General features: G+C 52.7%; 5 protein-coding genes and 1 long non-coding RNA gene across 10 annotated transcripts in view; 3 read left to right on the forward strand and 3 right to left on the reverse strand.

Annotated features, from left to right (window-relative positions):
* The window catches only part of LOC132325633 (interferon-induced very large GTPase 1-like), a 23,666-nt gene extending 16,850 nt beyond the window's left edge, over nucleotides 1–6,816 (forward strand). The window contains exon 3 of the mRNA XM_059843171.1: nucleotides 1–6,816. This exon is cut by the window's left edge and continues 2,483 nt beyond it. Within this exon, the coding sequence (XP_059699154.1) occupies nucleotides 1–1,689 (1,689 nt within the window). The 3' untranslated portion in view covers nucleotides 1,690–6,816.
* A 7,293-nt stretch (nucleotides 6,817–14,109) lies between these two features.
* LOC132325622 (interferon-induced very large GTPase 1-like) lies at nucleotides 14,110–65,642 on the forward strand. Of its 4 annotated transcripts, XR_009485989.1 has the most exons (5): nucleotides 14,110–14,304; nucleotides 16,330–16,512; nucleotides 38,597–38,836; nucleotides 40,084–40,365; nucleotides 64,487–65,642. XR_009485989.1 is itself a non-coding variant. In XM_059843151.1 (3 exons), exon 3 carries the CDS (start codon nucleotides 27,853–27,855, stop codon nucleotides 32,788–32,790), a length of 4,938 nt encoding a protein of 1,645 aa, XP_059699134.1. In that variant the 5' UTR covers nucleotides 14,136–14,304; nucleotides 16,330–16,512; nucleotides 27,575–27,852; the 3' UTR covers nucleotides 32,791–36,392. The 4 variants fall into 4 exon arrangements, 2 of the variants coding, with proteins under 2 accessions (XP_059699134.1, XP_059699136.1); XR_009485990.1 differs by lacking the exons at nucleotides 38,597–38,836; nucleotides 40,084–40,365; nucleotides 64,487–65,642 and adding an exon at nucleotides 17,605–17,921 and having other exon boundaries at nucleotides 14,116–14,304; XM_059843151.1 differs by lacking the exons at nucleotides 38,597–38,836; nucleotides 40,084–40,365; nucleotides 64,487–65,642 and adding an exon at nucleotides 27,575–36,392 and having other exon boundaries at nucleotides 14,136–14,304.
* A 3,954-nt stretch (nucleotides 65,643–69,596) lies between these two features.
* LOC132325634 (uncharacterized) lies at nucleotides 69,597–72,381 on the reverse strand. The gene is made up of 2 exons (XR_009485992.1): nucleotides 71,163–72,381; nucleotides 69,597–70,180 (listed from the first exon to the last, which is right to left on the reverse strand). It is a non-coding gene; the product is annotated as an uncharacterized LOC132325634 (long non-coding RNA).
* Nucleotides 72,382–75,760: 3,379 nt separating this feature from the next.
* CLU (clusterin) lies at nucleotides 75,761–93,672 on the forward strand. 2 transcript variants are annotated; one of them, XM_059843159.1, is made up of 9 exons: nucleotides 75,761–75,927; nucleotides 81,072–81,159; nucleotides 81,814–81,962; nucleotides 85,770–85,940; nucleotides 89,684–90,101; nucleotides 91,639–91,752; nucleotides 92,785–93,011; nucleotides 93,252–93,433; nucleotides 93,512–93,672. In XM_059843159.1, exons 2-9 carry the CDS (start codon nucleotides 81,075–81,077, stop codon nucleotides 93,516–93,518), a joined length of 1,353 nt encoding a protein of 450 aa, XP_059699142.1. In that variant the 5' UTR covers nucleotides 75,761–75,927; nucleotides 81,072–81,074; the 3' UTR covers nucleotides 93,519–93,672. The 2 variants fall into 2 exon arrangements, with proteins under 2 accessions (XP_059699142.1, XP_059699141.1); XM_059843158.1 differs by lacking the exons at nucleotides 75,761–75,927; nucleotides 81,072–81,159; nucleotides 81,814–81,962 and adding an exon at nucleotides 82,704–82,793.
* A 1,673-nt stretch (nucleotides 93,673–95,345) lies between these two features.
* SLC35F6 (solute carrier family 35 member F6) lies at nucleotides 95,346–106,012 on the reverse strand. Its single transcript, XM_059843161.1, has 6 exons — nucleotides 105,878–106,012; nucleotides 102,237–102,309; nucleotides 100,446–100,629; nucleotides 100,123–100,335; nucleotides 96,975–97,085; nucleotides 95,346–96,870 (listed from the first exon to the last, which is right to left on the reverse strand). The coding sequence occupies exons 1-6, from the start codon at nucleotides 105,952–105,954 to the stop codon at nucleotides 96,392–96,394; spliced, it is 1,137 nt and encodes a 378-aa protein (XP_059699144.1). The 5' UTR covers nucleotides 105,955–106,012; the 3' UTR covers nucleotides 95,346–96,391.
* Nucleotides 106,013–112,136: 6,124 nt separating this feature from the next.
* KCNK3 (potassium two pore domain channel subfamily K member 3) lies at nucleotides 112,137–136,312 on the reverse strand. Its single transcript, XM_059843160.1, has 2 exons — nucleotides 135,988–136,312; nucleotides 112,137–114,665 (listed from the first exon to the last, which is right to left on the reverse strand). The coding sequence occupies exons 1-2, from the start codon at nucleotides 136,268–136,270 to the stop codon at nucleotides 113,797–113,799; spliced, it is 1,152 nt and encodes a 383-aa protein (XP_059699143.1). The 5' UTR covers nucleotides 136,271–136,312; the 3' UTR covers nucleotides 112,137–113,796.
* Nucleotides 136,313–141,139: the final 4,827 nt, after the last annotated feature.

Raw genomic sequence — 141,139 nt, forward strand, 5'->3', positions numbered from 1 at the left:
GGAGCCTTCATGCAGCTGATCCCAGTGGGAGAGGAGCTGCAGCAAGACTTGGGCTTTGATTTTGTGCTGGTGGTTGACACAGAGGGACTTCGAGCCATCGAGATGGCCAATAAACAATCCCTGAACCATGACAAAGAGCTGGCCACCTTTGTCATTGGTGTTGGCAACTTAACTGTGATCAATATCTTTGGAGAAAATCCATCAGAAATGCAAGATGTTCTCCAGATTGCTGTGCAGGCTTTCCTGAGGATGAAGCAAGTCAATTTTTCCCCAGGCTGCCTCTTTGTCCACCAAAACGTGGGAGAAGCAGCTGCCAAGAAGCAGAACATGGAAGGACAAAGGCGTTTGCAGGAAAAGCTGGATGAAATGACCGTGGTAGCTGCTCAGCAGGAATTCTGTGACATCTCCTCCTTCAGCGATGTCATTGGCTTTGATGTGAACACCCACATTCACTACTTTGCTCACCTGTGGGAAGGAAGCCCCCCAATGGCACCACCCAACCCCACCTACTGCCAGAATGTCCAGCAACTGAAGAGCCAAATCCTCCAGGCTGCCAAGAAGCAGTCACAGTGCAGCATTTTGAGGCTCTCGAGCCTGAAAGATCGTATTGGTGACCTCTGGAATGCTTTGGTGAATGAAAACTTTGTTTTCAGCTTCAAGAATTCCCTGGAGATTGCTGTGTACAGGAAACTGGAAAGTGCCTTCAGTCAGTGGACCTGGAAGCTGAGGAGTCACATCTTAGATGTACAGATGAGACTGGACAACAAAATTCGGAATGGGGACATGCAGAATGTCACCAGAGAACACCTTGAAGGGCTGGTGCAAGAGACAAGTGATGCCATTGAGAAAGAAGTGGAAAAGTATTTCAGGGAAGACAAAGACCGTGAGATGCTGGTCCAGTGGAAATCAAGCACAGAGCTGAAGCTGAAAGACCTAAAAGAGACTCTTCTTCTTGAAACAAAAAAGAAATGTGAGAATCTCATTGAGCTCCAGAAGGAGCAGAGGAAACTGGATGCAAGGAACTTGAGCTATGAAGATGAGCTCCTGAGAAGGAGTCGGGAGCTGGCAGTGAGTCTGAAAGGGAAGAGCCTCAGTGAGAGAGAACTGAAGGACAACTTTACTCTTGTCTGGAATGAGTGGATTGCCGAAGTCTCCCGTGCTGCTCGTCCTCCAGAACGGGTGGATATTGATGCAGAAATTGAAGATGTCCTTGTGGAGCAGTTTAAGGAGCCAGGTTTCCCTGCACGGCTGAGATCATTTCCCAGAGGCAGAGGGTTTTCTTTTGATCCAGAGAAACACATCATGAAGAAAAAGTATTTAGGCATTTTCCCAGGTTTCAGGAGCCTTTCCAATGCTGATATGATCGAGTTTCAGCGCATCACAGACAACATCATAGCGTGTGTGAAGGCAAACATTGCTAAGAAGGAAGAGGAGAAACGGGAATACAGTCGAAATTTTATCCATGAAATACTCAATGAAGTACAGAAAGGTGTCAGCTCTGTCCCCAGCAATGGAAAATGTACTTTTAGCAGAGATTACAGCATAGATTTGTCTCTGTATCTGTGCAGAATGGCAGCAGAAAGGTTTAAAGCCATGCAAGAAGCATTCCGAAAGGCAAATGACCCAGTTGTGTACCTGAGCAGCAAGAGAGAATATTTCTTCCAATGTTTCCAGATTTCCTGCCAATGAGCCACTTCTGTCACAACTTTTGTTGTTTTTCTTTGTGACAAGATTGAACCAGCTCTTAGCCGTGCAGTCTATGAGAGGACAGCTAAAGACATTGCTGAGGACATGCAGGGCAAATTCCCAGATTTCAGGGGCAACAGAGCCAATCTGGAAGTTTGCATCCTGAGATACCTGGCAGAAGAGGAAAATTTTGAGTATTTCAAGCAGTACCTTACGTCTCCAAAACAGTTTTGTGAGAATTACATTGAGACACGAGTTAGGAATTACTGTTTAGATGGGAGTAGGAGGCTGAAGATGTTTTTAGATTCCTCCCTTGATATTCTGTATAAAAATCTCCTGTCAGCTGTTTCTATATCAACCCAAATTTTCAAAGACAGAAAAGACAGAGAAGACAAAGTTTCTATTTGGCTGGATGAATTTTGCAGGCAACTGACAGAGGTGATCAACTTGCCCAGAAGTGACCTGAAGGGCATTGAGCATCAGGAGGTCACAGACATTGAGTTCCTGAGCAGGGCCATGGCACAACCTCTGGATGACCTGAGGGACAAGCTCATGAAAGAATTTGCTGGTGCTGACTTGAGCTCATTTCCAAGGCAGCCTCACACCATCCTGGCAGAGCATTTTTCGGGGTGCTGGGAGCAGTGTCCCCTTTGTGGGGCTGTCTGTACAAACACCATGTGGAATCACCATGGAGACCATCAAGTGGTCTACCATCGACCACAGGGTTTGATGGGACTCAAGTGGCATGAGACAGGCCACCTGGCCATTGATATTTGTTCCAGCGATGTTGCAAGTGACTGCTCATTCAGAGTTCGTGGCAGTGAATAGATTCCCTACAAGAGATACCGGGATGCTGGACCTCCTTATTCCACTTGGAAAATTCTTCCTGATTCATCCATGCAGGCATACTGGAAATGGTTTGTGTCTCGTTTCAGGACACAGCTGGAAGCTTTGTACAATGGGAAATTTCAGGGCAAAGGAGAAATCCCTGAGGCATGGCAGAGAATTACCAAGGAGGAAGCTCTGTCTGAGCTGGACAAGTTTAACCCATGTCCTCAGAAAGGAAGAACCTCAAGGTTTTTGCAGTTTAAAACAGCTTTGTCCCAGGGTCTCTCTCAAATAAACATAACATGATGCTCTCATGCCACGTGGAAATTACAGCTTCTAATTCCTCCCAAATTTCATTAAAGAAGGCGTATTACTGCAGCCTTTGCTTATTAACGCATTCCCTCATGATAAAGCCAGAATCCTCTTGCCTTTTTGCCATAAACTTTTCCCTCAGCTTTGTCTTCGAGCCAAACCAAACCACCTCCTTGGGCAATTGGCCTCCTGGCCAAGGCTGAGCCCGAGGGCCAGTGACGGGGCAAAGGCAGCACTCAAAGCACCCCTTGGATCAGCTGCTGTGAGACAAGAAGGGACAGTGCCCCAAAGGCAGTTTTCCTGCAGCAAGGAGCTGTCCTGCTCAGAGAGAGGCCTGCGGGACCTGAGGCCAGTTCCATGCTGGCTGCAAGCTGGGATGCTTGGCTTTTGGGTGCCATCCTTCCTTCCCTCCATCGCTGCAGCCTCCTGGACCAAATCAGGCTGTTCTCCCAGTAGGCGCTGTTGTGCCTGTGGGCTCAGGAAAGCAGTGACACCACCACCCTGGGGCACAGGCAGTGCTTTCACTGCCTGTCTCAGAGGTGCTGTGTCTCTGTCCAGAACAGCCACTCCTGCTCAGGTGCCTGGGGCTGCTGCCCTTCCCTCCAGCCCTCAGCCCCAGCAGGAGTTGCTCCTGCCCTTGGCCTCACTGCAGAGCGAAAGCCTTTGGAATGCCCCATGTGGAGAATCCTGTCTGCCAGCAACTTCTGCAGCAGCTGTCAGATTCAGGGTCCTTTCTCTTCTTGGTTCAGCTTTCTCCGAGGTCTGTGTCCAGGCAGAGCAGCTCCTTCACATTCTACTGAACAGATCCTCTTTATTTCCTCATCTTTGACTAAAACAAAACCAAATAATTCAAGGGGAAAAAAGCTGCTGAAGGATTGCTGCTGCAGCTTTTGCAAGGCCAGGGAAAGGGAAAAAAACTTCTTGCTTCATCTAACAAAAAACCAAGCCAGCTAAGCAACAAAGTAATGCTGTCACAGGGCATCCAAGATCACCCGTGAGTGAGGCTTTGTGTTGCCTCCCGCTTGAGGCGCGGCGTCTTGGGTCAGGAACGGCACGGCGGCAACCCCTCTTGCCACTCGGTCCAATTACTCGCACACACCAATGTGGTCGACGGTAAATGGCGTTTATTAACCGTTGGGTAGGGGTTTTTATAGCAGGGGCCAACGGTAGAGCAACGGTAAAGGGGGAAGGGTCCCTGCTTGCCCGTGACATCGCGATATTTGCGCACGCTGATCTCCCACACTTCCCCCCCCCTTATGACTAGCTAAAAACATGACAAATGTGAAGGTTAAAACTGACAGCAAACATAAAAATGTGCTGAAACTGAACAATATAACATAACCATAACAAACCCAAACAAACAAAATGTTAACTAACCCCACCTGGTTTGTAAAAACAACAACAAAAAAAACATTCAGGACATCTTCCTTGGCTTTGTCATCTTTGCAGAGGTGCTGGAAACCTTTGGGCTGATCGATCGTTCCATTCAGATAGAGTCAGAACCTGGCCAGGGTTCCAACTCTATCCGATGGACACTACTTCATTCCATTCAAGCAGAGTCTGAACCTGGCCAGGGTTCAAACTCCGCTCAATGGACACCATTCTATCCATTCAAGTAGGGTCAGAACCTGGCCAGGGTTCCACTTGATGGATATTGTTTAAAATAAGGCTTCCAAAACCAACATTTAACTATGATGTCGCTTTGTTGGGGTTTCCTCTGCGCCGGCCCCTCCTTTAACTCAGCCACTGAGTCAACCTCGGTCCGCCATCGGGCTGCTTGATGGTTTGTCACAGCCCTCAGGACACGAGGTATGTGGGCCGTCGCGGAGTCTGGGGATTCAGTCCTGCAAAACAAGCTTTACAAATCTTATTAGTTTTTGCCCTGATGGTCTGGTTTTACTGACTTAAGTGGGCACCATTCAATTCTACTATCTTCTTAAACTTCCAGGGGACCCCAGATCTTTCCAGGGGACCCCAAATTCCATGGGGAGAACCCCAAGTCTCTGGTGGGGGGTCAGAGTAACCACTCCCTGCTGCTTTCCAGCTGCTGCTGCTGCTGCTGCTGCCAGTGTCGGAAGCGTTTGGTTTTGGGGTGCAGGAACTGCACCATGTCCATGGGTACCGCACCGTGTCCAAACCGTTCACCGTGACGTCACACCAGAAGTGTCCCCAGCGTGTGGTGGGCTCTGGTGGCAGCTGCAGGGCATGGTGGGGCACAAAAACCCTGAGGTTCTTGAGGAAGTGCTGGGCCACGATGTGAGGGGTGAGCTCCCAGCTCGAGTCTGACCCAGGTCCGGAACGCAACTGGCTGGAGACTTCTGGGCTCCTGGACCTTCTCATTAGACTTTTACTGCACCCCTCCTTCTTGGCTTTGGGCTGCTTCCTCCCTCTAGGCTCCCCCCACCTCCTGCTGGAGGAGGCTAGCATCTTGCAAGTCTTCAAACTTGAGCTCTGAGCAGTCTCATTAACCCCTCTGTGCTTTTCCTTTCTCCCTCGTTTGCGCGGACGCGGGTGCGGTCGGCAGGGGCAGAGAGAGGGGCTGCAGTACAATGCGGGCACGCGCTCCCCCGCCTCCAGGGTTCACCATCCTGCAGCGTGCAAGGCCCAGGCCTCACCAGGCCCTAAGGTAATGGCAGCACCCCGTGTCCCCGAGCCAACGGCAGCGCTCTGCGCCCCTGAGCCAACAGCTGCGCTCTGCGCCTCAGCAGTAGCGGCTGCAGTCCGCGCCTCTTGTAACAGCCCCTTCCAAAATGACTGCTTCTCCTCTGCTGCCAGTGCGCCCGGGCTCGGGAGCTGGGGAGAAAGTTCCCGTGGCTGTAAATTCCCCCACTCAGCAACTTCATGATTCTGTGCGACCGCCCCCATACCCAGCCGAGACTCCGCCTGCGGACCGCCCTGTACGGCCTCCCACTTTTCCCGCTCCAGGCGAGATTTCTGTAGGGCCCGCATGACTTTTCCCCATAATTTTAGATTTTTCCCCGACCCTGAGGACATTGCTTCCTCAGCTAGGGCGCGAGTACAATTGTCCCACACCTCCGGGCATAAAATATGTCCCGGCTGCCCAAGAACCTCTAACTGCAGGAGCCTTGTCACAGCGAGGATAAAATCTCCTGGCTTGCAGTCCACCCCTGACTGCCTAAAAACTTTAAAAATGATCTCAGCGTGAGACTCCATTTCTCCTTTGCCGGTCATCTGGGGGCATCCCCCCCACCAGAGTTGAACCCGCCGCTCCAGCCGCCGTTCACCCGCCCAGGCGACCCCCGTCCCCCGGGCACCTTCCTTTTTTCCTTCCCGGGTTTTGGCACCACTTGCTGCCTCCCGCTTGAGGCACGGCGTCCTGGGTCGGGAACGGCACGGCGGCAACCCCTCTTGCCACTCGGTCCAATTACTTGTACACACCAATGTGGTCGACGGTAAATGGCGTTTATTAACCGTTGGGTAGGGGTTTTTATAGCAGGGGCCAACGGTAGAGCAACGGTAAAGGGGGAAGGGTCCCTGCTTGCCCGTGACATCGCGATATTTGCGCACGCTGATCTCCCACAGGCTTTGAACCACGCCTACACAAAAGCCCCAAGGCTCTTGTTAGTGCCTTTCAGTGGCTACCTGCAACAGACATTAGAAAAGATTAAGAAAATTAAAGTAGGCATTTATTAAAGTATGGGGAGGCAGCTGGGCAGTGGAGCAGGGAGTACTGTGGAGATGATGGATGGTCCAGACATCCTGGCTCTTGTGGGGAAGAAACCATGGGAAGTTCAAACAGTAATGTAAGAGGGGAAGCAAAAAGGAATGTAGTGCTTTAAGTAAGTCATATAAGGCTGCAGGTGCTTGGGGTTAAGCAATGTAGCTAAGAAACATTAGTAATGTGATTATTGCTTGGCAGTGGAAAATTTTATCTAAAGCTGTTAGATTATATATACCCAGCTCTAGAGATAATAGTAGACAACTTCACGGCTTCGCTGTATGAACAATAAACAATTTCTTGCTAACATCTATGGGGAGTCCTGTCTCTCAATTGCCAACATTAAAGGACTTAAATAGTGACACCATGGGCACTCAGAAGCTTCCCAGAGGCTACACCCAAGATGGACAATGGTCACAAGTTTTTCATACAGTTATAAGTTTGGTCCATTTACATATCAGGGGTTAATCTTCCAATTACAGCTTCAGGTAATAAAGTCATTTACCCCCAGTTTGCTTCTCCCCAAGTCACTTTTGTTTATGATTTTTGGGGCCTGAGACAGTAGGGTGTTCTTGATTTTAAGGCCTAGAGGAATTGTTTTGTCTGAATAAAATGGGAGAACAGTAGCTGACAGGCTACTGGTGTTTTTGAGTTATACCCTAAAGCAAAACAGGATTGAAAAAATGTAAAAGCTGAATCCTAAGGCATCACTGTCCCTTCTCTGGACCCACCTTAAAGCACCATTTCTGGGCATAGAGCAGAAAATAAGGGAATAGAGTATCATCATAAAATCACCCTTACACCCTGTTCCCTTGCAAATAGCACACTGATCTTTTCCTAATGGTCTTTACTGAAAACATCTTCAACATGTTCTGCCTCTTCCCCAACAACTCCTCTCTCCCTCTGGGACCCATTATTGCAGCCATGAGTTCTCCATCTTTACCTCATCAAGCCAGTCCTGTGTTATTACATAATTTCCATGCAGTTTCTAACAATTTATTTACGTTTCTAGAGTCCTCTGCCTCCAGTCTCTGTAACCTCTGTAGCAGGCACAGGGCCACCTAAGGCCCCATGGAGAAATACTTAGAGATAAGAATATGCTAAGTCAGAGGAATTGAACCAGAAGTCTTCACTCCGGTCCTCCAGGCCTGTTTATCTCTCTGTGACCCCATAGGCTAGTTTCCCTAACCCTTACAATTGGTCAGTTTCCAAGCCCCCCTAACCCTATAAAAGGGGCTGTCTTGGCCCATTGTGTTAAAAGAGCTGCATTTGGACCCTTCGCGAATCCCTCAGAATAAACCATTGTGGAACACTCTGAAGCCTGCCTTCTCATCTCTCTCTCTTCAGTCTGCTCTTCTGAAAGCCACGTTCAGCCAGAGCCCCTAGAGCAAGCTAAAGAGCTGAAACCATAAAAGAGCTGATATCACTAAGAGCTGACAATCACTGAGCTTGCTAAGGTGGCCATGGCTGTGCAGTAGTCTGGGCTAGGGCACTTAGCCCCCGAAGGGCTGAGATATCTGGCCTCATGCTACTTGCCTGGGGCGCTCTGACCCTACGGGGAATCAGCTATCCAGCTAAGAAGCTAGCCCCTGTGGCTCCTTTTTACAAACCTCCTCGTAATGACTGGAGCCAATTGTCCCATAATTGTGGTTGCCATTTGTAACAAATCTCGTCTGTCAGGGTCCATGCTAGCAAATTTCCCATCTGTATCAACTATTCATTGATGGAAATTGGAAGGAGACTCATTCTTTCCTTGGATTACGTGATACCATTCTGACAAAATTGTAGCCTTTGGAATTGCATGTTTCATACAAAAATGGTTAATCTCTGATATCTGGTCAAAAGATTCCCGTGTCCTGGTTGGTTGTGAAAGGAATGAGAAGGAGGTGTCTTTACAAACAAACAGTGGGCCTGCTGCTGAATAAAGCCAGATACTGAGAGGGGAATGAAGCAATGGGATGAACAATAAATTCCAGAGGAATTCCACTAATTGGCACAGACTGCTATTCATTGAAGGCTGTACTAAATCCCTGGACTTAAAGAAAAAGAACAGAGACACAAGGAAGAAGGAAAGCGGGGGCAGGAACACATTAGAAGGGGGTATGTATGAGGTGATGTGGGGAGTCTGTACCTGTTAAGTATCTCAGCCAATGGGGAACAAGAGAGGGAAATGCTGTTGAGTTCTGGCCTGGCTGATTCGATCCAAGCTGCCTCCCCCAGCTGCCATCTAGAGCACCCAGCTCCACCGGGGTCAGGTGGCCATCAAGATGCAAGCATGTAAAGGAGCTGCATGAAGACACAAGGTCAGTGAAGAAGAAGTTAAGTCCCAGATGGGAGGGGTGAGGAGATGCCTTGTTTTTGGAGCTTAAATCCTATTGTAAACTATGGAGAAAAGACTCTTTTTTCTTTATAATGCATGAAACTACGGGGAGATAAAAGTGTTCAAATTGATATCGAGCAAAGGCCTCCATGCTAAGGTAAGCAGGTGTTGAAATAGCAACTGTGATCCTATGAGAAGTTTGAATGGAGAAAGAGAGAAGAGTAGTCCTGTGCTTCCTGGAGAAGAAGAAGATTTCTGTTCACAGGGATGAAGATTTTAGAGATAGATAATGAGAACTTTTGCCTTTGAACAGCTCATCTTTAAAACAGTACCCCATAAGTTAACACGGCTTGTAGACAAGCTGTGTGAAGGCTTGTGGAAAATGGGAGAGACTTCACAATGGCATGGGTCCCTGGGCAGCTGCTATTTGTGATGAAATTGAGAACCACAAGAGAACTGTTTTTTCCTCTTGTGGAGAAGTCTCTTAACCTTAACAAGAGGGACTTCTCTCCCTAAGCAAACTGAAAAAAGACTGTTTTAGAGGTGGTAAGCTGACTGAAAATTTTAAGTTTTGTTTCTTTACATTATCAGTGGAAAAGAAAAAGTTGTTGGGGGAGGAGAAGGGTTCTGAAGGGTTTGTTTTGATTCTTACTACTTTTTTTTTTCCTTTTAGTTACTCTTAATAAAATTTACTTTATACCCTTTTCAAGTTTGGAGCCTACTTTGCCTTTTTCTCCTAACCCTGTCTCACAGCAGGAAATGAGTGCACTGGTGATTAACCAGCACTGAAGCTCACCACACTCATAAACTCATTAGTTAGGAAATCTCAAAATTGGGGAAATCTGAAAATGGTGAACCAAAACCACTACACAAAATTAGTGTTTCTGCCCAGTTTCGAACTGAAACCACCACAGGAGGGTCCTGACATGGTTACACCCATCGATGCAAGGGGAAGGGAGGAGCCGAGCGCAATGGAGGGTAGAGGAAAAAGCAGAGGAGAGGTGGGAAAGTGACCATTTTAAGACACGAGGGCGGGAAAACTTGGAAGAGAAGGAGACAAGATGGTGAGGCTGGCCATGTTGCCAGTGCCATTTTGTGGGATAACAGCAGCATGGGGAGATGGAGCAGGGTAAATGGGCCTAGGGACAAGGTTGAGGGGAAGGTCCTAGGCGACATGGCCAGTGTCATCCTGGCAAGGGGAGAGAGGGGATGGGGGAGCATCAGGGAGGCAGTAGCAACCCTGTGCTGAGTAGCAACACCCTCCAGCCAATTGCGCCTCTAGAGGGAAAGGGGGCTTAGGGGTTTAGGGGTTTAGGAAGAGGATGAAGGGGAAGGGGTTTTGAACTGGAGACCTGAAATTTTTCCCAAATCACTCCCCGAAACATTCCCCATTTTTACCATTGACTTAAAAATAAGGTGAAACAAAAAGTAAAACTTCCCCAAACAAATTAGAAAGAAGACTCTTATGGTAAAGGATATAAATCTCTTAAGATTCCCCTTAGAAAACCTTAATTTCCCTGCTACAAGGGCACCCACAACCTGGAGATAAACATCCCTTTGAGGAAGGCTAGGTTTAGGACAAGTAAGTTGGTTTCCTATCCTCAGGCTTCTCTCCCACACCCAGCAGTAAAAGAGGAGAAAGAAAAAGTGAAAAAGGTGACCCCAATAAATATGAAACTCACCGTCTTTCTTTGGGTCAAACTAAACCCGGTGGGTGGGTGGTCGCTCATCGACCAGCTTTTGGGTTTTTTCTGGCTTCTTTGGAGGGTCCTGGTTGCCCTTCAGATAACACTCCCTAGAACGTGAGTGGTTCTCCTCAAGGAAGTGGCTGTCCTGAAAGCAGCTTGTGTCCAGCAGCACAAGGCTGGTGGAGATGCCTCTCCAGGGACCCCTCAAGCAGGGTACCTGTTCGGGTGCCACTTGTCACTGCAGGTGGAGATGGTAGAATGCCCCGACTTTCCCATAGAAGCGTGTTTAAAAAAGATGTCCTGGGTGCACGGGCACATCTCATTCTTGCTGAGTGATTTCAGCTCTTGGGTGATTTCAGCCATGAGCGACGCAGAAGGAAGGGACGGAGTCTTCATATGGGGTTCCACGGAGAGTCTTTATGGAACTCCTACTGTGAATGGGTCCAGACACAAAGAACTCTCCAGGCAGAGACAGAGCAGGGATTTATATAGGGATAGCAAGTGGTGGGAGGTGCACAGAACATCAGAATGAATGAGATGAGGGCACAGGGCTGGAACAAAGGGGAAGGGCCAATGGGATACTTAGAATCAACACACAGCAAATGCATTCTGGGGGAAGATTTTTGGCCTCACCATGACTACGAGGTTGTTGCTTAAGGGTTGTCCCTCCAGGGGAGGGTGGTGAGCTTCTCCTCAGCTGGTCTACTGATGTCCACACTTCCCCCTCCTCTGCTCAGCTATAGCAGAAGAGCACGAGTCAGTAGTTTTCTTAGTGGGTACCTGTTTTTGGGCCGGTGTCAAACCATGGCAGGGGGTTGCAAGGAAGCCAGGGTTTTGGGGTGAGGCTCCAGAGAGACATTGGGGTAACACAGTATGGAGAGCTCTGCTGTGAGACCCCAGATTGGGGGTCGTATCAGGGAAACACAGGGTTTGGGAGGATGGCTGCAGTGAGACCGGAGGTTTGTGGGTTGGGGGGACTGCAGAGAGAACCAGGATTTTGTGGCAGAGGGCTTGCATTGAGACCTGGGATTGGGAGGGCTGTGGGTGCAGCAAGGACCAGTGTGGTAAAGGTGGGACCATGTGCGACATGGAACACCACCTTTTCTTAAGGGGTTAGGGTGTCACTGGGAGCTTCTCCTCCTTCTGGGCAGGGGTCCTGGTAGGCAGTGGTGACCTGTCAATGCATACAGCAAGCTCTGGGGCTGTCCCCCAGATGAAAGGACCACAGAGGGAGCTGTGGGTTTCCTGGGAGCAGGGCCAGCCCTGGAACTACGTGGATGGAGCTCAGGACTGCTGTGATCCTACCCCTTGGCTGCTTCATACAGTCATATCCATGGGACCCACGTCATTCCCGTCTACTTGTGCCAAACCAGATCTTGTCCTTGGCTATTTTAGCCTTCAGAAAGTAGCTGATAGAGCACAAGTCTTGGTACTGGGTCAGGTATTCCAACCTTGATTCAGGCATTGAGGCTTGGCGTGCTCTGCTCTTTGCAGCTTCCAAAGCTGGGTTACCTTGTCAGGCTCACAAATGGGCTGGGAGGGACCTTAAAGTTCATCCAGTTCCCTCCCCCATCCTCTTCCACAGGCAACATTTCATTGTCCCAGGATGCTCCAAGTCCAATGCAGCCTGGTCTGGAACACTTCCAGGGATCTAGGGACAGCCACAGCTTCTCTGGGCACCCTATGCCAGTCCCTGGCTGTGCCTCAGCCTCTGAGCTGTGCCTGACAGAAGCTCTTTGGCCACACACCATTGATTTGGCGAAGAACAAGTGGATTTGAGGGAATGTGGAGGAGGCAACGGGTGCCAGGGAAGGAGTCTGTCCTTGAAGAGGAGCTGGTGTCCCTGGAGCTGAGAGAGCAGGAGAAGAGGAGCTTCATGCAGGATGATCCCCAGCCTTCTCCAGCCCTGGCTGGGTCACTCCTGCCATGGAGTCAGGAGTGCAGATGGTTTCAGTTTGCAGTGTGCACGTTCCTGCTGGCTGGGGGCGAGGCAGGAGTGTGCTCCTGCTGTCCCAGGCTGGCAGGGACAGAGAGGGAACGGTATTCTGGCTGCTTCTGAAGGGACACTGAGGAGGTCCTGAGCCCGAGAAAGCCATGCAGCACAAGGTGCAGTGCTGGCAGAGAGGGCATAAATGGTGCTGGATGAGATTTCCTGGGTGTGCTGGTGCCAGCAGCTGGACATGAGCCCAGGTGTGGCAGAGGCCACTGGCCCCTGGTCTGTGCCAGCTCTGGTGTGGCAGCAGGGCCAGGGCAGTGCCTGTCCCCTGTGCTGGCATTGCTGGGGCACCTCCAATCTTAGGGGCAGCTCTGGGCCCCTCCTGCCAGGAGGGAAAGGAACAGAGCTGGGAAAGGCATGGAGCCCCAGGAGAGGCTGAGGGAGTTGGGAAAGGGGCTCAGCCTGGAGAAAATGAGGTTCAGGGGGGACCTTGTGGCTCTGCACAACTCCCTGACAGGAGGAGACAGCCAGGAGGTGTCGGGCTCTGCTGCCAGGGAACAGGGACAGGACAAGGGGAAATGGCCTCAGGCTGGGCCAGGGCAGGCTCAGGTTGGTCATCAGGAGGAATTTCTTCCTGGAAAGGGTGGTCAGGCCTTGGCAGGGGCTGCCCAGGGACATGGTGGAGTCTGATCTTTGATGATGTCCCAGGAATGCCTGGATGTGGCACTCAGTGCTCTGGGCTGGGGACAAGGTGGGGATCAGGCACAGGTTGGATTTGAGGGTCTGGGAGGTCTTTTGCAACTTCAGTGATCCTGGGATTCTGTGCCTGTGTCACTCCTGCAGCACGGAATTCTTTCCATGTAGGAAATATCCCTCTGGAGACAGGCTCAGCTAAACTGAGAACAGAGGGACCCAATCCATGCTCTGTAGGTGATGTGTCCCAGCCCTGCCTGGCAGCTGCTGAGGTTTCCCCTGAGGCCGGACAAATGCCAGTGTGTCTGCTCCAGCACTTGTGACTTGTCAGCCTGGCCCAGGTGATGGCTGGCCCTGGCAGGCTGGAGGTCTCCATATCCAAACTCCAGTGCTGGTTTTGAGGCTGTGGAGCAGGATTTGTGTGTCCACATGCCAAGGGAAAAGCAATCCAGACCCTGCTCGGGTCAGGTGTTGAGTGTCCTCTCCAAACACCAAGGCTCTGTTCCTGTCAGGTGTGGAGTGTCCCCAGCCAGGAAAGCTGCAGCCAGGCCCTGTTCCTGCTTTGCTTCCTCTGCTGGAGAGGTGTCCAAGGAAGGCCAGGTTGGACAGTGCCTGGAGCAAGCTGGGACAGTGGAAGGTGTCCCTGTCTTGGAATGGGGCAGCCACTGCTTCTCTGGGAATAACATCCCAGCTCCTCACAAATCTCCCAGTGAAGAATTCCTTGTCAATATCCCATCTATCCTTGCCCTCTGGCAGTGAAAAGCCATTCTCCCTTGTCCTGCCCCTCCAGGCCTTTCTCCAAAGTGCCTCCCCTGCCTGTTTTCCATGTATGCATATCCAGCTCTAACAGTTTTCAATATTGTTACCAGCAGTCAGCACAGGAGTTAAAGGGTCAGAGGTCTGAAGCAGACGAGTGTTGTCTGTGAGCCAAGTCAAACCACAGGTGGCGTGGAATTTGAGCAGTAGTTGAGTCACGTGCCTCCAAAAGGATGGTTTCACTTTCACACTCTGCTACAGTAAAAAGCCTGATTTCCAGGAATTACCCTGCTGGATTTGGAACACCGATGGGAACCCCCCCACCCACCGGATGGCCAGGGCTGCATAAAAAGGGGCTGGGATGGGCTTCTCCCAGCCCGGGAGCTGCCGGGACCGGAGGGAGAAGGTAGGGGATGGGGATGGGGATGGGGATGGGGATGGGGATGGGATGGGGATGGGGATGGGGATGGGGATGGGGATGGGGATGGGGATGGGGATGGGGATGGGGATGGGGATGGGGATGGGGATGGGGATGGGGATGGGGATGTGAATGAGCTACAGGGCTGGGAGCCGGGAGCAGCCGGGAGCGGGATCTTGTTGCTCTCCTGCCTCCTGTTCCCGGTGCTTTGCCAGGGCTGGGGAGATGGCAGGGTAGGAAAAGATGAGGCTGAGGGCAGCGGGCGGGAGCTCTGTGCTCCGAGCGTGGGCTGCAGGAAGCCGCCTTTGCTGGCACCGCTTTGGGGGAGCTCAGGGGAGCCGTGTGCGCTGCGGGGGCTGAGCTGGGGGGGGGCCGAGGTCAGAGCGGTGGGAGCGGAGCGGCGGGGGAAAGAGGAGGGATGCAGGGGATGGAGGAACGCAGTGAAGGCTGCAGGGGCGCAAAGGCTGTCCCGAGAGCTGGCAGCGGGGCTGGCAGTGGGGCTGGCTGGGCACAGATCCCCTGCGGATCCCCTTCCCCTCCGCCAGCCCGTGCCCCTCCGGCCGGGAAACGCTCCCCGCAGGCGGGGCCGACCCTGCCCGGCCCGGGCACCCCCAGCCCCGCGCTGGGGCCGGATGGCTGCGCTCCCCTGAAGGCAGGAGCCGGGGGGATCATTCCTTTTCCTGCCCATGCAGGGAGGGTGGGATTCTCCTCTCTTGCAGTCTAAGCGGCACCACCCAGAGCGCTCTGGTCCCTGGGACAGGCCCACAAAGGCAGCGGTGTTCCCAGAGCCCCTTTCCCTGGGACAGGGCTGCGGAAAACACTCTCGGGGGGCTGTTCCTGTGAAACGGGGTGCAGGCATTCTCATGGCAGGTCCTGCTGTCAGCCTTGCTGCTTCCGTCCTTTGCTTCCCAGGAGGAACTCAGTCCCGAGTTATGCCCTGAATGTGCTCAGTGCCTCTCTGCGGGCACTGACACAGTCGCATGGGGCTTTTCCCCTATTCCTGCAGCACTGGGAAGCCGTGCAGGGAGTGCCAAGGGTGCCTGGGGGCAGGTTCAGGTGTGGCTGGGCTGGAGATAATGTTGTTCTGGGCAGCCTCTGCTCCTGAGACTGAGCCAGCACTGGCAGTGCTCCAGTGGGAGAGAATTTGTGGTGGAACAGGGCTGGGACAAGTGGCTCACGTGGACAAGTTCCAGCAGTGACCCTGAGTAACCAGTTCCCATCCTGATCAGGCGTCCTGCACTGAGGCTCTGCTGTCCCGGGAGCAGCTGGACATGTGCCCAAAGAAAACAATTGGTGTCTGACATCCCTCCTGAGCTCTGCCAGCACACACCCAGCTTTGTTCTGCTGCTGACCTGCCCTTATCTGAAGCCAGCAGCTTTTCCTATTTCTGCTGTCCCCCTCCTGTCCCCATCCTGCTGCTGGGAGCACACGAGCAGCTGCTGGGGGGCTCAGTGCCTGCTGGGATCCAAGCCCAGCTGTGCTTCTCCCCCCTCTCTGGGGTCCTGAGATTCCCCCCAGCTGCAGCTGTGTGATGTGGGCAGTGGTGGGACAGGGCCCTGCTGCCTCACTGGCAGGGCTGTTCCCCTGGCTCTGCCCCCTCCTCACCTTGTCTGCTGCCCCCAGAGCACAGATGTTCCCTGGACAGCCTCTCACCCATCAGCACCCCCAAGTCTTTCTCCTCAGGGCTGCTCTCAATCCATTCTCTTCCCAGCTTGTGTCTGTGCCTGGAATTGCCCAGACCCAGGGGCAGCACCTGCACTTGGCCTTGGTGCCCTTCAGGGGCTTTGCTCTGTCCCACCTCCCCAGCATGTCCAGCTTCCTTCTGGTGGGGGAACATGGATGTAGGTCCCAGGTGAAACCCTGCTCTGGTCACCTCCCCAGAAAAGCCCTGAGGAGTCTTTGATGCCTGAGCAGTTGCCAGGAGAAGAGAAGGGTTGGCCTGCAGTGCTCCCCGGAATGAACCTGCCGTACTCATGGGTCACCTTCTCCTGACTGTCTGCTCTTCTCTTTTAGGGTTTCGAGCCTTTCCTTCCTGCTGCTCTTCCTCCTGAGTGCTCAAGGGGTTCCCATCTTCTTCTCCACACCCACCGTGTACCCCAGGCCTGCTGCTGTGCTGTTTCCCCTGAGCTGGGGCCCTCGGCTGCCCGTGTCGGCTGGGAAGCCAAGGCTGGGAGCAATGGGAGCATCTGCTGTGAGGTGGGTGAGGGGAACCAGAGCCCAGAGCCCTTGCACACATTGCCCAAATCTGCAGGGATTCCTGAGGGAAAGCTGCCCCTGAAGGCGGTGGAAGGGAACAGGAACCCAGTCCACGCCCCTTAGATCAATACCTGTGCTGATGACAGTGTTGTGGCCTTGGTGGGACACAAGCCGAATGCTCAGAAGGATTTTTTGCAGGGAATAAATCTCTCTGCTATCCAAGTGAACTGAGACTTGGAGAATTCTCAGAGTTGTGTGCAAGAGTCAAAACCCAAAAGGTTTAAAGGAAGGTGCCCAGTTGAAGGTTTGCAGGCACTTTTCCTCCTGTCACCAGAGATTTTAAGCCCAGTGTCACCGTGGTGGCTGAAGCCAAGACTGTCACCAATGGGCACCTGCCTGACAAGACCCTTTGTGCTAACGAGCAGCAGATCACAGAGGGCACCTCTCTGAGTTGGGTCCCAGCATTTCCAGTCTCTCCTGAAGGGCCACCAGGATGCCCCAGGCACAGCTGTGGGCAGGGACAAGGTGGATTTTCCCCTGCACTGGGGTGGGGCCCTGAGTGTGCCAGGAAGCAGCTCCTGGGAAGAGGCCAGAGAGGGGCAAGGGAGGGGCTGTGCTGGCAGCTGGAGCAGGAGCACAGCTCAGAGCCCCTGGGGTGCATGGGGGGAGAGTGTCTGGGGAGTGTGGGGTGCCCATGGGGTGAGTGTGTGAGCACTGCCTCCGGGTGCTGGCGGCAGCAGGCTGGGCCAGGCAGCGAGCAGGGCAGCCGAGGGCTGGGCAGAGGGTGCAGGATGCAGGCAGGGCTGTGGGATAGGCAGAGGGGCTGTGCCAGTGCTCCAGGGAGCCAGGAATGCCCCTGGCTATCTGCACTTGTGGATTGAGGAGTTCTGTTGGGAGGATGTGGGTGATGGTGAAGGCAGCACCTTGTCCAGGGCAGACTGTGTAGCTGAGTGAGTCACTGTGTGCCTCTCTCTGTGTCTGTGTGTGCATGTGTGTCTCTATTTGTGCATGTCTGTCTGTGTTTCTGTTTGCGTGTGTGTCTCTGTGTGTGTGCATCTGTGCCTCTGTGTTGTCCCTGGGGTACACACTCAGCTTCAGGCTTGATCCTGCAAATAGGAAAGCAATAGGCACATCCAGGGTGCTGGGAAGGAGGCCCTGGCTCTTGTGCCGTCCCAAGCCTGGGTGGGAGCAATCCCCAGGGCCACGGCTGCTGCAGGGCCTCTGCCAGTGTTAGCATTCAGGAACACATAATCACAGATTGATTATATGCAGGTGCTTTTATTGAAGAGCTCTGGGTTCAGGGGTACACAGATGCAAATCTGACCCAACATGGTTTCGAGCTGAACATCTTTTATATTCTATCGTTATATAACTTACATATTAATTATTAAACTTACGTTGTTCTATTGTATACATTGATTTCATCCAAGCATGGATTTCTCGTGATCCCCCTAAAACCCCTAACATAGTTTCTCATGACTCTTTAAACAATACTTCTATCTAATCCCATCTAACAATTATATTATTTATCATATACTGACTACAAAGGTGCAGTTTCACATGATCTAGCAAATACAAGGCCTAACATTTTCCCAGGGCCTACTAAGCCTTTCTTTCTAACTCCCCAATATTTCTATGATTTTAAAATATTTTGCTATCATTTTCCCCCCTTTTAAAGCATTTTCAGTTCACTATAAGTGCAAATGTTTTCACTTGATACAGTCCTTTGTTTCTGAGTTTATACTTGATGTTCTTCAAATCCATGATTGATGTAAAGATTGTCATGGATGCTGTCACGAATTGAAGAACCAGAAGATAGTGGGCGTGGATCTTGTGTCAGTGTCTTTATTATTTTTCGGTTCCAGGATGTTTTCTTCTGTATTTCTCCCTTTAAAATGCTGTAAACTAACCAAATTGCTAAGAATACAATTAGTAAGATTATCACACTCTCAATGATAGATTTAATCCATGAACTCACATTCCACCTTAACCCTTTGAAGATTTTGCCTAACCAGCTCGTAGTCAAATCCTTTTCCTCTTCTTGTGCTTCATGCTCTATTTGTTTCAACTGATTGATGTCATATTCTACATCTGCAGTTACATTTGGGATGTGGACGCAGCAATGATCAATCCATCCCTGTAAAAATCCACACACTCCATGCTCTTTCAAGAGCAGCAAATCTAAAGCCAGTCGATTTTGTGAAGTCATTTTTGTGGTGGCTTGTAATTGTACGTTTAGTTCTTTAAATCCTTCCCCGGTGACTCTTGCTAGTCTATCTACCTGACCTGTAACTTTGTACAACATTTCTCTATTCTGTAGAGAAGTAGTTTACTATAGGACCCAGCAAAGACTCTAGGGCCCACCCAAATTTCACTCCACTAGAGGGATCTTGCCAAGTGTCATCCGAATTTTCATTGTCTAGAACCTCTTGTCTTGTTCTTATCTGTAGAAGTTCATGTTTTCCATTAAAAGGGGACTTTTTCCAAATTGGACATAAAGTAGGGATGCCCAAGGTAATTTCTTTTACTTCCCCAAACAGGCAGATGTATTGTCCAGGTGCCATCACTTGTTGTCCATACGAATTGCCCTGGACTTCAGATTGTACTCCTGGTACATCCTATGACTATTTTGTAATTCACTTTACCTTGTTTATGTTTGATCCCTCTGCAGGCGCAACCAATTTGTAGGGCTATTACCAGGGGTGGCATCTGTTTTATCTCTATAACATCAGAAGTGCAGTCATAAGTTTTATTACATGCCCACCAACTTGCTTTGTCTGCCTTTGTTCTGCTGATGGTAGCAGTGCTCATTACTGCTGGGTCTGTTTCATTCTCAGCCTTCCCATTGAATACACCAAAAGGGTGTTTGCCTTATATTGGAATTTTTGAAGTATACTCACAGACCACTGTCCTGGTTTAGGGCAAATTTGGGAGAGAATCCCCAAAAAGGGCTTCTCCAAAAAACAAACACACACGGCCCCTCCCCCCAACCGGTTTGGGAAGAATTCCTCGGAGAGAGGTGGAAAGAACCTGTTTATTTGACAAGCACAGCACCCCCCAGCACACAAAATGAACAATACCGGATGACACCACTCTTCCACTGCTCTGAAAAAATGACAAATTCAGAATGTCTCTCCTGGGGGTGGTCGCTGTTATCAGTCCCTCCGGCGCTGAGGCAGCTGCTGCAGTCACAAGGTGTAAACTCTCTCTCAGTGTTCCAAATCCCAGTCCGGAGCAGGTTTGGCAGGTCCAAATGGGGGCGGGGGAACAGTCCAGAAAAGAATTTGGACTGTTTAGCTAAATCAACTAATGAGAAGAGGGGGAAAAAAGCACGAGCAAGCAAAGCAGAAGCGAAGCAGAAGCAAGAGCAAAAGCAAAAAGCAGGACAAAAAGCAAAAAAGCAGCACTAAGTCCTGGTGCTATCTGGATGTCTCGCCTGGCTGATAAGAGGCCCAAAACAAAACTTTCACTCTGCCAGTCTTAAAGGCACAGAACATTATATCCAGCATAAATTACACACACACGAATGGGGATAACAGCATCCTAACGTCACCCTAGGACAACCACGCACTGTCCCAAGGCTCTGTCTGACCTTTCTGATCTTTGGCATCACACTTCCATACCAGAGTGGTTTCTGAAACATTCTCTGTAATCTTTTTATAGTGTGGCAGAAAGCATTCCCAATTTGTGATGTCTTGATCTTTAACCCACCACTCTATGATTTGTCCTACCCTGCCATGACTTAAAACACAGTCCCGTTTCCTCAGAAGGCCTCATCCACTCTCCTGTTACTTTCTAGGTTTCTTTGACTATTTGCTTTGACTCTGGTAACAATTGCTTTGTACTTTTTTATTTCAGGTAATTTTGACGTTAAGATTCCCCAACTTATTGGGTCTCTCTCTCTCGGTATTGGCAGACAGGCAGTTATTCTGCTGGTGTTTTGCATTTTGGCAAAGTCTTTGACTAATCCAATTATTACATTCTTGGCCCAAATTGCATTGGAGACCTTTATCACCTGTGTTTCTGTCAGTACTCCCCTCTTCATTCTAGAATGAAGAGTGGTTAGTTGATCTTTTTGCATTTCACATCCCAAAGACATCAATAACCATAAAATAAGCATTGGCACAATTACTGATAACATTCTTGGAACAATTAAACACATCTTGTCTGCAGCCTTGTTGGTTCCACAGTTTACACAGCCCGTAATCCAGTATGGATTTTCTTCACTTGGGTGTAGTGAATCCAGGGGTCCACAGCGGCTACTTTGACTGCTGTAAAGGTGGTCAGCAGTACCTGATGGGGTCTAGTCAACTTTTCTTTCAGCGGTTCTTCATTCCAATTTTTAATGTACACCTCATCTCCTGAATGTATGTCATGAACTGGATTCTTGAGAGTCAGCGGCCTATTCCACGTGAGGGTGTTCCAAAGCCGAGCTCATATCCAGTGTATCTGGTTCTGTCCTCCATGAAGCTGCTTCCATCTGTGAATAACTCCCACTCTGGCTGCTCTAGCGGGATGTCTTTCAGGTCTTCTCTTGCTGAGTGGGTGTACTCTATTACTTCTACACAGTCATGCTCTAATAGGCCTTCTTCAGTTGTGGTACCTAGGAACAAAGCTGGATTCAGAAGGTTAGTTGTCTTTAATGTGACATCATCCTGCTCAGTCAGGACTACCTGGAATTTTATCATCCTGCTTGGAGATAGCTAATGGCCCCCTTTCTGCTCTAAGACAGTGGTTACCATGTGTGGTACATAGACATCTATGTGCCTTCCCATAGTAAGCTTCCTGGCTTCTTATATCAGCATCACGGTGACTGCGACTTCTCGTAGACATGGAGGCCGCCCGGCACTTATGTTGTCAAGTTGTTTGGAAAAGTAGCCCACCGGCCTTCTCCAGGTTCCCAGACATTGGGTCAGGACTCCCAGTGCTAGGCACAGCCCTTCATGTACAAACAGGTGAAAATCTTTAGACAGATCAGGTAACCCTAATGCTGGAGCAGTTGTTACTGCTTCTTTGAATTTTAGGAAGGCTTCTTTCTGTGGTTTGCCCCAGGTGAATAGCTGTGTCTTCTGGGCTTCGTACAGGGGTTTTGCAATCAGTCCATAGTCCATGATCCACAAGCGACACCATCCTGCTATCCTGAGGAAGACTCACAGCTCGTGTAGGTTCTGGGGCTGGGCAATGGCACAAATAGCCTGGATAGGGTTAGTACCTAGTTTTCGTTGCCCTTGTGAAATTTCACATCCCAGGTAGATCACAGTCTGTCAGGCAATTTGTGCCTTTTCTCTGGATTCTTTATAACGTCCTGTCACGGTTTGATGCTGGCGCAATGTCAGTGCCTCCATTAAAATACCTTCTCCCTGGTGTCTACTATGAGATTGATCAGAAATAGAGCAAAGCAGGCTCCAACTTAGGAATAAAAGGAAAAAAAAAATTAACTTACAATACATAAAAGAAATACACAGAACTTAGAATGAAAACCTTCCAAACATTCCTCCTCTCTCCACCAAATTTCCAACACATCACAGTAAGACAAAACCTTGGATTCTCAATTCAGTTACCACCGCTCAGATCACTAACTCTCAGTCCATCACCACTCTTCAGATAATCAATTCTCAGTTCATCAGGAAGAGAGGAGTTTTTCTTGTACCATAGGCTTCCCCAGGAAACACAGTTGAAACCTCTTGTGTTTCCATGTCACACATGGCACCGCCCAGAGAACATTTGCCATTATGACATCTTCCGTCCATGTAAAGTGCAGTCTTGCTTTGGGAAGACAGGTGCCTGCTAAAGAAGGCAGGAGCTTCCCCTGAAATGGAGAATGCAAACCCTCCCCACCCCTCAGAATTGCTATGAATTTTAAATTAAGGGACTCTCAGGCAAAAAATATGGAAGCAGGAAATAACAGTTCTCTAATAGGGAAGGGAAAAAAAAACCCCATAAAAAAGGATAAAATAAAATGATGCAGTACACTAGAACAACACTGACAGAGTCAGAACTCAAACTGACACCCTGTTGGTCAGGGTGTTGGTAGCAGTCCAGTTGGAAAAGTGGCTGCAGTCCTTCTCCTGCGGTGTCAGGTGTGGCTCTGTTGGAGCGGGGCGTGGGTGGGGGGGGTGTCCTGTAGAGAAAGGGTGTTATCTTCCTCCACAGATCCGTGGAAGTAGAAGCAGCTGCTGTTCCTCTGGAGAATCCAGTGGAGAAACACCCTGCTGGGGTGTCAGAATCCCCAGATTATATCTAGATAGCAATGCTTGGCTCCTCCCTCTGGGCAGAGCATCTCACAATGGGATGTTATAGTTCTTATCAGTCATGCAGTGACATTCAATAGCTTGTTATCAGCAGATGTCCCCTGCCGAGGGAGGAGTGATTATGATGACTCAGGGAGAGAAATAAGGAGAAATTGCCCACTTGACACCAGACAACTGCCATACAGATAGTAATAGAATACATCTTGCCTTGCAATCTGGAACAAGTGCTCTCACCACTGCACATGGACCAGAGCTGCTTCTAGGGTTTCCTTTTAAGGATGCTATGCTCAGTTCTAAAAAAAGCCCAGTCTCTTACTTTTGGGGCACCTCTCCCACCCAAATTTCATTCCCTGGGGCCAAGAGGTCTCAAGAACAGAGATCTTCTCCTTCACTGAAGATCAAAGGCACCACCACCCTCCTCACCCTTTGGCTCTGTTCACGCAGTCCTTCACATCACAACACTGCACTTTCTTGGCTCCGAGCCATTGCCTCCCCCTAAATGCAGTCTCTGTGTCACAGGAAAAATGGTTCTGTCTATGGCTATATAAGAAAAGTCCAGCCAAAAGCCAGTCCATCATCTCCTCCCACCTAGGATTCTTCTGAACTTCTCTCGGACATCTTTCACTTGCACAAACTTGCATCACACTTGCCCATCTCCGGCTATTTCATCTCTATCTCTCTTCTCATTCAGCTCCAGGAAGATCAGCAATTGTACGGTTTCCATCATCTAAGAAAAGGGTTGAAATCTCAGGCTCTACCTGTCTAGAACTCCCATGCTGACCCTGCCGGGCACCTTCTCGCTGCACACCCCCCTTTCTCCTTCTCAGCCAAGCTGTGCTATCAAATTTTAAGGTGGCACAAGCAGAGGCACAGGCTCTCTCTCCCGGTGGGGGGGGCTACCTGATGCCTCTCAGTGTTCCTCCACCCTTCCATCCTGCAGGGGCCTTTACCTCCCTTCTCTGTCCAAGGCCCTGGCCTACCTCACTCAGGCCTCGTGGCCTCCCCTCCCCCACCCAGCCCATGGCTGAGCAGGGGAGGTCTGACCTCTTTTCACAGACCAGAACCAAGAGAGCTTCCTCCTGAGAGTTCTCAGCTTTTAACTCTCCTGTGTTCTCAGAGGCGGATCTATGTTCTCAGTAGCCACACCAGGTGACATTATTCAAATCTGAGCACTGATTGGTTTGACCACAGCATCCCAAAAAACTCACTTCCTCTCAAACCAGGACATTTCCTATTCCCAGTGAATTTAAAATCTCAATTGTTACCTTTATGCAGGTTGCTTTTTCTTCTGCAACCATCAGTATATCATCAATATATAGCAACAACAGGTATTGGTCTCTTGGTACTTGCCCATTCTCAGTTCAAATCTCCAGCCCCTTCACCACTTGGTATCCAAAGAGGGTCGGCGAGTTCTTGTAGCCTTGTGGAAGTTGTCTCCAGGTAAACTGGGTTTTTCTTCTGTTCCCTGGATTTTCCCACTCAAAGGCAAGCAGTTTCCTACTTTCTTTGTCAAGGGGTATGCAAAAAAAGGCATCTTTTAGATAATAATGGTAAACCATTTCTATATCTCTTTTATGGATGTCAGCAATGTGTAAGGATTTGCTACCACTGGATAAATGTCCTTTGTTATTTTGTTTATTGCTCTCAAATCCTGTACTAATCCATACTCACCATTTGGTTTCTTCACTGGAAATATTGGTGTTTTAAATTCTGATTCACATTCCGCTAGAATTTGGTATTTCAAGAATTTATCAATAACCTTTGCTATTACTTGCCGTGCTTCTGGTTTTATGTGATACTGTTTGACCTGTACAGCTCTCGCCCCTTCTTTTAACTCTACATGCACTGGCTGTGCCAAGTTAGATTTTCCTGGTATGTCTGTTTCCCATACAGAGGGGATCACTGCATCTTCTACTTCCCCAGGGATAGAGGGGACCGTTTTTTCTTTGATCATTAAAATTTGTCCCGTCTTTGATTCAGGTATTTTAATTAAAAGTTCCCCGTTCTCAAAGGTTATTACTACGTCAAATTTCGCCAGCAAATCCCTCCCTAAAAGCAGAATTGGACACTCAGGTACATGCAAGAAATTAATGTGTTAAAACCTTGCTCCCAAACCACAAATCTAAGGGTTACAAGAATGACCGATTTTCCTCCTTCCCTGTGGCCCCAACTATTGTTGTTTGCTCGTCCTCAATTTGCCCTTGCAAATCATTTAGTATAGAATACATGGCCCCTGTATCCACCAGAAATTTCAACTCTCTATCACTTAATAGTAAAGTTACTAAAGGTTCCTGCGTGGATTGATTCATTTCTAGTCAGCTGTGATATTCTCCTAGTACCATAGCCTTGGCAATGTCTTCCTGCTGGCACTGATTGCCCTGGTTAAGCTGGTTGTTGGGGTTGCTTGGGCATTGTCTCTTCCCATGCCCCTCCTACTTGCAGTACGCACATTGATTTAAGCTTAACCCTTGCATGACTGGTCCTCCGCTGTCCCTGCCAAACCCACCTTTACCAAGTCCACAACCACCTCTCAGGTCCTCCGAAATCTGGGTTCCCTTCTCCTTATATTACTGCTAAAAGATTTTGCTGCTGCCTTTTACCAGCCTCCTTTTCCCTATTATTTTATACCTTCCAGGCTACCTCAAGTAGTTTATCCAGATTCCTTAATTCCTCCCCTTCTAATTTTTGCACTTTCCTTCTGATATCATCTTGTGACTGCCCAGGAATATGAGAGCGAGTTGAATATTCTCTTGTCCTGTGTCTATTTGGAGATCTGTATATTTTCTTGCTGCCTCCTTAAGTATTTCCAAAAACACAGTAGGGGATTTTCTTTTCCTGTCAGACTTCATACAGTTTAGACCAATTCACAGTTTTAGGTACAGCATTCTGAACTCCTGTCTGGACCCACTCCTGATATTTCTTCAGCCTCCGCATATGCCCAGGTGCATTAGGATCCCACCCTGGATCCTCAGTTGGAAAATTATCATCTAGAGTTCCTGTTATGAGTCCATTTCTGATATCCTCCCTTGCCCACTCCTTGGCTGCCTTAAGTATCATCTCTTTCTCAGTAGAATCCATTAAAGTATGTAATATTGCTTGTATATCATGCCAATCTGAATTATGAGTTTTCATAACCATTTTTAGGACCCGTGCCAATTTATCAGGATTTTCCCTATAAGTCCCAGCCGGTTGTTTCAAAATTACTAAATCCACAGGAGAAAAAGGCACTTTTACAAACACTGGCCCCTCCACTCCTACTCCTTGTCGCAAGGGAGAAATCACAGTCTGCTTTTGTCTGCCCAGGTCTTTTCTAGCCAAGACCGGGCAAGCTTTGACCGACTTTGAGTCCTGTGAGATACTGGTGTCACTGATTCACCTCTACTATTGCTATCTCCTTCACTTACATCCTCCCCCTTCCTTGTATCACAGATTTTGATCATCTCCCGAGGAAGAGAGATCAGGTGACAGCGGGAGAGGAGGATAAAAGAGAAGGGTGAAGTAGGACTGGGCAAGATAGAATTAGGTGAAGTAAGAGCAGATGGTGGAATAGGGGCAGGTGAAGCAGGCGGGATAGGGTTAGTTTCTCTTGGTCTTGTTGAAGCTACCTGTAAATCAACATCTGTATCGTTTTTCCTACTCAGACTTACTTTCAACACCAAGTGTTCCAGATAACGTTTCTTTTTTACACAAACCCCACACTTATCACTTGCAGATGCTCTAACCACCATTAATCCACATTCAACCTGCCATCCTGGCTTACCTCGCAAATAGAAAAACAAATCAACATATGGAACCTTGTCCCATTTTGCTTCTTGCTTATAATATGACATCAACTGCAAAATGGTGTTATACTGCAAAGACCCATTCTTTGGCCACTTTTACCCATCCTCCAAGACATATTCTGGCCACCATGTATTACAATAATCACTCAACTTAGCCTTACATAACTCTTCCCCAAAATACCCTGTTTCCAATGTGCTAATAAGCACCCCAAAGGAGAAGTTTGTGGTATGGGGGCATTGCCACCTAAAATCCCTTTAAGCTTCTCCATATTACAACTCAATACACCACAAATGCTGAGGTTGCAATGCTTTCGCGATTGTCTAACGGATGGCACCTAGGCAATACCATCAGGAATTCCTTAGCCCGACCAAGCATAGCTTTCTCTGCGTCTTATTGGCAGGCAACGAGACCAGAGTAAAAGCACCTTACCTCTCTCCTGGAGATGTTGTGAGCAGTGGAGACGGCCACGGCCGATGGGCTCCCCGAGAATCCCTCAGTGCCGGCTGGAGCGGGATCAGGTCACAAACTCACTCAGCAGCACTAACATGGTTTGGTGTAGCGTGCAGGAGACTTCACCTGTGGAAACAACAACTTAGCAGCGTTTTCAGGTCATGAAACCCCCTGGCTTGGCGTGTCCACTGTGGCTAGGAAAGGGACAAAGGGGTCTTCTGAGCGGTCTCTCAATGACAGTTGTGAGGCAGATGAGGGATATTTCAGACAGACTCTCACATCGCCCTAAAACCCCCTAACATAGTTTCTCATGATTCTTTAAACAATAATTATATCTAATCGCATCTAACAATTATATCATTTATCATATACTGACTACACAGGTGCAGTTTCATATGATCGAGCAAATACAAGGCCTAACATTTCCCAGGGCCTACCTTTAACATTTTCCCAGGGCCTACTAAGCCTAACTTTCTTTCTAACTCCCCAGATTTTCTATGATTTTAAAATATTTTGCTATCACCAGGAGCCTGGGGCCTCTGACAACACCTTAGGGAAAGTCTGTTCTTCCTCCACAGCCATGGCTTCATAAGAAGACACACAGGAAGGGGATGCAAAGGCACAGCTCCTGGCAGAGGCATTCCAGAAGGTAGAACTGGATGCTAGATACTGACTGCTGAAAGTGATGTAGATCCTGGGAATCGAGTGCAGAGAAATCCTGCAACATCTGGAATATCTTCTGTTGACAGGTCTGACTGTGACAGCCGAAAGTAAAAAGCTGTCCCCTGAGCAGAAGAGGGAGCATTTAGTTTTTGTGGAAGGTCACAGGAAAGGCTTGTTGTCACACTGATAAAGAATGTCCTCCAAAAGCACAGTGGAAACAAAGACTAGTGAGAGGCTGGAAGGGGACTTGGGCTCCTCGATCAGTGGGTGCTTGAATGACAAAGGGGATGAACAGAGGATGCAGAACATACTCAGGGACCTGGAAGACACTTTTGCAACACCTAAGCCCACCAGTCAGTCCAAATGCAAGTCAGACAGCAGCAAATCCAAAAAAATTGAAACCATTGCAAACCAGGAGTTCCTCCAGTTGCTCAAGCGCCTTGGACTGGAAAGTCACTATCCAAGAAAAATGGGGATGGGAGATTTCCGCACCATCTGCAAGACATCTCTGCAGGACAGCCAGCCCAGCCAGGACACAGAACTGCCATTTTACTTCTTGCAAAAGCTGTTAACTGTGGATTACCAAGTGAGGTACCTGACTTGCTGGGATGACAGCAACCCAAAACTTACAGGTCTTCCACAAGCCACAGCCAAAGAGAACCAACACTCAGACACCTTTGAAGAGTTTTTTGGTGATTTGAAGGAAGCAGCCCCTGAATGTGCAAGCAGGGACAGCCATGTGCACCCCATGGACCTGCAGATGGCCATTTTCCATTGTGCTGATGACTTCCTGAGACAGACCCTGGCAACCAAGCTGGCCTTCTGCCAACTGGCGCTGCCTCTGCTGGTGCCCAGCCCGAGCACTTCACTCATCGAGTTCCCGCTCTACGCCCTCAGCCAAATCCAAAGGAGCTGGAAAGAGGTGGACAAGTCAGGAAAGCAGGCCCAAACAAAGAGTTTCAACAACAAACTCATCTTTCAGGCACAGACACCCATCGTGTCCTTCATCCGCATTGGCAGCTCGGCCTCCTCTTCCAAGTCCCAGCTCTTGAACGCTCTGCTGAGCAAACGCAAACATGACACTTTCTTCCACCGCCACTGCAAAGGCAGCACCAGAAAGCGTTTGCTGATGGAAGGGCTGGTGGAGATCGCCTGGTACTGCCCCCGTGGAAGTCCAGATGACACCTTTGAGTGCTGTGTGGCTTTCTGTAACCTGCATGGAGACGCCAGGGATCACGGAGCACAGCTGCAGTTCCTGCAGGAGATATCTGCTGTCAACGTGGCTCTTGTATCTGAGTTGGAGCACATGGACAACAGGGGGAAAAAGCTGCTGCAGGACCTGTTGCAATCACAAAGGCCTTTGGTTTGTCTTCTCACAGAAATAGAGAATGCTGCAGCTGGACAAGTCGGCAAAAACATAAAAATAGGGATGAAGAACAGAAACGAAGCAGAACTGATGGAGGAGCTGACCAAGACAATTGGGAATCTCCTGGAAGGTTCTAATCCATGTTTCAGCCTGGAGGCCTGCGTGGACAAAGCTCGCCAGCACAGATTAGTTGTGGATGCCGATCAACCTGCATGTGTGACAGCCAAAGCCAAGGCAAAGGAGCTGATGGAGCTTCTGAAGAAAGAGAAGCTGTCTGAGATCAAATCCCGGCTGCTGCCGCTTCAAGGAAAACTGTGGTACCAGTGGTGCCAAAAGGACAAAGAACTCACTCACTTGCAAGAGAAGGGGAACAAGAGCATCGAGCATCATCGCAGCGATATTGAAAATGAGAAGAAAGCACTAAGAAGAAAGCAACTTGAGCAAGCTTTCCCTCTCAACCCACTGATGAAATCTTTCCTTGGCTTTCTTCATGCCAAGCCAGCAGATACCAAGAAATACTTCCTGCAGTGGATGAAGGTCTTTATGGATGAGCTGTCCTGTGGTCGCCTTGAAGAACTGAGGAGAGACTATCACAAGTTATGGTCAGAAACCCAGACAGGAAAGAAAAACCAGGAAAAAACCAATATGAACAGTAACAGTTTGAGTCGCTTGGATGCCCTCTCTGATGAAATCAATGATTCATCCATTGGCCTGGATCACGTCCTGAGAGAGGCAGGGCAGATTTATGAAGCTCTGCAATTAATGAACTCCAAGAATGCCAATTTTGACAAACTGCCAGAAATTGCAGCAGAGCTGATGGTTTCAGGGTACCCTGTGGAGCTGATGGATGGGGACGCTTCTTACCTGCCCTTGCGCTGGGTGGGAGCAATCTTTGACAGCTTAATTGAGAGGCTGGGGGACAAACGAGTGTTTGTGCTCTCTGTGCTCGGCATCCAGAGCACAGGCAAGTCCACCCTGCTGAATGCCATGTTTGGTCTGCAGTTCAACGTCAGCGCAGGGAGATGCACCCGTGGAGCCTTCATGCAGCTGATCCCAGTGGGAGAGGAGCTGCAGCAAGACTTGGGCTTTGATTTTGTGCTGGTGGTTGACACAGAGGGACTTCGAGCCATCGTGATGGCCAATAAACAGTCTCTGAAGCATGACAATGAGCTGGCCACCTTTGTCATTGGTGTTGGCAACTTGACTGCGATCAATATCTTTGGAGAAAATCCATCAGAAATGCAGGATGTTCTCCAGATTGCTGTGCAGGCTTTCCTGAGGATGAAGCAAGTCAATCTTTCCCCAAGCTGCCTCTTTGTCCACCAAAACGTGGGAGAAGCAGCTGCCAAGGAGCAGAACATGGAAGGACAAAGGAGTTTGCAGGAAAAGCTGGATGAAATGACCGTGGTAGCTGCTCAGCAGGAATTCTGTGACATCTCCTCCTTCAGCGATGTCATTGGCTTTGATGTGAACACCCACATTCACTACTTTGCTCACCTGTGGGAAGGAAACCCCCCAATGGCACCACCCAACCCCAAGTACAGCCAGAACGTCCAGCAACTGAAGAGCCAAATCCTCCAGGCTGCCAAGAAGCAGTCACAGTGCAGCATTTTGAGGCTCTCGAGCCTCAAAGATCGTATTGGTGACCTCTGGAATGCTTTGCTGAATGAAAACTTTGTTTTCAGTTTCAAGAATTCCCTGGAGATTGCTGTGTACAGGAAACTGGAAAGTGCCTTCAGTCAGTGGACCTGGAAGCTGAGGAGTCACATCTTAGATGTACAGATGAGACTGGACAACAAAATTCGGAATGGGGACTGGCAGAATGTCACCAGAGAACACCTTGAAGGGCTGGTGCAAGAGACAAGTGATGCCATTGAGAAAGAAGTGGAAAAGTATTTCAGGGAAGACAAAGACTGTGAGACACTGGTCCAGTGGAAATCAAGCACAGAGCTGAAGCTGAAAGACCTAAAAGAGACTCTTCTTCTTGAAACAAAAAAGAAATGTGAGAATCTCATTGAGCTCCAGAAGGAGCAGAGGAAACTGGATGCAAGGAAGTTGGACTATGAAGATGAGCTGCTGAGAAGGAGTCGGGAGCTGGCTGTGAGTCTGAAAGGGAAGAGCCTCAGTGAGAGAGAACTGGAGAAGAACTTTATTCTTGTCTGGAATGAGTGGATGGCTGAAGTCTCCTGTGCTGCTCGTTATCCAGAATGGGTGGATATTGATGCAGAAATTGAAGATGTCCTTGTGGAGCAGTTTAAGGAGCCAGGTTTCCCTGCACGGCTGAGATCATTTCCCAGAGGCAGAGGGTTTTCTTTTGATCCAGAGAAACACATCATGAAGAAAAAGTATTTAGGCTATTTCCCAGGTTTCAGGAGCCTTTCCAATGCTGATATGATCAAGTTTCAGCACGTCACAGACAACATCATAGCGTGTGTGAAGTCAAACATTGCTAAGAAGGAAGAGGAGAAATGGGATTACAGTAGAAATTTTATCCATGAAATACTCAATGAAGTACAGAAAGGTGTGAACTCTGTCCCCAGCAATGCACCCTGTAGTTTTAACAGAGATTACAGCATAGATTTGTCTCTGTATCTGTGCAGAATGGCAGCAGAAAGGTTTAAAGTCATGCACGAAGCATTCCAAAAGGCAAATGACCCAGTTGTGTACCTGAGCAGCAAGAGAGAAGATTTCTTCCAATGTTTCCAGATTTCCTGCCAAGGAGCCACTTCTGTCACAACTTTTGCTGCTTTCCTTTGTAACAAGATTCAACCAGCTCTTAGCCGTGCAGTCTATGAGAGGACAGCTAAAGCCATCGCTGAGGACATGCAGGGCAAATTCCCAGATTTCAGGGGCAGCAGAGCCAATCTGGAAGTTTGCATCCTGAGATACCTGGCAGAACAGGAAAATTTTGAGTATTTCAAATCTTACCTTAAGTATCCAGTGGTTTTTTTTCAGAAATACAGCGGAATACAAGTTCAGAGTTACTGTGTAGATGGAAGTAGGAGGCTGGAGAAGTTGTTGGATTCCTCCCTAAATCTTCTCTATCAAAACCTCCTGTCAGCTGTTTCTTCATCAGCTCAAATTGTCAAAGACAGAGAAGAAAGAGAAGACAAAGTTTCTCTTTGGCTGGATGAATTTTTCAGGCAACTGACAGAGGTGATCAACTTGCCCAGAAGTGACCTGAAGGGCATCGAGCACCAGGAGGTCACAGACATTGAGTTCCTGAGCAGGGCCATGGCAGAAGCTCTGGATAACCTGAGGGACAAGCTCATGAAAGAATTTCCTGATGCTGACCTGAGCTCGTTTTCAAGGCAGCCTCACACCATCCTGGCAGAGCATTTTGCAGGGTGCTGGGAGCAGTGTCCCTTTTGTGGGGCTGTCTGTACAAACACCATGTGGAATCATGATGGAGACCATCAAGTGGTCTACCATCGACCACGAGCTTTGATGGGAACCACGTGGCATGGCACAAACAACCTGGTCATTGATATTTGTTCCAGCCTTGTTACAAGTAATCTCAAATTCAGGTTTGATAACAACAAATGGATCCCTTACAAGAGATACCGGGATGCTGGACCTCCTGCTTCCACTTGGAAAATTCTTCCTGATTCATCCATGCAGGCATACTGGAAATGGTTTGTGTCTCGTTTCAGGACACAGCTGGAAGCTCTGTACAATGGGAAATTTCAGGGCAAAGGAGAAATCCCTGAGGCGTGGGGGAGAATTACCAAGCAGGAAGCACTGTCTGATCTGGAGAAGCGTTAGGCTACATACCTGAGAAGAAAGAAGCACAACGGCTTTGCAGTTTAGAAGAACTTACTTCAATGCTCTCCACAAAATGCAGTTACAATGATGATACTCTCAAACTATGTGTAGACATGGTATCTAATTTTTTCCCAAATTTGGTGAAATAAGGGCACATTACTGTGGCCTTTGATCAACAACTTCTCACTTCATGTAAAGCCAGAATCCTCTTGCCTTCTTGCCATAAACATTTCCCTCTTCTTTGTCCTAGAGCCAAACCAAATCCCACAGCCCTTGGATCAGCTGCTGTGAGACAAGAAGGGACAGTGCCCCAAAGGCAGTTTTCCCACAGCAAGGAGCTGTCCTGCTCAGAGAGAGGCCTGCGGGACCTGAGGCCATCTGCACGCTGGCTGCAAGCTGGGCTGCTTGGTTTTTTGGGTGTCATCCTTCCTTCCCTCACTGCAGCCTCCTGGATCAAATCAGGCTGTTCTCCCAGGAGGCACTGTTTTGCCTGTGGGCTCAGGAAAGCAGTGACACGACTGCCCTGGGGCACAGGCAGTGCTTTCACTGCCTGTCTCAGAGGTGCTGTGTCTCTGTCCAGCCCAGCCGCTCCTGCTCAGGTGCCTGGGGCTGCTGCCCTTCCCTCCAGCCCTCAGCCGCAGCAGGAGTTGCTCCTGCCCTTGGCCTCTCTGCTGAGCAAAATCCTTTGGAATGCCCGATGTGGAGAATCCTGTCTGCCAGCGCCTTCTGCAGTGTGTAAAAAATGGTTCACTCTTCTGGTAACACTTAAGAGTTTAATAAAGGACTATAGGAAACAAAGACAATAAAGCAACGATTTACGGCTGGGTGGGTCTTGGCACTCAGCCAAGGGCACACCTGCTATTTTGGAAACACCCTTTATATACTATTTCTATTGCATCAGCCTCTTGCATATTTAAACTTTTCCCCAAACCAGTTTACATGTTCCAAGAAGTTTTCAGCATGGCTCCTCCATGGGTTCATCTTTTTAGAACATGCATATTTCTTGGTTGTGCTTTTAGTCCATTTTTACAACCACCTCTAGTTCTTGGGCTTTGGTCCACACTGTCTTCAGACAGTGAGTGCTGATAGTTGGCATATCCGTAGCAGGTCTTCGTCATATGTTCCTTGGATATTATCCCAACCTAGCAGACATTTCACCAGCCATTTCTTTTAGTTAACAACAAAAATAAAAACTATATCCTTATAGCAAAGTTGCTTTAACATCCTACATATAGAATTCATTTTAATATTTGCAAAAATCCAATATTATCTATAACATGCATTAGCCCTTGGGGCAGTGCTGGTGCTGTCCAGGCAGGCTGGTGGCACTGGAGCTGTGCTCTGGAGAAGGTGGCACCAGCTGGCTGTGTCCCAGGGAGCTGTGGGGGCTTTTGCTGTGCAGGTGCTGCAACCCATCTAGCAATGGGAGGGCCAAGCCCTTCTGGAGAGCTGCTGAAGGGCTGCTTCAGCCTCATCCCCTGCAGGCTCTGCTAATAACAGAGTTGATTTGGACTGGTTTGTGTCTCCTTTGTGTTCACGGGAGCCACAGCTGAGGGTGACTCGAGCTCTCTGTGCTGCAGACAGGCAGGGGACAGGGGGTGGCACTGGTGGAGGGGGTGTGGCAGCAGAGGCTCTGCTCCATTCAGGGTGTGTGCTCCAGGAGCAGCTTCACTGTCTGCAGGGACAGCAGAGAGGGCAGGAAGCCCCAAGCCACAACACCCAGGGAAACCAATGTCAGTGGCAGGTGCCAAGGGAGGCAGGGCTGGGAACCAAGCCTGGCCTGTCACACACACAGAGGGCTGAGAAGGTTGATCCCAGTGAGGTTCTCTGCTCTGGAGCTGCTCAGCTGGGAACCTGCCGGACAAGAGAGGAACGGGCCCAAACTCTGCCAAGCCCAACCCTGGCCAAGCAGACCCAGAGCCAGTGAGAGGAGCCAGAGCTGGGCCGTGTGAGCCTGTGCTGCATGGGCTGAGTGCCAGGGACTGGGGACACCTGGGCTGGGAGGGGATTTGGGCCGGCTCCTGGAGCCAGACAGGGAGTGGAGGTGCCCCTGGCCATGATGTCACCTCCTGGGCTGCGTGGAGAATGTCCAAGTGCAGCTACTGCAGTGAGTGGGGGGGCCCGTGCCACAAGGGAGGCAGTGGAAAGGACCCAGTGCAGCAAGGGAGGGTGGCCTCAGGCCTGGGCTGGAGTATCAGGAGGGTGCAGGGTCTCTCACCTGTGCCAGCTGTCCCAGCTCCCTCTCCATTTCAGCCAGACTGTTCTCTGCACCTTTCCCTGTCTCTGCCAGGACCACTCGGCCAAAGTCTGGCACGTCCTTCCTTGCAGGCCCTGCTGTGGGGAGGAGCAGAAACAGCCTAAAGGTCTTTTCCAATCTCTACAATTCTTGGATGTGGTGCCTTCCAGTGACACCAGGATGCAGTGGGATATCCTGGTTTAGGGTAAATTTGGGGGAAAATGTCCAAAGTGGGCCCCTCCAGAAAGTAAGCCCACACAGCCCCTCCCCCCAGTCAGTTTGCGAATGACTTCCTTGGAGAGAAGTAGAAAGGACCTGTTTATTTAACAGGCAAGCACTCCTGTCCTGGTTTAGGGTAAATTTGGGAGAAAGCCTCCAAAAGGGGCCCTTCCAGAAAGCAAACCCACACGGCCCCTACCCCCCAACTGGTTCGGGACGAATTCCCTCAGAGAGAAGTAGAAAAAATCCTGTTTTTTTAACAGGCAAAGCACTCCTCAGCACACAAAATGAACAATACCAGATGACAGAACTCATTCGCTGTTCTGAAGAGATGACAAATTTCAGAAGTCTCTCCAGTGGGTGGTCGCTCTTTGAAAGGTTGCAGAGTAGGCACTGGCAGGCTGCAAAGTACAGGGTCTCGGTGCTCCCTGGGTCCTAGTCTGGAGCGGGTTCAAATGGTTCCAAGAGAAGGGGAAGAAAAACAGTACAGGGAAAACTTGGACTGCCTCAGCTAGCTAATCTAACTAACTAACTAACTAAAAAGCAAAAGGAGTGTGTTTTTCTGCCCCGTCCCTGCCCAGACATCAACAGTCCAGATGAATGCGGAGGAGTGAGTGAGGCTGATAACAAAAATTTTGTGCTTCTTCTCCATGCCTTCACTCTCAGCCAGTCTTGAAGGCACAGAATAGAATATCTAGCATAAACAGAACACACAATTGAGACAGAGTAGAAATTTTACAGAGGAGAAATCCATCGTGATTTAGGTGAAATGCACATCTTTGAGTTAAGTCTGAATTTTGAAAACATAGCTGTTTAGTCTGACTGCCTGTTCTCGTAAAAAGCCTAGGCTCAGAGAAACTGCTTCAGTTGAAGGACAGAGATAAGGGGAGGAGACAGGCAGAGAGACTGTGAGAGCAGATCAACCTGACCTAGGAATTCTTTCTGATGAAGAAGAATTAGTGGAATGTCAAGCAAATTTGTAAAAATGAATATGTATGAACCTATTGTGAAATTGCATGCATATGTGTTTGAGAGGGAGATGAAGAAGGATCTGGAGTTCTCAGAGGTGCACATGTCTTTTAAGGAGAGTAATCTCCATATACGTCCAGCACTGTAATAAACATACTGCCTTTACAACTTTCATAAAGTGGTGGAGTTTTGTTTGCCTCCGCAAAACACAACCATCACCCTGGGACACTCTCCCAGGCTGCAACAGTTGGGACTAAGGGTGCGGTGACCCTGTGTAACATCCCAGAACATTTAAATGTTGGGGACTAAACTGGGGTTCCTTTAGTCTGGCTTGGCACATGGGAGATATACTAAGCAGATATGTTCAAGAGGTCAAAATTACTCGTAACTTAGGTGGCAAAAGATAGAAAATCAAGGAATTTGATCAACCATTTCCAGTCTGTGACATTCTGCCTGAGTCCTGAGGAGAGCTGATGGTGTTGGGGTGTGACCGTGAAGCAGAGCAGGAACTGTCCAGTGGGGTCTGTCTGCTGCACACACTGGGAAGGACAGGGCTGGTGAAGGAGGGGGACATGGCTGGGGTGCCTGGCTGGGAAGAGCTGGGATTGGGATGGAAGGTCAGGTAGTTAGGTCTGAGAAGACCAATTTTGCTCTTAGTTTCCCTTCCTCTCCTTCTTCTCCCTCTTTTTCTGGAGAAGCTGTGGCTGCCCCATTCTGGAAGTGTCCAAGGCCAGGTTTGTGAAAAACAGAGTTCACTCTTTAGAATTTTTAGAAGTTTAATAAATGATAAAAAAAGGACAAATATCCAGTGCTGGAGCACTTTTGGCAAATGGCCAAAGAGCACAAACATAGCTTAAAACCATGTTCTCTATATACAGTGCCATTGCTAGGGTTGCATGCATATTCATTCGTTTAAACATTATTCAAACATTCCTTGGAGTTTTTTGATGTTCCAGGAACTCTTTTGTTTATTTTCAACCTCTGACTTGTCTGCAGAACATTCTGTAGAATAGGTCAATTTATTTTATTTCTTCCTCAGGTTCCATCCTGTTGTTTCACACTCCCTGATAACAAGTAGTTAATAAATTCTCTCTAGTGTTCCGGCTTCTGTCACTGTTGTCTTATCTCTTGGAGAGGCCAGTCCTGGGATGTGAGATACAGCATAATTGTTTTACACCATTCTCTGAGTTAGTTGCATAAAAGCATTTTTAACATTACATAGTCTTTATTTTAACATTTTGCTAAAATTTATAGTATATTTTTATCACACTACTATTATATAAACTATACAGTGCATACATAAACCAACAGAATATACTATACCCAAAAGCCGTTAAAAAATAAGTATAAATTGTACCATATCCAAAATACTCATGATTTATAACAACATGCAAAAGCTAGTATATGAACATGAAAACCAATATTATATTGTCATTTATAACAGGTTGGGTGGGACTTGGAGCACCCTGGCATAGTGGAAGGTGCCCTTGCCCATGGCAGGGGTGAACTGGATTAGCATTAGGGTGTCTTCCCACACGGAATCCATGTGGACTTAGGGTTGGGAAAAACGCCATTCACTTGTTTTATCATTTTAGAAATTTAATAATAATAATATAGTAATAAAAATTAGGACAATAATAATTTGGACAATCAAAGTTAGGACAATAAATTACAATAAAAGGTAAAGAATTACGGATGTCCAGTTGCTTTTGCATTCTGCCACAAAAGCAAACTTTGCTAACAAAGGATTAACCCTTAAAAGCAATAGCCTATTGCATATTTATATATCTCATACATGATTCAAACATTTCTTTCAAACTAGGGGTGTTTCTGCTTAATTTCAGCTTCCCCCCCTCATCTTGTAAATCAACCGTTGTGGTCCCTCGAAGTCTGGGTTGTCCCGATAAGGAGGCAATAATTCTTCTTTTGAGATCTTGGTGTCTTCTTGCGGTTATCTCTGTGCAAAGAATTTCTTGATTATCGTTTCCATTCCTTGAGCTAGTTACAAAAAATATCTTACATCCCATAGTTTCTATTTTAACATTATGCTATAGCGTAAAAACTATATTTACCGCACTATTTAAAAGAGAGTAATACAGCATAACTTTCCAATATAATATATAGTATTCATTTTATTATTTGCAAAGAGCCAGTCATATAATATACATTTTTCACAGGGTGATGAGAGTGGTACAGGGATACCTTTGAGTCCTTTCTGGTACCTAAAGGAGATCCAACAGAGACAGAGAGAGCCTTCTTAGCAGGGCTGTAGTGCCAGGACACAGGGAATAGCTCCACACTGACCCAGGACAGGGCTAGATGTGTCTTTTGGGATCTTTTTTGCCACTTTTCTTGCTCCCCTCATGCATCGGGCCATCCCAGCCACTGGACAACGCTATCGCGGCGGGGCGGGGTGCGGTGACGTCACTGCCACGCCGGGTGGGCCGATGCGGCGGCGGCGGCACCGGGAGCAGCGGGAACGGCCCCGGGAACAGCGGGAGCGGTGGGAACAGCAGCACCGGGAGCGCCGGTAGCACTGCGAACGGCGGCAGCGGCAACAGCGGGAGCACCAGCATGGAGTACGTGAGCTCCAAGCAGCTCGCCGGCTTCAGCAAGTACAAGGTAGCGGCGCTGACGGGGGCCGGGCTCGGGGCCTGGCGCCGTGAGGGGGGCGCTGAGGGGCGGCCGGGGCTGGGAGGGGAGGTTGGGGTGCACGGAGGAGGGGAGGCTGCAGCGGGGCATGGAGCCGGAGTGGGATCTCCGGAGGGGCTGTAGGGAGAGCCAGGGTGTGGGGAGGGGTTGTGGAGGGAATCCCGGGGTTTGGGGCGGAGGGAGGGGCTGCAGTGAAATCCAAGATTTAAAGGGAACAAGGGAAAACCCAGGTTGGAAGGGGTGGGAGGTTGTCATCTGGGTCGTGGGTTGGACACAGACACACGGCATAACACTGAGAGTCATCAGTAAACAGCAATGAGTTTAATATGGCTGCCCTTTTATAGGACATTTGAATTTCCTAGGCTTAGACATCTGATCGGTCTGGTTTTAACACCATCCAGCTATTTGACCAGTGAGATGTCTGCAGCTTAGGAGAGTACATGATTGGGTGAAGGGCCTGTTTGGGTTTGAATGTAGCCTATCATTGTTCACCCATAGACCAGTTTATGGAACTGGGCTGGCTTTCTTATTTATAGCCAAATTAATTGCCCAGCCACAGACCAGCTGTGCTGTAACAGGAGTTGCAGTGAGGCCCAGGGTTTGGTGGGTTTGAAGTGACAAACAGGGGTTTGGGAATGGGGGAATTGGTCCTGCAGTGAAACCTGGGATGGTGACAGGGGGCTGCAGGGAAACCTGGAGTTTGAGAAGCTGGAACTTGTTGGTTTAACATAGCCTTGCTTTTAGTGGGGGTGAGAGGCAACAGAGGCAACTTCTGAGAGAAGCTGCCTGAAGCTTCTACTATGTCCAGCAGAGCCAATCCCCAAAGGCTCTGACAATAGACATATTGCTAGCCCAATTAGAGAAGTTGGTAATGCCTCTGTGATGGCATATTTAAGAAGCAAAAAAATGCATACAATGTCTTCTCTTCCAAGAGGCAGCAAGGCCATGAGCCACCAGGGCTCATCCTGACACAGCTGCCAGGGCCTGTCTGGTCATGGGTGCCAGGGGACCATCTCAGCTCAGCCTCTGGGGGCCTTCCCAGCACCATGAGTGGTCACACAGCTGGGACCACGCAGCTGGGGTCAGTGCCAGGAGTGCCCATGCAGCTGGGGCTGTCTCAGCATGGTCTGCAGTGAACTGTGCCTGCTTGACTGCTTTTGACCAGCTGTGCTGTGGACAGAAGGGCAGTGGTGGTGGCAGCAGCTTCTCTTTTTCAGTGCCCTGTATGACAAGAGGTGCTGAATGGAGCCAGCGCCATGGCGGCTGGCACCGCATGTATGGCAGTAGTAGGGACCATGAGACCAACAGCAAGGGGCATGACAAACAATTCCCTGACATGGACCCAGACAAGATCAACCTTTCAGTGCTGCAAAGCCCTAGAAGAACTTTTCAATTAATAGAACTTGAGAACAAACAAATCTATGGACAACAAGTCTCTTTGGAACCACTGAAAAAGAAAAGGGGAAGACATGTGAAGACAACAACATGGTAACACCAAGGTCAGTGAAAAGGAAGGAGGAGGAGATGGTTCTCCAAACATTGGAGCTAAGTTTCTTCTGCTAGTCTTGGTGAGGACTATAATACTACAAACTGTTTTTCCCTGTACTTCATGAAGTGCATGGGGGGATGCAGAGATCCACTTGCAGCACGTGAGAAAAGGTGCTCACACTGGAGCAAATGTGTGATAGATGAGTAATGTGATGATTGACCCTCACAATTAACATGAAGTAATGACTGCCTTTTGGGGATCCTGTCTGGCTAGCTCTGGACCCCTGGCTTTGTTCCCTCAAGGACAAAAACAAAAGGCAGGAGGAGCTCTTTCCTCTCAGGACCTGAGTCCCACTTTATTCCGGATGGGATCGGCCTGGGGATCAAGGCGATGTCCCTGGGAGGAAACAGACTGGGGGTCTTCTCCCAGGAGATTTTAAACCCAGTGAGAGAGGGACGGGGTAGAGGGACAGCAGCCAATGGGATACAAGTGAGGAGGGGGAGGGGGTGGAGCAGACCAGGGAGAAACCACTAACACTGGGGCTTATCACTGGTCTTATCACCATGTGATAAGAGAGGGGAATCCCATGAGGATACAAACATACTATTCAGTAGAAAATACCAAACCCAGCGCAATATAACAAATAAATAAACTATTTAGTGTACAACACCTCCCGCTTTTATGTTAAAAAAAATTAAAGGAAAAGCATTGGCCTGTTCTGATCGAGATTATGAATTTCATCCACCACCCATGATTTCGGGCCTGTTAGTTTGCTTTAGGTCCACAAACTCTGTGCAGTTGACTTCTGAGGTACTGGATTATACTGTAGATGGCCTTGAAATCTATGCGGCGTAGAATTCTGAACACTAACATGATTAGAAAAAGAAGAACAAAAACCAACAGAATTGTCCTAACTATTGAAGCCCCCCACCCTCAAAGTCCCCAGTCTTTGAACAGTCTGCTGAACTAGTCCTTGGATTCCTGCTTGGCTTGTCCGATCAAGCTTTTCACTTCTCGGAGAGCTGCGTGGATGTTAGGTGCTTTCAATGTTAAGTTCAAGCCACAAAGCCCTTCAAATTCCTGGCACTTGTGTCCTTGCATTCGTGCCAGGGTCACCCAGATATTTTGTCATGGCTGAGGGACGATCCACACAGCTGTCAGACTCGTCAGCGTGAGCAGGATGACAATTTGGACAGGGCTCATCGTGAGGTTTAGTGGGAGGTAGATTTTTCTTTTCTAAAATAAAAAACAAACATTTTGAAACATTTCAAAGTTCAGGGGTCTGCCGGAATGTAGTTAAATCTTTTAGGAAGATTCTTCCTCCTCTTTCCAGCAGCGTCTTCTCTTTGAGGCAATGGCTGCTTGCCTCTCATCCCTGTCTGCTGGAGCTGGATTTTTGGGGACAAAAGGTTTTACCCACTTCTGGGATATCCTACATGGGCCTGTGGGGGTGGATACACACGCATAGTCATGCCCCCAGGTAACGAGCTCATAAGGACTCTTGGTTTCCCAAGTTTCTGGGTCCTTAATGAGAACTGGTGGATGCTGTGATAACTTAAACTGATTGTTACTGTGGAAATGCCGTACTACCAGAGGACTCTTGTTTTCAAATGAACAATTCAAAAATCTAATTGTAAACAGGGCTTTGCAGAGCATTTGTTGGGGTGTCATCCGCACTGCTGAACTGCTCTGCCTAGCCAGGACTTGTTTGAGTGTATGGTGGGAGCGCTCAATTGCAGCTTGACCTGTGGGGGAGTAGGGAATGCCTGTCTTATGCTCCACTCTCCACTGCTGGACAAACTGCAGGAACTCCTTGGAGGCGTACGCTGGCCATTGTCAGTCTTAATCTCCCTAGGGATCCCCAGCACTGAAAAGGCTTGCATCAGGTGTTGTTTGGCATGTACAGCCCTTTCCCCTGTGTGGGCAGAGGCATAAATTGCAGCTGAATACGTGTCTATGCTGACATACACATATTTCAGGCAACCAAAACTGGGAATGTGTGTGATGTCTGTTTGCCACACTTCGCAGCTCCCAAGGCCTTGGAGGTTAACCCCAACACCCAGCAATGGCATGGCCTGTAGCTGGCAACTGGAACAGGTGGCCACAATGGCTCGAGCCTGACTCCGTGTTAGCTGGAACTGACGAATCAGACCTGGCACATTTTGATGGTATTGCTGGTGACTTAGCTTTGCCTGTTGGAAGATGTCTGGAAGGCGTACCATTTCTGCTGGGGCAGCAAGGGAATCTGCTTTGCCATTACCTTCTGCAACCTCGCCTGGCAAATCAGTGTGTGACCTCATGTGTATCACATAGAACAGATGCTCCTGCTGTGAAACTAAATAAATTCGTTTTGAGAGCAACCTGAAGAGATGCTCATTCTCAATGTCTTTGACAACTGCCTGCTCTGCCCTGGACACTACTCCCGCCACGTAAGCTGAATCAGTGACCAAATTAATTGGCTCCAAGAACTTCTCAAAGATTCTCATGACTGTGGCAAGTTCAGTGACCTAGTGTCGTGGTTTGAGAGGAAGTGAGTTTTTTGGGATGCTATGGTCAAACCAATAAGTGCTCAGATTTGAATATTGGCACCTGGTGCGGCCACTGAGGACATAGATACGCCTCTGAGAACACAGGAGGGTTAAAAGGTGAGAACTCCCAGGGGGAAGCTCTCTTGGGTTCCATCTGTGAAAGAGGTCAGACCTCCCCTGCCCGGCTCCCTGCTGGGTGAGGGAGGGGAAGCCATGGGGCCAGATGAGGTAGGCCGGGCCTTGGACAGAGAAGGGAGGTGAAGGCCCCTGCAGGATGGAAGGGTGGAGGAGCACTGAGAGACATCAGGCAGCGCCCCCGCCCCCCACCCCCACCGAGGGGGAGAGAGAGAGAGAGAGAGATAGAGAGAGAGAGAGAGAGAGAGAGAGAGAGGGAGCCTGTGCCTTTGCTGGTGCCACCTTGAAATTTGATAGCACGGCCAGCCAAGAAAGAGAAAGGGGGGTGTGCAGTGAGAAGGTGCCCGGCAGGGCAGCATGGGAGTTCTAGACAGGCAGAGCCTGAGATTTTAACCCTTTTCTTAGATGATGGAAACCTTAGAAATGCTGATCCTCCTAGAGCTGAATGAGGAGAGAGATAGAAATGGAATAGCTGGAGATGGGCAAGTGTGATGAAAGTCCGTGCAAGTGGAGCAATCATGGGAACCAGAGGTAGGGTTGCAGTATGATATAATGGAGGGCAGGAACATGGAAGGAGGGAGGAGTGTCCAAGGGAAGGAAGGGGTTGTGGGATGGGAAGGGGTTGGGGGAGGGGACAGGTGGGCGAAAAAGAATATGGGAACAAAAATACTCAGGAGGGTCTGGCACATGGCCACTGACATCTTGGCCCCAGATCATGCGGTCGGTGCCATCTTGAATGCTGGCCATATGATCACCACCATTTCGGGGCTGGGAGGGTGAGAACACGAAAGTGGGGAAGCAGGAACTCGATTAAAGTGGTGCAGGGAAGGTGCTCTGTCAGCCTGCACACAACTGCCAGAGCTAGGGTTCCACAGGGTGCCTCGCACATCCCTCTCAGTTCAGGGGCAGAGGGTTTGGGAGATGGGGTAGGGGAAGCAGCAGGAGGGGAGGACCCACAAAAGCCACCTGCACACGCAGACCCCTTCACACAGTCCTGCACCCTTCCCCCGCACTGGGAAATTATCCCCTGGGGGATTACTCTGGGGTCCCACTACTACTCATGGGGTAGCCGAAAGTCCCAAAAGCTTACAAAATCCACACATGGAAATCCAGCTGTAGCGTGGGATCTGTGACCTCGCAGGAGACACCATGTGGGCACCAGCTGAAGCAATGACTGCCTTTTGGGGGTCCTGTCTGGCTAGCTCTGGACCCCTGGCTTTGTTCCCTCAAGGACAAAAACAAAAGGCAAGGAGGCGCTCTTTCCTCTTGGGACCTGAGTCCCACTTTATTCTGGATGGGATCGGCCTGGGGATCAAGGCGATGTCCCTGGGGGGAAAGAGACTGGGGGTCTTCTCCCAGGAGATTTTAAACCTGGGGAGAGGGAGGTAGAGGAGAGGGACGGCAGCCAATGGGATACAAGTGAGGAGGGGGAGAGGGGTGGAGCAGACCAGGGAGAAACCTGTTGGAAGGGCCTGTGGTTGGAAAGGCAGTCTTTGTTGGGGGAACCTGTGATCTGCTGGTCAGGTTGAGATCATGGGTGAGTAGCAAATCCCCAAAGGAAGAAGCAGAGATTGAAGAAGAACCAATGGGCATACCCCCAGATAGTCCACCGGGAATTAAACTAACCCTGTGGAAATATGACTCCCAACACCAGAGATAAGGACAAGAGCAAAATGATTCAGTACTTCATGTTGGAATGGACCAGAAGGGAAATTAGGAGTGATCATGTATACTGGCCGAGATATAGGTCAGATGAGGGATGGATATGCCAAGCATTAAACATGTATGTAAGAGCTAAGAAACCTTTCAATCAGGATGAAAGTAAATATGCTGCTTGCTGGGAAGGGGAAACCGCACCCTCGAAGGTGAGTGTGTTTAAGGTAGCAGAACATACAGAGTAGGACTCATAAGACCACTTGCCCCTCCACACCCAGTAGCTCCAACTGCACCTCGCCCTATCCCCTGATGGGCCTAGCCAGAACACCAGGAGCAGAGTAGCACAAAGAGATCAGAGGATGGGAGCCAAGCATTGGACTGTAGCCCTTGAGGAAAGTACCCCTGGGGGGTGTCACGATCCACTTGTACCAAGCAGGAGTTGTGAAGGTTTGTTAACTGATCTCAAAGTGCAAAAACAACACGGAAAGGGGATTTCAGTATTCATCAAAACAAATGTACCTTTATTGAGTGCCCATAGCAATTATGTGAATGAAGGATTAGAAGAGAGATAAAGAATAGATGGGGGTGGGGGGGGGGGGGAATATAGCTACCAACGCAGAAGACGGAATCCTCATGGTGCAACCAATAGATCCGCCTTGTCACGCTGGGGAGAGTCTTGAAGTCTTTGGTTAACTCAGGGGTGTTTATAGTCCTTTGTCAGGAGGGGAACAGGTACAGGACAATGGAGAATCTGTCTGTTGAGAACAAGTACAGAACAGGACAAACCAGTCCAAGCAGTGAGCAGAAACCGTTGTTTTCAGGACTGGTTCCTACTGAAATGAATTCCAATATATGTCCGGATGGGGCTTTGTCTGGGCTTGCCTAGCCTGTGCTGCTTGACCAAAAGGTGACACTGTGGTGGTTTCACCTCAGAGACACCTCTGGCTAAGCTGGATGCTGCAGCTGGCCTGGAGACAAGTTCAGACCTGCAAAAGCCCCGGTTTACCTTCTGTGCAGATGCTTTAAGGTGAGGTGAAAGGAAGGAGCGGGTTCTGCCAGTTTCGATCCAGAGTTTATTCAGATGGCAGGCTTCTGAATCTCATAACAACTACTAACAGAATGCCCGAAGTGTGTGGTTGCTGGCTCTTTTAACCCCCGAGAGAGAGGGAGGGGAGGGGTAAGGAACCCACCAACCAGGTGCAGCGTTGGCAGGTCTCAGGTGCAAGGGACACCTGGGTGGGCCAATGGACGCCCAGGGATGTAGGGCATCTTTTGAACTCTGCCAATCACTTGATTGTTGCCTCTGCCGAGGCGTGACGACCTGGTTCAGGAACGGCACGGCAGCCACCTCAGGCTGTTCGGGCCAATTACTCACAGACACCAGTGTGGTGGACAGTAAAATGGCATTTATTTCCAAATTGCACAGCAATATATAGCCTCGGGTTACATAATTTCCATCTGCTTGTGTAACAAACCATAGAGAGGGGGATCCTATCTTTCTGTACAGCACGTAATCTTCCGACCACCTGTCCCTGTCTTACCACACTTCCCCCCTTTCCCTATGATTAACCAAACAACATCTATAAAATGACCAGTGTTAATCCTGTGTTATTAAACTATAAGTTAGTACCAAAACTTAATTCATCAAATGTTAATATTACTGTTGAAAAAGCCTTGCTTAAATCAGTTGTCGGCGTTCAAGTAGCATGATGTTAATTGAGTCCAAACGATTTCTAACTACACTAACTTGTTTAAAATACAGGGTCCAAAGATTAATACCAAAAGTATCATAATACAAGGGCCTATGAGAGTAGAGATAAGGGTGGTTAGCCACGGGGATTGGTTAAAACATGACTCAAACCATCCCTGTTGGCTTTCCCTCTCTTTCTTCCTTAAGGCTAATCTTTCTCTCAGTTCGGCCATTGAGTCCCGTACGACTCCTGTGTGGTCCGCGTAAAAACAGCATTCCTCTCTCAGGGCCACACACAAACCTCCTTGTTGCATGAGTAAGAGGTCCAAGCCTCGTCTGTTCTGCAAGACAACCTCCGAAAGAGAAGAGAGGGATTTTTCTAAAAGGGAGATGGATTCCTCAATTCTTTGCAAGTCCTCGTCAACGGTTGCCTGCAGCTGGGAAAGCGCTTGACGTTGGGTTATAAGGGCCGACACGCCTGTACCTGTGCCGGCAGCTCCCAAACCGAGGAGCACTGCAACGGTGATACCTGTTATCATTTCCCTTTTGTAGAGCCGGCGAGGTTTGTCAGACAGGAGATACATTTCTTCCTCTCGATGATATAGGACCCTTGGAACAATAAAAACTTGGACACAAAAGTCAGCAGAGAAATCAAAATGAATAAGGTACACACAGGGACTGACCCCAGATTGCTGGCATACCCACATCCCTGGCCCAGATGGGATCGCCCATTTGTCTGAACTTTGGAGCTGTGAAAACTCATCACAAACGATGCCTTTTTGTCTCACTACGGTCTCGCTACCTAAACATTTGCCTCAACCCGTAATCTGACTCAAAGTGATCCCTCTCCGGGGGGTATCCCATCTACACTGGGGTGGGTTCTGTAATGTTGAGTAGTTGAAGGAGACATTCAAGGCAACGCCCTCCATCTGTGACGCAAACCAGGAAAGCCAAGGTGTCAGGCAAGGCCCAATTGGCACAAGCAATTTGTATCTTTTTCCAGTCTGTGAGTGGAATGTCCCTTGCTTGCCCCCTTCTTGTTGGTGCAGGAGAGTTATCACTTCTGGTTTTATTTGCAGTAACTCTCTCGTATTCTGACTCTGAATCGGTGGCAGACCGGCTGTCCGACCACTCATCCCAGCTAGTGTCTGACTCAGAGGTGGAGGTCGACTGACTAGATAGTTCCTGGTTTCGGTACCTTTTTGTGGAGCTCCGCCCTTGCTCCTTCGTATGAAGGGTAGGCCGTTCCCTCTCCCTACGACCACTCCGCCCCCTACTTTTGGAAAGCCTGGCCATATAAAGGCACATCTTGTGGCGCGTGTCCTGATTGGGCTTATCGCCTTTATTCACAATCTCCACCCCTTCGTGACCACTCCCACTGCCCCGCTTTTCTTGAACCTCCTCCCTCTCCCGCTTGTGGTCACTCGCCACACCCAAAGGTTCCCTTTTCTGCCCATCTGTAGCGTCTGGGCCCCGCCCTTTGGCCTGCTGCCTGGCGCCATTTTGTGGGGCATACAGTGGGGGTCTGTCCCACATCTCCCCTAGTTCTAGGTTATTGGCAGCGGTCCTGACCTCATCAAGCAAGTCATCCCACAAAGATTTTTGCTGCTCCACAGGTGGGGACTCGGGGATAGGACTGGACGGGCATGGCGGCGACAGGAGGTCACCCACCCTTGTGAGCTGCTAGGCTTGGATAGAAGGTGGGCAACCGAGGTCTGCATTGTCGCGCCGACCCCCAGTTTGGGAGTGGCTAGCAAGCAGTCTTGGGTGGCCTTCCAAGTTTCCTGCTCTTGTAAAGCAGTCCGCAAAGCCTGCACAACCTTGCCCCATGATTTGAGATATTTCCCACTACCAGAGGACATGGTGTCCTCTGCCAAGGCTTCAGTGCACCTGTCCCACACGTCTGGGTGGAGTTTATCCACTAGGCGGTCAATAACACCTATTTGCAAAAGTCTAGTAGCAGCAGAAACAAATTCTTTAGGCCTACAATTAATTCCCCATTGCTTATGAAATTGCGATACAACCTTTGTGAGGGCTTCCATTCTTCTCGCTTGTCCGGGAGTGTCCTCCCCGCCGGGCTGGTCCCACCGCTCCGGCCACCATTCACCCGTCCAGGCGAGCCCCGTCCCCTGAGTTCTTGGGTTTTGGCACCACTTGTTGCCTCTGCCGAGGCGTGATGACCTGGTTCAGGAACGGCACGGCAGCCACCTCAGGCTGTTTGGGCCAATTACTCACAGACACCAATGTGGTGGACAGTAAGATGGCATTTATTTCCAAATTGCACAGCAATATATAGCCTCGGGTTACATAATTTCCATCTGCTTGCGTAACAAACCATAGAGAGGGGGATCCTATCTTTCTGTACAGCATGTAATCCTCCGACCGCCTGTCCCTATCTTACCACACTCGATGCCCCTCTGGAATACCAGGACTGACTGACAGCATCCAGCAGGGGTCAGGGCAGGGAAAGGGGGAAGTGATTCACACCTGGGAAAGGACAGGGACACAGGAGACAAACTATGACATCACACTCCTACATCTCCCCCTTGTTTTGTTTAAAATGAAGAGGACTGGGTTTGGGGCGCAGAATGCTTGCCAAACCATGGTTGGTAAATTGGTTCCTCCTCTTCAGGAGGGTCAGTGTTTTCCACTGAGGTTTCTCTGTCATCCGTTGGAGCACTAAGGGCTTCCAAATTATAGACTTCAGGAGGGGAAGATGAGCTTAAAATTAACTTGTAAACTATGCACTTGATCAGCCCAAAACCAGTGCTAACAACTACAATAACAATTATTAAAATAAACAGTACTATAGCCATAGTTTTCAGAATAGATCTCAACCAGCCTGAGAGTCCCCAGCCTTTGAACAGTCCACTCAGCCAGTCATCCGTTTCTCTCTTGATGTCATTCACCATGGTTTTTATTTTGTTGATCCTGGCATGGATGTTCTCTGCTTTCGATGACAAGTTGAGGCAGCAGAGACCTTCGAATTCTTCACAGTGATGGTTGTGCAGAAGGAGCAGATAGTCTATACGTTTGCTTTGGGCTGAGGGACTATCCAGGAGATCGCTGGTGGAATGATCACAAGTAGGACAAGGAGCAGGTTCGGTCTCATGGTGTCTCAAGACTGCACACAAACAGTGGGATCTAAACTGGTACAAGAAACTTAAGACAGACATATATTACAAACTATTCCAGATTGGAGGCTTGAATGGAATTTCTTCCAGGGAAAGCACATGGTGTTTCCTTCTCCAGGCAGCATTAGCCACCTGGGGCGCTTCTGTAGACTTCCCTGAGACCTTGGGGACGTAGGGCCTTACCCATTTGGAAGGAACCCACTTTAAACCAGAGGGGGTGGACACACAGGCATATCCACATCCCCAAATAACCAATTTGTAAGGTCCCACTGTCTTCCAAGTCTCAGGGTCCTTTACTAGGACTGGAGGCTTTCATTGACATCTGACTGCTCCCCCCAAAGCGGTGTATGATGGGTGGATTCAGGCTATCAAAAGAACAGTTCAGAAAATTGATTGTGAACAGTGCCCTGGCCAAGCGGATGTGGGGAGGTTCCACTTTCAGGACCTGATGTTGCTGGTCCAGGACTCTTTTGACATCGCGGTGAGTCCTTTCTAGTACGGCTTGACCTGTATGGGAGTAGGGGATACCAGTCTTGTGACCTATTCCCCATTGCTGCAGGAAGCTCTTGAATTCCTTGGATTTGTCAGTGGGCGTGTTATCAGTTTTCAACTTCTTAGGGATGCTCATGAAAGAAAATGCCTGTAGGAGGTGCTTTATGGCATCAGAAGATGTTTCTCCTGTGTGGGCAGAGGCATAGACTGCTCCAGGAAAGGTATCTACACTGACATGAACATATTTTTGCCATCCAAATGACTTTATGTGTGTTACATCAGTTTGCCACAGTTCACAACTGTTCAACGCTCTTGGGTTTACTCTCACGCTCATCGTAGGGAGTGCATGTTGTTGGCATTTGGAGCATGTGGCCACAATCGCTTTGGCCTGTTCTCAATTGATGTGAAACTGATGAACTAGGCTAGGTGCATTTTGGTGGAAAAGCTGGTGGCTGATTTTTGCCTGTTGAGAAATGTTTGAGAGAGTGGCCATCTCTGCAGGTGCAGCAAGAGCATCTGCCCTTCTGTTGCCTACAGCGATAAACCCTGGCAAGTTAGTGTGTGACCTGACGTGCATCACATAAGTGGTTGCTCTCAGTGGGAGACCAACTTTACAAGTTTTGACAGCAATTCGAAAAGTGCAATGTTAGACACTTCTTGTAGTATTGCTTGAACTGCTCTGGATACTACTCCTGCCACGAAAGCAGAGCCTGTAATCAGATTAAATGGTTCTGAGAACCTTTCAAAGGCTCTAACAACTGCAGCCAACTCAGCAACCTGAGGTGAACCTTCCACCTCAGCAATGTCCGACTCCCACTGCTGGGTTTGAGGATCCTTCCAAGTCATAACGGACTTGTGGGATCTCCCGGACACATCTGTAAAGATGGTCAGAGCCTTTTTTAAAGGTCTCCTACTTAGAACACTTGTCAATTTCAGAGCAAATTGAATTTCTTGTTCGAAAAATTTGTGGGCAGGCCGATCAAAGGAAATTTGTCCTGAGTAGGAATCTAGAGCAAACTGCAACACTTCATTTTCCCGAATCAATTTTTCCAATATTTTCTTAGTATTTTGGCCTGATTTTAACTCTATTGGAATGTAAATGCACTCAAAGTCACATCCTACTAGCTCCCTGATCCAGGTCCTAGCTTTCTGGATCAGTTCTGCTACCAGCGCTTGGGGCATTGTCATTCTCTTGGACCTTTGGTGACTGAGGAAAACTCACTCTATAATCAAGAGAGGGTCCCTCTGATCCTGGTCCTTTTTAGGTGATTCCTTTGCCTTTTGTGTTCGTTTTTTCTCCCACTGGAAAATTATTCCATGGAGGTGTGGCACCTTACCTGAGATGATAAAATTGAATGGCAGATCAGGCCGACATTGGTTGGCCTGTCTTGTGGACATTGTTGTCTGAATCTTTTCTAGAGCTTTCTGAGCCTCTGGGGTAATAGCCCTAGGAGAGCTCGGGTCCTCGCCCCCTTTCAATAAATTGAAAAGAGGGGCATGGTCTTTGTTAGTCAGACCTAACCAGGGCCTTACCCAATTTAAAGACCCACACAACTTGTGGACATCCGCAAGAGTCTTGATCCTTGGATTGATTTGTAATTTTTGAGGAACAATGGTCCTCTTTCCAATTTCTAAGCCCAAATACTTCCAAGGTGGCATCTTTTGAATTTTCTTTTCCTGGAGCTTGAACCCCTGCAACAATCAATGCATCGATTGTTAGGTCAAGCGCGTGGGTGAGTAAAACATCACACAAGGATATCATCCATGTAATGATAGATGATAGCCTTTTTTGCGGCTGCACGCACTGGGGACAGCAGGGACAAGAAATACCACTGGCAAATCGCTGGTGAGACCTTTATTCCCTGAGGAAGAACTTTCCAATGGTACCTTTTCATCGGGGCTTCCATGTTGATGGTGGGGACCGAGAATGCAAAACGCGGTGCGTTGTCAGAATGCAGGGGAATTTGGAAAAACAATCTTTTATATCAGTAATAGCTAATTTCCAGTCTTGGGGAAGAATTGCTGGGGATGGCATACCAGGTTGGAGAGAGCCCATATCTTCAATGACATTATTAATTTGTCGGAGGTCATGGAGGAGCCGCCATCTGTTTGTCAGCCTTCTGGATGACAAACACTGGAGAGTTCCACAGGGACATGGTCTCCACAATGTGACCCTTTTTTAGTTGCTCTTCCACTAGCTCCTCGAGTGCCTTTATTTTTCGTTTACTGAGTGGCCACTGTCATACCGAAACTGGTTTGTCTGTCTTTCAATTCAGTTTTACGGGAAGGTGCTGTTGAGTGACCGCTGTACACAAATCCTGTGGAGAGTCTGGAATATCAATTGTGACTCCCCACTGAGACATTAAATCTCTCCCTAACAATGATTCTGAATAATCTAACACAAACGGATGTATATTTGCTAATTGTCCATTTGGCCCCTCAATTTGGACCATGCTCTTGGATTGTCTTGCCAATTGCATGCCCCCTAAACCTTGAACGTGACCAGCCACATCTTGCAAAGGCCAATGTGCTGGCCAGTCCCATGCTCGGATCACTGTGCAGTCTGCACCCGTGTCTACGAGCATCTCAAAGCGTTTTGACTCCCCACCCCCACAGACATTACACCAGATATTAGGTTTGTCTTTCCCAATAGCTTGGACTCAGGCAACTTGTGTTTTAAGGCAACTTGGTTTGCTTTCAGGCACACTCAGCACTGGGATAGCTTGTGCAACAATTTGTCCTTTGGGAAGAAACAGGGGTGGGTGGAAACAGTGCAGCTCGAGACTAAATTGCTCAGGATCTGACGTTGTCATTCCTGGAGCAATTTCTATCTCTTGTGGTGTGTGTTCAGTGTGTGGTGTGTGTCCCCAGTGAGGATGTACTTACAGTGATCTTGGTGCCAAGTACCCTGCTGTTGTGGGTTGATGGAGACAAGATGCCAGTCAGTGTCTTTCAGGTGTAGTGGTTCTGTCAGCTGAAACCTGAAAGGCTCATTGACAGAAATAGGGGTTAGAACAGGTTCGCTTAAGTCAGAACAAAGGTTATTTGGTGTTACATCTGGTATTGGACTAGCAAAAGTGATCTTTGAAGCATCTGCTTCTCTTAGAGAAATAGGGATGTTACTGCACGCTTGGTTTTTTTTTTTGCTTCCCTCATTCCCTTGGCCTGCTCTTTTTGTGTCGGTGCGCCTGGCAGGCCGGCGTTCCCCATTCAGATTTTTGGTCATTGTTGACCCCCTGGGAGCGCTTGTAATTCTCCTCACCTGCCATTTCTAAATTGGTCAAATTGCTTTTTCAGGGGGCACTGGTTACTCCAGTGCCCAAGGTCGTTGCAAAGCAGGCGTGGCTTTGTGGAAACAAGCATTGCTGGTCTTCACTGCTGCCCAGTGTGCTGCTGTGCTGAAGGAATGGGCGCAGGGCTGGTAATGGTGATTTGCTGTGGTGGTCTTGGCAGCAGCTTTGGTCTGGTGTCTTCAGCTACACTCATCAGAGGCTCTTTCCTGTTACAAACTAGAAGCGTATCTTTTAGTGTAGGTTCTAGAGGTAAGCTTAAAATTGCTACTCGACACTGTTCATTTGCATTTGTAAATGCCATTTCCTCTAAAACCTCTTCCCTTGCATTCTCTTTTTTAATTTGAATTTCAATAGGTCTAGTTAACCTTTCTACAAATTTCAAAAAAAGGTGTGATGGTAGCTGCTTGATCTTACTTATATGGCTCGAATGAGCCTTCAGGTTGGAGGGTAAAGAAGGCTTTTTCAGCAGCATCTTTGATTCTGTCAAGTACTTTTACAGGAATTACAGCAGCTTGGGTTGGGGCTAAAGACCATTGGCCCTCACCAGAGAGATGGTCAATGGTAATTGGCAAGCCATTGACATCTTTCGCTGTGTTTGGATCAGCATCCAAGTCTGGGAGAGCCTCTTTTAGCAGTTGTTTCCATGCTGCTTCCCACAATTTGAATTCTGTAGAGGTCATGAGGCATGAAAAGAGCTTTTTAAAATCATATGGGACTACTACAGTCCTACCCAGTTCAGCATTTAAAAGGCCACAGAAGTATGGGCTGTTGCAGTGTGAAGCAATATCCTGTCCCAGTTCCTTCTCAGGTGTGCCAACTTCTTCCTTCCCATCCCCCTTGCCCCCTTTCCAAAGTGATGTCCGTCAAGTTCCACATTCCAGCAAGGGCATCGTGTGATTGGCAGAAGTTCAAAAGATGCTTCTCAGACCTGGGGTCATTGGCCTGTCCAGGTGTCATTGTCCCCTGAGACCCTCCCCCTCTCACTTGGTTGGTGGCTCACCTATCCTTTCCCTCCCCCCTCCCTGTGGGTTTAAAGGACACTGAGACCATGCAGTTGGTATTCTGTTGGAGCTGTTACCAAGATTCAGAGCTCTGTGACCCTGGAATAAAACTCTGGATTTAACCCTCCAGTGGACAGATCTTACTAAAGATAAATTTTGTCACTCATGCCTGGCCAGATATACAGAGAAAGTTAGAAAAGGTAGATGGTTGGCAAGAAAGGGGGTTAGAGGATCTTTCAAGGGAAGCATAGAAGGTATATGTAAAGAGGGACAAAGAGAAGGCCAAGGCAAAAGCCAAGATAATTGTAACTGCCATTAGGGAAGGAAACCAGCACATAAAGAGCTATGCAGGTAAGGCAGGGGGACTCTGACTGCAGGAAGATAGAGGGGGGATGCAGCTCCTTGGGACTGGGCACAAAAAGGAGAGTTTGGGAAAGGGGAGAACCGAGGACCAAGTTTGCTTTTACTGTAAAGAGAGTGGACATATCAGAAAGGATTGTCTCCAGAGGGAAAAGGACCTGAGGGTCTATGAGACTGAACAAAAAGGAGAAGTGGAAAACTAGGGGTGTCAGGGGCTCTACCTCCTTGGGACAGACTACCATCAGGAGCCCTTGATAACTTTAGAAATAGGCCCCCAGGAGGAAGAATTTGAATTCCTATTAGAAACAGGGGCTAAAAAAAATTGTATTTGTAGAATCCCAAAGGGGTGCAAAAAGGGTCAAGATACCATGCAAGTAGTAGGTGCACAAGGGGAGGGGCTCAAGGTCTCAGTTATAAAGGAAGTAAAGTTTGAAGGGGCAAATAAAGTAGGAATTGGGGATGTTCTATTAGTTCCAGAAGCAGTGTCCAGTCTATTAGAGTGGGATTTACAGGTGCAGTTAGACATTGGAGTGCTCCCAGAGGAAGGAAAAATGGTGGTTAAACTTCTCCAGTAAAGGGAAAAGGATAAGGACAGAATTCATGAGACAGTGTGGGCAAAACTGAAACATTTAGGTAAATTGAATATGAAGCCTATAGTGATAAAAATTGATGAGAGCCATCCAGTCCAGGTATGACAACATCCACTCTCCCTTGAGGGGAGACGAGGACTACGGCCGGTGATCCAGGACCTATCTGAGGACGGGACCTAAGAATCATGTATGTCCCCCCATAATACACCCATATTACCAGTAAAGAAGTCAGATGGGACTTACAGGTTTGCTCAAGATTTAAGAGAAGTAAACAAAAGAACAGTAGTGCCCAGTAGTGCCTAACCCCTATACACTACTAAGTAACATTCCCCCATCACACTAGTAGTTCAGTGTGATAGACCTAAAAGATGCTTTTTGGGCATGTCCACTGGCAGAACAAAGTAGGGATATATTTGCCTTTGAATGGGAGGACCCTCATTCCGGGAGGAAGCAACAGCTTTGGTAGACTAGGTTACCGCAAGGGTTTACCAAATCCCCAAACCTGTTTGGTCAAGCCTTGGGAAAAGTACTACAACTCTTCTCCATCAAACCTGAGATAAAGCTCATTCAGTATGTAGATTATTTGCTTCTCTCAGGACAGGAAGAAAATAAAGTTCAGGAATCCACCACAGCATTGTTAAATCTTCTGGGAACCAAGGACTTTGAGTATCAAAAGGGGAAACCAATGCCAAGAAATACGTTATGTCTATAGCACAAACCTTAGAATGGCTAAGATAAAAAGGGGCAATTCTTCAAACTACCACCCTGGATTTCAGAATCCATAATACTGATCCCGGGAATTGAGTGATGATTAAGTCATGGAGAGATCAGCCTCTAACTCCTCAGTGGGAAGGTCCCTTTCAGGTACTGCTCACCACTGAAGCGGCTGTGAGAGCTGCAGAGAGAGGATGGACTCATTGAGGCAGAGTGGAAATTTTCCAGAGTAGAAATCCATTTTGATTTAGGTGAAATGCACATCTTTGAGTTAAGTCTAGCTTGCTGCTTAGCCTGACTGCCTGTTCTCGAGAAGGGCCTGTCCTTGGAGGAACTGCTTCAGCCTAAGGACAAGATAGAAGGGGGGAAGGGGAGGCAGACAGAGCGGGGCAACCTGACCCAGGAGTTCTTTCTGAAAAAGAAGAATTAGAGGCAAGTGCCACACAAAATCAGTGTAATGAATATGTATGAACCTATTGTGAAATTGGATGCATAAGTATTTGAGAGGGAGATAAAAGGGGATCTGGAGTGCATGTAATTTTAGGGGAATGATTCCCACATGCGCCTGTAATAAAGGTACCGGCTTTACAACTTTCACGAAGTTGTGGAGTTTTCTTTACCTCTGCAAATCATCATGCCATCAGAGTTAAAGGCCCAGTAGAAGAACCCAGAGAATGGACTGTAACATCCAGGCCGTGGAAAAAAGATTGACTCTCAAGCAGAGACAGAGAGACAGCCAGAAAAACAAGATGCCCAGAAACAGAGTCAAGTTTCCACCAGCCAGCCCAAGAACTGCTGGGTTTTTTCATGTTTTAATGAGAAAGAATTATGAGCATCTGTTGAGGGGAAGTACACAAGGGACCATAAAAGGTGATGGGGCAGCTTCCTTAAGAAAATAAGACAAAGGAAGGAGGGCAAGACCAGGTTGGCCCCTTTGTTTGCTACCATGAAGACTCTATAGCCCTGCTGTGTGTAGCAACCCCGTAGGCATGCTAAGGTAGGGACAAAAGGCCATACTGGACCTCTGTCATTGCCCAACTGTCTTTGAATATAAAAGTGACTGGAGGGCAAGATTGAGTGACCTCTGTACTCACCAGTAAGAGACTCCTCCTATGGGGTAGCAACCCCGTAGGCAAGGTAGGTGGGGCTAAAAGCCATACCGGGCCTCTGTAATGTCCTTTTGTTCATTCTGGATAAGGCTGTCTAGGGAAATTTTTGTTTCCTTTCCCTTCAGTTCCCTTTTTCCCTGCCCACATCAACAGATGCTAGTATGACTCATTGAGTTAAATTGCTTGAGCCAAATAATCTGTGGAATAGGAAAAGGGGGCATTGTGATAGATGAGTAATGCGATGATTGACTCTCACAATTAACAGACAAATATCATGTCTATAGGTTAAGAAAAGTTTTATAGATTTCTAGTCATGTTTTACCCCCTGTGTTGCTATCAAGGTACAGCCAGAATTGCAACATTTGGGAGGGTCAGTTTGTCATTACGGCGACATCTGACCTCCAATCAGGATTTAAGGATTTAAACTCCACCACTGGACAGTGAAGAAGGAGTCGATGGACAGAATTTTGGGGGGGGTTAAAGGGTTAAAAGGCAAAACTGCCATTGTGTGGGTGAACACACAGTGGGGAAAATCCTTTGCTCCCAGAGCTGTAACATTTTCTCTATGCAGTCTTCTGTTGTATTTTTGATAAGATTTAATAAACCTTTCTAAATTTATGCAAAGTGAGTAGCTATTTCTCACAGAATGCATGCTGAAAAACTGTAATCCACTGGGAAACTCAAACAGAGAGAGAAGACCCTTGCTTCCTGTTCTGGATTGCAAGGCAGGATGTATTCTATTACCATCTGTATGGCAGTTGTCTAGGTGTTAAGTGGGCAATTTCCCCTTATCTCTCTCCCTGCGAGATCACAATCACTCCTCCCTCAGCAGGGGGCATCCCGTGATAAGAGGCTATTGAATGTCACTGCATGGCTGATAAGAACTGTAACATCCCATTGTGAGATGCTCCGCCCAGAGGGAGGAGCCGAGCATTGCTATCCAGATATAATCAGGAGATTCTGACACACCAGCACAGCTTCTCCACTGGATTCACCAGAGGAACAGCAGCTGCTTCTTCTTCCACGGATCTGCGGAGGAAGAATCACCCTTTTTCTACAGGACCCCCTGCTCCAACAGAACCACACCTGACACCTCAGGAGGACTGCAGCCACTTTTCCAACTGGACTGCTGCCAGCACCCTGACCAACAGGGTGTCAGGTTGAGTTCTGACTCTGTCATTTTAGTGTACTGCATTGTTTTTATTTTATCATTTTATGGTTTTTCCCCCCTTCCCTATTAAAGAACTGTTATTTCCTGCTCCCGTATTTTTTTTGCCTGAGAGCCCCTTAATTTAAAATTCATAGCAATTTGGAGGGGTGGGGAGGGTTTGCATTCTCCATTTCAGGGGAAGCTCCTGCCTTCTTTAGCAGGCACCTGTCTTATCCAAACCAAGACAGATTTTTGGCGCCCAACGTGAGGCTCGAGGGCAAATAAACAAAAAGGGAATAACAGTTCTTGAGTAATCTAATTTTTGTGTGGCTATACAAACCTCATCAAGTGACACCATGTGGTCCAGTTTACCCTGGTTTGGGTGGCACGTGATCATGGCTGTATTTCTCCCATTTGTAGGCCCTTATCTTAACATGGGTCCTATAACCAAGGCTACTGTGGCTATTATCCGGTTTGTTTTATGGGTGAATAAGGTGAGGAATTCATGGATTTTTAACTTCCTCTGGAAGGCAGGCACATGGATTCACAGCTATCACACCTTAACTATGTGTTTTTGGGGTTACTTTAATAATGGCACCTGCTGTAAGGAAATTACACCAGGGGAAATTTTCTCCCAACCCTTTAATCACCTCTTTGGGTCCACCCCACCAGTTTTTGAAGGGTTCAGATCCAATCTAAACATTAATGATATCATACAGTGGCTGGTGTTGCTGATAGGCCTGTTCTATTTAGCATTTAGAGAGAGAGAGAGACTAACCTGGATAACTACCCTGACACCTGCATCAGAACCTAACACGCCACCAGAGTCCAGGGATGCTGTTGCCCCAGAGCCTACTCCTACCCCACAGCCCGTGCCAGATGTGAACTACCCAGATTGGGTGGGGGGTCTGGTGAAGGAGATGCGTGAGATAGGCCAGACCCTGAAGGAGTACACTTCCCCAGCTGGTGCAGAGCCCTCCCCCTGCTTTGAAGAGAGAGAATCTAATAGTGCAGCAGCAGAACCCACAGATGTTACAACTGTCCAGGTTCCAGCTGAACTGCAGAGGCAGTCACAGCCAGCAGCAGTTGCCCCTGTAGAAACAAGGAGATCTAAAACAAAAGCAGAGCACCCAGATAGGGGAGGGCCCTCACAACCCACAGGGGAGCCAGAGGTTGCAATCATCACCGAGTCCCTGACTTACGAAAGTCTCCGTAATCTACACAAAGACATTGTACGACGGGGACGTGAGGCTTATACAACCTGGCTACTTCGGGTCTGGGACCTTATGGGTACAGGTGTGCAACTGGATGGTGGTGAGGCAAGGAATCTGGGACCCTTAACTCAGGACTCCGGTATCAATCAGATTTTTGTAAGGGAGCCAGGGTCCCTTTCCCTCTGGGAGCGGCTTTTAACAAGTGTCAGAGAGAGATTTGTCCACAGGGAAAGAATGCAGGAGCAGCACCACAGAATGCGCTGGAAGACTCTTGAGGAAGGGATCCAACAGCTGAGGGAAGTGGCAGTATTGGAGGTACTCTTTGGGAGAGATGGACAGCATGATAATGACCCCGACCAGGTCAGGTGCACAGGGCAGATGCTGTGGAGTCTGGCAAATCTGGGGCCATCTCAATACACCACTTTCATTGCAACGATCAATGCTGATACCAACCGAGAGACAGTGGGTTCTGTGGCAAACAAACTTAGAAATTATGAAAGTATGATCAATGGCCCCATGCAAGCTCATGTCTCTGCCGTGGTCCAAGAACTCAGAGAGGAGATGAGGGAGATGAGGGAGGCGGTGAGAAGGAACAATTCCCATATTGCACCAGTGCGAGTCACAGGCCCCAGAGTTAGAGCCCAACATTTTCCACCTAGAGAGAGAGGGTACACCCCACGGGCTGACTTGTGGTTCTTTCTGAGGGACCATGGGGAAGACATGGGAAAGTGGGATGGAAAACCCACTTCAGTCCTGGCAGCAAGGGTGCGTCAACTCAAGGAGGGAAACACTAACCGAGAGAACTCCAGTAAAGTGAAGGTAGCCTCAACCTCCCATGACCGAGCTGCTGAGTATGATCCGTCAGATCCCCTTGAGGGTACCTCTACCATGTATGCCCAGGGAAGAAATAATAACCAGGGTTAGGGGGGCCCTGCCTCTAGCCAGGGAGAGGCACGGGAAAATCGGATTTTCTGGACGGTGTGGATCCGATGGCCTGGCACATCAGAACCACAAAGGTACGATGCTTTAGTGGATACTGGTGCACAGTGTACCCTGATACCATCGGGACATGTGGGGGCCGAACCTGTTTCCATTGCCGGGGTGACGGGGGGATCACAGCAATTGACCCTTTTGGAAGCTGAGATGAGCCTGACTGGGAAAGACTGGAAGAAACATCCTATTGTGACTGGCCCAGAGGCCCCATGTATTCTAGGCATAGACTTCCTCCGGAATGGCTATTACAAAGACCCAAAAGGACTCAGATGGGCTTTTGGCATAGCTGCTGTAGAGGCAGAGAACATTAAGCAGTTGAACACCTTGCCCGGACTGTCAGAAAACCCATCCGCAGTAGGACTCTTGAATGTGGAAGAGCAACGAGTGCCAATCGCCACCTCGACGGTGCACCGCCGGCAGTATCGGACGAATCGAGACGCCGTGATCCCCATCCACAAAATGATCCGTGAGCTGGAGAGCCAAGGGGTGGTCAGCAAGACTCACTCACCCTTTAACAGTCCCATCTGGCCTGTGCGCAAGTCTAACAAAGAATGGAGATTGACTGTGGACTATCGTGGCTTGAATGAAGTGACTCCACCACTGAGCGCTGCTGTGCCAGACATGCTGGAACTCCAGTACGAGCTGGAGTCCAAGGCAGCAAAGTGGTATGCCACCATTGACATTGCTAACGCGTTTTTCTCCATTCCTCTGGCAGCAGAGTGCAGGCCTCAGTTTGCTTTCACCTGGAGGGGCGTGCAGTACACCTGGAACCGACTGCCCCAGGGGTGGAAGCACAGCCCCACCATCTGCCATGGACTGATCCAGACTGCACTGGAAAAGGGTGAGGCCCCAGAACATCTGCAATACATCGATGACATCATTGTGTGGGGGAACACGGCAGTGGAAGTATTTGAGAAAGGAAAGAAAATCATCCAGATTCTGCTAGAAGCCGGTTGCGCCATCAAGAAGAACAAAGTCAAGGGACCTGCTCGAGAGATCCAGTTCCTGGGAGTAAAGTGGCAAGATGGACGGCGTCAGATTCCCATTGAGGTCATCAACAAGATCACCGCGATGTCTCCACCAACTAGCAAGAAGGAAACACAAGCTTTCCTGGGTGCCATAGGCTTTTGGAGGATGCACATTCCCGAGTACAGTCAGATCGTGAGCCCTCTTTACCTGGTCACCCGCAAGAAGAACGAGTTCCACTGGGGCCCTGAGCAGCAACAAGCTTTTGCCCAGATTAAGCAAGAAATTGCTCATGCTGTTGCCCTTGGCCCAGTCAGGATGGGACCAGAGGTAAAGAACGTACTCTACTCTGCAGCCGGGAACCATGGTTTGTCCTGGAGCCTTTGGCAGAAGGTGCCTGGGGAGACTCGAGGCCGACCACTGGGATTCTGGAGTCGAAGCTTCAGAGGGTCCGAAGCCAATTACACTCCCACAGAAAAGGAAATCTTGGCTGCCTACGAAGGAGTTCAAGCTGCCTCAGAGGTGATTGGCACGGAAGCACAACTCCTCCTGGCACCCCGACTACCGGTGCTGGGGTGGATGTTCAAAGGAAAGGCTCCCACCACCCACCATGCCACTGATGCTACATGGAGTAAATGGATTGCCCTCATCACACAGCGCACCCGTATTGGAAACCTGAATCGCCCTGGGATTTTAGAGATAATTACAAACTGGCCGGAAGGTGAAGATTTTGGTCTTTCTGATGAAGAGGAACAAGAGCAAGTAACACGTGCCGAAGAAGCTCCACCATACAACCAACTCCCAGCAGAGGAAACACGCTACGCTCTTTTCACTGACGGTTCCTGTCGCATCGTAGGGTTGAACCGGAAGTGGAAAGCAGCCGTATGGAGTCCCACACGACAGGTTGCTCAGGCTATCGAAGGAGAAGGTGGATCAAGTCAACTTGCTGAACTCAAAGCTGTTCAGCTAGCCCTGGACATTGCTGAGAGAGAGAAATGGCCAAGGCTCTATCTTTATACTGATTCGTGGATGGTAGCCAATGCTCTGTGGGGCTGGCTGGAAAGGTGGAAAAAGGCCAACTGGCAGCGTAAGGGAAAACCAATCTGGGCTGCTGAGGAATGGAAAGAAATTGCCGCTCGGTTGGAGAACCTACCTGTGAAAGTCCGCCACGTAGATGCCCACATCCCCAAGAGCCGGGCTAATGAGGAACATCGAAACAACGAACAGGTAGATCAGGCAGCAAAAATAGAGGTGTCGAAGATAGACTTAGATTGGCAACATAAGGGGGAGTTGTTCCTAGCTCGATGGGCCCACGATGCCTCAGGTCATCAAGGTAGAGATGCCACCTATAGGTGGGCACGAGACCGAGGAGTAGATTTAACCAAAGACAGTATTTCTCAGGTTATCCATGACTGTGAAACGTGTGCTGCCATCAAGCACGCCAAGAGAGTGAAGCCCCTGTGGTATGGTGGGCGGTGGTCCAAGTACAAGTATGGGGAGGCCTGGCAGATCGACTACATCACACTGCCCCAGACACGCCAAGGCAAGCGCTACGTGCTGACCATGGTGGAAGCCACCACGGGATGGTTGGAGACCCACCCTGTGCCTCACGCCACTGCCCGGAACACCATCCTGGGCCTGGAAAAGCAAGTGCTGTGGAGACATGGAACCCCTGAGAGAATTGAGTCGGACAATGGGACCCATTTCAAGAACGGCCTTATCAACACCTGGGCCAGGGAACATGGTATTGAATGGATATACCATATCCCCTACCATGCACCAGCTGCCGGGAAAGTTGAACGGTGCAATGGACTACTCAAGACTACCCTGAAGGCACTTGGTGGGGGGACTTTTAGAAATTGGGAGATGAACTTAGCAAAGGCCACCTGGATGGTCAACACCAGAGGGTCTATCAATCGAGCTGGTCCTGCCCAGTCTGAACCCCTGCACACTGTAGATGGAGATAAAGTCCCTGTTGTACACATGAAAGGTATTTTAGGAAAGACTGTTTGGATTACTCCCACCTCAGGCAAAGACAAACCCATCCGTGGAATTGTTTTTGCTCAAGGACCTGGTTACACTTGGTGGGTAATGCAGAAAGATGGAGAAAGCCGTTGTGTACCACAGGGAAACCTAGTCTTAAGTGAGAACTGTGTGTAAGGATTCATTGTGATGCAGATGGAAATAGAATAAGGGGTGGATTATGTTCTGGATTGCAAGGCAGGATGTATTCTATTACCATCTGTATGGCAGTTGTCTAGGTGTTAAGTGGGCAATTTCCCCTTATCTCTCTCCCTGCGAGATCACAATCACTCCTCCCTCAGCAGGGGGCATCCCGTGATAAGAGGCTATTGAATGTCACTGCATGGCTGATAAGAACTGTAACATCCCATTGTGAGATGCTCCGCCCAGAGGGAGGAGCCGAGCATTGCTATCCAGATATAATCAGGAGATTCTGACACACCAGCACAGCTTCTCCACTGGATTCACCAGAGGAACAGCAGCTGCTTCTTCTTCCACGGATCTGCGGAGGAAGAATCACCCTTTTTCTACAGGACCCCCTGCTCCAACAGAACCACACCTGACACCTCAGGAGGACTGCAGCCACTTTTCCAACTGGACTGCTGCCAGCACCCTGACCAACAGGGTGTCAGGTTGAGTTCTGACTCTGTCATTTTAGTGTACTGCATTGTTTTTATTTTATCATTTTATGGTTTTTCCCCCCTTCCCTATTAAAGAACTGTTATTTCCTGCTCCCGTATTTTTTTTGCCTGAGAGCCCCTTAATTTAAAATTCATAGCAATTTGGAGGGGTGGGGAGGGTTTGCATTCTCCATTTCAGGGGAAGCTCCTGCCTTCTTTAGCAGGCACCTGTCTTATCCAAACCAAGACACTTCCAGAGACAGACAAGGAAGGTCCTTGCTTCCAAACTAGAACAGCTCATCTTTAAAAGACTATGCCCCATGAACTAATGACCCATGAAGAAGCAGTTGTGGGAAGACTGTTTGCCTGTGGGAGGGACTCATGTATCAGCAGGTTGGGTGGGACTGCTACTCATGAAAATTAAAAACATGCTGGAAAAGTTCACAGAGAACTGTCTCCCGTAGGAAGGAGACCCCATGGCACAGCAGAAAAAAGAAGCTCCTTTCCCTAAGCAAACTGAAGAAAGATTTTTAGAAATAACAAACTGACTGAAGACTCCCATGATTTCTCTCTCTTTGCTGTCGGTGAGAATGAAGGAGGAGATGGAGGAAAGAAAAAAGGTGTTCTAGAGGTTTATTTTAGTTCTCATTGTTCTCTTTAATTCAGTTCATAAATTTTCTTTCTGCTTTTTAAGTTTAAGCCAGTTTTGCCTTTAGTGTTTTTCCCTAATCCTTATCCCACCATATGAGCTCCTCAATTTTTTTCTTTCCCCCTCTGCTCAACTACAGCAGAGGAGAATGACTGAATAGTTTTCTTTGTGGGTGCCTGGTTTTTGGCCGGTGTCAAACCAAGACAGGGGGATGCAAGGAAACCTGGGTTTTGGGGTGAGACTCCAGAGTGACAGTGGGGTTTCAGGGTATGGAGAGCTCAGCAGTGGAACCCCAGTTTGGGGGAGATTGCAGTGAAACACAGGGTTTGGGGAGATGGCTAGAGTGAGACCTGAAGTTTGTAGGTTGGGAGGCTGCAGAGAGAACAGTGGTCGTGTGGCAGAGGAATTGCAGTGAGTGAAAGCTTGGATTTGGGGGGCTGTGGGTGCAGCAAGGAGCAGTGTGGTGAAGGTGGAACAGTGTGCAACATGGGACCCCTCCTTGCTGGAATGATCAGGGTGTGACTGGGAGCTTCTCCTCTGCCTGGGCTGGGGTCCAGGGAGGCAGTGGTGACCTGTCCCCACACACAGGGAGCTCTGGGGCTGTCACACCATGAAGGGACCTCAGAAGGGGCTGTGGGTTTCCTGGGAGCAGATCCAGCCCAGGAACTGCCCCCATGGAGCTCAGGACTGCTGTGCTCCTGCTCCATGGGGGCTCCCTGCAGTCACACCCATGGAACCCACATTGTTCCCGTCTACTTGTGCCAAATTATGTCTGGTTCCTGGCTATTTTAGCCTTGGGAAAGTGGCTGATCCAGCACAAATCTCAGTACTGGGTCACGTATTCCAGCCTTGGTTTAGGCATTGAGGCTTGGCGTGCTCTGCCCTTTGCAGCTTCCAAAGCTGGGTTACCTTGTCAGACTCACAAATTGGGTGGAAGGGACCTTAAAGCTCATCCAGTGCCACCCCCTCACCCCCCCCCCCCCCCCCACCATGGGCAGGGAGACCTCCCACTATCCCAGGTTGCTCCAAGCCCAGTCCAGCCTGGTCTGGAACACTTCCAGGGATCCAGGGACAGCCACAGCTTCTCTGGGCACCCTGTGCCAGGGCCTGGCTGTGCCTCAGCCTCTGAGCTGTGCCTGGCAGAAGCTCTCTGGCCACACACCAGCAAATTGGGGAAGAACAAGTGGATTTGAGGGAATGTGGAGGAGGCAACCTGTCCCCAGTAGGGAAGGAGTCTGTCCTTGGAGAGGAGCTGGTGTCCCTGGAGCTGAGAGAGCAGGAGCAGAGGAGCTTCATGCAGGATGATCCCCAGCCTTCTCCAGCCCTGGCTGGGTCACTCCTGCCATGGAGGCAGGAGTGCAGACGGTTTCAGTTTGCAGTGTGCACGTTCCTGCTGGCTGGGGGTGAGGCAGGAGTGTGCTCCTGCTGTCCCAGGCTGGCAGGGACAGAGAGGGAACGGTTCTCTGGCTGCTTCTGAAGGGACACTGAGGAGCTCCTGAGCCCGAGGAAGCCGTGCAGCACAAGGTGCAGTGCTGGCAGAGAGGGGGTCATGGTTTAATGGTGCTGGATGAGATTTCCTGGGTGTGCTGGTGCCAGCAGCTGGACATGAGCCCAGGTGTGGCAGAGGCCACTGGCCCCTGGTCTGTGCCAGCTCTGGTGTGGCAGCAGGGCCAGGGCAGTGCCTGTCCCCTGTGCTGGCACTGCTGGGGCACCTCCAGTGCTGGGGGCAGCTCTGGGCCCCTCCTGACAGGAGAGACCAGGAGGGGCTGGAGCGTGTCCAGGGAAGGGAACGGAGCTGGGAAGGGCATGGAGCCCCAGGAGAGGCTGAGGGAGCTGGGAAGGGGCTCAGCCTGGAGAAAATGAGGTTCAGGGGGGACCTTGTGGCTCTGCACAACTCCCTGACAAGAGGGGACAGCCAGGGGGATCAGGCTCTGCTGCCAGGGGACAGGGACAGGACAAGGAGAAACGGCCTCAGGCTGGGCCAGGGCAGGCTCAGGGTGGACATCAGGAGGAATTTCTCCATGGAAAGGGTGATCAGGCCTTGGCAGGGGCTGCCCAGGGTGGAGTCTCATCTCTGGTGGTGTCCCAGGAATGCCTGGATGTGTCACTCAGTGCTCTGGGCTGGGGACAAGGTGGGGATCAGGCACAGGTTGGACACGAGGGACTGGGAGGTCTTTTCCAACCTCAGTGATCCTGGGATTCTGTGCCTGTAACACTCCTGCAGCAGGGAATTCTTTCCATGTAGGAAAGATCCTTCTGGAGACAGGCTCAGCTAAATGGGGAAGGGAGGGACCCAATCCATGCTCTGTAGGTGATGTGTCCCAGCCCTGCCTGGCAGCTGCTGAGGCTCCCCCTGAGGCCAGACAAATGCCAGCTGTGTCTGCTCCAGCACTTGTGACTTGTCAGCCTGGCCCAGGTGATGGCTGGTCCTGGCAGGCTGGAGGTCTCCATATCCAAACTCCAGTGCTGGTTTTGAGGCTGTGGAGCAGGATTTGTGTGTCCACATGCCAAGGGAAAAGCAATCCAGGCACCCTGCTCTGGTTGGGTGTTGGATGTCCTCTCCAAACACCAAGGCTCTGTTACTGTCAGGTGTGGAGTGTCCCCTGCCAGGAAAGATGCAACCAGGCCCTGTTCCTGCTGTGCTTCCTCTGCTGGAGAGGTGTCCAAGGAAGGCCAGGTTGGACGGTGCCTGGAGCAAGCTGGGACAGTGGAAGGTGTCCCTGTCTTGGAATGGGGCAGCCACTGCTTCTCTGGGAATAACATCCCAGCTCCTCACAAATCTCCCAGTGAAGAATTCCTTCTCTATATCCCATCTATCCTTGCCCTCTGGCAGTGAAAAGCCATTCTCCCTTGTCCTGCCCCTCCAGGCCTTTCTCCAAAGTGCCTCTCCTGCCTGTTTTCCATGTATGCATATCCGTCTCTAACAGTTTTCAATATTATTACCAGCAGTCAGCACAGGAGTTAAGGGTTGTGAAAAATGCGTATTTTATGATTGGCTTTTCGCAAATATTAAAATTAATATTATATGTGTTGTGTTAGAAAGTAACGCTGTATTAATTCTGTTCAGTAGTGTGTTAAATATAGTTTTAGGTTATAAAAAATTGTTAAAATAAAAACTATGCTATGTAGGTGTCCTAGGTTGACTATATGATGCTTTTATCCCCAATTGTCTCATTCCGTTTATGCTGAATAGTAAGTTTTGCACCTTTAAGACTTGCTCCAAGGATTGAGCGGGGGAGAGGAGGCGCGCAGTTTGTTTTCAGACACTGAACTCACTCCTACACATTCCTGCTCCTGGACTGTGTGGTTCTGTGGATGAACAGACGGCGGGACAGGGCTCTCTTTTTTTCTTGCTTTTTAGTTAGTTTAGCTAGCTGAGGCAAATAAGTGCCCTGGAGTGTGCTTATTTTTTTCCTTTTTTTCCCCTTTCTCTGGACCTGTTCACACCTGCTCTGGACTGAACAACCATAAGAGCACCAGCAGCTCACATCAGTGGGCCGGGCCGTGCCTGGGCCATGGCATTTCCAGCGCCGGAGGGACTGATAAGAGACTGAGTGAGCTGAACTGGAATCTGGGGAGGGGACTTGCTGGGTTTGTCATCTCCTTTGGAGCAGCAAGGGATTTTATTGTTTAATATTAAGTTTTCTTGTTTAATAAACAGTTTTTTTCCACTTTTCTCCAAGGAAGTATTTTCTCCTGGACCGATTGGGGGAGGGGTAGTAGAATCCGATTTCCTGGGGGGCCCTTTGGGGGTTCTCTCCCAAATTTGCCCTGAACCAGGACAGTAGGATACTTTTTTTAAAAGAAAGGACTTGCAGCGAGACAGCAGCCACAGGACACCTAAATCTTTCAGAGAAAAAGAATTTATTGCTCCCTTATCAGAAGAAACAAACTTCTTCCCACCTTGAGGGCGCTGTTAGGATTAGGAGGAAGAAGTTGAGGATGACCAGGCTGAATCCTGTGTTTGAATGGAAATTATGCATCATGTATGAAGTGTATGAATATGCAACAGGCTGTTGTTTTTAAGGGTCAATCATTTGTTAACGGGTGTCCTTTTTCTGGCTCCTGCTGCCCAGAAAAGGTACCCGGACGTCCGTAACTGTTTGTATTGTCTCGTATTGTCTTAATCCAAACTGTCTAAATTATTATTACTCTAATTGTACTATTATTTTTATAACTATTTTTATTACTATTAAATATATAAAAATTTAAAAACCAAGTGATTGGTGTTTTTCACACCTTTGTCCTGGTTTAGGGCAAATTTGGGAGAGAATCCCCAAAAAGGGCTTCTCCAAAAAACAAACCCACACGGCCCCTCCCCCCAACCGGTTCGGGAGGAATTCCTCGGAGAGAGGTGGAAAGAATCTGTTTATTTGACAAACACAGCATCCCCCGGCACACAAAATGAGCAATACCGGATGACACCACTCTTCCACTGCTCTGAAAAAATGACAAATTCAGAATGTCTCTCCTGGGGGTGGTCGCTGTTATCAGTCCCTCCGGCGCTGGGGCAGCTGCTGCAGTCGCAAGGTGTAAACTCTCTCTCAGTGTTCCAAATCCCAGTCCGGAGCAGGTTTGGCAGGTCCAATTGGGGGTGGGGGGAACAGTCCAGAAAGGAATTTGGACTGTTTAGCTAAATTAACTAATGAGAAGGGGGGAAAAAGCACGAGCAAGCAAAGCAGAAGCGAAGCAGAAGCAAGAGCGAAAGCAAAAAGCAGGACAAAAAGCAAAAAAGCAGCAACATGCACTGGTGCTATCTGGATGTCTCGCCTGGCTGATAAGAGGCCCAAAACAAAACTTTCACTCTGCCAGTCTTAAAGGCACAGAACATTATATCCAGCATAAATTACACACACGAATGGCGATAACAGTCACCCTAGGACAACCTTGCTTGCTGTAATTAATAAATTCCAATTGGACTGAGCTAATTGGAGTCTGCTTCAATTTATTACAGGAGGAGACCTCAGGAGCCATGCAAATTTAGCCACCAAATCCCGCAAAATTCCCCCAAAAAACGAGCCAAAGCAGAACTGAGAGGTCGGGGCGGTGTTTGGGCAGCAGGGGAGAGGTCCGAAGCCGGCGGATGTTATGAGTAAAAAAAAGAGTTACCCATTTTTTAAAAAAAGGGTTGCAGAGTTTAAACTAAGCTGGGAACTGATCGCTGGCCAAGAGTTCTTTTGTTGGTTAAATGCTGCAATCACCTGTTGAGTATCCAAATTAACCCTCTGTTGTGGAGAATTCTTCTTTCAGTGCCACCCTCGCCTGCTGCCAAGGGGATGACACCCCCCGGACAGGGAGCAGACCTCAGGAGCCATGCAAATTTAGCCAGCAAATCCTGGAAAATCCCCCCAAAAAACGAGCCAAAGCCGAACTGAGAGGTCGGGGCGGTGTTTGGGCAGCAGGGCAGAGGTCCGAAGCCGGCAGAGACGCTGAGAACCTCGGTCACTCCTCGCCCCGACTGCAAACGATGCCAGTCGGACCCAGGACCCCCTGGACCAGCAACCCGAACCTGTGAAAAATGTGAATTTTAGGATTGGCTTTTCGCGGATATTTAAATGAATATTAGATGTGTTGTGTTAGAAAGTGGTGCTGTATTAATTCTCTCGAGTAGCGTGTTAAATACAGTTTTAGGTTATAAAAATTGTGAAAGCAGAAACTCTGCTATGTGAGATAATTTTTCTAAAGAAAGGATTATAAGTTGTGAAAAATGCGTGTTTTATGATTGGCTTTTCGCAAATATTAAAATGAATATTATGTGTGTTGTGTTAGAAAGTAATGCTGTATTCATTCTCTTCAGTAGTGTGTTAAATATAGTTTTAGGTTATAAAAATTGTTAAAATAAATACTATGGTATGTAGGATACTTTTTTTAAAGAAAGGGCTCACAGTGAGACAGCAGCCACAGGACACCTACATCTTTCAGAGAAAAATAATTTATTGCCCCATTATCAGAAGAAACGAACTTCTTCTCGCCTCGTAGGCGCTGTCAGGATCCAGAGGAAGAAGTTGAGATGACCAGGCCGAATCCTGTGTTTGAATGGAAATTATTTATTTATGCATCATGTATGAAGTTTATGAATATCCAACAGGCTGTTGTTTTTAAGGGTTAATCCTCTGTTAACGGGTGTCCTTTTTCGGGCTCCTGCTGCCCAGAAAAGGTACCCGGACGTCCGTAACTGTTTGTATTGTCTCGTATTGTCTTAATCCAAACTGTCTAAATTATTATTACTCTAATTGTACTATTATTTTTATAACTATTTTTATTACTATTAAATATATAAAAATTTTAAAACCAAGTGATTGGTGTTTTTCACACCTTTGTCCTGGTTTAGGACAAATTTGGGAGAGAATCCCCAAAAAGGGCTTCTCCAAAAAACAAACCCACACGGCCCCTCCCCCCAACCGGTTTGGGAAGAATTCCTCGGAGAGAGGTGGAAAGAACCTGTTTATTTGACAAACACAGCACCCCCCAGCACACAAAATGAACAATACCGGATGACACCACTCTTCCACTGCTCTGAAAAAGATGACAAATTCAGAAAGTCTCTCCTGGGGAGTGGTTGCTGTTATCTGTCCCTCCGGCGCTGGGGCAGCTGCTCGGTGTTTCCAAATCGGTGGTTCCAATCCCAGTCCAGAGCAGGTTCGGCAGGTCCACACAGGGGAAGTAGTCCAGAAAGGAATTTGGACTGTTTGGCCAAATCAGCTAATGAGAAGAGGGGGAAAAAAGCAAGAGCAACCAAAGCAGAAGCGAAGCAGAAGCAAGCGCAAAAGCAAAAAGCAGGGCAAAGAGCAAAAAAGCAGCACTAAGTCGTGGTGCTATCTGTATGTCTCGCTGAGTGGCTGATAAGAGGCCAAAAAAAACCTCTCATTCTGCCAGTCTTAAAGGCACAGAACATTATATCCAGCATAAATTACACACACGAATGGCGATAACAGTCACCCTAGGACAACCTTGCTTGCTGTAATTAATAAATTCCAATTGGACTGAGCTAATTGGAGTCTGCTTCAATTTATTACAGGAGGAGACCTCAGGAGCCATGCAAATTTAGCCACCAAATCCCGCAAAATTCCCCCAAAAAACGAGCCAAAGCAGAACTGAGAGGTCGGGGCGGTGTTTGGGCAGCAGGGGCGAGGTCCGAAGCCGGCGGATGTTATGAGTAAAAAAAAGAGTTATCCATTTTTTAAAAAAAGGGTTGCAGAGTTTAAACTAAGCTGGGAACTGATCGCTGGCCAAGAGTTCTTTTGTTGGTTAAATGTTGCAATCACCTGTTGAGTATCCAAATTAACCCTCTGTTGTGGAGAATTCTTCTTTCAGTGCCACCCTCGCCTGCTGCCAAGGGGATGACACCCCCCGGACAGGGAGCAGACCTCAGGAGCCATGCAAATTTAGCCACCAAATCCCGCAAAAATCCCCCCAAAAAACGAGCCAAAGCCGAACTGAGAGGTCGGGGCGGTGTTTGGGCAGCAGGGGCGAGGTCCGAAGCCGGCAGAGACGCTGAGAACCTCGGTCACTCCTCGCCCCGACTGCAAACGATGCCAGTCGGACCCAGGACCCCCTGGACCAGCAACCCGAACCTGCGAAAAATGTGAATTTTAGGATTGGCTTTTCGCAGATATTTAAATGAATATTAGATGTGTTGTGTTAGAAAGTGGTGCTGTATTAATTCTCTCGAGTAGCGTGTTAAATACAGTTTTAGGTTATAAAAAATGTTAAATTAGAAACTCTGCTATGTGAGATAATTTTTCTAAAGAAAGGATTTTCAGTGATATAGCAGCCACAGGGCACATAAATCTTTCAGAGATAAAGAATTTATTGCAAATCTTTCAGAGATAAAGAATTTATTGCAAATCGTTCAGAGATAAAGAATTTATTGCAAATCTTTCAGAGATAAAGAATTTATTGCTCCCTTATCAGCAGAAATTAACTTCTTCCTGCCTCGAAGGCGCCGTCAGGATCCAGAGGAAGGAGCTGACCCTGCCCGGACAGAATCCTGTATTTTAATGGAATTTCTGCGCCATGGATGAGCTGTGGGAATATCCAACAGGCTGGTGATTTAAGGGTTAATCCTCTGTTCACCTGGGTCCTTTTTTGGGCTCATTTTGCCCAGAAAAGGTACCGGGACCATCCGTAACTCTTTGTTTTTATTGTCTCGTATTGTCCTAATCCTAATTGTCCAAATTATTATTACTCTAATTAAATTCCTATTTTTATTACCATTTTATTTCTATTAAACCTTTAAAATTTTAAAAACAAGGGACTGGCGTTTTTCACAGCGTGGGGGGGGGGGTGTTTGGGCTGTGCCTCAGTTTCCCCGGGAATGCTGCAGCTCCAGGAAGGAGCGGGAATTCGGGATGGGAATTTGGAGCGGGAATTTGGGGGATCCCAGGTTGGGGGGGGGCTGTGCCTCAGTTTCCCCTGGAATGCCGCAGGAAAGAGCAGGAATTTGGGGGATCCCAGGATGAGGGGGCGTTTGTGCCTCAGTTTCCCCAGGAATGTGGCAGGAACGAGCCGGAATTTGGGAGATCCCAGGATGGGGGGGATTTTGTGCCTCAGTTTCCCCCCGAGGAACGTGCAGCTCCAGGAAGGAGCGGGAATTTGGGGCTGGAATTTGGGGGAAATCCCAGGATTGGGGGAGGGGCTGTGCCTCAGTTTCCCCGGGAATGCTGCAGCTCCCGGAAGGAGCGGGAATTCGGGATGGGAATTTGGAGCGGGGATTTGGGGAATCCCAGGATTTGACCGGGCGCGGGGGGGTGGGTGTGTGGAGGCTGTGCCTCAGTTTCCCCCGGAACGCCGCAGGAAGAAGCGGGAAATTCGGGGAGTCAGAGGTTGGGGGGGGGGGGTGTGCCTCAGTTTCCCCGGGAATGCGGCAGTAAAGAGCGGGAATTTGCGGGATCCCAGGATTAGGGGGCGTTTGTGCCTCAGTTTGCCCAGGAATTCCGCAGGAACGAGCAGGAATTTGGGGGGGGTTCTGGGACTGGGGGGGGGGGGGCTGTGCCTCAGTTTCCCCGGGAATTCTGCAGCTCCAGGAATTCGGGGCGGGAATTTGGGGGATCCCAGCACTGGGAGGGCCCGTGCCTCAGTTTCTCTCTTGGAATGCCGCAGGAACACGCGGGAATTTGGGGAGGGAATTTCGGGGGTCCCAGGATGAGGGGGGGATACGGGGGTTGTGCCTCAGTTTCCCCTGGAATGCTGCAGGAAGGAGCGGGAATTCGGGGAGGGAATTTGGGGAGGGGTCCCAGGATTAGGAGGGGACTCGTGCCTCAGTTTCCCCTGGAATGTGCAGCTCCAGGAATTTGGGGTGGGAATTTCGGGGGTCCCAGGATGTTGGAGGGGGAGCGCTTGTGCCTCGGTTTCCCCGGGAATTCTGCAGCTTCAGCAAGGAGCGGGAATTTCGGAGGGGAATTCAGGGGCGGGGGGAATTTGGGGGTCCCAGGATGATGGGGGAAGGGGGAGTTCGTGCCTCAGTTTCCCCAGGAATTCTGCAGCTCCAGGAATTTGGGGCAGGAATTTGGGGGATCCCAGCACTGGGAGGGCCCGTGCCTCAGTTTCTCTCTTGGAATGCCGCAGGAACACGCTGGAATTCGGGGCGGGAATTTCGGGAATCCCAGGATGAGGGGGGGGGATGTGTTCGGGGGTTGTGCCTCAGTTTCCCCGCTGGAATTCTGCAGCTGCAGGAAAGAGCGGGAATTTGGGAAGGGGTCATAGGATGCGGGGAGGTGGGAGTTGTGCCTCAGTTTCCCCTGGAATGCCGCAGGAACAAGTGGGAATTTGGGGCGGGAATTTCGGGGGTCCCAGGATGAGGAGGGGATTTGTGCCTCAGTTTCCCCTGAATGTGCAGCTCCAGGAATTCGGGCTGGGAATTTGGAGGATCCCAAATGTTGGAGGGAGAGCGCTTGTGCCTCAGTTTCCCCTGGAATGCTGCGGGAAGGAGCGGGAATTCGGGGCGGGAATTTGGGGGGGGTCCGAGGATGAGGAGGAGGGGGGGATTTGTGCCTCAGTTTCCCCCATGGAATTCTGCAGCTCCAGGAAGGAGCGGGAATTTCGGAGGGGAATTCGGGGGCGTGGGGAATATGGGGGTCCCAGGATGATGGGGGAAGGGGGAGTTCGTGCCTCAGTTTCCCCAGGAATTCTGCAGCTCCAGGAATTCGGGGCGGGAATTTGGGGGATCCCAGCACTGGGAGGGCCCGTGCCTCAGTTTCTCTCTTGGAATGCCGCAGGAACACGAGGGAATTTGGGGCGGGAATTTCGGGGGTCCCAGGATGAGGGGGAGGGGGGAGTTGTGCCTCAGTTTCCCCGCTGGAATTCTGCAGCTTGGGGAAGGAGCGGGAATTCGGGGCGGGAATTCAGGGCGGGAATTTGGTGGGGGGGGTCCTGGGATAGGGAGGGGGCGGTTGTGCCTCGGTTTCCCCCCGGGAATTTGGGGTCCCCGGGGGGGGGGGAATCCGGGGCTGTTTTGGGGGCGGGGCGAGGCCCGGCCCCGCCCAGCTCGGGGGGAAGGGGGCGGGGCGAATCCCCCCGGGCCGTGTCGGGAATTCATTAATAAATTAATAAATTAATTAATATTTGCCAACACCCCCGGGGGGCGGGGCGGGAATTCCCGGAGGAGTTCAGGGAATTAATTAATTAGTTAATAATTAATTAATTTGCGAACTCCCCCTCTCCCCCCCGAGCCGGCTCGGGAATCCCCGGGGCAGTTCCGGGAATTAATAAATAAATAAATAAATAAATAAATTTGCGAAACCGCCCCCGGGGCGGGAATCCCCGAGGCAGTGAGGGCAATTAATTAATTAATTAATTAGTTAATTAACGAACCTCCGGGCCGGGAATTAATTAAGGAATTAATTAATTTGCGAACTTTCCCCGGGGCGGGGCGGGAATTCCCGGGGCAGTTCCGGGAGTTCATTAATGAATGCATTAATTAATTAGCGAACCCCCCCGGGCGGGGCAGTCCCGGGCCCGTGGCCAGGCCGGGCCGGGGGCGGTGCCGGGAGTTCATTAATGAATGCATTAATTAATTAGCGAGGCTCCCGGGCCCGCGGCCAGGCCGGGCCGGGGGCGGTGCCGGGAGTTCATTAATGAATGCATTAATTAATTAGCGAAGCTCCCGGGCCCGCGGCCAGGCCGGGGGCGGTGCCGGGGCCGTTCCAGAAAGCTCCGGGAGCGGAACGGGAGCGGGAACGGGGCGGGACCGGGACCAGCCCGCGGATAAAGCGGCCCCGGGGCGGCTCCGGCACCGGCACCGGAGCGGGACTGCGGGTACGGAATGCGGGAACCCCGAACCCCCAAATCCCCGAATTCCTAAATCCCCGAAACCCCCAATCCCAAATTCCTGAATCCCAAATCTCTAAATCCCAGAACCCCGAATCCCCATGTCCTGAATCCCCGAACTCCCGAAGCCCCAAATCCCCGTACCCCCAAATCCCCGAACCCCCGAACTCCCGAACCCCCAAATCCCTGAACCTCGAATCCCAAATCCCTGAATCCCAAATCTCTAAATCCCAGAACCCCGAATCCCCAAGTCCTGAATCCCCAAATCCCCGAACCCCCGAACTCCCGAACCCCCAAATCCCTGAACCTCGAATCCCAAATCCCTGAATCCCAAATCTCTAAATCCCAGAACCCCGAATCCCCAAGTCCTGAATCCCTAAACCCCCGAATCCCCGAAACCCCAAATCTCTAAACTCCCGAACCCCCATCCCCAAATCCCCGAATCCCCGAATCCCCGAACCCCAAATCCCCGAATCCGAAGTCCCTGAACCCCAAATCTCCAAACCCCAATTCCCTGAATCCTCGAACCTCTGAACCCCCAAATCCCGGAACCCCCAAATCCTCGAACTCCGAATTTCGAATCCCCAAACGCCGAATTCCCGAACCCCCAAATTTCCAAATCCCAGAACTCTCCGAATCCCCGAACCCCAAAACCTCAAACCCCAAATCCCAGAACTCCCCGAACCTCCAAACCCCAAATCCTCGAACCCCAAAATCCCCGAACCCCAAATCGCCGAAACCCCAAATCCAAAAACTCCCCGAAACTCCAAACCCGAATTCCTCGAACCCCAAAATCCCCAAACCCCCAAATCCCTGAACCCCCACATCCCAGATCCCCGAACCCCCAAATTTTCAAATCCCAGAACTCCCCGAATCCCAAAACTTCCTGAACCCCCAAATCCCAAACCTTCAAATCCCAAATCCCCAAACCCCCGAATCCCTGAACCCCCACATCCCAAATCTTTGAATCCCAAATCCCCGAACCCCCAAATGTTCAAATCCCTGAACCCCAAATTCTCAAACCCCCAAATCCCAAATCCTGAACCCCATTTCCCCCATTTTTTCCCCCTTTTCCCCCTTTTTCCCCCCTCCCCCACCAGTTTTGGGGTCCCCCCGGGCGGTTTTTGGGGTGGGGGCGGGGGTGGAGCGGGCGGATGCTGGCGGGAGTTTCCCACAATTCCCCGCGCCGGGCAGGACCGAGCGGGGATTTGGGATTTGGGGGATTATGGGGGATTCGGGGCGATTATGTGGGATTTGGGATTTGGGGGGGGGAGATTTGGAATTTTCGGGGGGTTATTTGGGATATGTGGGGGGGATTTGGGGTGCAGGGGGGTGATTTAGGATTTGGGATTTGGGGGGGTTATTTGGGATTTGGGGGGAGTGATTTGGGATTTGGGATGCAGGGGTTATTTGGGGTGCAGGGGGGTTATTTAGGATTTGGGATTTGGGGGGGTTATTTGGGATTTGGGGGGAGTGATTTGGGATTTGGGATGCAGGGGTTATTTGGGGTGCAGGGGGGTGATTTAGGATTTGGGATTTGGGGGGGTTATTTGGGATTTGGGGGGAGTGATTTGGGATTTGGGATGCAGGGGTTATTTGGGGTGCAGGGGGGTTATTTAGGATTTGGGATTTGGGGGGGTTATTTGGGATTTGGGGGGAGTGATTTGGGATTTGGGATGCAGGGGTTATTTGGGGTGCAGGGGGGTTATTTAGGATTTGGGATTTGGGGGGGTTATCTGGGGTGCAGGGGGGTGATTTAAGATTTGGGATTTGGGGGGTTATTTGGGATTTGGGATATGTGAGGTTATTTGGGATTTGGGGGGGTTATTTAGGATGCAGGGGGTGATTTGGGATTGGGGAGTAATTTGGGATTTGGGGGGTTATTTTGGGATGGGGGTGATCTGGGATTTGGGATATTTGGAATGCAGGGAATTTTTGGGATGGGGGCATTATTTGGGATTTGGGATGTGCGGGGTTATTTGGGATTTGCAGGTGGCGATTTGGGATGCGGGGGGGGTTATTCAGGATTTGGGGGGTGATTTGGGATTTGGAGGAGCTCTTTGGGATGTGGGACGGGGGTTTTAGGATTTGAGGTGGTTTTTTTTTGGAATGTGGTTTTTTAGGATTTGGGGAGATTATTTGGGATGTGTGGGGTTTCTTTGGGATGGGGATTTATCCAGGATGTTGGGGGCTGTGGGACGGGGTTTTTTAGGATTTGGGGTTTTTGGGGGGATTGTTTGGGATTTGGGGGGTTGTTTGGGGTTTGTGGTGGAGTTTTGGGCTGTGGGATGGGGATTTTAGGACTTGGGGTTATTTTGGGCTGTGGGCTGTGTTTTTGGGGATTGGGGGGGATTTTTTGGGCTGTGTTTTTGGTTTTGGGGCTGTTTTAGGGGCTGTTGTTTTGGGATTGGGGCTCTGTTTTTGGGCTGTTTTTTTGGGATTGCGGCTCTGTTTTTGGGCTCTATTTTTGGGATTTGGGCTCTGTTTTTGGGCTCTGTTTTTGGGCTGTTTTTTTGGGATTGGGGCGGTGGTTTTGTGCTGTTTTTTGGGCTCTGTTTTTGGGCTTTTTTGGGGATTTGGGCTGTTTTTTGGGCTGAGTTTTTGGTGTTTCTGGGCTGTGTTTTGGGATTTTGGTTTTTGGGATTTTGGTTTTTGGGCTGTTTTTTGGGGTTGGGGCTGTGGTTTTGGGCTGTGTTTTTGGGCTGTTTTTTGGGCTGTTTTTTGGGCTGATTTTTGGGCTGATTTTTGGGTTTTGGGCTGTGTTTTTGGGCTGTTCTTGGGCTTTTTTTTTGGGTTTTGGGCTGTTTTTTGGGCTGTTTTTTTGGGCTGTGTTTTTGGTTTTGGGGCTGATATTTGGACTGTGTTTTTGGTTTTGGGGCTGATATTTGGGCTGTTTTTGGTTTTTGGGCTGTTTTTTTGGGCTGTGTTTTTGGTTTTTGGGCTGGTTTTTTGGGCTGTGTTTTTGGTTTTTGGGCTGTTTTTTTGGGCTGCGTTTTTGGGATTTGGACTGTATTTTGTGCTGTTTTTGGGCTGTTTTTTGGGCTGCATTTTTGGTTTTTGGGCTGTGTTTTTGTTCCTTGGGCTGTTTCTGGGCTGTTTTTGGCTGGCAGCGGCTGCAGTGTCACCCTGCGGTGTTGGGGGGGGTTGGGGACAGCGGCCCCCCCGAGCCGGGCCCGCATTGCACAAGGCTCGGGAAGGGGGGGCTGGCTCGGGCTTATTTGGGTTTGATTTGGGCTTATTTGGGTTTATTTGGGTTTTATTTGGGTTTATTTGAGTTTTATTTGGGTTTTATTTGGGTTTGGGATTTTGTTGGTTTGTTTTATTTGGCTTTATTTGGATTTATTTGGGTTCGTTTGGTTTCCTTCGGATTTTTTCGGATTTATTTGGGAATTGCACAATCCCGGAGGAGGCGGCGGCTCCCACGGCGGGGGGGGAGGGGGGGAACCGGGGCCGCTCCTTTTTTTTGGGGGAGGGGGGGTTTGGATCCCGATCCCGCCCGGGGAATTCCGCCCGCGGTCACCGCGCTGGGCCCGGGCGGGGCGGGGGGGGCACGGCCGGACCCCCCCAGTGCCCCCCCAAAACCCCCCCTCAGTGCCCAGGGACCCCCCAATGCCCAGGGACCCCCACAAATGCCCCCCATAACCCCTCTAAATCCCCCCCGACACCCCAAATCTCCCCAGTGCCCCCCTAAACCCCCCCAACCCCCCTCCCCAATGCCCAGGGACCCCCCTGTGCCCCCCCAAATCCCCCCAGAGCCCCTCCAAAACTTCCCCTGCCCCCCCAAATCCCCCTTGCCCCCCAGTGCAGGGGGAGCCCTCAATGCCCAGGGACCCCCACAAGTGCCCCCCTAAACCCCCCAAATCCCCCCAAATCCCCCCAGTGCCCCCCTAAACCCCCAAACCCCCCCAAACCCCCCCTAAACCCCCCCAGTGCCCCCCTAAACCCACCCAAACCCCCCTCCCCCTCCCCCCCCCGCCGTTCCCGCTCCCGGCTCTGTTTGCTTTGGGGGGGGGAGGGGAGGGGGGGGAGGGGATGAGTCAGAGTCCCGTGAGGGTGGGGGAGGGGCAGGCCCGGCCCTGACCCCCCCTGACACCCCAGTCCCCATCGCTGTCCCTGTCCCCTCCTGTCCCTGTCCCCTGTGTCCCACCCTGTCACTCCTGCCCCCAGCCCCCCACCCCCATGTCCCCTGTCCCCCCGGTCTCTGTCCCTGTCCCCTCCTGACCCCCCCCTTGTCCCTGTCCCCAGCCCTGTCCCTGACCCCGTCCCTCCCGTCCCCTCCTGTCCCCTGACCCCCCCTGACCCCCCTGTCCCCATCCCTGTCCCTTCCTGTCCCCCCCTGTCCCCCCCTGTCCCCATCCCTCCTGTTGCTGTCCCCTCCTGAGCCCCCTGTCCCTGACCCTGTCACTGTCCCTGTCCCCAGGCCATGGCGCTGTCCCTGTCCCCATCCCCTGTCCCCTCTCACTGTCCCTGTCCCTGTCCTTCTCCCTGTCCCCAGACCATGGTGCTGTCCCCTGTCACCTGTCACTCTCCCTGTCCCTGACCTTGTCACTCTCGCTGTCCCCAGGCCATGGCACTGTCCCTGTCCCCTCTCACTGACCCTGTCCCCTGACCCTGTCCCTGTCCCCTCTCACTGTCCCTGACCCTGTCCCTGTCCCCAGGCCATGGCTCTCTCTCACTGACCCCCCTATCCCCTGACCCTGTCCCTGTCTCCTCTCACTGTCCCTGACCCTGTCCCCAGGCCATGGAGCTGTCCCTGACCCTGTCCCTGTCCCCTCTCCCTGTCCCCTGACCCTGTCCCTTTCCCTGTCCCAGGCTATGGCGCTGTCCCTGTCCCCTCTCCCTGTCCCTGTCCCCTGACCCTGTCCCTGTACCCTCTCCCTGTTCCTGACCCTGTCCCTGTCCCCAGGCCATGGCGCTGTCCCTGTCTCCTGACCCTGTCCCTGACCCTGTCCCCTCTCACTGTCCCTGTCCCCAGGCCATGGCGCTGTCCCTGTCCCCTGACCCTGTCCCTGACCCTGTCCCCTCTCACTGTCCCTGTCCCCAGGCCATGGCACTGTCCCTGTCCCCTCTCACTGTCCCTGTCCCCTCTCCCTGTCCCCTGTCCCTGACCCTGTCCCTGTCCCTGTCCCCAGGCCATGGCGCTGTCCCTGTCGCTGTCACTGCTGGCGCTCCTGGCCTGGGGGGGGGCACGGGCGCTGCTGCCCCCCGAGGAGCTCCGAGGTGAGGGGGGGCAAATTTGGGGGGTGGGGGTTAAATTTGGGGGGGTGGGGGTTAAATTTGGGGGGGTTTGGGGTTAAATTTGGGGGGGTTGGGGAGGGGGAGTCATGGGGTCTTATTTTGGGGGGGGGGTAGCGATGGTGGGGGTGGGTCACAGGTTTTAATTTTGGGGGGTTTGGGGAGTGGGGGTGTCATTTTCCCCCCACTTTTCCCCAATTTTTTCCTCATTTTCTCCCCATTTTCCCCTGACTTTTCCCTCAATTTTCCCCAATTTCCCCCTGACTTTCCCCCACTTTTCCCTCAATTTTCCCCCACTTTCCCCCAATTTTCCCCCAATTTCCCCCAATTTCCCCCAATTTCCCCCAATTTTCCCCCAATTTCCCCCAATTTTCCCCCAATTTTCCCCCAATTTCCCCTCACTTTTCCTCCCACTTTTCCCCCAATTTTTCCCATCTTTTTCCCAATTTTTCCACTTTCCCCCAATTTCCCTCAAATTTCCCCTCATTTTTTCCCCACTTTCCCCCTAACTTCTCCCCCCATATTTTCCCCGTGTTTCCCCAATTTCCTCCCATATTTTTCTCCATTTCCCCCCACTTTTCCCCCACTTTCTCCCCCCATTTTCCCCCACTTTTCCCCCATTTCTGCCCCATCCCTCAGAGCTGTCGGCGGCCGGCAGCCGCGTCGTGGACGCGGAGCTGGAGCGGGCGCTGCAGGGCGTGCGCAGCATGGAGGCGCTGCTGGAGCGCAGCGACCGCGGGCACCGCGACCTGCTGCGCTCCCTGGAGCAGGCACAGCGCGGCAAGGAGGTGGGAATAGGATCGGGAATGGGATTTGGGATTGGGATTGGGATCAGGATTGAAATGGGATCAGGAATGAGAACGGGAGTGGAGCGCAGCGACCGCGGGCACCGCGACCTGCTGCGCTCCCTGGAGCAGGCAGAGCACGGGAAGGAGGTGGGAATGGGATTGGGATTTGGGAATGGGATTGGGATTAGGACTGGGGATTGGGATTGGGGATGGGAATGGGATCAGGAATGGGAACGGGAGTGGAGCCCAGCCACCGCGGGCACCGCGACCTGCTGCGCTCTCTGGAGCAGGCACAGCGCGGCAAGGAGGTGGGAATGGGATCGGGAATGGGATTTGGGATTGGGATTGGGGATGGGGATTGGGGATGGGATTGGGGATCAGGATTGAAATGGGATCAGGAATGGGAACGGGAATGAGCGCAGCGACCGCGGGCACCGCGACCTGCTGCGCTCTCTGGAGCAGGCACAGCGCGGCAAGGAGGTGGGAATGGGATTGGGAATGGGATTTGGGATTTGGGATTGGGATTTGGGATTGGGAATGGGATCAGGAATGGGATCAGGATTGAAATGGGATCAGGAATGGGAACGAGAGTGAGTGCAGCGACCGTGGGCACCGCGACCTGCTGCGCTCCCTGGAGCAGGCACAGCGCGGCAAGGAGGTGGGAATGGGATTGGGATTGGGATTGGGATTTGGGATTGGGAATGGGAATGGGATTTGGGATCGGGGACAAGATTTGGAATGGGATCAGGAACGGGAATGGGAGTGGAGCGCAGCGGCCGCTGGCACCAGGAGCTGCTGCTCTCCCTGGAGCAGGCACAGCGCGGCAAGGAGGTGGGAATGGGATCAGGATTGGGGACAGGAATGGGAATGGGATTGGGAATGGAATGGGATTGCCATGGGGATGGAAACAGGAATGGGATGGGATTGGGAATAGGATGGGATCAGGATTGGGATGGAGATGGGAATGGGATTGGGATGGAGATGGGAATGGGAATGTGATGGGAGAGGGATGGGATTGGGATGGACTGGGAATGGGATTGGGATTGGAATGGGATGGGGATGGACTGGGAACGGGATGGACTGGGAATGGGGAATGCCATCCGAGGAATGGGGGATGCTGTCCTGGGAATGGTGTGTCCTGGATCCTGGAATGTCCCAAGAGTCTGGAATACTGTGTCAGGGGTTGGATGTCCTGGGAATGGGGATTGCTATCCTGGGAATTGGGAATGCTGTGTCAGGGGTTGGATTTCCTGGGAACAGGGAATGCCATCCTGGGAAAGGGGAATCCTCTGTCAGGGATTGGATTTCCTGGGAACAGGGATTGTTGTGTCAGGGACTGAAGTGTCCTGGGAATGGGGGATGCCATCCTGGGAACAGGGAATGCTGTGTCAGGGGTTGGATGTCCCAGGAACCGGGAATGCTGTGTCAGGGATCGGATGTCCCAGGAACAGGGAATGCTGTGTCAGGGATCGGATGTCCCAGGAACAGGGAATGCTGTGTCAGGGATCGGATGTCCCTGGAACAGGGAATGCTGTGTCAGGGATCGGATGTCCCAGGAACGGGGAATGCTGTGTCAGGGATCGGATTCCAGGAACAGGGAATGCTGTGTCAGGGGTCGGTGTGGCCCTGGGAACAGGGATTGTTATCCTGGGGATCGCTGTATTCCGGGAACAGGGGATGCCCTGTGGGAATTGGGGTGCCCTAGGAATCTGGGAATGCCACGCTGGGGATTGGAGTGTCCCTGTGCTCTGGGAATGCTGTGCCAGGGATTGGGGTACCCCTGAGCTCTGGGAATGCTGTGTGGGAGTTGGGGTGTCCCAGGGCTCTGGGAAGGCCAGGATTGGGAATTGTGTGTCCTCTGGGAATGCTTGGGGTTGTGTGTCCTGGAACTCTGGGAATGCCATGTGGGGGTTGGGGTATCCCTGAGCTCTGGGAATGCTGTGCTGGGGATTGGGGTGTCCTGGAACTCTGGGAATGCTGTGCTGGGGATTGGGGTGTCCTGGGACTCTGGGAATGGCAGGATTGGGAATGCTTGGGAATTGTGTGTTCTCTGGGAATGCTGGGGATTGTGTGTCCGGGAACTCTGGGAGTGCCGTGTGGGGGTTGGTATGTCCCAGGACTCTGGGAATGCTGTGTGGGAACTGGGATGTCCTGGGAATCTGGGAATGCCATGTGGGAGCTGGGGTGTCCTGGGGCTCTGGGAATGCTGTGCTGCAGAATTGGGACGTCCCTGGAATCTGGGAATGCTGTGTGGGAGTTGAGGTGTCCCAGACTCTGGGAATGCTGTGTGGCAACTGGGATATCCTGGGGCTCTGGGAATGCCGTGTTGGGACTCAGCCACTCCCAGGGCTCTGGGAATGCTGTGCTGGGACTGGGGTGTTCTGGGAATCTGGGAATGCTGTGCTGGGTATCGGGGTGTTCTGGGACTCTGGGAAGGGCAGGATTGAAAATGCTTGGGAATTGTGTGTTCTCTGGGAATGCTTAGGCATTGTGTGTCCTGGAACTCTGGGAATGCCATGTGGGGGTTGGGGTGTCCTGGAACTCTGGGAATGCCGTGTGGGGGTTGGGGTGTCCTGGAACTCTGGGAATGCCGTGTGGGTGTTGGCATGTCCCAGGCTCTGGGAATGCTGTGTTGGGAACTGGGATGTCCTGGGAATCTGGGAATGCTGTGTGGGAGCTGGGGTGTCCCAGACTCTGGGAATGCTGTGTGGGAACTGGGATATCCTGGGGCTCTGGGAATGCCGTGTTGGGACTCAGCCACTCCCAGGGCTCTGGGAATGCTGTGCTGGGACTGGGGTGTTCTGGGAATCTGGGAATGCTGTGCTGGGGATCGGGGTGTTCTGGGAATCTGGGAATGCCTTGCTGGGGATTGGGGTGTCGCAGTGCTCTGGGAATGCCGTGCTGGGATCGCTGTGCCCCAGGACTCTGGGAATGGCAGGACTGGGAATGTTTGGGAATTGTGTGTCCTCTGAGAATGCCATGTGGGGCTTGGGGTGTCCTGGGGCTCTGGGAATGCTGTGTGGGAACTGGGATGTCCTGGGAATCTGGGAATGCTGTGTGGGCGTTGGGGGTGTCCCGGGACTCTGGGAATGCCGTGTGGGAACTGGGATGTCCTGGGACTCTGGGAATGCTGTGTTGGGACTCAGCCACTCCCAAGGCTCTGGGAACACCGTGCTGGGACTGGGGTGTCCCGGGGCTCTGGGATTGCTGTGCTGGGGTTCGGGGTATTCTGGGAATCTGGGAAGGGCAGGACTGGGAATGCTTGGGAATTGTGTGTTCTCTGGTAATGCTGGGGATTGTGTGTCCTGGAACTCTGGGAATGCTGTGGGGGTTGACATGTCCCAGACTCTGGGAATGCTGTGTGGGAATTGGGGTGTTCTGGGACTCTGGGAATGCTGTGTTGGGACTCAGCCACTCCCGGGGCTCTGGGAATGCCGTGCTGGGACAGGGGTGTCCCGGGGCTCTGGGAATGCTGTGCTGGGACTGCAGTGTCCCGGGACTCTGGGAATGCTGTGCTGTGGATCAGGGTGTTCTGGGAATCTGGGAATGCCATGTGGGGGTTGGGGTGTCCCAGGACTCTGGGAATGCTGTGCTGGGGATTGGGCTGTTCTGGGAATCTGGGAATGCCATGTGGGGGTTGGGTGTTCCGGGACTTTGGGAATACTGTGTTGGGGCTCAGCCGCTCCCAGGGCTTTGGGAATGCTGTGCTGGGTATCGCTGTGTCCCGGAAATCTGGGAATACCGTGCCGGGACTCGGCCGCTGCCAGGACTCTGGGAGCGCCGTGCTGACGGCGGCATTCCTGGCAGGAAGCGGTGCAGCTGGCGCGGCAGAAGGAGCAGGAGCTGTCGGCGCGGGGTGAGCGCTGCAATGCCTCGGTGCAGGCGCTGTGGGAGAGCTGCAAGCCCTGCCTGCGGCAGCGCTGCCTCCGCTTCTACTCCCGCACCTGCCGCAGCGGGGCCGGGCTCGTGGGCCGCCAGGTGAGCCACAACAGCGGGGGAAACACCGGGAAACACCGGGGAAATACCGGGAAACAAGGGGGAAACAATGAGGAAATAATGGCAAACAGCAGGGGAAACAATGAGGAAATAATGGGAAACAATGGGGAAATACTAGGAAACAGGAGGGGAAACAATAGGGAAACACCGGGAAACAGCGGGGAAACAACGGGGAAACAATGAGGAAATACTGGGAAACAGCAGGGAAACAATGAGGAAATACTGGGAAACAATGGGGAAACAATGAGGAAATAACGGGAAACAATATGGAAACAATGAGGAAATACCAGGAAACAATGGGGAAATACCAGGAAACAGGAGGGGAAACAATAGGGAAACACCGGGAAACAGCAGGGAAACAATGGGGAAATACCGGGAAACAAGGGGGAAATAATGGGGAAATACCGGGAAACACCTGGGAAACAATGGGGAAATACCAGGAAACAGCAGGGGAAACAATGAGGAAATAATGGGGAAACAACAGGGAAATAATGGGGAGACACCAGGAAAAAAATGGGGAAATAGTAGGGAAACAATGGGGAAACACCAGAAAACACTGAAGAAACACCGGGGAATGGAGAAACACAATGGAGAAACAGTGGGGAAACAACAGGAGACACTGGGGAAACAGTGGGAAAATAATGGGGAAACAGCAGGGAAATAATGCGGAGACACCAGGAAAAAAGTGGGGAAACACCAGGGAAACATTGGAGAAACACCAGGGAAACGTTGGAGAAACACCAGGGAAACGTTGGAGAAACACCAGGGAAACATTGGAGAAGCAATGGGGAAACAACAGGAGACTCCGGGGAAACAGTGGGGAAATAATGGGGAAATATTGGGAACAATCGGAGGGGATTGGGGATGGTCCCGTTCCCATTCCCGTTAGTGACCCCAGGCAGGTGAGGGACACCAGGATTGGGAAAAGGGGATTGGGGATGATCCCGTTCCCACATTTGGGATGATCTCATTCCCATTCCTGTTAGTGACCCCAAGCAGGTGAGGGGCACTGGGATACGGGAAAAGGGGATTTGGGATGATCCTGTTCCCACATTTGGGATGATGCTGATCCCATTCCCATTAGTGACCCCAGGCAGGTGAAGGGCACGGGGATACCAGGAAAAGGGGATTGGGGATGATCCCATTCCCACATTTGGGATGATGCTGATCCCGTTCCCGTTAGCGACTCCAGGCAGGTGAGGGACACTGGGATCCAGGAAAAGGGGGAACTCAGCCTCACCCCGCTCCCATTCCCATTAACTGGAAAACTGCGGGGAGGGATCCCACATCACACGGGAATACTGGGAAGGGCCAGATTTTGGCCTCATCCCATTCCCAGAGCTTTGGCTGCTGAGGAATCCCACAGGGATACCAAGAAGGGGGGATTCTGCCCTGATCCCGTTCCCTGAGGGTCTCCAGGTGAGGGATCCTGGGAATGGCTGGGTTTTAACCCCGTTTCCAGAGAGTCTCAGGTGCAGGATCCCACATCACACAGGGATTCTGGGAATAGCTGGATTTTGATCCCATTCCCAGCGGGTCTCAAGTGTGGGATTCCACATGGCACAGGGATACCAGGAAAGAGGGATTTTGCCCTGATCCCATTCCCAGAGGGTCTCAGGTGTGAGATCCCACATGGCCCAGGGATCCTGGGAATTTCCAGGTTTTGCCCCCATTCCCAGAAGGTCTCAGGTGTGAGATCCCGGGAATGGCCAGGTTTTGACCCCATTCCCGGAGAGTCTCCAGGTGCAGGATGCCATATCACACAGGGATTCTGGGAATGGCAGGGTTTTGATCCCATTCCCAGAGTGCGGGATCCAGCATGGCCTGGGGATCCCAGATTCTGACCCCATTCCTGGAGAATCTCCAGGTGCAGGATCCCACATCACACAGGGATTCTGGGAATGGCCGGGTTTTGATCCCATTCCCAGCGCGTCTCAGGTGTGGGATCCCACATCACACAGGGATCCCAGGAATGAGGGATTTTGCCCTGATCCCATTCCCAGAGGGTCTCAGGTGCAGGATTCCACATGGCCTAGGGATCCTGGGAATTTCCAGGTTTTGCCCCCATTCCCAGAAGGTCTCAGGTGTGAGATCCCGGGAATGGCCTGGTTTTGATCCCGTTCCCAGAGTGCGGGATCGCAGGTTCTGACCACATTCCCAGAGAGTCTCAGGTGCAGCATCCCACATGGCCCAGGGATACAAGGGATGGCCAGGTTTTGAGCCCATTCCCAGAGAGTCTCCAGGTGCAGGATCCCACATGGCCCAGGGGTCCCAGGAATGGGGGATTCTGCTCTGATCCCATTCCCCAGAGGGTCTCCAGGTGATGGATCCCACATGGCCCAGGGATAGCGGGAAAGGGGGATTTTGCCCTGATCCCATTCCCAGAGGGTCTCCAGGTGAGGGATCGCAGAAACAGCTGGGTTTTGATCCCATTCCCAGAAGGTCTTCAGGTGTGGGATCCTGGGAACAGCCAGGTTTTGATCCCATTCTCAGAGGGTTTCCAGGTGCGCGATCCCACATGGCCCAGGGATCCTGGGAATGGGGGATTCTGCCCTGATCCCATTCCCTGAGGGTCTCCAGGTGTGGGGGTCCCACATGGCCCAGGGATCCCAGAAATGGCCAGGTTTTGACCCCATTCCCAGAGAGTCTCAGCTGCAGGATCCCACATCACACAGGGATTCTGGGAATGGCCGGGTTTTGATCCCATTCCCAGAAGGTCTCAGGTGTGAGATCCTGGGAATGGCCTGGTTTTGATCCTGTTCCCAGAGTGGGATCCCACATGGCCCGGGGATCCCAGGTTTTGACCCCATTCCCGGAGAGTCTCCAGGTGCAGGATCCCACATCACCCAGGGATTCTGGGAATGGCCGGGTTTTGATCCCATTCCCAGCGGGTCTCAGGTGTGGGAACGACATCACACAGGGATCCTGGGAATTTCCAGGTTTTGCCCCCATTCCCAGAAGGTCTCAGGTGTGAGATCCTGGGAATGGCCAGATTTTGACCCCATTCCCGGAGAGTCTCCAGGTGCAGGATGCCATATCACACAGGGATTCTGGGAATGGCAGGGTTTTGATCCCATTCCCAGAGTGCGGGATCCCACATGGCATGGGGATCCCAGGTTCTGACCCCATTCCCAGAGAGTCTCAGGTGCAGGATCCCGAATCACACAGGGATTCTGGGAATGGCCGGATTTTGATCCCATTCCCAGAGGGTCTCCAGGTGTGGGATCCCACATGGCCCAGGGATCCTGGGAATGGCCAGGTTTTGACCCCATTCCCAGAAGGTCTCAGGTGTGAGATCCCGGGAATGGCCAGGTTTTGACCCCATTCCCGGAGAGTCTCCAGGTGCAGGATCCCACATCACACAGGGATTCTGGGAATGGCCGGATTTTGATCCCATTCCCAGCGGGTCTCAGGTGTGGGATCCCACATGGCACAGGGATACCAGGAAAGAGGGATTTTGCCCTGATCCCATTCCCAGCACGTCTCAGGTGTGAGATCCCACATGGCACAGGGATCCCAGGAAAGGGGGATTTTGCCCTGATCCCATTCCCAGAGGGTCTCCAGGTGAGGGATCCCAGGAACAGCTGGGTTTTGATCCCATTCCCAGAGCGGGATCCCACATGGCCCGGGGATCCCAGATTTTGACCCCATTCCCGGAGAGTCTCCAGGTGCAGGATCCCACATGGCCCGGGGATCCCAGGTCCTGACCCCATTGCCGTTCCCAGCTGGAGGAATTCCTGAACCACTCCTCTCCCATCTCCATCTGGGTGGACGGCGAGCGCCTGGACTCGCTGCTGGAGCGTGACGAGCGCCAGGAGCGGCAGCTGCAGGAGCTGGAGGAGCGCTTCGGCCTGCTGGAGGATGGCGTCCAGGACATCTTCCGCGACAGCTCCCGGGTCCAGAGCCGCCTCCACCCCTTCTTCCAGGCGCCCTTCGGCGGCTTCCGCGAGGCGCTGGGGCCGCCGGTGCAGCGGCTGCGCCTCCCGCGCCGCTTCCGCCGCTTCTCCGGGGACTTCTTCCCGCTCTTCCCGCACCGCCACGGCGGCTTCCAGCAGCTCTTCCAGCCACTCTTCCAGATCACCCAGCGCATGCTGGAGGATGCCCAGGGCAGCTGGGAGAATCCCTCCGGAGAGTTCGGGACAGGTAGGAGGGAGCGGAGAGGGATGGCGGATGGGGGATCCCAAATTCCGGTGGGTTTGGGGGAAAGAGTCGCGGGAAATCCTCGAAACTTCCGAGGATTCTGAGAAAAGATTCCCAGAAAATCCTTGGTAACTTTGGAGGATTTGGAGGTTCTGAGCAAAGATTCCCAGAAAATCCTTCACAACTTTAGATGATTCTGAGAAAAGCTTCCCAGAAAATCCTTGGCAACTTTGGAGGATTCTGAGCAAAGATTCCCAGAAAATTCTTTGCAACTTTGGAGGATTTGGAGGATTCTGAGCAAAGATTCCCAGAAAATCCTGGGCAAATTTGGAGGATTCTGAGCAAAGATTCCCAGAAAATTCTTTGCAGCTGTGGAGGATTCTGAGCAAAGATTCCCAGAAAATCCTTCACAACTTTAAAGGATTCTGAGGACACATTCCCAGAAAATCCTTTGCAACTGTGGAGGATTCTGAGCAAAGATTCCCAGAAAATCCTTCACAACTTTAAAGGATTCTGAGGAAACATTCCCAGAAAATCCTTTGCAGCTGTGGAGGATTCTGAGCAAAGATTCCCAGAAAATCCTTGGCAAATTTGGAGGATTCTGAGCAAAGATTCCCAGAAAATCCTTGGGTAACTTTGGAGGATTTGGAGGATTCTGAGCAAAGATTCCCAGAAAATCCTTTGCAGCTGTGGAGGATTTGGAGGATTCTGAGGAAACATTCCCAGAAAATCCTTGGGTAACTTTGGAGGTTTCTGAGGAAACATTCCCAGAAAATCCTTGGCAACTTTGGAGGATTTGGAGGATTCCCATGGGAATTCCCATGGAAACCTGGGAATCATGAGCTCCAAAGGTGGTGGGCTGGGATTTGGGGTGTTGTCCCACCTCGATCCCTGCTGTCGTCATGGGAATGGGGTTTTTTTGGGAATGTTGCAGGTGTTTGGTTTTTCTGGGAATGCTGCTGATGGTTTTCTTGGGAATGTTGCAGGTGTTTGGTTCTTCTGGGAATGCTGATGGTTTTCTTGGGAATGTTGCAGGTGTTTGGTTTTTGTAGGATTGCTGCTGGTGTTTTTGGGGGATTGCTGCAGGTGTTTAGGTTTTTTTTGAATATTGCAGGTGGATTTTTTTGGGGAATGTTGCAGGTGTTTGGGTTTTTTTTGGGATTGCAGCTGATGTTTTTCGGTGTTGGGGTTGTTTTTTGGGATTACAGTGGATTTTTTTTGGGATTGCAGCCCATGTTTTTTGGGTGTTTGTTTTTTTTGGGATTACAGCCGATGTTTCCTTGCTGGTGGTTTTTGTTTTTTTTTTTTTTTTTTTTGGGATTACAGCCGATGTCTTTTTGCTGTTTGGTCTTTTTTTTGGGATTGCAGCCCATGTTTTTTTTGGGAATGTCGCAGCTGGTGCCGTCACCGTCTGCCAATGCAGCCCTGGGGACGGGAGGGGCCCAAATTCCAAGGAAAAATCGCTTTTCTGGCACCTGGGGGGGACCTGCTGGGGCTGGGGAGGATTTGGGGAGCTGAGGCCAGCCCGGAATTCCCGCAGAATCCCGGAATTTCAGCAACGACCGCATGGTTTGCCGGGAGATCCGGCGGAACTCGGCCGGCTGCCTGCGGATGAGGGATGAGTGCGAACAGTGCCGGGAGATCCTGGCCCTGGGTGAGCCGGGAATGGGAATGGGAATGGGGATGGGATGGGAATGGGATGGGGATGGGGATGGGGATGGGGATGGGGATGGGGATGGGGGGGGGGGGGATGGGGATGGGGATGGGGGGGGGGGGATGGGGATGGGAACAGGGATGGGAACAGGGATGGGGATGGGAACAGGGATGGGGATGGGAATGGGGATGGGGATGGGGATGGGGATGGGGATGGGGATGGGGATGGGGATGGGGATGGGAATGGGAATGGGATGGGGATGGGAATGGGAATGGGGATGGGGATGGGGACAGGGATGGGAAAGGAGATAGAAAACTGGGAATGGGAATGGGAACAGGGATGGGGATGGGGATGGGAACGGAAAAGGGGACAGGAATGGGAAATGGGGAATGGGAATGGGGACAGGAATGGGAAATGGGGAATGGGAATGGGGATGGGAAGGGGATGGGGATGGGAATGGGGATGGGGATGGGAAAGGGGATGGAAAACTGGGAATAGAAATAAAAAACTGGGAATGGGAATGGGAATGGAGATGGGGAAGGGAAACGGGGATGGGAACAGGGAATGGGGACGGGGATGGGAAAGGAGATGGAAAACTGGGAATGGGAATGGAAAAATGGGAATGGGGTGGGGATGTGGATGGGGATGGGAATGGGAACAGGGATGTGGATGGGGATGGAAATAGGGAATGGGAACGGGAATGGGGACAGGGATGGGAATGAGGATGGGAATTGGGGATGGAAAACTGGGCATGGGAATGGGGATTGGAATGGTGGATGGGAACAGGGACGGGAATGGGAATGGGAATGGGAACAGGAATGGGAATGGGGATGGAAGCAGGAGCAGGGATGGGGATGGGGGGCAGGGTTCATGGTATGGGGTGGGTCTGGGGGCGTTTGAGGTTTTGGGGTGCAAGGGGTGCATTGTGGGGTCTGGGATGAGACAGGATGGGATGGGGTGGAGAGGGGTGGGATGAACCCCCCAGGGCCGTGCTGACCCCACCCCATCCCATCCCATCCCACCCCATCCCAGACTGCGGGCAGGAGGATCCCTCGCAGCAGGAGCTGCGGGAGCAGCTGGAGGATGCCGTGCGCGTGGCCGAGCGCTTCACGCGCCGCTACGATTCCCTGCTCCGGGAATTCCAGGAGGAAATGCTCAACACCTCCGGCCTGCTGGACCAGCTGAACCGCCAGTTCGGCTGGGTGTCCCGCCTGGCCAACCATTCCATGGGCTCCGACGGCTTCCTGCAGGTCACCACGGTGAGGCCGGCGGGATGGGGCCGGGATCAGAGCTGGGATCAGGGCCGGGAACGGGGGTGGGAAGGCAGAAAGTGGGACAGGGCCACAAAGGGCCCTTTGTGCTCCGGCCGGGAATCTCTTGGCAGTGCCGGATGCCGGGAAGGGAGCCAAGGTCAGGGGCCCGCCTGGGGCTCTCCCGCAGCCGTTCCGACCTCGCAAATTCAGATTCTCCCACGAGATGACCCCGGTGCTGCATTCCAGGTGCTGTCCAAGGCTCCGAACCCCGAGGATCCATCGGCGGCCCCGGACACGCAGGTGACGGTGCAGCTCTTCGACTCGGAGCCGCTGGCGCTGACCGTGCCCGGGGACGTCCCCTGGGACGACCCCCGCTTCATGGAGATCGTGGCCCAGCAGGCGCTGCAGCACTTCAAGGAGAACGCCATGTGAGTCCTGTGGGACCTTCCCAAAACCCCCCTGAGGGATAACAGCGGGCTCATCCCGAATTTTTCCCTCATTCCCAGAGAGTAGCCGGGCAATGCCGCCGCCGCCGCCCCTCCGGATCCCCCTTCCCGGGGGGAATTGGCACCATCGCTGCCACCTCTCCCCTCCTGACCCTTCCTGCTGCCAGGACCCTCCAAGGGGCCCCAAACGGAAAATAAAGGTAGAGTTGAACACCCTGGAACTGCCTGCGGAGTTTTTGGGATCATCCTGAGGGAAAAAGGAGGAAAAACAGCGTCGGAATTTTCCATAGTTCTGTCACTGTGGAATTGTGGAGTTGAAGAATCGGGATCCATTCCCAAAGCTGATCCAGCAGGAGATGCCCAGGATCAGGGACCTGTCCCCATCCTGTGAGACACGGATCCCAGTGCCAGGGCCTGTCCCATCCCAGTGCCATGGACACAGATCCCAGTGCCAGGGCCTGTCCCATCCTGTGGACACAGATCCCAATGCCAGGGCCTGTCCCCATCCCATGGGACGCAGATCCCAGTGCCAGGGCCAGTCGCAGTGCCATGGACACGGATCCCAGTGCCAGGGCCTGTCCCAACCCAGTGCCATGGACACGGATCCCAGTGCCAGGGCCTGTCCCATCCCAGTGCCATGGACACGGATCCCAGTGCCAGGGCCTGTCCCATCCCAGTGCCATGGACACGGATCCCAGTGCCAGGGCCTGTCCCCATCCCATGGACACGGATCCCAGTGCCAGGGCCTGTCCCCATCCCGTGGACACGGATCCCAGTGCCAGGGCCTGTCCCATCCTGTGGACACAGATCCCAATGCCAGGGCCTGTCCTCATCCCATGGGACACGGATCCCAGTGCCAGGGCCTGTCCCATCCCAGTGCCATGGACACGGATCCCAGTGCCAGGGCCTGTCCCATCCCAGTGCCATGGACACGGATCCCAGTGCCAGGGCCTGTCCCATCCCAGTGCCATGGACACGGATCCCAGTGCCAGGGCCTGTCCCCATCCCATGGACACTGATCCCAGTGCCAGAGCCTGTCCCAGTGCCATGGATCCCAGTGCCATGGCCTGTCCCAGTGCCATGGACATGGATCCCAGTGCCAGGGCCTGTCCCAGTGCCATGGATCCCAGTGCCATGGACACAGATCCCAGTGCCAGGGCCTGTCCCCATCCCCGTGCCATGGACACGGATCCCAGTGCCAGGGCCTGTCCCCATCCCATGGACACGGATCCCAGTGCCAGGGCCTGTCCCCATCCCATGGACACGGATCCCAGTGCCAGGGCCTGTCCCCATCCCATGGACACGGATCCCAGTGCCAGGGCCTGTCCCATCCTGTGGACACAGATCCCAATGCCAGGGCCAGTCCCAGTGCCATGGACACGGATCCCAGTGCCAGGGCCTGTCCCCATCCCATGGACACTGATCCCAGTGCCAGGGCCTGTCCCCATCCCATGGACACGGATCCCAGTGCCAGGGCCTGTCCCCATCCCATGGACACGGATCCCACTGCCAGGGCCTATCCCCATCCCAGTGCCATGGACACGGATCCCAGTGCCAGGGCCTGTCCCCATCCCAGTGCCATAGATTCTAGTGCCAGGGCCTGTCCCTGTGCCATGGATCGCACTGCCAGGGCCTGTCCCAGTGCCATGGATCCCGGTGCCAGGCCCTGTCCCCATCCCGTGGGACACCCAGGATCAGCCGGATCCCATCGGGATGGGATCTCCAGCCCCTCATGAGCCAGGGAAGAGCTTCCCTGCCAAGGGAACTGCCAGGTCCCGATCCCCCTGGAAGAGATCCTGGCGAATAAATCCTGCTGGGACATCCTTGGGGACAGTCCTTGTTATCTCCCAAATTCCCGAGAATTCCCAAATTCCTGCAGAATCTCCCCATGGAATGAGCGATGGGCAGAGGGGCTTTATTGGGAACGTGATGTGGCGAAGGGAGTGGATCCAGCCCAAATCCCATCCCAATCCCAAACCCATCCCAATCCCAATTCCAAACCCATCCCAATCTCAATTCCAAACCCATCCCAATCCTAATCCCAATCCAGTCCCAATTCCACCCCAATCCCCTGGGAATGGGGCAGAAGCTCCAGCAGAGCCAACTCTGGGTCTGTATCCCACCGGGAAGAGCCGGCACAGCCTCTCCACCCCTGGATGACATTCCCTGTGTGGACAATTCCCAATCCCAATCCCTGGGAACATTCCCAGAAGCAAATCCTGCTGGGACACCCTGGGGGACAGTCCCTGTCCAATGACATCCCTGAGAATTCCCAAATTTCCTCAGAATCCCCACCAGAGATCCCCACGGAATGGGCAGAGGGGCTTTATTGGGAACATGGGTTGGGAAGGGAGTGAATCCAGCCCCCAACTCATCCCAATCCCAATCCAGTCCCAATCCCACCCCAATCCCCTGGGAATGGGGCAGAAGCTCCAGGGGAGCTGACTCTGGGTCCGTATCCCACCGGGAAGAGCCGGCACAGCCTCTCCACTCCTGGCTGACATTCCCCTTGAGGACAATTCCCAGTCCCCAAGAACATTCCCAGAGGCAAATCCTGCTGGGACACCCTGGGGGACAGTCCCTGTCCAATGCCATCCCTGAGAATTCCCAAATTTCTGCAGGATCCCCACGGAGATCCCCATGAAATGGGCAGAGGGGCTTTATTGGGAACATGGGCTGGGGAATGGGAGGCTCCAGCCCCAATCCCATCCCAATTCCCTGGGAATGGGGCAGAAACTCCGGGAGAGCTGGCTGTGGCCCCAATCCCAATCCCAGTCCAGTCCCAATCCCCTGGGATGGGGCAGAAGCTCCAGCAGAGCCAACTCTGGGTCTGTATTCCACCGGGAAGAGCCAGCACAGCCTCTCCACCCTGGCTGACATTCCCTGCGAGGACAATTCCCAATCCCAATCCCCAGCACGCCAATCCCAAGGAACACCAGCTCATCCCTGGATGTTGCCACCATCACCGTCCCCTCCCAGCAGCGCTTCCCTCTCCCGGCCGTCGCTTCCGCCGTCCCCGTCATTCCCGGCGCTCCACGGCGGGCACAGCGCGCGGTGCAGGCCGTTGTAGAGCGCGGCTCCGGCCAGGAGCAGGGCGAATCCCGGGATTTGGAGGGCGTGGAAGCGCTCCCAGCGCAGCGCCAGGCTGAGCGCCCAGACCAGCAGCGTGCGCAGGCTGTCCAGCACCGTGCGCGTGGTCGCGCTCAGCTCCCGCGTCACGCTGATTCCCGCGAAGTTGAAGAAGGAGATGCTCCCGATGTTCCCCAGGAGCGCCACCAGGATCAGGGGATCCCGGCGGATCTGGCACCAGGCGTCCGCGGGATCCTCCAGCACGCCGCGAGGGTTCCCCGAGAGCCGCCCCGCCGGGATGAAGGACAGCGGCACCAGCAGCAGCGCCAGGATGGAGAAGCCGAAAAGACCTGCGGGGAATTCCCGGTTTTACCACGGATCGGCCCCAGCGTCGCCCCGGGAATTCCCGCTGGAGGGGATCGGGGGATCTCTGGGATCCGAGGGAACGGCGGACCTTCGGTGCCCACGGCGCGCAGCGGGTGGACGTCGTGGCTGAAGATGAATTTCTCCTCCAGCACCATCTGGATGGACACGATGGCCTGGGCCAGCAGGATCAGGAGGTCACCTGGGAAAAGAGGGAAAACCGGGATAACAACGGGGGAAACAGGGAAAAGAACGGGGGAAAGAACAGGGAAAACAGGGACAAGAAGAGGGAAAACAGGGATAACAACAGGGATAACAAAAGGGAAAAAACAACAGGGAAAAAACAACAGGGAAAACAACAGGGAAAACAGGGATAACAACAGGGAAAACAACAGGGAAAATCGGGATAACAATGGGGAAAACAGGAAAAACGACAGGGAAAACACCAGGGAAAACAGGGAAAAGGAAGAGAGGAGGAAAATGGGGGAAAAGTGACCCTCCCCCATTCCATGGAGTGATCCTGCCATTCCAAGGAGTGATTCCCCCCATTCCAAGGAGTGATTCCCCCCATTCCAAGGAGTGATTCCCCCCACTCCAAGGAGTGATTCCCCCCATTCCAAGGAGTGATTCTCCCCACTCCAAGAAGTGATTCCCCCCATTCCAAGGAGTGATTCCCCCCATTCCAAGGAGTGATTCCCCCCATTCCATGGAGTGATCCTGCCATTCCAAGGAGTGATTCCCCCCATTCCAAGGAGTGATTCCCTGCATTCCAAGGAGTGATTCCCCCCACTCCAAGGAGTGATTCCCCCCATTCCAATGAGTGATGAGCCCAGGGGCCAGCTGGAAATGTAATTAGGCTAATTGAAAAGCGCGGATCAGTCCAGGGGCTGGCTGGAAATTTAATTAAGATAGTGAAACACGGCATGTTTTAGTTAAGATCATAAATGAGTTAACGAGTTAATGAGTTAATGAGCTCAGTTGAGCAGGAATCACGGACTGTGGTTAAAGAGTAACCAAAAATATCAGGGAAAAGTAAAATTAGGAGCGACAGGGGACAGATGGAGCACGGTAAAAGGGCAGGGGCCATAAAAAAACTGGCCTTAAGAATAATCTAAGAGTTAGGACAGGCTTAGACCATGACCAGCAGGCCAAAAGGTCCGACTGGCCCGTGAGGAAGATGATTTTCTTCCTCCCCCTCCCTCATTTCAAAACCCCACCGACCCAATTAAGGCAGTAAAATTGCGCAGCCGTAATGAATATTCAGCTAATTATAATATGAGGTGGGTGGGTAATGAATATGTATGAGGTATGAATATGTAAAACCTTTCCGGATAAACAGAGAGAAGGAGTCTGCGACTCCCCGTGCACTCACGGCTTTGGGAAAATATCCCAATATTCCGCTCCTGCCCGTGCTGTGATAAACACCCTTCCTTCCAGCTTGAATTAGTTTGTCTGTGCTTCAGTGATCCCCCCATTCCGGGAATGATCCCCCAATTCCAAGGAGTGATTCCGTCATCCCAAGGAGTGATCCCCCATCCCAAGGAGTGACCCCACCATTCCAAAGAGCGATCTCAGAATTCCATGGAGTGATCCCCCATCCCAAGGAGTGATCCCCCATCTCAAGGAGAGATTCCCCCATTCCAGAGGTTTTCCTGCCATTCCATGGAGTGATCCCATCATTCCAGAGAGTGACACCCCCTCCATCCCAAGGAATGATCCCCCAATTCCAAGGAGTGATCCCACCATCCCAAGGAGTGATCCTGCCATTGCAAGGTGTGACCCCACCATTCCAAGGAGAGATTCCCCATTCCAAGAGGTTTTCCCACCATCCCAAGGAGTGATCCCACCATTCCAAGGAGTGACCCCCCCCCAATTCCAAGGAGTGACCCCCCCCCCCCAATTCCAAGGAGTGATCCCCCCATCCCAAGGAGTGATCCCCCCATTCCAAGAGGTCGTCCTGCCATCCCAAGGAGGGATCCCACCATCCCAAGGAGTGACCCCACCATTCCAAAGAGTGATCTCCAAATTCTATGGAGTCATCCCCCATCCCAAGGAGTGATCCCCCATCCCAAGGAGAGATTCCCCCATTCCAGAGGTTTTCCTGCCATTCCATGGAGTGATCCCATCATTCCAGGGAGTGACACCCCCTCCATCCCAAGCAATGATCCCCCAATTCCAAGGAGTGATCCCACCATCCCAAGGAGTGATCCTGCCATTGCAAGGTGTGACCCCACCATTCCAAGGAGAGATTCCCCATTCCAAGAGGTTTTCCCACCATCCCAAGGAGTGATCCCACCATTCCAAGGAGTGACCCCTCCCCCCCAATTCCAAGGAGTGATCCCCCGATCCCAAGGAGTGATCCCCCCATTCCAAGAGGTCTTCCTGCCATCCCAAGGAGGGATCCCGCCATCCCATGGAGTGAACCTGCCATTCCAAGGACCTTTCCCACTATCCCAAGGAATGACCCTACCATCCCAAGAAGTTTTCCCACCATCCCATGCAATGATCCTGCCATTCCAAGGAGTTACCCCCTCAGTTCCATGGAGTGACCTCGCCATTCCAAGAAGTTTTTCGGCCATCCCAAGGAGCAATCCCGCCATTCCAAGAAGTTTTCCCGCCATGCCATAGAGTGACCCCACCATCCCAAGGCCATCCTACTCCCTTGGCATTCCCAGGATACCCGTGATGAGATCGGCCAGCCCCTGTCCCACTGCCCCGGCATTCCCGTGATTCCCACGATGCCAGCCCGTGTCCCACTGCCCCGGCATTCCCATGATTTCCATGATGCCAGCTTGTGTCCCACTGCCCCGGCATTCCCAGGATACCCGTGATGCCAGCCTGTGTCCCACCGCCCCAGCATTCCCGTGATGCCAGCCCCTGTCCCACTGCCCTGGCATTCCCATGATTCCCATGATGCCAGCCCCTGTCCCACTGCCCTGGCATTCCCGTGATGCCAGCCCATGTCCCACCGCCCCAGCATTCCTGTGATGCCAGCCCATGTCCCACTGCCCCGGCATTCCCGTAATTCCCACAATACCAGCCCATGTCCCACCGCCCCGGCATTCCCGTGATGCCAGCCCCTGTCCCGCTGCCCGGCATTCCTGGGATGCCCGTGATGCCAGCCCGTGTCCCACCGCCCCAGCATTCCTGTGATGCCAGCCCCTGTCCCACTGCCCTGGCATTCCCGGGATTCTCATGATGCCAGCTCGTGTCCCACCGCCCCGGCATTCCCGGGATACCTGTGATGACATCGGCCAGCCCGTGCCCGGTGCCGCCGGTGCCGCGCAGATCCGCCAGTCCCACCAGTGCCAGCCCCAGGATGGTGAGCAGAATTCCCGACCAGTGGCTCCACTCCAGCCTCCGGCCCAGGAACGCCACGGAGAGGAGCCCAGTGAAGATGATGAGGGAGCCCCGGAGCATCTGGAAGCTGGAGGCGCTGGTCATGTTCAAAGCTGTGGGGAAATGGCGGGAAAAGCGCTCAGGGCCTGACGGAAACTTCCGGAAATTCCGCGGTTTGCGGGATTCCATGGCGGGAAAAGCGGGAATTGCGTGGCGGACTCACCCACGTACATGATGCTGGTGCCAGCCATGTCGCACAGGGCGGGGGGCAGGAACAGCAGGGGGTTGAAGGGTCGGGAAGGGGCCGGGATCGCGGCCGGATCCCGATCCGCGCGGCGCCGATCCCGCAGGAGCAGCAGGTAGAACACCGGGAGGCAGGAGAATTCCCCCAGGAACATCCCGGCGGCCTGAGGGACACAGGGAATGCGGGAATGAGGGGCTGGGGGGTGGGAAAGGGGCTCAGGGGTAGGAGTGGGGCGGGAAATGGGAATAATGGGGATCACCTGTAGGAATGGGGCTGGAAATGGGAATGGGGGGATCACCTGTAGGAATGGGGCTGGAAATGGGAATAATGGGGTTCACCTGCAGGAATGGGGCTGGAAATGGGAATAATGGGGATCACCTGTAGGATTGGGGTTGGAAATGGGAAAAGGGGGATCACCTGTAGGAATGGGGCTGGAAATGGGAATAATGGGGTTCACCTGTAGGATTGGGGCTGGAAATGGGAATTATGGGGGGATCACCTGCAGGAATGGGGCTAGAAATGGGAATAATGGGGATCACCTGTAGGAATGGGGCTGGAAATGGGAATGGGGGGATCACCTGTAGGAATGGGGCTGGAAATGGGAATAATGGGGTTCACCTGCAGGACTGGGGCTGGAAATGGGAATAATGGGGATCATCTGTAGGATTGGGGTTGGAAATGGGAAAAGGGGGATCACCTGTAGGAATGGGGCTGGAAATGGGAATAATGGGGTTCACCTGTAGGATTGGGGCTGGAAATGGGAATTATGGGGGGATCACCTGCAGGAATGGGGCTAGAAATGGGAATAATGGGGATCACCTGTAGGAATGGGGCTGGAAATGGGAATAATGGGGATCACCTGTAGGATTGGGGTTGGAAATGGGAAAAGGGGGATCACCTGCAGGAATGGGGCTGGATATGGGGATCATGGGGTTCACCTGTAGGAATGGGGCTGGAAATGGGAATAATGGGGATCATCTGTAGGATTGGGGTTGGAAATGGGAAAAGGGGGATCACCTGTAGGAATGGGGCTGGAAATGGGAATAATGGGGATCACCTGTAGGAATGGGGTTGGAAATGGGAATAATGGGGGGATCACCTGTAGGAATAGGGTTGGAAATGGGAATAATGGAGTTCGAGTGTAGGAATGGGGGCTGGAAATGGGAATAATGGGGTTCACTTGTAGGAATGGGGCTGGAAATGGGAATAATGGGGTTCACTTGTAGGAATGGGGCTGGAAATGGGAATAACGCGGGGATCACCTGTAGGAATGGGGCTGGAAATGGGAAAAGGGGGATCACCTGCAGGAATGGGGCTGGAAGCTGGAATAATGGAGATCACCTGTAGGAATGGGGCTGGAAATGTGAATAATGGGAATCACCTGTAGGAATGGGGCTGGAAATGGGAATCATGGGGTTCATGTGTAGGAATGGGGCTGGAAATGGGAAAAAGGGATCAGTGCTAGGAAAGGGGAATAATGGGGCTGGAAGCTGGAATGGGATTGTCACTTACAGGAATGGGTTTGGAAGCAGGAAATGGGGCTGGAAGCTGGAATGGGGCTGGGATTGGGAATGGGGCTGGGATTGGGAATGGGGCTGGGATCGGGAATCTCACCTGCAGGAAGGGGCGTTGGGGTCGGGAATGGGACTGGGATTGGGAATCTCACCTGCAGGAAGGGGCGTTGGGGTCGGGAATGGGGCTGGGATCTGGAATGGGGCTGGGATTGGGAATCTCACCTGCAGGAATGGGTATTGGGATCGGGAATCTCACCTGCAGGAAGGGGTGCTGGAATTTGTGCTCCTCCGTCCCATCGCAGCCAGGAGCGCTGAAGTTGTCGGCCCACCTGGGAGGGGTCAGGGCAGGGATTGGGATCGGGATCATCCCGAAATCCCGGAACTCAGGGCCGTGCCCTGGGACAGCAGCGCCCCCAGGTGACACCTCCGGGGCCGGGATGTCCCCAGGGAAGGTGACACCGCTGGGGCTGTCCCGGCCTGAGCAACCCTGGCTGGGATCCCGGGATTGAGTGACAGCCGGGAATGGGACACCGGGAACGGGAAATGGACACCGGGAACGGGAAAGGGACACCGGGAACGGGACACCCCATGTCCCAAAACTCCAGATCCTGAGTGACAGCCAGAAACGGGATACCGGGATTGGGACAGCCCCTGTCCCAACAATCTGGATCTGGGATCCAAGGATTGAGTGACAGCCAGAAATAGGACACCAGGAATGGGACACCGGGAACAGGACACCGGGAACAGGACATCGGGATTGGGACACTGGGATTGGGACACCGGGAATGAGACACCCCTTGTCCCAAAACTCTGGATCCTGAGGGACACCGGGATTAGGACACCAGGAACAGGACACCGGGAACGGGACACCGGGAACAGGACACTGGGAATGGGACACCGGGATTGGGACACTGGGAATGAGACACCCCTTGTCCCAAAACTCTGGATCCTGAGGGACACTGGGAATGGGACACCAGGAATAGGACACCGGGAACAGGACACTGGGAACGGGACACCGGGATTGGGACACTGGGATTGGGACACCGGGAATGAGACACCCCTTGTCCCAAAACTCTGGATCCTGAGGGACACCGGGATTAGGACACCAGGAACAGGACACCGGGAACAGGACACTGGGAATGGGACACCGGGATTGGGACACTGGAATGAGACACCCCTTGTCCCAAAACTCTGGATCCTGAGGGACACTGGGAATGGGACACCAGGAACAGGACACCGGGAATGGACACTGGGATTGGGACACCGGGAACGGGACACTGGAAAAAGGACATCCCATGTCCCAAAACTCTGGATCCTGAGGGACACCAAGAATGGGACACCTCCATCCCAAAATCTGGATCTGAGACCCCGGGATTGAGTGACAGCTGGAAATGGGACACCGGGAATGGAACAGCCCCTGACCCAACAATCTGGATCTGGGATCCAGGGATTGAGTGACAGCCAGAAACGGGACACCAGGAATGGGACACCAGGAACAGGACACTGGGAACGGGACACCGGGATTGGGACACCAGGAATGAGACACCCCTTGTCCCAAAACTCTGGATCCTGAGGGACACTGGGGATAGGACACCAGGAACAGGACACCGGGATTAGGACACTGGGATTGGGACACTGGGAACAGGACACTGGAAAAAGGACATCCCATGTCCCAAAACTCTGGATCCTGAGGGACACCAAGAACGGGACACCTCCATCCCAAAAATCTGGATCTGGGACCCCGGGATTGAGTGACAGCTGGGAATGGGACACTGGGATTGGGATGGGACATAAACTTTAAGGAATTCCGAGATTTTAGAGGATTAAGATTTTAGTTCGAGATAAGCTTGATTTGAGTTAATTAAAACACATGGGTAGGCCTTGATGAAGTTAAGAGCTAATCATTAACTAATAATTAATTGATTGCCAGCACAATGTTTGGAGATCTGGTGAAGAATACAGAAACTGATAAATGGCTTCGGGAACATTAAGGCAATTGTAGGAACACAAAACAAACTCCTCTGTTCTGAACCCAGCTGAGGGCGGGGGTGGGAGTCCCACCAAGGGTTAATTTGTCACATTGGCACTGGGGAGGCAGAAAGGTCAGAAGGAGGAAAACTTGAGGAAAACTTGAGGAAAACTTGATTTACTTCCTCATTTCGGGACCCCTCCCCACGAAAGGGGAACAGGGAACAAACTGCGCATGCTCAATGGCTTTCGAGCTAATTACCAAAGCTGTGAATATTTGCATTTCGGGCAATCAGTACCTGTCCAGATAAAAGGGCTCTGGGATCACCTGGAAATGGCCGCGGGTATTTGGGAGCCATCCCATAATAAACACACACTTTGTAACTCGGAACTGTTACAGAGTTTTTGTCCCTCACAGCTGGATATCGGTACTGGATCGAGATCCAGATTTTTTAATAAATCCAGGACACCGGGAATGGGACACTCCCCATGGCCCAAAAATCCGGATCTGGGACCCTGGAATTATTGAGGGACACCGGGAATGGGACACCGGGAATGGGACGCCAGGATTGGGACGCTCCCCATGTCCCAAAACTCCGGATCTGACATCCTGGAATTACTGAGGGACACTGGGAACAACTGGGACACCAGGACTGGGACACTCCCCATGTCCCAAAAATTCCGGATCTGAGATCCTGGAATTATTGAGGGACACTGGGAACAATTGGGACATCAGGACTGGGACACTCCCCATGTCCCAAAAACTGCGGATCTGAGATCCTGGAACTGAGGGACACCGGGAACGGGACACCGGGAATGGGACACTCCCCATGTCCCAAAAAATCCGGATGTGGGATCCTGGAATTATTGAGGGACACCGGGAACGACTGGGACACTCCCCATGTCCCAAAAACTGCAGATCTGAGATCCTGGAATTGAGGGACACCAGGAACGATTGGGACATTCCCCATGTCCCAAAAATCCGGGTCCTGAGGGACACCGGCAACGATTGGGACACTCCCCATGTCCCAAAAACTGCGGATCTGAGATCCTGGAATTGAGGGACACCAGGAACGATTGGGACATTCCCCATGTCCCAAAAATCCGGGTCCTGAGGGACACCAGATCCATAAAATCGCTGGATCCCAGGCTGGGACACCCCAGCCCCAATCTGGGGTAAATTCCCCTTTTTTTGGGGTGCTCCAACCACCCTCTGGCCAAAGCAGGACCCTCTGGATGCGGATTTCCCATTCCACAGACCCCAAATGTCCCCCAGGCTCCCCCAAATCCAACCGGGAATGTCCCCGGACCCCCCACGGGACCCCTCCCTCCCATCCCGGTTTTCCGCCAATCCCGGGAGATTCGGGGCTGACTCATTCCCGGGGTGTCGCAAGAGGCTTTTTTGGGACCCCACGTGTCCCCTCCGCCTCAGTTTCCCCTTCCGGGGCTGGGATCGTCCGGGATCCGCTGGGATCGGCCCGGATCGGCTGGAATCGGCCGGGAGCCGCTGGGATCGGCCGGGATCCGCTGGGATCCCCGCGGGATGAGCCGGCCTGGCAGGTCCGCCCTGCCCGGGCAGATTTTGGGATCGGCGCGGGTTGGGAATGACGTCACCGCAGCGCTTCCCGGGATTTTGGGGTGCGGGAGGAGCCGCACGGGCACCCGGGGGGGGGGGGGGGGCTCCACCCCAAAATGGGCTGGAGGAGCCCAAATTTCCTCCTCCGACCCCAAAAGGAGCAGGATCCCCCCAAAAGGATCCCCCCGCTTTGGGGTGGGGACACCGAGGTGACCCCAAACCCCCGGGGGGGGCAGGGAGGGGTCCCCAAGGCCACTCACGGGGACACAACCGCGACACCGGGGGGGGGCGGGGCGGGGCCCGGGGGGTTCGGGGGATTTTGGGGGGATTTTGGGGGATTTTGGGGGACTCACTTGGCCGCCAGGGTGTTGATGGAGCCGGTGAGGAGCATGAGCGCGGCCAGGCCCAGCTGGTACCGGGACCACGCCATGGCCCCCCCCGGCACCGCCGTCCGCGGGGACACGCCCCCGGACACGCCCACAGCGAGGGACACGCCCACCGAGCACGCCCCGTCAGCAAATTGTGGGACACGCCCATTAGCCACGCCCCCAATGGGAAACCCCGCCCCTGATATAGCTGGTCACGCCCATAGAGCGACAGGAGGGGGTGTGCAAAACCACGCCTCTAGATTTGCATAGCCACGCCCCCCCCCAGCGGGGCTGCCGATCCCGGGAATTCTGCCCCGTATTCTGTCCCGGGAATTCTGTCCCAGGGATTTTGTTCTGAGGATTCTGTCCCGGGAATTCAGTCCTGGGAATTCTGTCCAGGGGATTTTGTTCTGGGAATTGTGCCCCGGGGATTCTGTCCTGGTATTTATGTCTTGGGGATTCTGTCTCCGGGATTTTGTCCCGGGAATTCTGCCCTCTGAATTCTGTCTCAGGAATTCTTTCCCGGGAATTCTGTCCCCGGGATTCTGTCCCGGTGCCGCCGCCCCCTTGTCGCGTGTCCCCTGCGTGTCCCCACCCCGCGCCCCCGGCAGGTGGCGCTGTCGGAGCGGGGCCGGGATCGCCGGGATCCATTCCCGGGATTCGAGACCCGCAGGGCCCACCCGGGATAAACCCGGGATAAACCTGGGATAAACCTCTCTGTGATAAACCTGGCTGCGATAAACCTGCCTTGGATAAACCTGCCCGGGATAAACCCAGGGAGAAACCTGCCCGGGATAAACCTGTCTGGGATAAACCCAGGGATAAACCTGTTTGGGATAAACCTGTCTGGGATTAACCTGCCTGGGATAAACCAGTGATAAACTGGTCTGGGATAAACCCAGGGATAAACTGGTCTGGGATAAACCTGTTTGGGATAAACCTGGAATAAACCTGACCAGGATAAACCCACCTGGGATAAACCTGTCTGGGATAAAGCAGGGATAAACCTGTCTGGGATAAACCTGTCTAGGATAAACCTGGAATAAACCTGACCAGGGTAAACCTACACCTGGGATAAACCTGTCTGGGATAAACCTGCCTGGGATAAACCAGGGATAAACTGGTCTGGGATAAACCTGTTTGGGATAAACCTGGGATAAACTGAGATAAACCCGGGATAAACCTGCCTGAGGTAAACCTGCCTGGGATAAATTTGTCTGGATAGATCTGACTGGGATGAACCCAGGATAAAACTGACCAGGATAAACTTGCCTGGGATAAACCCTGGATAAACCTGTTTGAGATAAACCCTGGATAAACCTGCCTGGGATAAACCTGGGATAAACCTGCCCAGGATAAACCTGGGATAAACCTGCCCAGGATAAACTTGGGATAAACCTGCCTGGGATAAACCTGGGATAAACCTGCCTCGGATAAACCTGGGATAAACCTGCCCGAGATAAACCCTGGATAAACCTGTTTGAGATAAACCTGCCTGGGATAAACCTGCCCGGGATAAAGCCTGGATAAACCTGCCCAGGATAAACCCTGGATAAACCTGCCCGGGATAAACCTGCGATAAACCTGCCTGGGATAAACCTGGGATAAACCTGCCCAGGATAAACCTGGGATAAACCTGCCCAGGATAAACCTGGGATAAACCTGCCTGGGATAAACCTGCCCGGGATAAACCCAGGATAAACCTGCCCGGGATAAACCCTGGATAAACCTGCCCAGGATAAACCCTGGATAAACCTGCCCAGGATAAACCTGCCCAGGGTAAACCTGGGATAAACCTGCCCAGGATAAACCTGCCCAGGATAAACCTGCCCGGGATAAAGCCTGGATAAACCTGTCCGGGATAAACCTGGGATAAACCTGTTTGAGATAAACCTGGGATAAACCTGCCTGGGATAAACCTGGGATAAACCTGCCCAGGATAAACCTGGGATAAGCCTGCCCAGGAAAAACCCTGGATAAACCTGCCTGGGATAAACCCTGGATAAACCTGCCCAGGATAAACCTGGGATAAACCTGCCCAGGATAAACCTGCCCGGGATAATCCCAGGCAGCTTCTCTGTCCCCCTGTTCCCCACCCCGGGCCTCCCCCATAGCCAGTGATGAATTGTTTATCCACCCCTTTTTCCATTCCTTTTCCACCCCATTTCCACCCCTTTTTCCACCCCTTTTCCAGCCCTTTCCCACCTCTTTTCCACTCTTTTCTCCATCCCTTTTCCACCCCTTTCTCCACCACTTTCTCCATCCCTTTTCCACCCCTTTTTCTCACCTTTTTCCACCCCTTTTCCACTCCTTCTCCTTTCTTTTCCACCCATTTTTCCATCCCTCCTTCCATCCCTCCTTCCATCCCTTTTCTGTCCTTTTTCCATCCCTTTTTCCCTCCCATTTTCCACCCTTTTCCCACCCCTTTTCCCAACTCTTTCCCATCTCTTTTCCACCCTTTTCCCACCCCTTTTCCAGCCCTTTTCCATCCTTTTTCCAGCCCTTTTCCAGCCCTTCCCATGGCAGGGGGTGGAAATTCCCAGTCCAAGGGCTTGGCCAAGGCCGGGGTTGGGATGGGACCGGGATGGAATTGGGATGGGATCGGGATGGGATCGGGATGGGATCAGGATGGGATTGGGATGGGATCGGGATGGGATCGGGATGGGATCGGGATGGGATCGGGATGGGATTGGGGTGGGGATTGGGATGGGATTGGGATGGGACTGGGGTGGGGTTGGGATGGGATTGGGATGGGATCGGGATGGGATCAGGATAGAATTGGGATGGGATCAGGATGGGATCAGGATGGGATTGGGATGGGATCGGGATGGGATCAGGATGGGATTGGGCTGGGATCGGGATGGGATCAGGATGGGACTGGGGTGGGATTGGGATGGGATCGGGATGGGATTGGGTTGGGATTGGGATGGGATTGGGTTGGGATTGGGATGGGATTGGGATGGGATCGGGATGGGATTGGGTTGGGATTGGGATGGGATTAACCCTTCTCATGCCTGGGGGTGTTGGGCAGACTGGGGAGGAGGGGAATTGTCTGGGGGTGGGAGGACAGAAAAGTGGCCCTGGGGGACACCAGAATGTGGCCCTGGAGGGGACAGAAATGTCACCCTGGAGGGGACAGAAATGTCACCGTGGGAGGGGACAAGAGTGTGGCCCTGGGGGGGACACCAAAATGTGACCCCTGGGGAACACCAAAATGTCACCCTGGAAGGGACAGAAACCTGACCCTGGAGGAGACAGGAGCGTGGCCCTCAGGGGGGACACCAAAATGTGGCCCCAGGGGACAAAAATGTGACCCTGGGGGCACCAAGATGTGACCTTGGAGGGGACAGAAATGTGATCCTGGGGGACACCAAGATGTGGCCCTGAGGGACAGAGATGTCACCCTGGGGAGACTCAAATGTGACCCTGGGGGGACAGAAATGTGATCTGGGGGGACACCAAAATGAGACCCCTAGGGACAGAAATGTCACCCTGGAGGGGACAGAAATGTGACCCTAGAGGGGACAGGAGTGTGGCAAGGGGGGGACATCAATTTGACCTTGGGGGACAGAAATGTGACCCTGGAGGGGGCAGAAGAGTGTGGCCCTGGAGGGGACAGGAGTGTGGCCCTAAGTGGGGACAGAAATGTGATCCTGAGGGACGGAAGTGTGACCCTGGTAGAGACAGAAATGTCACCCTGGAGGGGACTCAAATGTGATCAAAATGTGACCAATAACACCAAATGACACCAAAATGTGACCCCTGGGGACAGAAATGTGACCTTGGAGGGGACAGAAGTGTGGCCCTGGAGGGGACAAGAGTGTGGCCCTGGGGGGGACACCAAAATGTGACCCCTGGGGACAGAAATGTCACCCTGGGGACAGAAATGTAGCCCTGGGTGGGACAAGAGTGTGGCCCTCAGGGGGGACAGAAATGCGGCCCTGAGGGACCCAAATGTGTCACTGGGGAGGGACAGAAAGATGGCCCTGGAGGGGGACACGGCAGAAGGGACAGAAAGGTGGCCCTGGAGGGGACCCAAATGTGGTTGTGGGGACCCGGGTGTGTCAGTGGGCCAGTGGGAGGGGACCAGGTGCCAGCTCTGCTCTGTCGGGGCTGCGCAGCCTCCTCCTAGCTCCCCCAGTCCCGCAGGATTGGGATCATGGAGCACCTGGATCTGCCCCATGGTGATCCTGATCCCGGTGATCCCGTTCCCAGTGATCCCATTCCCAGTGATCCTGTTCCCAGTGATCCCATTCCCGGTGATCCCATTCCCAGTGATCCCATTCCCGGTGATCCCATTCCCAGTGATCCCGTTCTCAGTGATCCCATTCCTGGTGATCCCATTCCTGAAGATCCCATTCCCAGTGATCCCATTTCCCCATGATCCCATTCTCCACAGTCCCATTCCCTGTGATCCCATTCCCCATAATCCCATTCACGGTGATCCCTTTCCCAGTGATCCCATTCCCAATGATCCCATTCCTGGTACTCCCATTCCCAGTGATTGCATTCCCCGTGATCCCATTCCTGATGATCCCATTCCCAGTGATCCCTTTTCTGATTATCCCATTCCCAGTGATCTCGATCCCAGCGATCACATTCCCGGTGACCCCATTCCCGGTGACCCCATTCCTGGTGATCCCATCCCCGGTGATCCCATTCCTGGTGATCCCGGCCCCCAGTGACTCCAGGGATGGCACACGGGGGCCTCCAGAGCTTTGGGATCAGGAAGATCCCAGCCCTGTTATCCCAGATCCCAGCATCCAGAGGGGCTGGGGCCAGGTTTGGGGTTTTCCCTGTGGAAAACAGGGATAACCAATCCCGGATTCCCCCCCCCACCATCACCTCCCCGAGGTGTTTTTTTCCTTGTCAAGGGAAAATTTCAATATTTAATAAGGATTTTTTAAAAATTTAAATTCTTAATCACCCAAAATTCCTTTGGGTCCCAAACCAGCCCCATTTTTCCTTTGGTTTTTTTCCCCAATAATCCCTGGATTTCCCCGATTTTCCCTCGGGATAACGACCTTCCCTCCCGCGCCTGGGATGAGCTTCCCCCGCGGCTGCCCAGCGCCAGGCTGGAATTTTGAGCTGCTCCCATGGGTTGTGAATATTTGGGATTCGGCTGACAGGGAAAATTTTATCCCTTTAAGAGGGAAAAAAATGGCTCAGGATTCCTGGATTCCCTTGGGAGTCTGCCTGGAGGCTCCTCCAAATCCCTGGATCAGCCCCTCTGGATCCCTCAGGATCCTTCAGGAATCTGCCTGGAGATTCCTCCTCCGAATCCCTGGATCAGCCCCTGTGGATCCCTCGGGAATGTTTTGTGTCCCCAAATGCTGGAGGGGGCTGAGCTTGGTGTCCTGGAACTGGGACAATCCCAGCTCTGTCCTCTGCTCCATCGGGAATTGAGGCATGGAAAAGAGGGCGGGGTTAAAGGATGGATGGATGGATGGAGGGATGGATGATGGATGGATGATGGATGGATGGAGGGATGGATGGATGGAGGGAGGGATGGATGGAGGGATGGATGGATGATGGATGGATGGATGGATGGATGGATGGATGGATGGATGGATGGATGGAGGGAGGGAGGGATGGAGGGATGGATGGATGGATGGATGGATGGATGGATGGATGGATGGATGGATGGATGGATGGATGGAGGGAGGGATGGATGGATGGAGGGAGGGATGGATGGATCCATGGATGGATAGATGGATGGATGATGGATGAATGGATGGGTGGATCCATGGATGGGTGGATCCATGGATGGGTGGATCTATGGATGGATGGATGATGGATGGATGGATGGAGGGCTGGATGGACCCAAGGGATCAGGATCCTCCTTTCCCAGATCCCGAGGGAAGGATCCAAGGTCCTGAGGATCAGTATCCTCCTTTCCCAGATCCCGAGGGAAGGATCCAAGGTCCTGAGGATCAGGATCCTCCTTTCCCAGATCCCGAGGGAAGAATCCCAATATCCACAAGATTGGGATCCTCTTTTCCCATATCTCGAGGGAAACAGCTGGAGGCGATGCCAAGATCCCAGAGGTTCGGGATCCTCCTGTCCCTGATCCCAAGGGAATTACTGGAGGCAAAGCCAAGATCCCAGGGGATCGGGATCCTCCTTTCCCAATCCCAAGGAAATTACTGGAGGCCAAGCCAAGATCCCAGGGGATCGGGATCCTCCTTTCCCAGCCCTTCCCCCCTCTCCACATCCCTGGGGAAGATCCCAGACACTCCCGAGCTTCCAACAATCCTTTATTTCTCTCTCCAAGGAATCGAACCCCGTTGGACACATCGGCTTTGGCATGAGGACCAGGGAACCCTTCCCGGCAGGAATTGGGCGCCCCTGGATGAGGAAGTGGCAGAAATTCCTCCCTGGAATCGTCAGGAAGTGTCCCCCGAGCCTCCTCTCCGACGGATATTTCCGGAATTCCGTGGATAGCGCCGTTGGTAATAAATATCCTCAGGAATCTCACAAATGCACAGCTCAAGGATCAGAAATCCATGGATTTTTTTTCCTCTCTGGAAAGGTGACGGAACATCCCCACAGTCCCCCCCTGCCACATCCAGCGCTCCAGGAGGGTCCTCCCCATGTCCCCTCCGTGTCCCCTGGAGGGGACTTTGGGTGCTGGGAGGGGAAATTCCCATCCTGGAAGGGCAGGAATGGGAAAGGAGGGAAGTTTTGCTTCCCTGTTGGGGTGGTGGTGACAGAGGTGACCCCTGGGGTATCCCAGGGAATTCCGGGAGTGTCCCAGGAGTGAGGGTGGTGGTGGGATGGGGTGTGGAGGAAAGGATGGAGAAGTGTTGTCATATCCCAGATTTCTCTCTGAGGGAAAGATTCCATCCCCGGAGTCCTGGTGAGGAGGGAAATGGGGATCCCGGGGGATAATTGTCCCCAAAATTCCTCCCCGAGGGAACAGTTCCATTCCCAGAGTCCCAGTGAGGATGGAGGTGGGGATCCAAGGGAAAAATATCTCAAAAAAACGTCCCTGAGGGGAACAATTCCATCCCTGGAGCCTTGGGGAGGGTGGAGATGGGGATCCCATGGGAAAATATCCTGGATTTTCCCCAAAATACCTTCCCAGGAGGAACAGCTCTAACCCCGGAGCTTTGGAGAGAACGGAAATGGGGATCCCATGGGAAAATATCCCAGATTATCCTGAAAAAAACACTCAGAGGGAAATAATTCCATCCCTGGAGCCTTGGGGAGGATGGAGATGGGGATCCCATGGAAAAATATCCCAGATTATTCCCAAAATACCTTCCCAGGAGGAACAATCCCATCCCTGGAGCCTTGGGGAGGATGGAGATGGGGATCCCATGGGAAAATATCCCAAAATGTCCCCCAAACACCTTCCTGAGGGGAACAATCCCATCCCCAGACCCTCGGTATGGATGGACACAGAAATCCTGTGGGATCAGCCAGCTTCCCACGGATGATTCCCGCTAAATCCCGAGGGCTCCCAGCTCTGCCCCCCTATGAAATTGGGTTAAGACAGCACCAAATCCCAGGGTTTGGAGCAGCCTACGTGACTCCCGGCTGCTTTTCCGGGCGGCTGATGTGGAAAAGCTCTGGCTAAGCCCCTCTTAGCCTGATTTCCGTGGCCATCGGGTCCCTCCGTGCTTCCCGGGGAATTCCCGAGGATCCAGAGCGTGGAGAGGCCAGGACTGGCTGCCCACAGTGGGAGGTGCCCACAGGATTCTGAGGCTCTCCCGTTCTCCCGAGTTTCACATTTTGAAGGAGTGGGGGGTTTTGTGTGTGTGAAATTAAAATCCAAGAGGTTTTAAATTAAAATCCATTCTGGAGCCAAGCGGGACGGCCCCACTCCGGCGTCATTCCCGAGTCCGGAACGGCTTCCTCCCGCTCCAGGAGGGATCCGGGCCGGGAGGGCGTGAAGGGGGCTACACGGAGCTGCGTCGCTTGGTGAATCCCGGGAACGCCGCCAGGCTCTGGAGCCCGGTGGACACGGAGCTGATGGCAGAACGCCGGGAGCGGCAGAAGCACCGGTGCTCCGGAGTCTCGGGGCAGCGGGCGGGTGAGGAGTGGCTGCGCTCCACGCCCGTGTCCGAGCTGGACAAATCCCTGGGAATGATCATGGGGATGGAATACTGCAGCTTCTCGCGGCTCTTGTACCACAGGCACGAGCACACCGACTGGAAGTGCAGCACCTCGGCGTAGACGTTCCTGAAGCCGCTCTCGGCCGGGGCTACCGCGGCGGCCTCGGGGACGGCGGCCACGGCGCCGGAGCGAGCGCCCCGGCTGAGCAGCGCCCGCTGCTCGGCGTCGCGGCGCTCGTCCTCGGCGTTCATGGTCATGAAGCGCAGCACCACCAGGTTGAGGAAGGCGCCAATGACCGTCAGCCCCGTGAGGATGTAGACGAAGCTGAAGGCCACGTACTGCGGCTGAGTCTGCAGCGCGTGGTCCTTCTGCAGCGCCACGTAGTCGCCGAAGCCGATGGTGGTCAGCGTGATGAAGCAGTAGTAGTAGGCCTGGAAGAAGCTCCAGTTCTCGTAGTGCGAGAAGGCGGCGGCGCCGATGCAGAGCGTGCTGACGCACGAGAAGAAGCCGATGGTCACCATGTTGGCCATGGACACTTCCGGCCGCCGCATGCCCAGGCGCTTCTTGAGGCGGCGCAGCAGCGAGCGCACCAGGGTGTTGATGCGCTCGCCCAGGCTCTGGAACATCACCAGGGTCAGCGGGATGCCCAGCAGTGCGTAGAGCATGCAGAAAACCTTCCCGCCGTCCGTGCTGGGCGCCGCGTGCCCGTAGCCTGGGGGGAAAGGGAGAGCGGGGTCGGATCCGTGATCCCGGTGGGAATCGGGAGTGGGGAACGTCGGTGGGAAGCGCGGAAGGGTGTGGGATCCCCAAGTGAGGGAAGGGAAGGTGGGAGGGGAGCTCAGAGCTCGTCCCATTCCAAGCCTGACAACTGCCATGATCCCAGGGTGATCTTGGCAGGAAATTTGGGATCCAGGGGTTTCACTTGGAATCTTGGGGCTCCAGGAAGGGGCTCCCTTCCTGCTTTTCCATCCTCAACTTCCAGGAATGGATTGTCCTTGATCCCAGAATCCCAGAATGGTTTGGGTGGGAAGGGACCTCAAATCCCAGGCCATGGACACCTCCCATGATCCCAGACTGCTCCAAGCCCAGTCCAGCCTTTCCTTGGACACTGCCAGGGATCCAGGGATTCTCTGGGAATTCCAGCCCAGCCAGGAATCCCTTCCCAAGATCCCACCATCCCAAGCTCCCCTTTCCCACTGGAAGCCATTCCCTGGCTCCTGCCCCTCCAGCCCTTGCCCAAATCCCAGCTCTCCTTTCCCTCTGCAAAAGGCTCCAAGGATTCCCTGCATCCTTCCCTGATCCAGCTGCACATTCCCAGCTCTCCCAGCCTGCCATTGCATCCAGCCCCATCCCGACTCCTCTCTGAGAAAGAGTTTTAGGAATGAGGGCTTTCACCTGGAGTCTCAGGATTCCAGGAAGGGTCTCTCTTCCCTTTTCCTCCCTTTTCCATAAAAATCCCTCTGAACGGATTCTGAGTGTCCTTTATCATGGAATCATGGGGTGGTTTGGGTGGGAAGGGACCTCAAATCCCATCCTGTTCCAACCCTGACTCTTTCTCCCATCCCAGGCTGCTCCAAGCTCCCTCCAGCATTTCCTTGGACATTTCCAGGTATCCAGGGATAGCCGCAGCTTCTCTGGGAATGCTGTACCAGTGACGACGTTTGGGTGGACCCTTGGGTGGGGGCACCTTCCCCATCCCTGCGTTTGGGAAAATTCCCCAAATTCCCATCCCAGACTCTCTGGAGATGGGGAAATCAGGGATTTTGGCTGTCTCCAGAGCCAAGCGCTCCGTTTGTCCCCTGTCACCCCCCTGTCCCAGTGCCCCAGTTCCCGCCATCCGGGGGCTGCATCTGCATCCAGCCCCGGGAACAGCTGCGCTCCCGTAATCCCGCGCCGCTGCAGATGGGATTTATCCCGCTCCAGGATGGATCCCGGGATGCCGCGGGCAGGGCCAGCACAGGCCCTGGATGGGGGTGGCAGGAACCAGCTGCTCCCTTTTCCTGTCCCTGTCTTCCTTTCCCTGTCCTCCCGTCCCTTTTCCTGTCCCTGTCCCTTTCCTTCTTTTCCTTTTCCTGACCCTTTTCCTGTCCCTTTTCCTGTCCCTGTCCCTTTCCTTCTTTTCCTTTTCCTGACCCTTTTCCTGTCCCTTTTCCTGCCCCTGTCCATTTCCTCCTTTTCCTTTTCCTGTCCCTTTCCTCCTTTTCCTTTTCCTGTCCCTTTCCTCCTTTTCCTTTTCCTGACCCTTTCCTCTTTTTCCTTTCCTCCTTTTCCTGTTCCTTTCCTCATTTTCCTTTTCCTTTTCCATCTCTTTCCCTCTCCCTTTCCTTCTCCCTCTCTTTCTTACTTTCCCATTCTTTCTCCTTTCTCATTTTTTTCTTTTCCGTCTTTTCCTCCCTTTCTTCCTTTTTCTCCTTTTCCTTTTCCTTTTCCTTTTCTGTTCCTTTTCCTTTCCCTCCTTTCCCTTTATCTTTTCTTACCATTTTTCTTTCCCTTCCTCCTATTCTTCCTCTTCTTCCTTTTTTCCTTTTCCTTTTCCTTTTCCTTTTCCTTTTCCTTTTCCTTTTCCTTTTCCTTTTCCCTTCCAATTGCTTTTCCATTCCTTCTCTTTCTTTCCCTCTCTTTCCCATTTCCCCCTTTTCCTAATTTTATTTTCCTTTTCCTTTTTTCCTCATTTCCTTCTTTTTCTTACCTTCTCTTTCCTTCTCTTTTCTACTTTCCCTTCCTCTTTCTGACCATCCCCCACCATTCCTCCGGGAATGCTGAGAGGGGCTCATCCTGCCCCTAATCCCACTCCTGTGTCCCTGATCCCGATCCTGAATCCCTAATCCCGATCCTGAGTCCCCCTCACCGCCACCCTCGGGGGGACACAGATGGAGCTGGAGCGAGGGGAAAATCGGGATCGTGGGATCTTCTCCAAGGAGGAGCTGCCGTGGGATCCTCTCTGTGTGGGGATGGAATCCACAGAGAGGGAATTGGTGGGATGGAGTCCATGGGGATGGAGTCCATGGGGATGGAATCCATGGAGAGGGAATTGATGGGATGGAGTCTATGGGGATGGAATTTATGGAGAGGGAATTGGTGGGATGGAGTCCATGGGGATGGAATCCATGGAGAGGGAATTGATGGGATGGAGTCTATGGGGATGGAATCCATGGAGAGGGAATCGGTGGGATGGAGTCCATGGGGATGGAATCCATGGAGAGGGAATTGATGGGATGGAGTCCATGGGGATGGAATCCATGGAGAAGGAATTGATGGGATGGAGTCCATGGGGATGGAATCCATGGAGAGGGAATTGATGGGATGGAGTCTATGGGGATGGAATCCATGGGGATGGAATTCATGGGATGGAATCCATGGAGAGGGAATCGGTGGGATGGAGTCCATGGGGAGGGAGTCCATGGGGATGGAATCCATGGAGAGGGAATTGATGGGATGGAGTCTATGGGGATGGAATTTATGGAGAGGGAATTGGTGGGATGGAGTCCATGGGGATGGAATCCATGGAGAGGGAATTGATGGGATGGAGTCTATGGGGATGGAATCCATGGAGAGGGAATTGGTGGGATGGAGTCCATGGGGATGGAATCCATGGAGAGGGAATTGATGGGATGGAGTCCATGGGGATGGAATCCATGGAGAAGGAATTGATGGGATGGAGTCCATGGGGATGGAATCCATGGAGAGGGAATTGATGGGATGGAGTCTATGGGGATGGAATCCATGGGGATGGAATTCATGGGATGGAATCCATGGAGAGGGAATCGGTGGGATGGAGTCCATGGGGAGGGAGTCCATGGGGATGGAATCCATGGAGAGGGAATTGGAGGAGAAGGAATTAATGGGAGGAATTGATGAACAGGGAATCTGCGGGATGTAATCCATGGAGGGGGAATCCATGGGAAGGAATCAATGGAGAGGGAATCCATGGGATAGAATTGATGGGATGGAATCTATGGGCAGGAATCAATGGAGAGGGAATCCATGGAATGGAATTGATGGGAGGGAATCCATGGAGAGGGAATTGATGGAGAAGAAATCAGTGGGAGGGGATCGATGGAGAGGGAATCGATGGAGAGGGAATCGATGGAGAGGGAATTGATGGAGTGGGAATCAATGGGATGGAATCAGTGGGATGGAATCGATGGGAGAAGGAATCCATGAAGGGGGAATCCATGGGAGAGAGAGCAACACCTGCCAGTGACACCTGAGATCATATCTGGAGAGCAACATTGGAGCATCATGGAGCAGCACCTGGGAGACACCTGGGAAACACCTGGGAATCACTGGGAGACACCCGTGATACACCTGAGAAACACCTGGAAAACACCTGAGAGCATCACCAGACAACATCACCAGAGCATCACCTGAGCAGCACCTGAGAGCATCCCCTGAGCTTCACCTGGAGCCATCATGGCAGGGCGTCACCAGAAAACATCACCTGAGCAACACCTGAGTGTCACCAGAAAACATCACCTGAGCAACACCTGAGTGTCACCAGAAAACATCACCTGAGCAGCACCTGAGTGTCACCAGAAAACATCACCTGAGCAACACCTGAGCAACACCTGAGTGTCACCAGAAAACATCACCTGAGCAGCACCTGAGTGTCACCAGAAAACATCTCCTGAGCAGCACCTGAGCAACACCTGAGTGTCACCAGAAAACATCACCTGAGCAGCACCTGAGTGTCACCAGAAAACATCTCCTGAGCAGCACCTGAGCAACACCTGAGTGTCACCAGAAAACATCACCTGAGCAGCACCTGAGTGTCACCAGAAAACATCTCCTGAGAAGCACCTGAGAGCATCACTGTAGCCTTGCTCAAGCCTCACCTGAGAAACACCTGAGGCGAATCACCTGGGAGCATCATCTGGACATTGCTGCAGATCAATGCCTGAAATCATCCCCTGAGCACCACCTGAGTGAACCACCTGACAGCATCACCTGAGCATCACCTGAGCATTCCCTGAGCATCACTGGAGCATCACCTGAGAGAACCACCTGGCAGCATCACCTGGGAGTATCACCTGAGCATTGCCTGAAAGCATCACTTAGCAGCACCACCAGAGCACCACCTGAGCATTCCCTGAGCATCACCTGCGAGAACCACCTGGCAGCATCACCTGAGCATTCCCTGATCATCACCTGAGAGAACCACCTGGCAGCATCACCTGGGAATATCACCTGAGCATTGCCTGAAAGCATCACCTGGCAGCATCACCTGAGCATCCCCTGAGCATCAGCTAGCAGCACCCCCTGATCCATCCCTGCCCTGTGTGTCCCTCCCTGCTCCCTGTGTCCCTTCCTGCTCCCTGTGTCCTTCTCTCCCTGCTCATTTGTCCCTTCCCTCTTCCCTGTGTCCCTCTCTCTCTCTGTTCCTCATGTCCTTCTCACTTGTGTCATTCCCTGTTCCTTCCCTGCTTCTTCTGTCCCTTCCCTGCTCCTCATGTCCTCCTCTCCCAGCTTCTTGTGTCCCTCTCTCCCTATTCCTCGTGTCCCTCTCTCCCTGTTCCTTCTGTCACTTCCCAGTGTCCCTCTCTCCTTGCTCCTCATGTCCCTCTCTCCCAGCTCCTTGTGTCCATCTCTCCCTGCTCCTCATGTCCCTTTCTCCCTGTTCCTTCTGTCACTTCCCTGTGTCCCTCTCTCTGCTCCTCATGTCCCTCTCTCCCAGCTCCTCATTCCCTCTCTCCCTGTTCCTCAAGTCCCTTTCTCCCAGTTCCTTCTGTCCCATCCCTGTGTCCCTCCCTCCCAGTTCCTCGTGTCCTTCACTCCCTGTTCCTCATGTCCCTTTATGTGTCCCTCTCTCCCTGTTTTTCCCTCTCTCTCAGCTCCTCATGTCCCTCTCTCCCAGCTCCTCATGTCCCTCTCTCCCAGCTCCTCATGTCCCTCTCTCCCTGCTCCTCATGTCCCATCCCTGTGTCCCTCTCTCCCAGCTCCTCATGTCCCTCTCTCCCAGCTGCTTCTGTCCCTTCTCTCTGTCCCTCTCTCCCAGCTCCTCATGTCCCTCTCTCCCAGCTCCTCGTGTCCCTTCCCTCTGTCCCTCTCTCCCAGCTCCTCATGTCCCTCTCTCCCTGCTCCTTGTGTCCCTCTCTCCCTGTTCCTTGTGTCCCTCTCTCCCTGTTCCTTGTGTCCCTCTCTCCCTGTTCCTCATGTCCCATCCCTGTGTCCCTCTCTCCCAGCTCCTCATGTCCCTCTCTCCCAGCTCCTCATGTCCCTCTCTCTGCTCCTCATGTCCCTCTCTCCCAGCTCCTCGTGTCCCTCTCTCCCAGCTCCTCGTGTCCCTCTCTCCCAGCTCCTCGTGTCCCATCCCTGTGTCCCTCTCTCTCTGCTCCTCATGTCCCTCTCTCCCAGCTCCTCATGTCCCTCTCTGCTCCTCATGTCCCTCTCTCCCAGCTCCTCGTGCCCCTCTCTCCCAGCTCCTCATGTCCCTCTCTCCCAGCTCCTCGTGTCCCATCCCTGTGTCCCTCTCTCCCGGCTCCTCATGTCCCTCTCTCCCAGCTCCTCGTGTCCCATCCCTGTGTCCCTCTCTCCCAGCTCCTCATGTCCCTCTCTCCCAGCTCCTCGTGTCCCTCTCTCCCTGCTCCTCATTCTCCACCCAGTCCCACGTCCCGAGCCCTCATCCCGCCCTTCTCCATCCCCTCCCCAGCAATTCCCAAATCTCCCCATTCCGGCTGTTCGGGATGGATTTTGGGATGGAGCCTCCGGCAGTGCCCACGGGTGCCTTTCCAAAAACCTCCCTGAGCATCCTCCTGCCCTTTCATGCCTTTTCCTGCCCTCTCCAGCCTCTCCATCCCTCCGCGGCCTCCAGGAGCTATTTTTAGCGCTCTTTCCCGAGGGAAGGGAGTTTATGAGCTCTCCAAGCGTCGGTCAATCCCCCGATCCCCCCCCGTCCCCGGTTTTAGCAGGAGCTGCCTGAGCTCCGGCACGTCTGAGGGTGGGGGGAAGGTCGGGAATGGCAGAAGAGGGAAAACCCCGGGAAAACGGCACCGGGGATGACCCCCAAATCCCTTTGGGACCCGCGGGTGGCGAGGAATTGTGTTGGAGAGGAGGGCACGTCCCAGCCGGGAAATCCGCCGGGAATAACCGCTGGAATTCCAGCTCCTTCCCCACCTCCTGCCCCCCTGCCCTTCCCGGCTCCCAGGGGTGTCCCAGGCGCGCTGGAGTCGAGGGGCAGCGGGGCCGGGATGAGCCGGGATCCCGCTCCGGGACGGGCCGGGAGCAGGGATCGTGTCCCCAGGGAGGGAGGATGACACGTCCCGCAGGAACGCGGCCGATCCTGGCCTTTTTAGGGCCGGAGGAGCGGGGCTGGATCCGGCCCCGGAGCAGGTGCAGGGCTGGCCCCGGGCCTGGAGCGGATCCCGGCTGTCGGGGCGATGGATGGCCGGGATTAGCGGGACAGCTGCGGGAACGGGCTGGGAACGGGCTGGGGGGAGGATGGCACACGGCTGGAGGGCTGGGAGGGCAGGCAAGGATCTGCGGGAATGGGGCTGGGAGGGTGGGAAGGGGATGAGACCTCCGGGAGGGGCAGGAAATGGGGCAGGGAATGGGGCAGGGGGTGCAGGGAATGGGGCAAGGGGTGCAGGGAACCTGGACAGGGAATTCAGGGAACCAGAGGGTGGGATTCAGGGAGCAGAGACAGGGAGATTCAGGGAATGGGGCAGGAGATTCAGGGAATGGGGCAGGGGATGGGGCAGGGAGTTTTGGGAATGGGGCAGAGGATGCAGGGAATGGGGCAGGGGATTCGGGGAATGGGGCAGGGGCATGGAAGGAGCCTCCTCGTGCCAGCCCTTCCCCATGTCCCACTGCTCCCAGTAAGGATCAGCATCAGCTCCCAGTAAGGATCATTGTCCCATTTCTCCCAGTAAGGATCCTGCTGTTCCCAGTAAGGATCCTGCTGTTTCCAGTAGGGATCGTTGTCCCATTTCTCCCAGTAAGGATCCTACTGTTCCCAGTAAGGATCAGTGTCCCATTGCTCCCAGTATGATCCCACTGCTCCCAGTAAGGATCCTGCTGTTCCCACTAAGGATCTCATTGTTCCCAGTAAGGATCCCACTGTTCTCAGTAAGGATCATTGTCCTGCTGTTCCCAGTAAGGATCCCAGTGTTCCCAGTAAGGATCCTGCTGTTCCCAGTAAGGATCTTGCTGTTCCCAGTAAGGATCAGTGTCCCATTGCTCCCAGTAAGGATCTTGCTGTTCCCAGTAAGGATCTCGCTGTTCCCAGTAAGGATCCCGCTGTTCCCAGTAAGGTTCTCATTCCCAGTAAAGATCTTTCTGTTCCCAGTAAGGATCCCGCTGTTCCCAGAAAGGATCCCGCTGTTCCCAGAAAGATCCTGCTGTTCCCAGTAAGGATCCCACTCTTCCCAGTAAGGATCCCGCTGTTCCCAGTAAGGATCCTGCTGTTCCCAGTAAGGATCCTGCTGTTCCCAGTGCTGGGGCCATCCCAGCTGTCCCCAGGCCGGGGGAGGGGACGCAGCTGTCCCCCAGAGATCCCCACGTGCCCAGGGAAGAGCAAACACGCCTGGAGACGGCGGCTGGGAACGCAGCAGGTGCTGGTGGGAATTCTAGCCTGTCCTGGAAAAACACGGAGCTGGCCCTGAGGGACACAGCCAGGGGGACATGGCCAGGGGGACATGGCTGGGGGACATGGCCAGGGGGACACCTAGGTCTTGCAGGGCCACCAAAATCCCTGGGTGGGACTGGGAGCAATGGGAAGGAGCCCAGGGACGCCAAAATCCCTGGATGGGGATGGGGACAGTGGGAAGGGACATGGGGACACCAAAATCCCTGGATGGGGCTGGGGGACACAGGAGGGGACATGGGGACACCAAAATCCCTGGAAGGGGCTGGGGGACACAGGAGGGGACACGGGGACACCGAAATCTATGGGTGGGACTGGGAGCAGTGGGAAGGGCCCAGGGACACCAAAATCCCTGGGTGGGGCTGGGGGAAGCAAGATGGGAGGGATGTGGGGGCATCAAAATCCCTGGATGGAGATGGGGGAAGAGGGAATGGACATGGGGACACCTCCTGCAGCCCGAGCAGAGGGATGGGATCTGGGATGGGCTGAACTGGGAATGAAGAGCTGGAGGGACCCCTGGGACAACCAAAATCCCGACTGCCCCTGTTCCAGCTGCTCCTTGTGTCCGTCTGTCCATCCATCCATCCATCCATCCATGGATCGATCCATCCATCCATGGATCCATCCCTCCATCCCTCCCTCCATCCCCATCCCCAAATCCTCTCTGTTCCATCTCCCCCCTTCTCCCACATTCCCCCCTGGAAAAGGGAGATGCTGTTCCATAAGGGGGGGGTGGTGCTGGAACAATCCAGGATCCCCCCCTGAGATCCCAAGGATCAGGGACCCCCAGGATCCCCCATTCCCAGTGGGATTTGGGTGGGGGGGGTTGCATGTGGGGCCGGACCCTGAGCTCTCCCCTTTATTCCCACATTCCCCCAAACTCCTGCACCATTCCCAAAGGGCCTCGGCTCTGCAGCGGGATCCCCCCCCGGATTTTTTGGGGTGTGGGGGTGCCGGATTCCCCCTCCCCCAGCGCCTCCTGCAGCCGGGGGGGTCGGGATGGAGTCATGGAAAATCCCGGCGCCGGCCAAGCTCTCTGTTTGCGCCAAAACTGGCAATTTTTCCTTGGATTCTGGGGCCCCGCCAGGCCCCTTCCCAACCCCCCCGTGCCGGCCCTCGCCTCTCCCTGGAAAAGGGGGGGCCGCAATGGGAAGGGGGTCCGGAGCTCAGGGATAAGGTGGGATACCCCAGGAATGGCCTGGGGCACCCCAAAGGGGGCGGACCCGATGTTTGTGGGGGGGCACCGGCTCCAGTGGGAATAAAATCCCTCAGGGATTTTAGGATGGATTTTGGGGTGGATTTCAGGGTGGATTTGTGTCCCAAAATGGGCAGGGATGGGTGTCCAGGTCCTTCCCGGGAAAAGGGATCCTGGTCCAGGCAGGGAATTCCTGCCCGGAGCGTCCAGGGGGTCCTGAGCCCCTCTGAAGGGAGACAGAGCCCCAGGCCTGGGCAGGATTCCAAAGGGTCCTGGGGATGGGGATGGGGATTTGGGATGGAGGAGGGGGATGGGGGGTGGGGATATGGGATGGGGATTATGGGATGGGGATAGGGATATGGAATGGGGATAGGGATGGGGATTATGGGATGGGGATCTGGGGTGGGAACTATGGGATGGAGATGTGGGATTGGGATGTGGGATGGAAATGGGGATATGGGATGGGGATGGGGATATGGGGGAGGGATATGGGATGGAGATTATGGGATGGGGATTATGGGATGGGGATGTGGGATGGGGATGTGGGATGGAAATGGGGATGTGGGATGGGGATGGGGATATGGGGTGGAAATGGGGATGGAGACTATGGGGTGGGGATCTGGGGTATGGATATGGGATGGGCATGGGGATATGGGAGTAGGGATATGAGATGGAGACTATGGGATGGGGATGTGGGTTGGGGACTATGGGATTGGGATGTGGGATGGGGACTATTGGATTGGGATGTGGGATGGGGAAGTGGGGTGGAAATGGGGATGTGGGATGGGGATCAGCACGTGAGATGGGTGGGGACTGGGATGGAGATTATGGGATGAAGATGTGGGGTGGGAATGTGGGACGGGAATGGGAATGTTAGATGGGGATATGGGATGGAGATGATGGGATTGGGATGTGGGATGTGGGATGAGGATATGGGATTGAAATTATGGGATGGGGATAAGGGATGGGAATGCAGGATGGAGATTGGGATGCAGGACTGGAAGGAGGAATGGATCCAGTCCCTTTCCCCTGGGAGCTGCTGATCCCATCCATCCCAGAAATCCCATTCCAGGCTCTCGGATCCACCCCGCGCCACCAGCCCTAGTGCTTGGGAAAAACTGGGAAAAACTCCCAAATCTTCAGAAATCTGGGATGGCTTTCCCTGGCCCTGATCCCCCTGGCCCATGGGTTTCATTCCTCGTTCCCAGGATTTGCTGGGATTTCGGGAGCAATCAGCTGTGAAAGGCCAGGAGCGGGAATTAGTGGGAATTAATTAATGGTGTTACTCCTGGGTGGAAAAAAGCTGGGAATTTATGGCCTGGGCAGGAGAGGGGGATGAGAGAGGGAGGATCCAGAGGGGCCCCGATCCTGATCCTGATCCCAATCCTGACCCCAACCATGATCCTGATCTGGATCTCAATCCCAATCTTGATCCCAATCCTGATCTGATCCTGATCCTGATCCCATTCCCAATACTGACCGTGATCCTGATCCCAATCCCGATCCCAATCCCAATCCTGACCCCAACCATGATCCTGATCTGGATCTCAATCCCAATCTTGATCCCAATCCTGATCTGATCCTGATCCTGATCCCATTCCCAATACTGACCGTGATCCTGATCCCAATCCCGATCCCAATCCCAATCCTGATCCTGACCATTATCATGATCCTGATCTCAATCCCAATCTCAATCCCAATTTCGATCCCAATCTTGATCCCAGTCTCAATCCCAATCTTGATCCCAATCTCAGTCCCAATCTTGATCCCAATCTCAATCCCAATCTTGATCCCCATCCCAATCCCGATCCCAATCCTCATGCTGATCCCAATCCTGATCCCAATCCCGATCCCAATCCCAGTCACAATCCCAATTCCAATCCCAGTCTTGATCCCAATGCTGATCCCAATCCCAATCTCAATCCCAACCCTGATCTCAATCCCAATTCCAATCCCAATCCCGATCCCGGATCCTGATCCCAATCCCAACTGCGATCCCAATCCCGATCCCGGATCCTGATCCCAATCCCAACTGCGATCCCAATCCCGATCCCTGCGCTGAATCCCACAGGAACAACCCCGAGGCCTCCCCACCTTGGGTTTGCCGGAGCCTCCTTGGGAAGACATTCCCAGGAAAAGGCTCTGGATCCAACCCGGGCTGGGATTGTAGTCCCTAAATCCCCATCCCAGCGGGAAGCGACGCCGATCCCACTGGGAATTCTCATCCAGCCCCTTCCTGCTCATTCCCAGCAGGAAATCCCCTGGATCCAGAGGATCCAGGAGGAACATCCAGGAATCCCAAATGGAACAGGGACAGGAAGGTGGGGAAGGAAGGGAAGCGATCCCAATTTTCCAACAATTCCCGAGGATGGGATGCTCCAACAACCCCCGGGATGGGCTTGGGATTGCTTTTCCGGGAAAACCCAAGAGGGAATTCCAGGAATATTCCCCCTTCCCTCCTGTTCATTCCAAAGCCTGTGGATGGTTTGGGAGGTGCAACCAGAGATTTCCATGGAAATGTTTGGGGTTTTTTTGTGGAATGGGAGCAGGAATGGCCGGAGGGATGGGAGGAATTCCAGCCCTGGAATTGTGGAGGGAATTCCCTGGAATTCCCCTTTCCTTGTTGATCCCAAATCCAGTCCCAAGGAGCCACCAGAGATTTCCATGGAAATGTTTTTTTTGTGGAATGGGAGCAGGAATGTCCAGGAGGAACACCCAGGAATCCAGAGTGGAACAGGGAGGGGAAGCAATCCCGATTTTCCAACAATTCCAAGGGATGGGATGCTCCAACAACCCCCGGGATGGCCGGGATGGCTTTCCCAGGAAAACCCAGGAGGGAATTCCAGGAATTCCAGGAATATTCCCCCTTCCTCCCTCTTAATTCCAAAGCCCGTGGATGGTTCGGGAGGTGCCAGCACCGATTTCCACGGAAATTTTTTTTTTTTTGTGGAACGGAGCAGGAATGTCCCGAGGGGTTGGGAGGAATTCCAGCCCTGGAATCGGGGCGGGAATTCCCTGGAATTCCCCTTTCCCTGTTGATTCCAAGGAGCGATTTCCATGGAAATGTTTTGGGGTTTTTTTTTGTGGAATGGGAGCAGGAATGTCCCGAGGGGACGGAGGGAGCTCCTTATCCCAGCAATTCTCAACAATTCCCGGAGTTTTTCCCCCCAAATCCCGGGAATTCGGTGCCTTTCCCGCCGCCCGTGGGTGGCACCCCCGCCGGAGGTGACAGGAGGTGACAGCGCTGTCCCCAAACCCTTCCTGACCCCAGGGGCGGCGGCGGGGAAGGGGCGCGGGTGTCACGGGCTGGGGACAGGGGCGGCGTCACCGGCCCGGGGGGACAGAGGGGACAGAGGGGACAGAGGGGACAGAGTGACAAAGGGACAGAGGGAACAGAGGGGACAGAGGGACAAAGGGACAGAGGGATTCAGGGCAGGACAGAGGGGACAGGGGGGACAGAGGGGTCAGAAGGGACTGAGGGGACAGAGGGACAGGGCAGGACAGGGGGACAGAAGGGACAGGGGATAGAGGGGACATAGGGGACAGAGGGACAGAGGGACAGGAGGGACTGAGGGGACAGGGGGACAGGGGGGACAGGGGGACAAAAGGGACAGGGGGATAGAGGGGACAGAGGGGACAGAGGGACTGAGGGGACAGGGGGACAGGGGGGACAGGGGGACAAAAGGGACAGGGGGATAGAGGGGACAGAGGGGACAGAGGGACAGAGGGACTGAGGGGACAGGGGGACAGGGGGGACAGGGGGATAGAGGGGACAGAAGGGACAGAGGGGACACAGGGGACAGAGCAGGACAGAAGTACAGAGGGACAGGAGGGACTGAGGGGATTGAGGGGACAGAGGGACAGAGGGGACAGAGGGAACTGAGGGGACACAGGGGACAGAGGGGACAAGGGAGGCAGAGGGGACAGGGCAGGACAAGGGAGACAGGGGGGACAGAGGGGACAGAGGGGACAATGGGACAGAGGGACTGGGTGGGACAGGAGGGGACAGAAGGGAAGGTGGGGTCTGAGGGGACAAGGGAGTGACAGAAGGGGACAGAGGGGCCAGGGGGTGACAGAAGGGGACAGAGGGGCCAGGGGGTGACAGGCGGACTGGGGGGACGGAAGAAAGACAAGGGGGTGACAAACGGCGACAGAAAGGGACAGGGGGAGACCAAAGGGGACAGCAGGTGACAAATGGGGACAAAAGGGCCCGGCCTCCTGCCGGCCCCGTTCCGGGCGCTGTTCCCGTGACAAAGGCTCGGGCGGGTGGCGGGCGGTGACAGATGGTGACACGGCGGTGGCATTTGCCACCTGCTCCCTCTGCGCGCACGGCCGCGGGGGAGGGGGGCGGGGATTGGGACTTTTGGGATCGGGGATTTTGGGATCAGGTTTTTGGGATGGGAATTTTTGGGAGCCATCCAGAGCCAGCGCAGCCCGCCCTGGCTCGGGACAGCGGCAGAGGTGACAAGAGGGACACTGCCGGTGACACTGCCACCCCCGCCGGGGACATCCCAGCCTCTGGAATTGCGGGATGGGGACAGCGGGGACATTCCCGCCTCTGGAATTGCGGGATGGGGACAGCGGGGACATTCCCACCTCTGGAAATATGGGATGGGGACAGAGGGGACATTCCCGCCTCTGGAATTGTGGGATGAGGGCAGAGGGGACATTCCCGCCTCTGGAATTGTGGGATGAGGGCAGAGGGGACATTCCCGCCTCTGGAATTGTGGGATGGGGACAGAGGGGACATTCCCACCTCTGGAATTTCTCGGGAGCCGCGGAGAAGCTTTGGAGCAGCGGCGGGAGCTGCTCCTCTCCCGGCTTTTTCATGGATTAAAGGAAAAAAACCCAAAACCCCAAATGGATCCAAACTTTTCCCAGCAGGATCTGTAATCCTGGATTTTCCTCCCCCCCCATCCCACCGCGATCTCAAATCCCAGATTTTTCCCCCCTGGGATCTCCCCCACCTCTGGAGCCACTTCCCGATCCCAGTCTGGTTTTTCCCTGTCCCACCAAGAGCTGGGTGGTGAATTCCTGGGAAAATCCCTTTTTTTTTTCCACCCTGGAAAATTCAGTTCCATGGGAATAATGGGATTTTCTCCCCCTTTTCCCTGGATTTGGAGGGGTGTCCTCTCATTCCAGCCCCATCCCAGTGTTGCTGCCATATCCGGCCACCCAAATCGTGGATTTTGTGGGATTTTGGGATCTTCCCACACATCCGGATGTCCCAGCCTCTTCCCCACATCACTGGAAATTCCAGGAAAACCGGGCTGGATTCAGGGAAAGCCATTTGGGGCCATTCCCTCTGCAATTCCCACATTTGGGATATTGGGAATCCTCATCCCAGTCCCAAAGCTGCTCCCACGTGGAGCCCAACTCCAGGATTTAAGGTTTGGAGCACCTGGAATTTTTGGGATGTGACCTTTGGGTCGGGATCAGTCCCAATCCAGCATTCCCTGCTCTCGGCAACAGGATTTGGAATTCTGGGATCAGGAATCCCAGGAGAGGCAGAGCAGGATCCCAATCCATCCTTGGAATGGATCCCAGCGGACCTGTTCCCTCTCCAGCATTCTGGGATCCTTGGGATGGGCTGGATCCCACGGGAGATTCCCAGATCCCCCATCCTGTCCAACACCAGAGGATCGACTGCAATTCCAGAGCTTTTCCAGCGGCTCCCGGCTGGAGAGGCTGGAGCTGGGATAACGGGAATGGCAAACACCAGGAAAATGGGAATGGCAAACGCCGGGAAAATGGGATAATGGGATTGAAAAACACCAGAATAGCGGGAATGGCAAACACTGGGAAAATGAGAATGGCAAACACTGGAATAATGGGAATGGCAAACACTGGGATAATGGGATAATGGGATTGAAAAACACCAGGATAATGGGAATGGCAAACACCGAGATAATGGGATAATGGAATAATGGTAATGGCAAACACTGGGATAATGGGATAATGGGAATGGCAAACACCAGGATAACAAGATAATGGGAATGGCAAACACCAGAATAACAGGATAATGGGAATAGCAAACACTGGGATAATGGGATAACGGGAATGGCAAACACTGGGAAAATGGGAATGGCGAACACCTGGATAATGGGATAATGGGATTGGCAAACACCAGGATAACGGGAATGGCAAACACCGGGAAAATGGGATAATGGCATTTAAAAACACCAGGATATTGGGAATAGCAAACACCGGGATAACGGGAAAATGGGAATGGCAAACACTGGGATAACGGGAATGGCAAACACTGGGATAATGGAAATGGCAAATACCGGAATAATGGGAGTGGCAAACACTGGCATAGTGGGATAATGGGAATGGTAAACACCGGAATAATGGGAATGGTAAACACCAGGATAATGGGATTACAGGAATGGCAAACACTGGCATAGTGGGATAATGGGAATGGCAAACACTGGGATAATGGGATACCGGGAGTGGCAAACAGCAGGATAAAGGGATAATGGGATTGAAAAACATCAGGATAATGGGAATAATAAACACCTGGATAATGGGAATACTAAACACTGGGATAACGGGAATTGTGAATACCAGGATAATGGGATAATGGGAATGGCAAACACCGGGATAACGGGAACAATAAACACCCTGACACTGGGATATGGCAAACACCGGGTAATGGGAATAATGGGAATGGCAAACACTGGGAAAACAGCTCTGGGAATAACAAACACCGGGATACCAATGCTGGGAATAACAAACACCCTGACACCGAGAGAACGGGAATAACAAACACCAGGACAAAATCCCCGGGAATAATGAATGTCCTGACACTGGGATAACAGCTCTGGAATAATGAACCCTCTGGGAGTGTGAATGACAACTCCAGGAATAACAAACACCGGGATAACAGCTCTGGGAATGACAAACACCCTGACACCGGGATAATGGGAATAATGAGCATTGGGAAAACAGCCCCGGGAATAATGAACACTCTGAACGTGGGAATAAGAAATATCAGGATAAAAGCCCCGGGAATAACAAACACCGGGATAATGGGAATAATAAACTTTGGGGAAAACAACCCAGGAATAACAAACACCAGGATAAAAACCCTGGAATAGCAGCCTGCCACTGGGATAACAGCTCCAGGAATAACGAACACTCTGAGAGTGGGAATAACAACTCCAGGAATAACAAACACCCGGATAAAAACCCTGGGAATAGCAAACCCCTGACACTGGATAACGGGAATAATGAGCATTGGGAAAACAGCCCTGGGAATAATGGACACACTGACACTGGGCTAATGGAAATGACAAACACCGGGATAACAGCCCTGGAATAGCAGCCTGACAGTGGGATAACAGCCCCAGGAATAAGGAACACCCTGAGAGTGGGAATAACAACTCTGGGAATGACAAACACTGGGATAAAAGCCCAGGGAATAACAAACACCAGAGTAAAAACCCCGGGAATAAAAAACACCCTGACACCGGGAATAATAAACATTGGGAAAACAGCTCCGGGAATAATGAACACCCTCAGGGTGAGAATGACAAACGCCGGGATAACAGCTCTGGGAATGACAAATGCCGGGATAACAGCTCTGGGAATGAAAAACACCAGGATAACAGCTCTGGGAATGACAAATGCCGGGATAACAGCTCTGGGAATGACAAACACCCTGACACCGGGATAGTGGGAATAACAAACATTGGGAAAACAGCCCCGGGAATAATGAACGCCCTGAGGGTGGGAATAACAAACGCCGGGATAAAAGCCCCGGGAATAATGAACACCCTGACACTGACACCGGGATAATGGTAATAACAAACAGCAGGATAAAAGCTCTGGAATAACAGCCTGACAGTGGGATAACAGCCCCAGGAATAAGGAACACCCTGAGAGTGGGAATAACAACTCCAGGAATTCCAAACACCAGGATAAAAGCCCTGGGAATAACAAACACCAGAGTAAAAACCCCGGGAATAACAAACACCCTGACACACCCTGACACACTGGGATAGTGGGAATAATAAACATTGGGAAAACAGCCCCGGGAATAATGAACACCCTGAGGGTGGGAATAACAAACACCGGGATGACAGCTCTGGAAAAACAAACAATGGGATAAAACCCCCGGGAATAAATAACACCCTGACACCGGGAATAATAAACACTGGAAAAACAGCCCCGGGAATAATGAACGCCTTGAGGGAATAACAAACAGCAGGATAAAAGCCCCGGGAATAGCAGCCTGACTCCGGGATAAAAGCCCCAGGAATAAGGAACATCCTGAGAGTGGGAATAACAACTCTGGGAATAGCAAATACTGGGATAAAAGCCCTGGGAATAACAGCCTGACACTCAGGGAATAACAAACACCCTGAGAGTGGGAATAAGAGCTCCATGAATTACAAACGCTGGGATAAGAGCGCCAGGAATAACAGACACCCTGACAGCAGGATAATTGGAATAACAAACATTGGGAAAACAGCCCCGGGAATAAGGAACACCCTGAGAGTGGGAATAACAGCTCCGGGAATAATGAACACCGGGATGACAGCCCCGGGAATAATAAACATGGGGATAAAAGCCCCGGGAATAACAAACACCCTGAGACCGGGATAATGGGAATGACAAACACCGGGATAACAGCCCCAGGAATAACAGACACCCTGACACCGGGATAATTGGAATAGCAAACACTGGGAAAACAGCCCCGGGAATAATGAATGCCCTGAGGGTGGGAATGACAAACACCAGGAGAAAAGTCCTGGAATAACAGCCTGACACCGGGATAAAAGCCCCAGGAATAAGGAACATCCTGGGAGTGGGAATAACAGCTCTGGGAATGACAAACACCAGGAGAAAAGTCCTGGAATAACAGGCTGACATTGGGCAAACAGCCCAGGGAATAACGAACATCCTGAGAGTGGGAATAACAATAACTCTGGGAATGACAAACACCAGGATAACAGCTCCGGGAATAATGAATGCCCTGAGATTGGGAATGACAAACACCGGGAGAAAAGTCCTGGAATAACAGCCTGACACCGGGATAAAAGCCCCAGGAATAATGAACGCCCTGAGGGTGGGAATAAGAGCCCCGGGAATAACAGACACCTGACACCGGGATAATTGGAATAACAAACATTGGGAAAACAGCCCCGGGAATAATGAACGCCCTGAGGGTGGGAATGACAAACACCGGGATAACAGCCCTGGAATAACAGGCTGACATCGGGCAAACAGCCCAGGGAATAACGAACATCCTGAGAGTGGGAATAACAATAACTCTGGGAATGACAAACACCGGGATAACAGCTCCAGGAATAACTAACACCCTGACACTGACACCGGGATAATGGGAATGACAAACGCGGAGATAAAAGCCCCGGGAATGACAAACGCCGGGATAACAGCCCTGGGAATAACAGACACCGGGATAACAGCTCTGGAATAACAAACGCCGGGATAACAGCCCCGGGAATAATGAACACCCTGAGGGTGGGAATAACAAACGCCGGGATAACAGCTCTGGGAATAACGAGCACTCCGAGCCCGGAGGTTCAGCTCCGGGAACTCTTTTCCCTCCCCACACCGGGATTTAGGGCCTGGGAATCCTCCCAAGACCCACACCCCAAATTTGGGACCCCACGAGCACCCCAAAACCTGGATCTGAGCCCCGGGAACAAACGGGCACCCCAATATCCCTGTCCCGATCCTGGGAATGCACGGGAACCCCAAAATCTGTGTGACAGCCCTGGGGACCCAGGGACACCCCAAAATCTGTGTGACAGCCCTGGGGACTCTGGGACACCCCAAAATCCGTGTGACAGGAGGTCTGGGGACCCAGGGACACCCCAAAATCCGTGTGACAGCCCTGGGGACCCAGGGACACCCCAAAATCTGTCCCAAAGCTGGTGTCCCCCATCCCATTATCCCGTTATCCCATCCCATCTCTCCCCTCTCTCTGTGGGAATGGTGGCCAGGGTCCTGTGTCACCTTCTGTCCCCTGGCTGTCCCTGGCTGTCCCCTCGCTGTCCCCACCCCTCAGGCCCTCCCTGAGGCTGAGTTTGGGGGGCATTTGGGGACCAGGGGACATTGGGTCACCCCAGCCACCCCTGGAGGGGACCCAAAGGCCAGAGGGGTGACAATGAGGGTGTCAGAGGGGTGACAGTGTGGGTGACAGGGGAATGACAATGGGGGTGACAATGTGGGTGACAGAGGGGTGACAATGAGGGTGTCAGAGGGATGACAATGAAGGTGTCAGAGGGGTGACAGTGTGGGTGACAGGGGGGTGACAATGTGGGTGACAGGGGGGGTAGGTCCCTAAGGGGCCACACCCAGTGACACTTCCCAGGATGAGGACAGGGCTGGGGACATCCTTGAGTGTGGGGAACAGGGGTGACACCCCCTGGGAGAGCCTGGCAGGGTGGGGACAAGTGCCTGTCCCCTCCCCAGGGCTGGGGGTCCTACCTCCCTGTCGCCATGGGGCTGGGGACCCTAGGGACCTTATAGGGACACGTCCCTGTCCCCGTGGGGCTGGGGACCCTATAGGGACACGTCCCTGTCCCCGTGGGGCTGGGGACCCTGCAAGGACTTGTCCCTGTCCCCGAGGGGCTGGGGACCCTGCAGGGGGGTCCCACAGGGCCAGGAGAGCCACCGGCGAGGGGTGACAGCGCCTTGGGGACACATCCCCGGGTCGGGAGTGTCCCGGCCTGGAGCGTTCCCCGATCCCGGGGGTCATGCGGGGGTTTCCCGGTGGGAGAGGGGCCGGGGGGGAGTCCCGGCACTGCGGGATCGGGAATTTGGGGGGGCTTGGCTGGGGAATCGCCCCCAAAACACCGGGATGGGAAACGGGAATCCGGGCGGGGATCGCCCCGATCCCACCGGGATGGGAAACAGGGGAATCGCCCCCAAAACACCGGGATGGGAAACGGGAATCCGGGTGGGGATCGCCCCGATCCCACCGGGATGGGAAACGGGAATCTGGGCAGGGGATCGCCCCCAAAACACCGGGATGGGAAACGGGAATCTGGGCAGGGGATCGTCCCGATCCCACCGGGATGGGAAACTGGAATCCGGGCAGGGGATCGCCCCCAAAACACTGGGATGGGAAACGGGAATCTGGGCAGGGGATCGCCCCGATCCCACCGGGATGGGAAACAGGGGGATTGCCCCGATCCCAAGGGATGGGAGAAGAGGGGGATCGGGCAGGGGGATCGCCCCGGTCCCACCGGAATAGGAGAGAGGGGTGACCGGGCAGGTTTTTCCCGGAGCCGGAGAGGGATCGCCCCGATCCCACTGGGAAGGAAGACAGGGGGGTCCTAGCAGGTTTTCCGCGGTGCTGGAGGAGCCGGGGAGGGATCGCCCCGATCCCAAGGGATGGGAGAGGGGGGCGTTCGGGGAGGGGGATCGCCCCGAAAACACCGGCATGGGAGACAGGGGGGGTCCTGGCAGGTTTTTCCCGGTTCTAGAGGAGCGATCCCAAGGGGTGGGAGACGGGGGTCCGGGCACAGGGATCGCCCCGATCCCGCCGGGATGGGAGAGAGGGGGGACCGGGCAGGTTTTTCCCGGTGCTGGAGGAACCGAGCAGAGGGATCGCCCCGAAAACACCGGGATGTGAGACAGGGGGGTCCGGGCAGGGGGATCGCCCCCAAAACACCGGGATGGGAGACGGGAATCCGGGCAGAGGGATGGCCGCGATCCCAAGGGATGGGAAAAAGGGGAATCAGGGTAGAGGGATGCCCCCGAAAACACCGGGATGGGAGACAGGGGGGTCCTGGCAGGTTTTTCCCGGTTCTGGAGGAGCCGGGGAGGGATCGCCCCGATCCCAAGGGATGGGACAGAGAGCACAGAGGTTTTTTTCCCGGTGCAGGAGGAACCGAGCAGAGGGATCGCCCCGGTCCCACTGGGATGGGAGACACGGGGGTCCGGGCGGGGGGATCGCCCCGAAAACACCGGGTTGGGAAACAGGGGGGTCCGGGCAGGGGGATCGCTCCGATCCCAAGGGATGGGACAGAGAGCACCGAGGTTTTTTTCCCGATGCCGGAGGAACCGAGCGGAGGGATCGCGCCGGTCCCAGCGGGACGGGCGGCGGCGGCGGGGGGGTCTCCGGGCGGCAGAAGCGCCGAGCTCCCGATTTCCCCCCGCTCCCTCGGGCACAGGCGGGGCTTTCCCGGTGCTTTCCGTATGGATCCCCCGACCCCACCGGGAAAAAGCCGAGCCGGGATCTGCCCGCGGGGAGCCGGGCGGGGCGGGGGCAGCCGGTACCTATGGTGGTGATGACGGTGATGGCGAAGTAGAAGGAGCCGGCGAATTTCCACTGGACGCCGGCCTTGTGCGGCTTGAGCTTGAGCACGACCCGCTCGAGCTCGCCGTAGCTCTCGGCGCTCAGGTTGTACTTTTTCTTGAGCTCGTCGCTCTTGGCCTCCAGCCGCCGCCTCTCCGCCGTCTCCGCCTCGGACTCGAGCGCGTCGAAGACGGCGGCGCCCACCAGCAGGTAGGTGAAGGTGCAGACGATCAGCGCCAGCGTCCGCACGTTCTGCCGCTTCATGGTGCGCCGGCGGCGGCTGCGGGGCGCGGCGGGGCCGGCTGGGGCATGGCGGCAGCGCCCGGGCACGGCGGGCGGCCGGGGGAGGCGGCCGAGGCGCGGCTGCGGCGGCCGCGGCGGCGGCGGGGCCGGCGGAGGAGCGGGAGGAGGGAGGGAGGGAGGGAGAGGGAGGGGGAGGAGGGAGAGGGAGGAGGGAGGGAGGGCGGGGGAAGGGGCGGAGCTGTCCTTCAGCACCAGCGCCCCCGGGGACCCCCGAGTGTCGCACGGGGCCGGGTCATCCCCGCTGGGGACAGCGCCCGAGCCCCGAAGCGCGGCCGGTCCCGGGAGCCGCGTCCGCACCGGGAACAGGTGCCAAAGACCAAAGCCCAATTCCCAACTCTGGGAAAAGATTCCCAAAGCTCAGATCCCAAATCTCAACCCTGGGGACAGCTCCCAAAGCCCAGATCCCAAATCTGGGAACATCTCCCAAAACCCCACATCGCAAAGCCAAAATCCCAGCCCTGGGAACAGATCCCAAACCCCAAATCCCAGCCTTGGGAACAGCTCCCAAACCGCAGATCCCAAACTCCAACCCTGGGAAGAGCTCCCAAACCCCAAACCTTAACCCTGGGAACAGCTCCCAAAACCTAAAACCCAAACCCCAAAGCCCAGACCTGGGAACAGCTCCCAAACCCCAAATCCCAACTCTGGGAACAGCTCCCAAACCCCAAATCCCAACTCTGGGAACAGCTCCCAAACCCCAAACCCCAATTCCCAAACCAGGGAACAGCTCCCAAACCCCAAACCCCAAACCCGAAACCCCAAGCCTGCCCCAGAGCTGTGTCTCCACCTGCACCCCCTCCCATCCTATTATCCCATCCCATTATCCCATTGCATCCCAGCGCATCCCACCTTTCCTGGGACACTGCCAGGGATCCAGGGATTCTCTGGGAATTCCAGCCCAGCCGGGAATTCCTTCCCAAGATCCCACAGTCCCTTTCCCAAATCCCAGCTCTCCTGGAGCCCCTTTGGGATCGGGAAGGGTCTCCAAAGATTCCCTGGATCCTTCCCTGATCCAGCTGCACATTCCCAGCTCTCCCAGCCTGGAGCAGCTCCGTGCTCTCCTCTCCAGCTCTGTGTCCCGCTGATTTCAGGATCCCAGTTCCAGGTGGGCTCTCACACGGGCGGAATTCCCGCTTTTCCTGATGGCCCTGGATTTCGGGATCATCCCAGAATCCCCTGTGGGGATGATCCTGACCCTCTGGAGCAGGGAATGTTTTCCACCCCAGGACAGGTTGTGTCAGCTGCTGTCACCCGAAACCAGGGACAATTGTCCCTCACACGTGTGCTGGCACCTCAACCCAGCCATGATCCCATGGGAATTCCAGAGCCCCAGGGATTTCCAACAGGGAATTCCAACAGGGAATTCCAAAGGCAGTGGCTCCCAAGAGCTGATCCCATCCTGTCCCCTCATCCCCGAGGTGGCTGTGGGACGGGGGTGACACCAACCCTGTCCCCAAGGGGCTCTGAGGGAGTGGAAGTGCTGGAGGAGCTCCAGGGGATGGGAACGATGGGATGGGATGTGGGATGTGGGATGTGGGATATGGGATAGGGGATATGGGATATGGGATAGGGGATGTGGGATGTGGGATATGGGATATGGGATACGGGATATGGGATGTGGGATATGGGATAGGGGATATGGTATATGGGATATGGGATATGGGATGTGGGATATGGGATATGGGATAGGGGATAGGGGATATGGGATATGGGATATGGGATATGGGATATGGGATATGGGATAGGGCATGTGGGATATGGGATATGGGATGTGGGATGTGGGATATGGGATATGGGATATGGGATATGGGATGTGGGATGTGGGATAGGGGATGTGGGATAGGGGATATGGGATAGGGGATATGGGATATGGGATAGGGGATATGGGATATGGGATGTGGGATATGGGATAGGGAATGTGGGATATGGGATATGGGATAGGGGATGTGGGATATGGGATATGGGACATGGGACATGGGATGTGGGATATGGGATATGGGATATGGGATATGGGATATGGGATGTGGGATATGGGATATGGGATATGGGATGTGGGATATGGGATATGGGATATGGGATATGGGATATGGGATATGGGATGTGGGATATGGGATATGGGATGTGGGATATGGGATATGGGATAGAGGATATGGAATATGGAATATGGGATATGGGATGTGGGATGTGGGATATGGGATATGGGATATGGGATGTGGGATATGGGATGTGGGATATGGGATGTGGGATATGGGATATGGGATAGGGGATATGGGATATGGGATGTGGGATATGGGATAGGGGATGTGGGATGTGGGATATGGGATGTGGGATATGGGATATGGGATAGGGGATATGGGATATGGGATAGGGGATATGGGATAGGGGATATGGGATATGGGATATGGGATAGGGGATATGGGATATGGGATAGGGGATGTGGGATAGGGGATGTGGGATATGGGATATGGGATATGGGATATGGGGTAGGGGATAGGGTATATGGGATAGGGGATGTGGGATATGGGATAGGGGATATGGGATATGGGATGTGGGATGTGGGCTAGGGGATATGGGATATGGGATATGGGATGTGGGATGTGGGATATGGGATATGGGATGTGGGATGTGGGATATGGGATATCCATGGAAATGACTGGATATTCCACGGCCGAGTGAAATTCACTCCCATGGGAATTTCCCAAGGGATCTTCCCCCATCCCAGGAGGGGACAGTAGGTGACAGCTGTCCTCCTGTGTCCCCCCGTGGTGTCCCTGTCCCTTTTCCCGGGATATTTTGGGGCTGGGTGGGTGCCGGGGGACAGGAAGCAGCGGGAGAATCCCGAGTGTTCCGGGAACAGTTGGGATCTGTGTTCTGGAGCATTCCTGTAGGGACGAGGACACAGAGGGACCCTGGGGGACAGCGGGTGACTGGGATGGGGACAAGTTGTGAGTGACACTGGGATGGCTACAGGGACAGGGACAGGGTGACATTGGGACAGGGACAGGGACAGGGATGGGCCTTGGGTGTCACTGGGATGGGGACAGGGACAGGGACAGGGTGACATTGGGACAGGGACAGGGATGGGCCCTGGGTGTCACTGGGATGGGGACAGGGACAGGGACAGGGTGACATTGGGACTGGGACAGGGATGGGCCCTGGGTGTCACTGGGATGGGGACAGGGACAGGGACAGGCCCTGAGTGACATTGGGACAGGGACAGGCCCTGGGTGTCACTGGGATGGGGACAGGGACAGGTCCTGGGTGTCACTGGGGTCACTGGAATGGGGACAGGCGCTGGGTGACACTGGGGTGGGGACAGGGGCAGGGTGACACTGGGGTCACTGGGGTCACCGGGATGGGGACAGGAAGAGGGTGACACTGGGGTCACTGGGGTCACTGGGGTCACTGGGGTCACTGGGACGGGGACAGGAAGAGGGTGACACTGGGGTCACTGGGATGGGGACAGGAAGAGAGTGACACTGGGGTCACTGGGGTCACTGGGATGGGGACAGGGACAGGGTGACACTGGGGTCACTGGGGTCACCAGGATGGGGACAGGGACAGGGTGACACTGGGGTCACTGGGGTCACCAGGATGGGGACAGGGACAGGGTGACACTGGGGTCACTGGGGTCACCGGGATGGGGACAGGAAGAGGGTGACACTGGGGTCACTGGGGTCACTGGGGTCACTGGGGTCACTGGGACGGGGACAGGAAGAGGGTGACACTGGGGTCACTGGGATGGGGACAGGAAGAGAGTGACACTGGGGTCACTGGGGTCACTGGGGTCACTGGGGTCACCAGGATGGGGACAGGGACAGGGTGACACTGGGGTCACTGGGGTCACCAGGATGGGGACAGGGACAGGGTGACACTGGGGTCACTGGGGTCACCGGGATGGGGACAGGGACAGGGTGACACTGGGGTCACTGGGGTTAATGGGGTATGGGGTTAATGGAGTGTGGGTTAATGGAATGTGGGTTATGGGGTGAGGGTTTAATGGGGTGCTGTGGGTTATGGGGTGCTGGGTTATGGAGTTCTGAGTTATTGGGATTCTGTGGGTTATGGGGTGCTGTGGGTTATGGGGTGAGGGTTTAATGGGTTATGGGGTATGGGTTGTGGGTTTAATGGGGTCTGTGGGTTATGGGGTGCTGTGGGTTATGGGGTGAGGGTTTAATGGGGTGCTGTGGGTTATGAGGTGCAGGGCTATGGATTTCAGAGTTATTGGGGTGCTGTGAGTTATGGGGTGCTGTGGGTTAAGGGTTGTGGGTTTAATGGGGTCTGTGAGTTATGGGGTGCTGTAGGTTATGGGGTGAGGGTTTAATGGTTTGCTGTGGGTTATGGGGTGCTGTGGTTTATGGGATGCTGTGGGTTATGGGGTGAGGGTTTAATGGGGTGCTGTGGGTTATGGGGTGCTGTGGGTTATGGGGTGCTAGTTAATGGGGTGCTGTGGGTTATGGGGTGAGGGTTTAATGGGGTGCTGTGGGTTATGGGGTGCGGGGTTATGGATTTCAGAGTTATTGGGGTTCTGTGGGTTCTGGGGTGCTGTGGGTTATGGGGTGCTGTGGGTTAGGGGGTGCTATGGGATCTGGAACTGTAGGATCTGGGATCATTGGGTCCCCTGGGATTCACCTTGGCAGGGAGTGGCGTTTTTGGGAACAAAGACCGGCGGGATCCATCCCGCCTGGAGAAGCTCCTCTGCCTTTTCCCGGCTCCCGGGATGCAGCAGCTGCTGCGACAGCTTGTGCTGGATCCGGCTGCTCCGGCTGGGCTCGGCATGGAGCGGGAAACTGGGAATGGCCTGGCAGCCACGGCGTCTGGGAAACATAT

This window comes from Haemorhous mexicanus, chromosome 3 (assembly GCF_027477595.1).
Source record: "Haemorhous mexicanus isolate bHaeMex1 chromosome 3, bHaeMex1.pri, whole genome shotgun sequence".
NCBI classification, from domain to species: domain Eukaryota; kingdom Metazoa; phylum Chordata; class Aves; order Passeriformes; family Fringillidae; genus Haemorhous; species Haemorhous mexicanus.

Coding starts and splice junctions, on each gene's coding strand:
- LOC132325622 (XM_059843151.1), top strand. CDS start 27,853: ATGTCCTCCAAAAGCACAGTGGAAACAAAGACTAGTGAGAGGCTGGAA.
- CLU (XM_059843159.1), top strand. CDS start 81,075: ATGGCGCTGTCCCTGTCGCTGTCACTGCTGGCGCTCCTGGCCTGGGGG. Junction 85,941..89,683: donor CCGGGCTCGTGGGCCGCCAG/GTGAGCCACAAC, acceptor TGCCGTTCCCAG/CTGGAGGAATTCCTGAACCA. Junction 93,012..93,251: donor GCTTCCTGCAGGTCACCACG/GTGAGGCCGGCG, acceptor GCTGCATTCCAG/GTGCTGTCCAAGGCTCCGAA.
- SLC35F6 (XM_059843161.1), bottom strand. CDS start 105,954: ATGGCGTGGTCCCGGTACCAGCTGGGCCTGGCCGCGCTCATGCTCCTC. Junction 97,086..100,122: donor GCTGGCCGATGTCATCACAG/GTATCCCGGGAA, acceptor CTCTTTTCCCAG/GTGACCTCCTGATCCTGCTG. Junction 96,871..96,974: donor GCGCGCCGTGGGCACCGAAG/GTCCGCCGTTCC, acceptor AATTCCCCGCAG/GTCTTTTCGGCTTCTCCATC.
- KCNK3 (XM_059843160.1), bottom strand. CDS start 136,270: ATGAAGCGGCAGAACGTGCGGACGCTGGCGCTGATCGTCTGCACCTTC. Junction 114,666..135,987: donor CACCGTCATCACCACCATAG/GTACCGGCTGCC, acceptor CTTTCCCCCCAG/GCTACGGGCACGCGGCGCCC.